Below are 142,391 nucleotides of genomic sequence, written 5' to 3'. Positions count from 1 at the left end.
ATATCATTTCTATGTATTTTCAAAAGTCTGCATCTAAACATACATTTTGTTTTTATTGAAATGAAATTAAAAACTTGAGCAGAAATTATATTTATCCATAATTTTCAGGGAGATTCAGGGGTTTTGGTATTTGTTTGGAAAAGAAGCAAACCTCAGAAGTGCTAAGTCGTTTGTATCTTGGAACAGCTCTGCTCTCCCAGCACTTGTGTGATCTTTGGCCTCTGGCAACTGGCAGGGCTCCTTAGGGTGCCCAGGGGAGGCACGGGAAACTGCACTGCTCAGGGCTTCCAGAGATTTGTGGGCTGGATGGGGCTTCCTGTGCGGCTGCCTTGGCCTCAGCATCGCCAGTGCCCACATCTCCAGGGGCTCTGCTGAAGACAGCCTGGGAACATCTCCCGCAGTTCCCGTTTCCTCTTCCCTGGTTTGACAAAGGCTTTAATCTTCCCTGTAGGTTTTGCGAGACTCTTTATTTCTTTTAGAGAGGATGAAAGAAAGGGATGAGAATCTCAGAGGATTTGTGACTGAATTATGGCTGAAGTTCCAGCAAACTCCTTAGTGCAGTGGAGCGGCCAGGCAGCTTCAGGGACTGCAGCTGCACTCCTGCAAGTCTTGCAGCACAAGACCTTGGCGGGCAAACTGCCACGATGTGTTCCTGAGCCGACTGACACGATGGTGGTTTAAGCAGATTCCTCCAGAGCAAGCCCAGACTGGAGAGCTTTGTTTAAGACATCATCAGCCATCTCCTCATGAAGTAATGGGCTAAAGAAATAAGACTGGGCAGATGAAAACTTAGGAAGGTAATAGAAGCTGGGGGAATGGAAGTTGGTGCCTGAAACAATTAAGAGTTCAGAGGTGACTCAGAGGAAAAACAACTGCTTTTTATTAAAAATTCATTTCAATTTCATGGGCTGGCTGGAGAAGTAATTCCAGCACAGACTGACTTCAGAGAAATGCCTCCCAGACAGCACAATACAGACTAACTGAATAGGACAGAGAAGACACAAGAGAGAAGTATTATCATCAGAGCAAACTTCTACCAGCTAAACATGTCCCAGCTGAAAAACACTAGGGAATTGAAGTGAAATGTCCTTGGTGCAGTGAAATTTACAGGCTCTTCTGCAAAACTCCTCTCACCAAACTCCCCAAAATCGTATCAAGTCTAATATTTCCGGAACCAATGATGCTCCAGGTCTGAAGCATTACATCACCAGCACCCAGCTCCATTGGCTGGTCCTACCCTGCAGACAAGACATTCCTTCTTGCACCTTTTCAAAGCTGCTGCTTCTTAGGAATTAACTCTTTGAAGGGCATCACCTCGGGACAAGTCTAAAATTTTGACTGATACATATATACACATATTTAATACAAGAGGTTTTGTTAGCCACAGCTTGAAACTCCAAAGGAACAGCCATGTCTCTTCAGATTATTTCTCAACCTTCACTGCAGAAAAATGAACTATATAAATTGTATCCTTCAGGAAAAAAAAAAATCAAGTTGTCAGTGATATTATAAAAAGCAGAATGAGCTGAATCAAGAATGCAATACAACCTTGGTAAATGAGGAATTTATAAGGGAGAGAGAAGGGCTGCTGCAGTGTAACCAAATATTCCTCTAACTGGTTAATTGGATTAATTGGCAGCACTGCAAAAAAGATGCTGCAGATGCAGGTTAGCTCTGCCTTGCTTGAATTTGTATTGCTCTATTTCAGCTTGCATCCAAAAATAGCTGATAGATTTAGACAGTGTTGCAGGAAAAAGAGTGGGGTACATCTATGCGTGTGTGTATTTTGTGCGTGTGTGTTCCTTCCCCTTTCCAAATTTCCAGTTTTCCTAGTAAGTGTGAGAAATCAGTTTCATAAGATCACTGCCCAAAATCAGCTGATGAAACCCATTGCATTCTAAGTAATTTGGTTATATAACTTTTTTTTTTTTCTTAAAAAAAAAAAAGATCCCCATAGGAAAAAAAACCCCAAACAAAAAAACAAAACAAAACAAAACAAAACACAACCCACACACAGAAAGATGCAAGGAAGTTTCTGGAAGATCATTTCTTGCCTAACTTCTTTTTTTTTCTTTTTTTTTTTTTTTTCCAGAAGAAATGTTGTTCCAGGGAGTGTCTGACTAGTTCTGCAGCTTGGCAAAAAAGCCAGACGTTACCTCATAGCTGCGGCCAGACAGCCCATTTCTATGCCAGGCAACCACTGCAGAAGCACACAGCACAGGGCCCTGCTTGATTAGTACTTCTGCTGTTTCAAGAGTCCTGGAGTGTTTTGTTCAAGGTGGGCTGCTGAGTGGGGACTCGGTGTGCTTTTGTGCAAATGAGCTTGCAGGCAGGGAGAGGCATGTGGGGTGCTGGGGGAATCGGGGGCAGGGGGAAGGGAGGCAAAGGAACACAATAGGGGAAGTCTGCATTAATATTCTGCATTCATGCTATCTTCGGGAAACAGGATCTGTTGGATCTGACCTAGTTAAAAAAATAATAAAAAAATAAAAACAACCCCCGAAGTACTGCATCCTAAAGGTCAGAGTAAAAGAAAGAGATGGAGAAACAAAGAGTAGTGACCGAGCAGGTCGAACTGAATTAAATGTTTAATTGTCTCTCTTGTGCCTCATCAAATAGCTTTCTTTAAAGCAAGAGGGATCTTTTCTTCCAGCAAAAAAATTACCAATTCATCAGTGAGTTGGAAGGTGAAAAGTGTTTGTAAACATTGCAGTCAATATAATCTTCTCTTTCTCTCCCTTATTATTCCTTACCTTAGCTAACAGTGTCATTTACCTAGCAGAGCTGTGCCTATATGCTGTATACCATAAATGCTGGGGTCCCTGCACAGCCTTGCAGCTGCCCAGCATTATGTGCTTTTTAGCAAGCTGTACTGTTAGCACAGAAGGGCAAATAGCAGGGCACAGAGTGGGCAGAGCTGCTCAGCCCTGCACCACCACACCGCCTCCTGGCAGTGTCCTGGGGTGGCTTCTTCCAGCAGCTGAGATGTGGTTCAGCACTCTGGGATGGAGACAGTCTGTGCCAGGAGCTGGGAAAGTGGATGGTACAATAGCCCAAGTTCACATCCTAGTGTCGCGCGTGGCCGTGGGGATGCTATGGGGCACTGGAGCTTCAGGACCTGTCCTGCTGTATTGCCTCAGTTCTCATAACGGATGGTAGAAATTTCTGTTTGGAAGAGAAAAAACACATTTTAATAATTTTATTGCATGACAAGGTAACTACTAATAAACTCATGTTACATTAATGGACTTAGGGTAAAAGAGGGATCCATCTGACTCAGTTAAGACCTAGTCCAACTGCTATATTATAAGGCCCAAGAAAATGTGTCAACACCAGGGATGGGGAAACCACAATGTGAGCTTTTCCAAGATTTATCAGTAGAGATGTGCTCTAGATCTTCCCAGCTTCACAGAAGGGGGCTAGAAGGCTGGTAGTTCCAGCCCTCTATCCAATTAGGGCACTGGAGTACAGTTGCTCCAGGCAAGTCCTTCTGCTCAGGATGTCACAGAGATCTCCTGGAGGGCTGCCATCTGGAGGTATCATTTAGGTTGTGTGCCTGCTATAAACATCACAAGCTCATTGGGGCTGGAAGGGAAGGAGATGGAGATTCCACCACTACCAGCAGTTCTGTCACCAGGCAGCCAGCCGTGCAGCTGCTGGGCTCTGGGTCTGCGGTGTGTTGGTCGGCAGTCTGACAAGTTCAGGTGTGGCACAGTTTGCAAAGCCAGCACTGATAACAGCTGGGAAACTGGAACATTAATGAGATAGAGGAGAACCACGGCCACTTGCTACATTTGTTCTTCTCAGGGATTTCCCAGAGCTGAATGTTACTAGCTCAGCCTGGCTCAAAACCATCTGGCTGCTTGGCTGGATGTATGTACATGAGAGGGGGTTTGTGGGTGTCTGTAACAGCAGTAACCCTATTATTAACAGAGCTTTCCTATGGTGCAGAATACAGCTGATTCCCTGGATGCCAGAGAGCCCTATGAGGCTACGTGGAGCCTCCACACACGGGGCTGCACAGGAGGAAAAGAAGGAAATTGCTTTTCTCTTCCTTTTTGGCAAGTAAGTTGGAGCAGTGAGCGGGGTGGATTGCTGGGTGCTGTGAACTGTGCTGGCTGTTTCCCTCAGCATTCCTCCCAAGCTCTTCTCCAGTTCACTAATACAAATACGTTCAAATCCCATTTTATAGTCACCATAGGACCAAATAATTTTGGAGACAAATTTCCTTTTTAGCATAGTTAAGTTTAGTGTAAGTTTCCTCAAACTTTGGCCTCATGCTTAAAAACACACCAGTAACCCTTGACACATGGGAGCAAATCCTAAGCTGCTCCCATCTCTTCTGACTTTTTCCCCAGTGTAGGGGGATTTGCTGTTTCTTACAGTTTTTCATGTCAAGGATGACAAAAGAATGTGGGCATCCCAGCTTCCAGGGGTGTTCTAAGTGTCATTTGGGAAGCTCTGGACTTCGAGTTGTTCATTAAATTCTCACTTAGCTACTTCAGAAAATCTTGCTCAGGACCCTCTCTGTGGAGCTCCTAGCAGGCTAAACACAGGCAGCTCGTGCTGAGTCTGTGCTGAGCATCCTCACACAGGTTCAGTACAGGAGATGAGAAAGTATTTGGCCACACCTCCTCACAGGGCACACGTCAGTGACCTGCCAAGTGGCTGGGGCATAGTGAGGGAGAGCCCAGGGCTTTGCTCAGACCTGTGTCTGCCCCTGTAGGACTACAAGTACCTGAAACTGCTTCAGAGACCCGGCTGAACAGAAGAACCTCATGAGGTGTTCTCCCACTGCAGTGGAAACATATGCTAAGATAATGCAGTTAGAGGGATTTAAGGTGTGGGAGGTCAAGGAACACAGTGAAAACCTCACGGACAGTTTCAACCCCAAACACTAGATTAATCTTACCAGCCTACACCACAATGCATATGGGATGATTCTCACAATGGGCGTGGGAAAGGGCAGCTGGATATCTTTGTGGGGTACAGTAGAAGAAACACATTAAAAACTCCAACCAGATCCTCCCTTCCAGACAAATTGAAAGCAGTTGGCAGAGACTTGAAGAGTGATGGACAGAAATAAGAACCAGCCCTGCTTACCCTGATCAGGAACCAAAGGCAGATCCAGATCCATCAGGAAGAGGTTGTATTGTACAGTGAATGGAAGGAGGACACTTATTGCTGTGTCTGGGTGTGGATGCTAGGAGTTTAGCTATATGTGTAGGAAATGTCCATTGGGAAATAGATATGGATGGAGCTGCAGCTTCCTTAGAAGATAACAGAGGTATTAACATTAAAGACTAGAGTTTGTTTAGATTGTGTGGGGAGGAAGAGAAGGGAATGAGAGAAGAGAGAGCTATTTGAGGAGGAAAAGGATTTATTAGCTTTAGAAAGTGGGGATCTGAGAGAGGCTGAAATGAGGCTGCTATGTCATTATGGGCTGCAGTTGGAGATGTTTCAGAGAGTAAACTAGTAATAGAAATATTTTATAGGCCACCTGACCAGAAAGAACAACTGGACTGCGAAATGACTGTGCAAATAAAACAGGCATGTAAAAAGGAGAGAGTGGTAGGAATTGAAGGTTTTAACTACCCAGGCATAGACTGGAATACATTAAGGGAAGGAAAATAAGGCTGGAGGTATGTTTGCAGATCAGACACAGACCTGCTTTCTAATTCAGTCTGAGCATCAACTGCACAGTTTGGGTATTACAAAGGGACTGCATGAGGACATGCACAATAGGGGAGAGCCCAAGGGAGAGAGCTTTGACAGGCTCCAAGGGAAAAATATTTTAAAGGTGGATTGTGAAGTAAAGGATAAAATATATATATATATATATTTAAAAAAATATTTTAGTTTTGGCCTGAGTGGCCTTGGAGCTTGAATTTCAAATATTTGGGTTTCATTGGGCTCACAGTTTCACAGAAGAAATCAGTAGTATGCCTGTGTCAAATCATGATCCACTAATGACTTAAATCCTGCAATAACCCAGCTTTATCCCAGGTGAAGCTCTTTCTGCCATTAGTTAGGCCTGGGGAAACAGGGCCTGTAATGAAATCCTGGCCCCACTGACACCAGTGTTAGAAATCAGACTTGATTTAACAAGGCCAAGGTTTCATGCCTGATACTCATAATCTCATGGGGCAGTGGGAGTACAAAGCTGGTGTGAGGAGTTGAGGACACTCCCTAGGGGGAAGAAGGTCTGAGGCTTCATTACCTGCCATACACACCTCTAGAAGAGTCATCAAAGAGTGAGACCCACCATTAAAGGTAATTATTTCAGACCACTAACAGCAAAGCTTCAGACTATTAGTGTCTGTATCTCTGAGAGCACAACCAAGTGGAATTGGGAAGGGTTCTTTCACCAAAAATGGCTTGGGTGGCCCTGTTCTAGGTCCTGGGCCATGTGTTCCTGGAGTTGCAACCAGCACTTGGTGCAAAAATGAACAGTGTCTGGAGCCAGCTGGTGCCTACAGACTGCACTGCTGAAGGGCCTTGCTCCTTGCTAGGAAGCTCTGGAGTAACTGTAGGGATGGGGGGCCTCCAAAGCATCAGCATTGCAGCCCATGAGACCTGCTTGTGTTTGCAAATGAACTGCTCTGAAAGTCTATTGGGGGGGTTTGTTTGTTTTATAACTTTCTGGAGACTCCTACCTTACTAATTCTATTCACTGGCTTATTCAAAGAACTATTGCCAGCTACATATGAACATGGCTATTTTATTTTTTTTTTCCAATTGTGAAAAAGTTGATCTCTTCTAGGCAGGGTGCTGTGTATGTACAATAAGGACAAGGAATTTTTCAGTGTTGTAGTTGTCATGAAACAAACACTGTTTTCTCTAGCCCATATGTTTAACTTCATATTTCCTAACTAATTAAAAAAAAATATATATATATAGGTAAATTTGTGAGGTTATAGAAGTTTGGAGATAGCTCTAAAATAGCTGCAGTTATGACACATAGTAAGATATGACTTTCACTACAATTGTAGAACTACTGCCAAAAAATAGCCTTCTCATTTTATTTCTTTGTATTAAAGAAAAAAAAGCCACATATATGTGCATGTTTAGGGGAAGCAGAAGGAAGAGACTGTAAAGAGTGAAAAGAAACTCCAAGTCCCAGATACTGAGAGGTGCCAGTGAACTGCAGGTTGCTCAGTCCCCAGTAGTGGCTGCATGAATCAAGAGAAGATTCTGACTATAAAGTAGAGATTCAGCCTTTGTATAAAATATTACCTGATAACCAGCCAGTTTGTGTTCAGTGAGTGCTTCATGGAAGATGCAGACTGAGATGTCCAATGAGAGACAGCTCTGAACAAAATAATTTAGCAGGAAAAGCAAAAAGCTTTTAAGAGTCTTTATGAAAAATAAAAATTGCTCTTATCATAAACACAATTTAAATTTTTAATTGATGAGAATGAGCACTCCAGTAAAATTATTTGGAGTGCAGAGGCTACTGGAGAGAAAGGTAATTATATTTGTGTTGCAACTGTTTGCTTAGAAAAATGAAGCTTTCTGTATCAGGGCCCCAAACTTTCAGGGAGGCTGATGATGATGAGTGACCCAGGTTGTAGCAGAGAGGGTGAGGCAGAAGCTGTGCTGGGCAGCTTGATGCAGGGGTGCAGCCAGACCCCTCATCCTGTGCAGGAGGTGCTGAGCCCCCAGGCCTTAAACTTCCAAGGACACATCCATTGCAACTACTACTTGCAAAAATGTTTAATCAAATACAAACACCCCTTTCCTCCTTTCCTTTCTCTTCCAAACTTTTCAATTTGGCAGACAAAAGCCCCTCTAGAATGCCCCTGAAAACAGACTATTCGAACAGATTTTCTTTCAGCTGATAATGTATTTTGGAGGTGAGGAGATGTGCATTTGTTCATTAAGATGCTGATTTTTTCAAGAACAAGCACAATCTGTGACAATTGTCTCCAAGTTGCTTATCCTTTTTTCTACCTCCGTCTCCGCTAACATTTGGTGAAGAGTTTTTATCCATTCTCAATAAAGACTGGTCATTAAATGCCTCTTTTAGCAGAACTGGCAGGGTGCAACTTAAAGATCTTAAATCCCTTTTTACTCCAAACAATGTAGGAGCAACAGATATTTTCAGTTTGATTCACCTGGTGTTGCTGTGGGGCTCTTAGCAATCTGGTTGCATTTCTCAAATCTGCTCAGCGGATTTTAAGCAGCAGCTGATGTCCCAGTTTCTAAAATGTAATTTGTGATGATGCTTAAACTTCCTAAAAGGCTCCTGACTGCCAACTTGTTGTTGGAGAGAAAGGCAGCCCTGATCTGGCTGGCACAGGAGGAGGAAGATGGTGCCGCTGAGTGTGGGGTGACGTGGGGCCAGTGCTGTGCCAGCTGGTGCTGCTGAGACCTAAATCCTCTTTGGCCTCTGCTGTCTGCAAAGCTGTGCCTGCTTCTCCTGCAGCAGGAGCTGCTGGGATGCTGCAGGCTGGGAGAGGGCTGGGGTTTGTTCTGTGAGAGCCAAGTGTTGATCTGTGCTGCTGATGCTTAGAATAATTAAACAATGGAAGCAAAATTATTAATAAGGTTCTTTTCTAAGGCATGGAGAAGGCTGAAGGCCTGGAGAGGGGCCATTGAATTTGACTAAATAAACTTAGCAGCATAGGAAGATTTTCAGCAATTATTGGCTCATGTTTTTTTTTTTCAGGCTTTCTAACCCATCGCTTTAACTTATTGGCTTAAAATACTCCTTACACCCACATCCCATTTTGCCTTGAGCCATTCTTCTGCTCTTGACAGCTGTCTAGGGCAAAAGGAAATCACCCGACCACAAATGTTTTCTCATAACTTTATAACAGGGGGATCTGAAGAAGTCAAAACCTTGGAGGTTCAGCCCCTGTTTCAAAAGCAAGCTACAATTAGAACCTGAAAACCAGGCATTGCCCTCTGCCACCCAGCTGTACGTCCAGTTGGGCTGCTGTGTACACAAACCGATGGCAATTAGAGCAATTTGAAAATGGTTACCTGAATTGCTGGAGTCATGGTGATAATTAGAAGTCAGATGGCAGCCACTTGGTGCTGCTGTTTTGTACCTGCTTGGCAATGCAGCGCCTTGGGCAGCCCTGGGATGTGGTGGGACCTCAGCAGGGGCTGAGTCCTGGCTACTGCTGATGGCAGTGTCTGGAGACAGGTCAAGACTGGCAGTGGTTTTCCCTCTGACAGTACCAGGTGGGCAGGACAAGGCTTAGCAGAATTAGTGTCCTTACACCACACTTATGGACATTACAGTTTGGTGATGTTCAACCTGTGCTCCATTCAACCTGCTGACGGTCCCTACAAGAGGGGATCAAGGAACGACTAGAAAAGAATAAAAACCTGCTCTTTCTTCCCCCGCAGACAAGTTAGCAAACAAACTGCAGGAGAAGAAAAGCAAATTAATGAGCAGTCAGTGTTTAGGGTCTTTTGTTTTCTCTGCAAATGGGTACAAGGCGTCTTGGGGCTGCTTCAGGAAGGTCAGGGGTCCTCTAAATGTCAAAAGCTTGAGAGATCCAGCTGGATCTCATTCTGATGTCCCTGTCTGCAAACAATGAGCTGCCTTTTAATTTCTTTATGTTTTGTTCAGACTTCTTCCTTTGAATTTGTTTAGAAAAATGTACACACAGTCATTCTTCCACATTCTTCCCCTGTCCCCTTCTGCAGAGAGGAAGAACGGGGAGGTTGTGGTTTTAGTGTGAGTGTGACTCTGCTTGTCTGAACTAGTAACAGATTAAGCAACTTGCCGAAGGTCACAAATAATTCACTGACTTTCCCTGATGATTTTCAATACAACATGTGCTCCAGCACAAGTCCTCTTTGGAGGGTCTGTATTTCAGTTTTACTGTGGCTGTATGTGATGACTTTCCCTTTTCTGTACAATTACCAGTGCTCAGCCTGAAAGTCTGATTTGAATGCAAGTTGGTATATTGATCCTTGTCTGCGAATTTGATAGTGGTTGAGAATCTGGGCCTTTTAGTCTTTGCTGTTCTTTCTCCAAACTTGTGTTGGAAAGTCTTGAAGGGGTGTTCTTTTGGCTCTGAAATGTACTGCCCACTTCTAATTTTGGTCTGCAACTATGACATGTAGCTGAAAGCTCAGCTGCACACATCCTGACCCCCTTGGTAGCTGTGTGGTCAAACTCTCAGATCTTGCTGGAAGAACAGTTGGAAGTTCATGGTGCTGCTCCATGGTGCATCCAACAACAGGAACCAGAAACAAAACTGCAAAGCAGAAGCTACCAGCTATTAAAAAGCATCATTAAAAGTTTAATTCCTTCTGAAAATAGTGTCACTGGCTAGACATGCAAATCCCACTGCAAGCCAAGTGAGAAATTCAGGTTTCCAGGAGGACCCTTGTTGGGTGCACTTATGAGAGTGGAGTGAGGGGATGGGATCCTGGTAAAATATGCAACAGATGCCATACCTGTCCCAGCTAAACCACCCTTCCCAAGCTGTCTTCCTTCCCTAGCAGTCTGTCAGTCTGTCTGCCTCCCATTGGTGTACTTATCTGATGGTCCAAGTCACTCCTATTTACATTGCCCACAGGGCATGTTGGATTGGAGCACATTCTCTCTTGTTACAGTTGATGAATGCAACCCTATTAAAATATCATCTCATCCTCACACTAGATTGCAGTCTAAGATAATGTGTTTTTTCTATACCGTTTATACAAGAAAGATTATGTTAAATGCCAGACCCAGTAAATATTTCAAGATCCACTGCATTGCTGAGAACAGTTTCTCCCCAGGCATATGTTTTAGAGCCAAAGAAAACACTTAAAAAATTTCTTTCCTGTTTAATTTTTTTAAAGGGCATTTTCCCTATATCTCTTCCTGAAATGACAAGTTGTCATGTTCTATGATCTTATTAAAGTTGCAGATGTAACTCAGCAGGGAAACTGCCCAAGTTTACATTTAAAATCATAAGACCCTGATTCTGATTTTTTTTTTTATCAGTTGAAATCTTTCAGTGGTGTAGGACTTCCAGCTTATCTATTGTAATCTAGATCAGGATTGCTCCTAATTATAACACTTAACTCCTGTGTAGTGCTTTACGCTTTCCAGGCTCTATATATTCATCAATTACTTAATCCCCAAAGTAGTGTTATGTTCCCACTAGAAAAATGGGAAACCAAAGCATGAGGTTCAGAAGAACTTGCTAAAAGGCAGAAGTGATGGAGCTGGTGCTGACACCATCACTACAGCAGCCTGGGTCCCTCCCTGCCTCTCCCCAGCTGCTCTCTCATGACTGTGCTGTGATCACACAAAGCATCACCCAGAGCATCCTGGAAAGATCCTATAGTGGGATCTGGGTTACTCTGGATTTTCCAGACTTGGTGATGGTTTAGGAAAACAAAAGAGCTTGGAAAATCACCTGTCTCTAGAAGAGCTTGTGTGATGTCTTGCTGAGGCCTGCCAGTCCATTGCATTGCTGTGATTTTGTCAGGAAGGGGCCAAGGAGGTGGCCAGGCACTAGAAATACAACCTCTGACCACTAAAACCTTCCCTTAGATTATATAGAGAAAGAGAGATATATGGAAAAGCACATTTAGGAGTAGCTATATATCTAAAAAGCCTGCAGATCTGTACACCTGAGGCAAGCAAAGGTGATGGTCTGTAACCTCAGCGGAACCAGATTTGTTCTGTATTTCATGCATTTGCTTCATGCTCCAAAGACCTCACTGACCTGGGATGATGTTAAGCAAGGTTAGTGACAGAGATGGGCAAAACAGCTCAGAGAGGAAGATAACAGCCCCCCAGTATCTGACAGTAGTTCATTCTCTCTCAGGTCCTTGCTGGGGGCATTGTCCTTCCTTGTGTGCCTGTGCAGGGAAATGTCCTTGCATAGCTCTGTTGCAGTAACTGTCCAAGATGCACTAGGATAAATCCCTGCTGGGGTTCTGGAATAAAAGCTGTGCCTGCAGAGTGATGTGTTTCCAGAATAAGATAAATTTTATTCCAGAATAATATTGAGGCATGGTATTTTACTGGCCCATCTATGGTGGGTTAATTATTCTAGTACAGCTGTTCTGGGAAGATACTTCCCTGTAGACAAGCCTATGGAGGGTAAAGGGGAAGTGTGAGCTTATTGAGGGATTAGGCTGGAGGGTGGGACATTTAAAGGTTCAGCTAAGCTTCAAATACATGAATTGAAACCTTTGGAGGTTTCTCCATTGCTTCTCCTGGAGATCAGATTGCTTGTCAAAGAACAAAAAGGACTGAGATGCAAATTTTCCTTACTATGTTGGTTAGTTGGAAAGGGAAAAAGAGAAAAGTGACTTCAAGAGGAAAAGCAGGTTGCATGGACTTTAGATTATATGATTTTTGGAAGGTGTGAGTCATTTAGGAAAGAAGAGGGGGGGGAAATAATTTTCTCTGGTCTCTATGCAGTAATGCAGAACAGTTGTTCCTGTGTTTATTTCTGTGTTTTCCAGCATGGAAATTGTTGGCATGCACCATTGTGAGATAGGGATTGTGCAAACTCAAATAGAAAAGCAAAAATTCACCAATACAATAGCAGCTGATGCCAACTGTAATACCTGACCCAAGTATGTTAAATGTATCAGAGAAGGAGGGATCATTTGATGAAACAAGTATTCTTTTGACTTTCACTTTCTGAAGGGTTGTTGATTTGTTTGGGTTTTTTTAATAATAACTGGAACAACTGCACTGGACTGGAAGTGCATGTCAAGTAAGGGCAGAGAGAAGAAATCTTTTATTTCTCCTTTCATATTACAGAGTCTGAAAACAGACAAAAGTACTCTTATTAAAAATAGGGGCAGCAGGAGATTGGTTTATTCTTTTAACAGAGTTAATATTTTGATTCAATATTTCATTAATATAATTCACTCTCACATGCCTTTCTCCTTAAGAAAAAATTAAAATCAAATATAAGCAAAACCATCTGTTATTTTTGTTCCTCCTGAAGGTCCTCTCCCCTGTGTATGTGGGTGTTTGTCCCTTTTCCCCATTCTCTTTTGAAACCCTGAGGTTGATAAAAGTCAAATTATCAAATTGTTTATATTGTTGCCTACATGAAAATTGGCCTTTTTCAAGGAAATTAACTTAAAAGCAGCTAAGTCTGACAACATAGTATTGTCTGTGGAAAACGCTTCTGGTCATGGCTGCTTTTCCTAGATTGGTTACAGGTATGTGAATCATTGCAGCACTTTTTTCTTGCTTTCTCTGACCTTGCTTTGTTTTTTGTGGGTTTTGGGTTTTTTGAGCAGATTTGTAGAGCAGAGTCAGGCAGGAGATGTTACAGCATTAACCTGGGCTGCCAAGCAGCTCTTTGTGACACCCTTGCACAGAGGGTGCTGGGCTGCTTCAGGCCCCACTGGGATTCATCTTCTGTGATGGCTGTGGAGCAGTTCTGTGGCCCCTGGCCCATGTGCCATGGGATCTGCAAGCTCTCCAGAGCTGGAGCAGCCTCAGCACCAGTCTTTGCTATATTGTACCTAATGGTTTAGCCTGAGCATCCTCACAGTGCCAGGGCAAATCCCTGCTCAGGTTATTGCATCCTTGGTATTTCTCTGCTCAGTCGTATGAGGGCTCTCTGTGCAGAGGCAGCCTAAAGTTGGTTTGCTCAAGGACCCAAATGCAGCAGTCCTCCTCCCCACCTCTGTCCTGTGCCTTGTTTTCCTGTGGTTCTCTCCCTGGGGAAAGCAGCTGCAGACTCAGGGCTTGTCCTGACCATGGGGAGGGTGAAAGAGTGAAAGCTCAACTGAGAGCTCTCAAATGCTTCTGTGTTCACCAGTGCAAACACAAAGTACACAGCAGGAGAACATCTGCCTACAGGGAGTACTGTGGAGGACTTGTAATGCTTGAATCACTTTTGTTTGCTCCCCTGGTGCAAAATGGACACATCCCAGGGTCAGATGTTGGATTCTCTTCTGGCTGAATAAATTCCCCCTGACTACAGCTCCTTCCCATGCTGGAGGAAGCCTTTGCTGTGGGGACAGTTAGGCAGTAGCAAGGAGCTCTGGTGAGCTGTGCAGGAGCTCAGTGTGGAAGTGTGTGCTTTGGCAGTGCCCCACACTTGGAGAATTTTGGCCCAGTGTGTTTATCCCTGGTCTTATGAGAGGGGCAGGGCTAGAGCTCGGATCCAAATGCAGATGCTAGTCTTCTGTATAAAGAAGAAATTGGTGTTTGGGGAAAATTTTCTTCTTGCATATTTAGTTCTAGCATCAAACTGTCCCTCTCCATCTCACACAGTTACCCTCTCCGCTAGCATGGATGTTTGTTTTTCTCTGGTCCTTTGATACTTGCATTTCTTCTCTTCCAAAGTTTAACTCCTCTGCAAAAGAGGCTCAAATGTGTTTTGTGTATGTTCACGGTTAGGGTAGAAGAGCCATTCAGACAGGCTAAGAAAAGCCAGCCAAGCAGGTCAGAGAAACGAAAGCCTTCGTAGGCTTCGTGGATTGCTCTCATGGTTGGTGAAACTGGCAGGACAGGAAAAAACTCTGTGTGTGTGTGTTTGTATGTGGAAATCTTTGTTGCTCTAGTCTAGACCTTCCCTGCTGTTCTGGGAATGAGGGAAACTGCAGCCGGAGCAGCAAGGCTGGGTGAAATCATAATAGACCCATTGACATCAGCCTGTGCTTGGTGGACGTGCAGACCTAACACCCTGTCAGGGAGAATGTCTCTGTCACTCTCGCTCTGTTGTGACTGGGGGACCCTGTCTAGCACCACATGTGCTGCTTTCTCATGCAATAGCCAAAGTACCAGTTGGGACACTTCCTCTAAGCTCTAAGTGGATCCAGGAGAGCTATAGGTCAGATGTTGCATAAGTAAACAGCACTTCAGCACCCCATTTATACAGGAACATGTATGAGGTATGATGAGAGTAGCTTTTCCTTCCATAAAGCCATCAGTGCTCTCCACTCCTGATGTGAGAAAATCACATATACTACCCTCGAGGCTGAAGCACTTTGAGGTTGGCCAAAGATGATGTCTTGAGCCATATGTTGACCCAAATCATCAGGAGATTCTGTGGGTTTTGTGTCCCAGCTTTGTTGCATTCAGGCCCTCCCTTGTGTTTGTCAGGCTTCCAGGGACTGATGTCTGGTGTTTCCACCCTGTCTGCCACCCAGTCCCAGTGAGCTTTTTGCTGGAACGGGAGCCTTTCATTTTTCATTTTGAAATAGCTTTGGAGGTTGAAATTTCTTTCCTGGGTGTTCTTAACATTTCAGATGAAAAGACTAAAAAAGGCTGTATCCAAAACAAAACCTTTTATGTTGGGAGCAAATGAAATGTTTCCCCTTCCCCCTCTTGCCTCCCCTTCCTTTTTCCTAATTTGCTAATGGTTTAAAACAAACTGGGGTCAATTGAAATAACGTAACAGTGCTGTTATCCTCTTTTTCGTTCCCTTCCTTGGCACTGACACATTGCACTGCCTGCATCCTGACTTCCCCAGAAGACACTTCCCAGGGGCCTCTTTTTCCTTAGACCTCCATCCCTGGCTCCCCAGGTTGTTCCGGTACGTACCGGATTAATGACATCAACTCCACCAGGCTGTGTTTGTGGCTGCAAAAATAGCAAGGTGGTGACTCAAAAAGAGAAGTGCTTTCCAAGCAGTTATGTTGTATTTAGTGTATTAACCACCACCCCTCAGAGGAGGCGGATGAATGTGGAGGAGGAAGAGGTTGTTTGGGAGATTTGGTGTGAAACTTCTTTTGACTGACAGCATTCTGTGACGGCTCCCGAAAGCAGTGCTTTCCACTGGCTCCTGAATTTGCTTGTCTTTTGGCAAATGTCCTCCCCAGCCTGCTGCCTCTCCTCCTTGGGATACTGAGGCATTGTCAAGGAACAACAAAAGAAGCAGCTGGCACGATACCCTCATGGCACAGGGACATGGGATGAATGCAGCTCAAAGTCAGTTCTCAGCAGATGAGCTTGTAGCAGAGTGACAACTCCTGCAGCCTTAAGACTCATTTTGGCCCCAGTGACCAAAATCTTGATAATGTGTCCTTGATTATTTTCTGAGCTGCTGCTGACTTTTAAGACCTACTGCATGGCTAACTGATGGAAAATAAAACCTTTATAAGCACTACTGGCAGCAAGGGTGGGGGAGAATCTTATTAGGAAAGCCATATATGGCACACTGGCCTGTGCTGTAACTGTGTATTTCAATTGTGCTCTGCAAACTTTGCCCCTGCAGACTGATGGAAAATGGCTAGCTGGAGCATGGATTCATTTTCTAAAGGAAATGAGGATATAAATTCATTTAAGAAATGACATGCCAATTTTTCTTGCTCCGTTTTCCTCTCATAATAAACGGTGTGGCTGCCAGGAATTTTTGTGAAAATAACACTTGCTTTAGTCTTTTTTTTTTTTTTCTAAATCCTGCTAAAATGTTCTAAAAGACCCAGAGCTAGATATATCTTATTTAAGATCTTAGCAGAGGTAAACCTCACTAAACAAATGAAGATCTGTCCCCATTGACTGCTGCTGCTGCTGATAGTGCCATAGGCTGAGACATCACTTCCTCAAAACTTGGAGAAAATATATAACCCATTTACTTAATGGACTGAGCTATAATGTCATCAGTTAAGTGAATCTGTGAATAAAGAACAAGATGAAGTAATTGCTTCCAAAACATTTCTGGAATGAAGTAAAGCTTCACAGTGACTGGTCTCCTGGGGTCCCATTGATAACCTCTTTTGAAATAAGTTTGTTCTCCTGTGATGCAGAGATCCTTTTCTGGGTGTTATTAAGGACCTAATTCACCAGGCAGAGTCAAAGAGGGCTGCTTGATCTAACCGCACTGTGGCTGGGTTTGTGGATTGTCATCTTGGTTTGGTTTAAAACAGAGCAGCTGGAGTAAGAGCCCCCTCTAACCACATTGATTAAAATTGTTTCAGAGGCAGAATGCCAAGTGCTGTTAAGCCTCTAAGGGGGTATTGTAAAGTCTTAATGCCTCCAAAATACACTGGTCTAATGATCTGAGCACAACCCCAGAAGTCAGGCTACTGGGTCTGTGTCCCATGAGCACTGTGCAGAGCTGGGAGGTGGTTACCAGTATGTGTACCCCATGCTGGGTGGTGTGGGCTGAGGCGTGTACCTGCTTGGGGTGGGCACTTGCAGCAGTGTAGACCAGCACTGGGAGAGCCAGGGATCACCACCACAGAAAAGTGGCTGTTTTACCACAAAGATTCAAGGCCATCTATGAACATGGACCTGCTGGCTTCAGCCTGTAACCCAGAGCTGTGCTGTGCACTGTGGTCATATCCTTGAACACCAGCCCTGTTCCTCCTGCTCTTTGCTTTGCCTCAGACACCCTGTGACCAAATTCTGGGGGAAGATGATATGAAGTGCACAAACTGTCATGCATGTACTGTAGTTCAACTCTATTTCTGGAGGTGCTGAGCACCTGTAGATCCTATGTACAGCACTTACACTATGCTATATACAGCCAAGAAATGACACAAAGTTGGATGTGGGTGTCCCTGCTCACACAGTTTCAAAATGAAGAAACTCCAGTGGTCCAGTGTTGCAATCATTGCTTCTTGACTGCTGCAGGAGAGCAGCAGAAGCAAGGTCTTCAGCATTTGAAGCTTATCTTTCACTTGTCTTCGATTTGTTGTTTTGTTTTTTTTTTTTCTTAAGAGGCAAATCAGCTGGAGAGAAAGGCTTACCTGACAGTAAGGAGCTTGGTGATCTGTCTATAGGAACCCTCAGTTTGTTCCAGGATTTCAGGGGTGTTAAGCCCTTGAGATGTAGCTGTAGGTGTTTTTCTGATAACTCAAGTAACTGTTGGAAATGCCATTTTTGTAGTCCACAGGATAGAAGAGTTGTTATCCTGAATATTTGCAGCTTTTATTACTAATTTATGACAAAATCAGAGGACTAGGTTGGAAGGGACATCTGGGGGTCATCTAGTCCAACTGTCTATTCAGGGCAGGGCTATTTTCAAAATCAGATCAGGTCATATCAAATAATCAGTTTAGCCCTTGTTCATAATTTTTAGAGGTTTCTGCCTCTGTAGCCACACAAAGAGCTAATCTGGCATTTGGCACAGTGAATCAAGCAGAAATTTCCAGCTCCAGAACAAAAGCAAGACAAAGAGGAAAGAAACTCTTGAGGTAGGTCAGGCCTGGGCAGGATACCTCCTTTCTTTGCCTGTGGCAGATACACTTGGCAAGGTTCCCACCCCTGACTCCTGTCTTCCCTCCTCTCCCCACTGCCAGGCTGTCCAAGGTCGTGGGACCCTCATGATTGTATGAAACAAAGTGTTTGTGTGGCTGTGCTCCAGGGGTCAAAAACCTTGGGGAGCAGAGGCAGGAATGATAATTGTTCACCAACTGTGCTTACAAAGCAAAATTAGCAGGCCCTCCCTTCTTCCCAACTCTCCTTCCTTATCCTTTGCACAGTGCCCCTATCTGCCCTTCTCATGTAATTTTTGCATTTCCCTTTGCAATATTATTTGCACAACATTGGGTTTTTTTCCCACATGCTTATTTTTCTGGCTGTTTCACATTGGATTAAATGTTTAGTTCTTTCCATCTGACTTAGAGATTTCTGGTCTTACAGTTGCTCTGGAAAAATTTAAGTGCTTAATTAACATGCAACTACTGGAAGGGAAGAGAAAAAGGAAATATGCAATCACATTCTTATTGTTTGTCAGAGAGGAGACCCCTGTGGTAGAAAATACACAAAAATGGGCTTCATCAAGAGATCTGGATTCCTTTCCCATCCCAGTGACTTGTCTGATTTCCAGCCAGTGCCTGATGTCTCTGAGCCTCCTTGCCCACCTCCTGCTATTGTGTCTTGCCTTTCTGTCCTGTTCACGTGTTTTCTCATCCATTGAGGTGATGAGAAGCTTAGGGCAGGCACTGTCCAATCTAAAAAGTACCTGTGTCAGCAAAGCAACTGCCCTGGGCTCCCTTTGCACTCAGGGGGGAAGAGACACCTCAGAATGATTCAGATCTAAAGTGGGATAAATCACAGCTCTTTTTCTCTCCATTAGTTGCAGTGGGAACCTAAACCTACTATGCTGCTAACCTGGACAAAGAAAAGCTTGTGGGAACCTATGCAGGCTGAAGCATATGCAGGGTTTATCACAAACAGCTCAGCTGAAAACATTAGCACCTAACTATAATGAATTATAATGCTAGAAAAAGCTACTTTTCCTGGATTTCTTTCACACAAAGACTCTTGTTGCTGAATATCACTATCAAAGCAAGCAGAGCAGAAATGACTTGAGCTCTTTTTTGTAACAGCAGCGAAGGGCTGTAAGCAAAATCAAGCATTGTTCTTCTGGGAATAAATTAAAGAGCAGGGATCTGTGTTAGAGCAGCCCTTATGGAAACGTAAGGCCTGATAATTTGTTTGCAAGGTGAATAAGAATAATGAAGATGCAGATATTGGAGTGGGGAATCTGCCCTGTCAGGTTGTTCTTTAGTGGAAGCAAATATTCTGCCTGATGAGCAGACTGCCTCATTAGAGCTGATCTAGGTGGAAGAGCTACTTTGAAGGGAAAAAGAACTGCATGGTGTTTAGCTGCCTGGCTGCTAAATGGAAAAACTTGTGGGATTAAGATAGCAAAATGTTGATCACCAACAAGAAGTCTCCAATTAAAAAACAAAACAAAAACCAAAAGCAAAACAAAGAACCCTCGCCCCTAAACTTTTCAATAGGCCAAATGGTCGTTTGAAATGTGCTTTTTTAAAAAAAAAAAAATCTGAGAACTGTAGTAACAATGGAGTATGGAAATTGGGGGTTTCTGAAGGCAGTTGCTGCTGCTGGGTGTGAGGACAGAAGAACAGGCTTCTGTTAGCTGGTGTGCTGGAGTCACCTCTCTTTGTCCACCCTCATCATTTTCCACACATCCCTGCTGCCCTCCCTGCCCTATCCCCCACTTATCTTTGCTCTCATTACATCTCTTTGCAGTTGGATTATTTTCTATAGATTCACTTTTTCCTCAGAAGCACATTTATGAAGATAATCTGGCACCGCTGTCACTTTGTGCGTTTTGTTGCCTTTCCTGCTGTGTGTTGGGGTCATCTTTAGCTTTAGCTCTGGAAGATGGGAGGTGTTTATTCTTGCTACCCTGTGCTTGTGCAGTGCCCAGCACCACAGAGCTCTATTCTACTGCCATAAACTCTACAATGAACCAGCATGTGCTCAGCTGTAGGACTCAGCAGCCAGCAAGTGGGTGACAGTCTCTTCAGTAGCTAACAGAGCCACTGGTTAGGTAAAATAGCAATAAAATTCTAGTAATTAATTTGCTAAAGCCTTTTCTCATGGGCAGATTTCCTGCTACACGACTCAGGCACCACCATTTTCAGTGGTCCACTCTTCAAAGGATAAACATTTTTCACCCAACAGGGTATTGAATCCACTCCCTGGGATGTATTAGGTGTTTGTGCAAGCACCACGTCGAGGTGTTGTTGTTATGGTAACTCTTGTGTTACTCTTGGTTCCACATATAGTGCGATTATAATGCTGTTGTTTTTAAATAATCTGAGCTGTCTCCAGTCCAGCATTGCTTAGTAAGACCTGCACATCACACAGGCAGAGCTGCTTTACCATATGTTGTTAAAATAAAAAGTTGATGAGGGAAAATAACGCATCAGAAATATTTCTGTGGAAAATCAATAAAGTCGTCCATGTTTCCCCTGAACTTTTCTCCACGGCTGTAAGACAGACACCTACTTTTTTTCCTTTTAAATTAATTCATCCTTGGTTCTCAGGTAATCACATGAGTCCAAATAACCAAGACTGCACTGTACTAATTGAAATGTTTGTATAAGCTGTGATACTTACACAGAGGTGCTTTAGAAAAGCCCACTTGTGCCCAAGTCTGTCAAGGTCCAGAAACTGTACACCCATGCTAGATCTTCCTCAGGATCTCCCAGAAAACCTAGGAAAGGGAGCTGGAAAGTGGAGGGGCACATGCAAAGAGGTGGTGTCCCTGTGCAGTTACTCCCAGGGTCCTTGGGTGAGGAGGCCCAGGGCACTCTCTGACTCTGGCCATTATTCAGGGAGGGGAGAGGAGATGAACTTCTTGCCTTCTCTAGCAGTAAATGACCACCCTGAGATGTGTGAAGATCTCAGCAAGCTCACCTTGGGAACAACTCCCTCAAACCTGTCAGAAAGTTGTTAACCTTTACCTCTGTAGTAGAGGTGGTCCAAGCCAGCACCCTAACCTGCAGAGCCCAGTGCCTCAAGCTGTGAGTGGTTTCTGCAGATTAAAGTCTGAATTTCACAGCACTGAACTTCCTCTTAACTTGCAGCCTCCAGTTCAAAGCCTCTTTGTCCTGGCCAGTGGCTACCTCTGCCATGCTGGCCACTTGCAGATCCTCATGTGAGGTTCATGCTGATAGTGTTGCAGTGGCTCATGGCGTGAAGACCTTCTCTTGCCCCCTCCATTTCCAGGTTTAATTGATTTTTCTGGATGAGAAGCCACTCAGATCTTGGTGCAATATTAAGAGCACACAAAACCACTAAGGACTGTGGCTCCAGTGTTCACAATTTGTCTCAAGGCTCCAAAACATTCCCTGGATGTTGCCCAGGGGACTATAAATCCACTTCTATCTCTCCAGACTTTGAAGGACAGACATTTTCTCTTAAATAGGCCTTCTCTGTTTTCATTCCCCTATTTATCTGGAGCTGACACTTTAACACAGTAGAAGTAGCCAGGCACTAAAAACAAAGAGAATCTCAAGTCCTTGACTTCTTCTAAGACTCACAGCCTGTATTTAAGAATAAGAAAAAGGAAAAGAGAAAGTGCTTTTATAGATTTGTTTCTTTGGCATTTCTAAAACATCAAATAAGCAGAGCAAAGATTAGTGGTTTCTTCTACTTCATGAGATACTGAAAAAAAAAATATTCACAGAATTTAAAAAAAAGAAAAAGAAACAAAAAATTCAGTACACAAGTTGTTTCTTCAGTTTCTTGGGAAAATGTGCAGTGAGGGTCAAGGTTGTTTGTCTGCATTGCAAACCTTCACACACAGCTTTTGAAAAATTTCATTTAACTAGATACTTGACCTTCTGTGTGGATAATGTGTCTCCAAAATGAAGGGAGGAAAGGAGGAGGCAAGGAAGAAGAAAGGAACTGTCTTTACTCCCATTATCTTCAAAGACTGTAGCATTTCTTTAGGGCTGCTAGATAAACTGTGAAGGAGAGCTCTCCTTCCCCTGTGCTGGGAGACAGCATCTTCCACCCCAGCTGGTGGAGGGCTGATTGCACTTTCTCACCATTTACTGCAGCATTTTACCAGGCCTCAGCTGCAAATGAACCAGATCACCCAGCTGGGCTGGCCTCAGCAGAGGGTATTACTACTTCCAAAGACTGAAAGCAAGGTTTTTCACTTCATGTTCAAGTACTGAATAAGGCTGAAACCAGTAATAGGGGAGAATGGTAGGTTGGTCAGACATCCAAAAGCACTCCAAGCTCCATGGGACAAATGGTAATTCTTACTGTGGCAATTTCCCCCTCCTGGGCAGCTTTGGGTGGAAGTGCTGTTTGCTTTTGCTGCTAACCCAGCACTGGCTGCTGCAAGAATGTGCATTATGTGGCCTGAGGTGCTGCAAGAGCAATTGTGCTGCTCAAAGGCTGGGCAGTGGGATCAAATGAGGAAAGTGGTGACCAGAGAGGGAGGTAGCTGCAAGGATGTAATTCAGCCCAAAAGCAGTTTGAAAAACCCTGGAAAGCTGTTTGGGTGTTGGGTTAGCAAAGAGTGCACTAATCATCCTAGCAGGCCTTGCCATTCCCTTCCTACATTAGTGAGAGCCTCACTGTAAAACCCAGCCATTTATTGAATCACTCAGATGAGGACTTGAGGGAATTTATATTTCAGGCAGCCAGGTTTGAAGTTCTTGGCCCTGGCCTTGAAGAGGAAAATGAAGCTGCTCCTAGACAAGGAGTGTGGTTCTCACGTGGGTTTTTCTGTCGCCACTATGGGAGTCCAGTGCATGTGTGCAACAGGCACTGAGCCACAGCCACCAAACACATCCAGACTGCCAGCTGGACTTCAACCAGACATCCAAAGGTGAAATCTTATCTCCATGCCTGAGAGAAAACAGGAGGAGATGCAGATGGTCCCAATAAACCATTGCAGGAAACAAAGTACACGTGATAAGGAGCAAGGGAAAAGGAGGACAAGAATTCCTAATGTCAGTGATTCTGTTAAAGACTTTGACCATGCCTTATGGGAAACTGCAAAGTTAAAATATAAATAAACTGACTTTAAAACCTCAATATTGCAACAGTAGTGGCTGAGTTGAATTTAAATTACCTTCTGTAATTCTTGGAATGTCTAATGCTCTAAGAAAGTGTGATGTTTTTCTTACCTCTTACATAACTTTTTTTTGGTTAAATTTCTGAAGCAGTGTATTGATTTTATTTTTTTAAGGCAGAGATTATCAAACCTGTTATCAGCTGCTTACAAATAAAATGCAAGGCCTGGGCATCAAGAAGGGAACTAACAATTCAAAAAAATAGAGGTCTCAAAGTTTTGTCCGAGGTTCCCAATCCTTTCCTCAAAAGTCCCTGAGTATGGAAGAAAGATATGAATGGAAGCATTACATCAGTGACTGTCATTTTTATTTTGCTTATTTGCTGAGTGCAGTGCAGAGTGGGAATCATTTCGTAGATCTAAATGACTGGAGATAGGACCTAAGTACTGCAGACTACGTTGTGAATTTTGTTTTTTGCATTCTGGAGGACCTGTTGCCTTCAGAAAAAAGCAGTTGTGTGTCTACTTATAAACAGTAAAAACCAGACAGCTGCACACATAAGATATAATTTGAAGCTTTAGTTTTGTCTTCACCAACCACCATCTGAATAAGACTGAGTATTACATCAGCAAGAGCACAATCTAGCCTCCCAATGGCTCAGCATTTTGGGATAAGTCCATGCAGACCTGGAATATTATGTCTTATTGATCAGAATTAATTTAATAATACTATTATGCCTCTACCGAGCACAGAATGATTCTATAAACCCTGCTGGTTTGGGTTTGGTTTTTTCCCCTTCTAAGATGTTATATGAGACAAGTAGATCTATGGGACACTCTTGGATGACTGCTGATTCATTTTTGATTCATAAAAATAAACAGATAGCAAGACATATGTCTGAGCCAAACAGCATTTACTCTGTGGGAACATGTAAATGTAATAACACTCTTTAACAGGGTTAAACAATATTAGCCCTCTGATTTGTCATTATTAGTGTCACTAATTCTAGTTTCATGAACATCACTGAAAATATATAGCACACAAAAAACAACTACCATAATGTGAGCACATCCATCTGTCTTTCCAGAAGAAAAACAGGCTTGGCAGGGACTGCAGTTCTGCAAGGATTTGAAACAACAACTTTTTATTCATTAAAATGTGGTTATGGTCTGAAAATGGACTTGAGGAGAGGAGGAGGGAGGGAGAAAATGATCTCTCATTACAGACAGCATTTAGCCATTCCAGTTTGTTTTCCACTGGCAATCTGCACTGACAGATACAAGGGCTTGTTACTGCCCCTGTTGAAGCCAATGGAAAAATTCCCTGTTGAATTCAGTGGGAGCAAGACCAGACCCCAAAGCTGGACTGCTGTCAACAATGGGGAGCCAATGTCAGTATAAACAGAGCAAATTTGGTTACTTTTCTGCCCCGTGTGTTTTCAGCAAATTGCCAGCTAAGTGTTGAGTCCAGATTCTTTACAGATCTTGAGGAGAGCGACTGGTCAGACTTTGCCAAGCTTGTGGAGTTTGAGGCTTTGCAAACCTCTTGAAGTATTTACTAGCTCTGCAGAACATGACTGACTTTTGCAAGCCAGTTCTCCTCTGACTTCAGGTCAGGGCTCACCCTTTTACCAGGACACTCCTGTTTTGTCTGGATGTCCCTATGGTAGAAATGTGGCACCCTGGGGGGGGGGACCTGCACAGGGGTGTGCTACCCTGAAGCCACAACCTGGAGAAGTTGGTGTGTCCCTGCCTTGCTCTCCCTCCCCTGCCCACCTGCTGTGCAGATTGTTTGTGCTGTGCCCACCAGTCTCACTTTGTACAAAGCCTGACACAGTGGGGCTCCTCTTGGAGCTGTGAGGGGCTAATACCAATAAATAACAGTACCCCAGGCGGAAGAAACACCTCTGCTGCAAATGAAGGGCCAAGCTGTGATGGAGCACTGAGCTGGAAAGACCAACTGAGCCGTCTTCTGCCCCTGCACGTGCCAAATAGGCCAGTGGTAACTGCAGCCTGCGTGGGAGTTTGGGGGTACATGGGTTCCTTCTGAGGGTGGAGTTACCTCCACATGCTACCTGCACCCCAATGATCAGCATTTCCCAGCAGGGAGCTCCAGCTCTTCACTCACCCTCTCAGCAAGGAGACAGGGGCTGCTTGGGGCCAGGGGGCATGATGGACACACACACAATGATGTCACCAGCAGCATCTGCAGGAGCTGAGCACAACGCAGGAGGAGATGGGGCCAGAAGAGGGTTTCAGAAGTACGTGGCCTCTGCCTCATTAACCTGTTCTGAAAGCCACCAGCACAGAGGAGGCACCAGAACCACCTTATGGAGTCTGGTTCAGGATTTCTGTATGTAGTTGGAAAGATGTTGTCCCAGTGCTTAACCTCAGTCATCTTTGCTGTAAATAATATGATTTCTTAATGAACAAGAAGAGTAGTTGATCATTATCCTCTTTATAACAAAATTCTGCATTTTGGAAGACTTTTATCACATCTTTCTTCAGTCTTGTCTTGTCTAGACTAAACAAGCCCAATTCCTACAACTTTTCCTTACAGGTCTTGTTTTCCAAATCTCTTATCATTCCCATTTGCTCTTCTCTGGCTTCTCACCAATCCATCTATGTCTTTCTCAAATTATGTTGCCCAAAGCTGGATATCCTGCTCGTATTTTGCTGCTTTGGATATAGGAGGACAGTGAGGCAAACAGAATAAGCATGAGATGAGAAGCTGATCCTTAATCCCCTCCATTATGCCTGAGCTGGATAGCACTTGCTGCAGGGTTTTAGGAGAAAAAAGAGCCAGAGTGGGAGCTTGTTGAAGCACTGAACATCAAATTACAGCAATTCCTGGTTATGACCAGCTCTTAAGTTATGCCAAGTCCTAATTAACCCTGAAGTTATTACTTTGCTCAGGTAAATATTCACCTGTACATTCACCTTCAATGGGGTTTTGGACACAGCCTGAAACGTTTGCCTTGCTGCAGCTCGACTGCTGCCAGCACCTCTGCCCCTCTGCTGGATCCTGCAGTCCCACCGTGGGTGGGTCAGGACAGTGCTGTGCAGGGCACTGCTGTCATGTCCATGTTCTATCTGTCATCTACTGGTAGCTATTTATACTGCGCTTATCGCTGTGGTGGGATGAGCACGGGGTGATGGTGATGCGTTAGGGAGCCTTTGAAGCAGAGAGCTTCTAGTGGGGTTGGCTTTTTTTAATGTGCTAGACTGAGCCTGGGAGGGAAGAGCTACCTGTCACAGCACAGGGACTGCTCTGCAGACGCAGCATCTCTGCAGACCCACGGTCTTCCAGTGGCACTCAGAGTCCCTGAAAAATCACAGTCTGCACCAGAAAAACACAAATCCCTTCAGGACTGAGCTCCAGGGCTTTAATAGCAGCATGTTTTATTCAGCCTGTTTCCCCTGGGCTGGATGTTGACCTTTCTGTGTTTTCAATATTTAAAGCCTGTTTTTCATGACATTGTTTCTTCCGGCATTTCTACCCCAAATTTCTTTTTTTATGAGATTCTTCATTGCAAAAAAAGGTATGCTTTTGTACACTGACCTCCTGCAGTTGTGGAATCTCGGTGTGTCCATTAAGATGAAGAGAGTGACAGAAAATTAAATTAGTTTTATCATCTACTGTATCAGCGCCAGTGAAAGGGTGGGAGCTGCACCCTGTGTAGCACAGGTAGAGCCAGAGAGCAGGACATGACGGCACCTGGACTATTCCTTTTGATTTTTTTCTTAATTCTGTTTTCCCCATCAGCTGGTTTGTAAGGAACCACCATTGCCTTTTATTGTTATAAACTAAACTGTACAGGAGGTTTCAAATGAAACAATTTAATTTCTTAATCCTCCATTTCCTTCATGAAAAAATACTCCCCACCACTAGTGGGGGAAAAAAAATACTCCCAGCACCACTGGTGATGGGAAATCAAGGACCATTTTAAAATAGATTAATTTCTCCAGACAGTCCTGCTGTTGACAAATCCAGTTAATAATACTACACAATTTTAGAGAACACAGAGAAATGTTATATCTACTCATTCACCTGCAGAATAACTTAACACTGCATGTCAGCATTTAAAGTGGATTGGCTATAATTGGGTCACTATAAAACATAAATATCTGGTCACAGACAATAAAAGCCAAGGAATATTCTTTGCAGTATGTCTGAGCTCATGACTGTAAGAGGCTTTCACAGGAGATTCATACAGAAAAAGGATAACATGGATGTGTGTATATAAATGTGTATGCACACAAGCATACATATGCTACAGAGCATAAGTCTGTCAGTCGTATTAGTTATATAGCAGGGAAAATGGAATTTGGGTTTGGGGAAATTGAAAGGAATGTGTTTTTTTTAACTGAAGATGATTACATCTAGGTCTGTGATCCCACGGACACTCGGGTTTCTCTGTCTTCCTCTGTGTTTTCCCTGGAGACTATGTAGGAAAATGAACAAAGCAGAAATGCAGAGATCTGGTGGCTGCTCTGGAGATGGAGACAGCCTTTCGTATGGCAGGGGGAGGAGGGCCAACACTCTCCCTCAGCAGTCCAAAGTATCTTCATAAAGGCAGAGATGCTATTGTTCTGCCAACTCAGAGGACATCTTTTGGGGACTCTAGGGGCTTTGGAGTCACTTTAGACACTGTTGCTCACTGGTTGCAGCCCCAGAGAGTTGTTCTGCCACAAGAGCAGGGTTTCTTGTTGTCTCTGAAACAGGATAGTGAGGAGTGGGGAGTCCCAAATGACCAGGGTGTCAGGACTCTCCAGTTATATGGCCAAGTGCTCAGCCCCACCTAAGAGACTGCTCCAGTCTCTTAGTCCCCTCCTTTCCACACAGGGATGGGTTCCTGGGCAGTCTGGGGGCTGCAGAAGCCAAGTTCCATATGGGTTGGTTTGGAATTGTGAGGGGCAGCTGGTGCAGCAGGGCTGGTGGCTCTGCCTGGGGGCACATGGGACCAAAGTGCTCACCCTTGCTTCAGACAAGTATTGCTGCAGCTTATCTACAGCTCTCGCCTCTGTCAGCTGCATGTTTAATGGCACTGCTCTCTGGAAAGATGAAGTATGTGGTTGGGCAATAAAAGAAAAGCTGGAAAGAAAGATTTATAATTTTCCCCTTAAGCCTGTCATTCATGTCATTAATATAGATGTGATTTAGGAGGGCAACAACTTTTTCTTCTTTTTTCTTCTTTTTTTTTTTTTTTGCTAAAAGCTTTGTGTATGTACCCACAGTCTGACAACCAAATGGGTTTGCCTTTCTTTTTTCCCCTCCAATATGTGGATTGCTTCTAATTCTGTCAGTCAAATGGAGCAGCAGTTTCGGGAGGGGAGTGATTAAGGCTCCCTCAGAATAAAGGACTCCATGCTGTGTCCCTGCTATTCATCAGAGCTGGAGATGGAAGAGCAGTTCCAGGCTCCTGAATAACGGGATTTTTTCAAACATAGAAAACACACCTTAGAAATTCTGTACAAACAAAGCTCAAAATCTCCAAGAGCTGTGCTTATTTTCTGTTTATTTCTTTGTGCTTTATTTTCACTTTTAATCATGTGCTCCAGGACCCCACTCAGCCCAGGAGCTTGCTGGGTGCTTGACTGCAGCAGACTCACTCAGCAAAGCACTTGGCAGTTCCTTAATTTAAGTCTGTGCTTAACTCACTAAAGCCAAAAGGATTTAAGCTTGTGCTTAAAGCTTTTTATTACAGAATTTGTTAAAAGAAACTTTCCGATTAGAGCTGGGTTTGGTCATTAGGGGCAGGGGGGCAAAAAGCACAGAGGAGGTGATACTGCAGTGTTTCCCAAACCAGTGTCAGTTTGCCAAACTATTTGTGTAGGGAAAAAAAAAAACAAAAATACAAGAACATTGAAATGTTTTTGAAGGTGTTTGTAAGCAAAACATTTACATTTTTGGCAAACTGGCATTTTGCAATTTCTTCCAGCATTATTTAGAAATGTTTAAAAACTACTTTAAAAAAAGGTAAAAGTAAAAAAAAAACAAAAAAACAACCAAAAACCCCATAACCTTTTATTTATAGTCAAGCAGTATCTTTTATTTGACTTTAGAAAATTTATCTTTCCTTTTAAACCCCTCAACAATTTTTTACATTCATTTCAAGTTCCTCTGAAACAGATACTAGACTTATATTTATCAGCATTTGTTCTTATTTATACTTGAGTACCAGACAAAACTTTGTTTCTTCAGTTGAGCTAGTCTCTTAAAAAACAATATAAAAGCACTGGTGGACACAGTGAAGCAGAACAGTGTCTGTGCATCTTCCCCACCCCCTTGGGGTGGCCAGCCCAGGTGAGCTCCTGTCCAGCTGCTGGTGACTGTTGGAGGAGCTACCACAGGCAGTGTGTGAACCCAGAGCTGCTTCTCTCCCCAAAGCCAAGGAGTCGTTTCAGTTTTCATTTCAGGCTGGGACCCCGGCAGGTTCCCAGCTCCAGCAGCATTTTCCAAATAAGATGGAGAAGAGGGAAACTAGTTCTGGAAGATACAAAACCAGCCAAACAAAAACCAGAGTGGTCTCTATACATTAGAATTAAGGTGTGAACAGAGACGGCTTTTTTTGCTTTATTTTGTGATTAATTTAAAAGATAAGCCCCACATGCATGTCATCAGATATGCCATTGTCATTCAGGAAACAAGGAGGTGTCTGTCCTGGCAGCAGGGCTGGATGGGCTCCGGGCAGAGGAGCAGAGGCGTTAGTGGCTGTTCCGCACTGCGGAGGCTGTGACTTCCCAGAAGAGTCAGGGCTGGTATCTGACCACAATCCCCCAAATATCAATCCAGCACCACTGTCGTAATACTACCTTCTCCATGCAGTTAAGATAAAAAATACAGATGACTGGAAATTGTACTCCTACATACCAAGTGTATCAAATGGTTGGTGGAGGTCCTGGGAGATTGAGCATTTGTTGAAATGAAAGATATTACATCCTGATTCCCCACCATGTTTTATGGTGTGGCAAATTTATTATGGAGATAATATTCAATGCCCACACTAAACTGAATTTAAATCCAGGAGAATGTGTCCAGGTCAGGTTTGTTTCTTATCAGTTTTAATAGCTGAAAACATCCAGCACATGTGAGTGACTGAAACAGCATGTCCACTGTGTTTGCTAAGGCACAATGGGGTGAACACTCTGGTACAACATGGTAAATGTTTCATGAAAAGAGTATCAAATGGACTGTCTAAAACCCTCAGAGACTGTCTGCTCTGCACTCAAACGCAGGACATTATTTCATGATTCCCTGTGATCCCTTTGGCATTGTAATTCTAAACTGTGCAAAGAGAAGTGGATGAAGGCGGATTACAAATTCTAGTCCGTATAAAGAACCTGTAATTATTTGTTAAACTGTTGTGTTTAGTCTCGTGTTCCGCTCTCTCCAGACTGGACTATGCAGTATTTTCCAGTTTAACTCCCTGACTGTATTACTAGTTTGTAAGAACTATGTGTACCTCCTCCTATTTTCTCACAGGCTGGCAGATAAGATTTCTCATGCAGATCCCAGGCGATAGCCCAAGCGTGTCTGCAGGCGGAGGAAAACTGTCTGCAGGATACAAGCTCCAGTCCCACGCTGTGCTGGTGGGACACTTTCTGACCTGACAGCAGACAATTCTGTGTGAGCATTTTGCATGTCTCCAGACATCACCTCACACTTTTTTATTTTACTCGTTTCCCCTCAGACGTGATAGGATGTTTTGTTTTGGGATAGAACTTCCCCTAAATTGCAAGATAATATCTGCTTCTTTGTCCATCCTTCCTTTCTCAGAAAGTGTCCTCTGCATCATCTGAAGACGTGTGTGTGTGTGTGTGTGTGTGAGAGAGAGAGAGAGAGAGAGAGAAAGGGAGAGGGAGAGAGAGAGAGTTTATACCTCTCTATATGTAGCTATATATATGTGTATTCTTTCTTACCCTGTTCCACTGCAATTTAAAATAGCAACTCTTTGCCAGTCTCCTCTCTCCCACCAGAGACAGGTAGGGATATTTTGGAAGGTGTGAGGGTTGTTTGTTTTAATTTTTCTTTAAGTCACCAAAATGGTGTTAAATATAATTCTCATGAAATGCTCCAAACCCACTGGATTTGCCTGGGTGTATTGTTTTTCAGGCTCTCTCCCACCTCTAATCAGCTCTGATTCGGCACAGTTGGCAGTCTCTGCTCAGCGAGCAGACTGTCTGAATCACAACTCAGCCCTAGAAAGGATGGTCTTTCTAGGTCAGGGCTAAATATACTGAGTATGGGGGTGAGGATGGAAAAGTTCCCATTCCAGCTGCTATCCTGCACTGAGTCTGAGGGGATAAAACTCCCTACCTTGCTGGCACATTGGGAAGCTTCATTTACTGGGATCTGCAAGGGGAAGAAAGTCCTACCAGCCTGTGGGATGCTGCTTATTCCCCAGTAGCTGCCCAGCCTCAGGCAGTGAGGGATAGCTACCAGATTTTTCCTGATCTTAGGGATACTTCCAGGCTGGCTGGCTGGCAGGGAAGGCAAGCTCAGGAAACCTTGTTGAGATATGGCTGTGCTGCCAGGAGCAGAGGACAGATGACATGCAGCTGTGTTTGGATGATGATGCCCTGGCTACTTCATGAAGCACCAGGGCTGGCAGTCCAGGGAGAGCCAAGTGATTCCTCCAGAGCTGACGCTTGCGTGATGCCTTCTGGAGCACGTCAGCTATGGAAAGAGAGCACTCACAGGATCTCCCTCCAGCCTGGTCCAGCTATTCCTCCAGTCCATGGCTGAGACTTGGCAACCTGGCTGGAAAAATCAGAGCAAAAATCCATGTGCTGTTTGAAGTCAGTAATGAGACAAACTCCCTTTTCCAGGAGTGGGACTACATTTCCATCGGCCCCTTCCTATTAATTCTGTAATACCATCTTTCATTTTTATATAACACACTAGCCTCCTGCAAGAATTTTCTTTCCTTTTAGAAGATGAAGCTTCAAGATTGTTACAGTTGCTAGAGGCAACTATTCTGCAAAATCTTTTTATAAAATATATTTATCTAATTAAAAATCTTTTAACGGCACCATGCCTGTAGGATCAAATATCTCATTTATACTGTGCAGGGCTGGGGCAAGTATTTGCTGCTTCTGTAGAACCACAGATAAACAGGGGCTGGAGGGGCATAAAATGTTTTCTCCAACTCAGCTAATCCTAATGCACCTTTTCCAATAAACAAGTAGGATATAAGATCTCTCTGGTTTATTACTGGAAGAAAAGTAATGGAGAGGGGGGGAGGAATAAGCTTAGAAGGGAGTCAATTCGATGTAGTTGGCAACAAGAGTAGAACAGCCTTACATCAGTGACATTTTCCAGTGAAACAAACCTGTTGTACAGAGAACAATTTTTAATTAACTCTGTATCTCATGTGTCAAGGAACGTGAGCAAACTTCTTTATGACTTTACTTTTGGCTGCAAAGTATACCCGAGTTTTTATTCTCTAAGAATAGATTCATGAGGTGAGTGGTAGGGAAGAGAGGGTTTCTAAATATGTATGTGAAACTCCATACAAAGCAACTTTGCTAGCACTTTATTGACTTTTTTCCTTTTTTTTATCTGCTTCTTTTGCACGATGTAGAGCCTGGCTCAAACATTAAATGATACTCAAAGAGTCTTTAAGAAGAAAAGGCTTGGTTGAAGTTAGTCTGGAGTTTGGAGAAACCAAATACTTGATTCCTGACCAGTGTGGCCCTGACAGCGTGGCAGTGCCACTGACGTGCCTTGGCTTGAGGGAGGAGACCAGGAGCTGCTGGTGGCCCAAGGCGGACCTCCCTCTGCTCTCACTGTCCCTACTGTGGGCAGCAGGCAGGGAGCAGGCAGGGAGCAGGCAGGGAGCAGGCAACCTCCTGCAGAGTCGACTCCTAGTGCTGACCTAGTAAAGGGTGAGAAGCATTTGTGTTTGCCTCTTCTCCAACGGGGCAAGAATGCTGCCAGGCAAAATGTGGGGACAAAGCTGAGACATCATACCAGAGGAGGTACTTGGTTTTAGGTATTGGGTTGTTGTGAGCAAATTCAAGTTTAAAAGTTCAGGGGCAAAATCAGGAACAAACTGGCAGTGTTTGTGCCCTGTGAGGTTCCTGCTGCACTACAGGAGCCACAATGAAGCATGGTAAAAATTGTGGAGATGTTTCTCCAGAAACCGAAGCTACCAAATCACAAAACTGAACAGTTTCTCTGTGGGTTTTTTTTAACAGATCCTAGCAAAATAACTTTTGCTCTTAATTAACTTATTCAATCAACACCAGAAACTGATAATTGCTAGCTATTGGCATGCCTGGTTTGGCTGCATTTCTCCATCTTGCTGAAGATATGCACAGAGCTTTGTGAGCAAGAAGAAGGCAAAAGCTTGCACTGGCTACAGTGTGAACCAGTGTGCAGAAAAAAAACAAAACCATATAGAATTAACTTTAAAAAGTACATGAGTGTCTCTGGCTTTGCACAAATTTTGACATTCCAGAAACATTGTTCAAAATACAAATCCCACTTATGGCCACCAAAGGAGGTTGATGATTCCCAGTCAAGCTGAAAAAATGAGTATTTCATGGGCAGTTGAAAAGGAATTTAAAAGAACTATCTATAAACCAATTGGTTTCCCTTATGGTCCCAAAGTTCACCAGAGCTCAGGTATTTGTCTCAGTGGGGTTCCCTGCTTGGCCTGTACCCCCTCACTGCTACTCCCACTAATGTGTATAGTTTAAAGCCGTGTTGCAGACACAGTAATGGCATGTTGAACAGCATAGATCATAGGGGAGATGAATTTGTGTGCTTTAGCACAAATTAGATTGCATTTCTAAAATCCTAATAAGCATAAAGATGGATCCAGAGGGATTGTTCTAAAGCAAACCAGAATAATAAGCTCATCCAGAATTTACCTAATGGACAAAAGGAGAGATTGTTCTCAAATAGTGGGCACATCAAAGGAACCAAAGAGCATCTCAGTAAAAAGAAATATGATTGTGTTCTGGGATGCTGAGGCCTGCAGTGGGACATGGAGGAACTTTGAAAATTGTAGCTGTGTTGGAGAGAGATGCTGATGAGTGGGTGGCAGACTCCCTTAAATACAAGAGTCAAGGAAGGACTCTATGTATGGCTGAATAATTGCTTTTATGAGGCCAAGTCCTTCAGTGAAGCTAATGGAAAATTTGTCATTGGCTTCAATGGGATCAGCACTAGACCTGTAACAAGGAAATTATAATAATGGTTTTGTCTGTGAAATAAAGCCAAAAAGCCCCAACCAAACCAAACAAAAAACCCCAACAACAAAAAAAAATGAAAAAGAAGCCAGTATTCATAGGAGCCAAGAGCCTCCTGCATGGATCTAGGAACACTGTACTTGGTGAATCATTTCTCTGTTAGATAGAGCATTTGTTCTATTCCTGATTTATCTCCAAGCAAACTTAGACTACTCAAAATTGATTTGCTCATTATAATTTTTTCAATGCCTTTGGGCAAACTCTTGTCTTCTGCTGTTTCCTATTGTTATTCCTGCTGAGCAGTTGGTTGCCTCTCTCACATGGGGCTGCTCCTGCTCCCTGCCTGTGCGATGTGACGTTAGAAACAGAGGGCTGGTAAAAATCCCAGCCACCCCTATTTCACAGAGGTGGGCTGGCAGGGCTCCGAGGTGCTCTGTTACACTACCTGTTATGTGGTTAGCCCCAAAATTCAGAGATCCTTTTTTAGACTCATTTCAAAACACCTGTTCTTAAAATGAACTGGGGGCACATGTTAATAGGTGATAAAGAAAAGCACATAAGGCTTAACCAAAGTGCTTAACCCCTTAAAAGGGTTCCCCTGGCAGAGCTATTGAATCAGGAACCTGCACATTTCCATTAATGAAAATTATTTTGCTTATACAGGTTTTTCACAATAATTTGATTTGGTTGGGTTGGTATTTAGGAAGAAAAGACCTCAAGAACATTACTGGAAATTATGCTGGAGAGCCTGACGAGTCTTAAGGCAGCATCAGCCTGATGTCAGAACATTTTACGGGCACCACTACAGCTCCTCTAGATATTTTCTGGGTGGGATTCAAGCAGTAGCCTGGATGGGTATTTTACAGACCTCTGGTCTTTACTGTTGAAGCTGCTGCTTACCCGGGATCCTGTCCAAATTTTATTTAGATATTCCTATTTGGCCTCCATTTTAATTACATTTGGCTGGGCTGTGCCATGTCCAGCCCAGTTGTGTGCTTCCCTCTGTGCTTTTTAACACTCAGAATTCATTACCTACAGGGGCACTGAATGATCCCTTAGCTTTTATCACCTTCAGTTCCTCTGAAATTCTGGGAGTTTACAGCCCTGCCTATCCCAGCAGAACTTTCCCAGGACACATCCCATCCCAGGAGCAGATCCACTGTTACTAACCAGGGTAAGACGCTCTGCTCAGCTGCACATTCTGCAGGAGCAGCCTGGGCTCAGCTTTGCTGTTATGCACAGCTGAGATTCTGTTTCTCCCTCACACACCTAACTCACAGGTTTGTCTTACGTCAGAGCAAGCAGCCCATCTGAGGCTGGGTTTCACAGTGAGCCCTCAAGCCTTTATTGGGATCCTTTGTTCTTGCAGTACCTTATTCCAAAGACCATTTTTGGAAATGCTAAGAATTTGCATGGTATTAAAATGCAGGTTCCATTGGGCTTTCCAGTTATTTTTTTTTTTTTTTGTAACAAATAGAGCTCAGTTTTACCATTGTTCAATTTTTTCTTTTATTTAAGCAAAATTTTCAGCCGCTCAGTGCCTCTGTTGAGATTTTTTCTTTCATTACTTTATGGCAGATGAAAGTTAAGGGGTCCAATTACGAACATTTTATGATAGCACAGAATATTATTAAAGCACTTAAGAGGTTATTAACACCTTTTATGTACCTCATTATTTAAAAGCCTGCCATATTTAATCATTTTAGCACCATTAAATTGGCATTAACAACAACCCTATGACTTATACTCAGAAATGTCACCATTTGACAACACTAATGCAATAAAACATCTCACAGGAACCCAATGGTACAAGGTGAACTACAACACTTCACAAAAAACTTGGGGGTTTTGTGGTTTTCAACCACAGAGAGCTGCAAAGAGTGCCCCAGAGGTCCCCACCTCTCCCTGCAGGCAGTGCCTGCTGCCAGAGAACTGGGATGGAGGCAGTGCAATGTCTTTGGCAGGAAGGCTGGGTTTGGTATAGGGCCCCTGCAGTGGTGAGGAACACAAGGCACTGACTGGCATCTCCATGTGCACTGGAGCCAGAGCTGATCCTGATTCAGACCCCTCTGGTGTTCGAGCACAGCTGAAGGTGACAGGTCTTGCTGGTGCAGTGGGAGTCCTGGGAAGCCTTTGTCTCCCGGTGGGTGCTGTGGCACCTTTCCTGTCTCCCAGTGTCCATGCCAAGTCTTGGGCTCAGGTTTTGAGGGTTCTCATTCAATTATTGTCACACTCCGACCTGTGCCTGCTGATGAATGAGTAGCTTTGACAAATAAGCAAAGAAATAGTAGAAAAGCCTTTCATTCCCTGTCCTGCCAGGTCCCCTCGTTTATAGGAGCACTTACAATCCCTTGATCCTCCTCTTGGGTGTCTTTCTTTTTTTCTTGCTCCCTTTGCTGAGGAGGGCTGAGGCTGACACACAGTCTGGTGGCTAGCAATTACACACTCAATATCAGCCTCTGCCCGTTGATTATCAAGGACAAAAAGCAACAGCCATGGAGTGGCTAAGTGGAACATGATGTTAAGTCAGAAATATTATTTTTACAGCCTCCTGATTATTTCTAATAACCTGCTAAAAGCCAGCGGGACTGGGTGGGTCAGAAAAGCTCTGGTGACTTTGGGAGAGTTCCAGCCTTGCTTTTCAGCTTGCACACTGTAGTTCCAGGAGCAAGATTCAATTCCTTTGGGACGTTTTCCCAGCAAAATCCGGATGAGTTGTGTTTTCTCTTTAAGGCTTACAAACAAATCCCTTTCTCCTAATAATTATTTTCATAGATGAGTGTTACTAATATATTTTGGCATTTGAAAGCACATCCTTGAATTTACTCTGGCAACTGCTATACAGCTGAACACAGAATCAGGCAAATCTATTCCATGACTTATCTGCCCAAACTTCGGTAGCCTTCCCTGTCTTTGTGATTGTCTAATAGAATAAATGTAAAAGGTCCTAAATGCCTCAAGTTTGGCCATAAAAAGCCTCCTGAGTTGTTTTTCAGATGCTGGCACTCAGACAAGTGGCTGTGTCAAAAACCCCAACAGGTCCATGTACAAAACATATCAGTCCCATTTGCTGGCAGGATGCCACCACCCCTATCAGTATATTAGTGCAGCCATTTGGGAAGTGTAAATGTCAGTATTTGTAACTCAGAAGGGTCAGGGCATTCTGCTGTTAATGAGGCTGCCTGTCCACAACCAAACCCTCTAGGTCTGGGGTCAGTACGTGACCTGTGGGTGCTTCCCTATTTCCATGACCCTTGGAGGGTCGGATTAATATTCCAGCCCAGCCACACTTAGGTTTGTTTTGCTGTTTGCATTACATCCATGTCTGCAACACCCAAATGCTGGTAAGTCTTCAGGTCTGTCAAACACATTCTGGGAGCCTTTAAACATTGTGTGCTGGGCTTTATCCCCCACAGCCAGCACACAAACCACTCAGGTGCTAGCAGAGAGAAGTGGAAAAAAAACCTCCTACCAATCCCCCTCTCCAGCAGGGCCAACTCCCTCCTTATCTGGAAAGGCAGGGGGTTAATTAGCATGTAGTGGGGTTTAACAGCAGTGCCTGGGCCCTGAGGATAGAGCTGTGTCTTGTTTTCTCCTATAGGTCTTGTTCCTGTCTTCCCTGGTGCCTCCAGTCTCTCTGGAGTTCCCTGCCCTTCCTTCCTGCAGCTCCTCACCTCTATAAGGCTTTTAATTTTTTTCCTTTGGATTTGTAGCACCCTTCACTAGAAGACTCCTGGACTGAAGCATGAGAGAGGTGCAAAGCCCTTTACTTTTCCAAACAGCTTAGAAGTGAGTGCAAATGTTACTGGGATTAATTAATTTTTCTGTAAAATCCAGTGGAGATGAGACTAAAGACCTAAATGTGGTGTTGCTGGGTGAGACCAGCCATGGCCCACCTAATATTGCACAAGAGAAATCGTTTAGTCCCTGCAGATATTTCAGACTTGCTATTGTACTTTATGTGATGAGTTAACTTAAAAACCTGTCTCAGCACTTGTTCTGCTTGTGTGAGTGCACTTCACTGGAACATTCCTCCCAGCCCATGTAGCCAAGCCAGCAGAAGTTTCTTGTTTAGCCTGTCCTTCATCGGTCGAGGGGACCGTCTCCTCAGCAAGGGGAGCTAGGCAATTTGGCTGTGTTTTGCAGAGTATCAGCCCAGGCTGGTGCAAACCCAGGGTCATTTATCATCTGGGTGTATGATGGATGAGGTGACGTGAATTGGTGGCTTTGCTCCATTAGTGTTGGAACCAACTGATCTCCTTATTGGCAGCCTCAGCAGAAAGTCTGGGAAAGATTCTTTATGCCCTGTGGCACCTTTCCCTCCTTGGAGGAAGCCTCTATCCTTCAGCAGGGACTGTAAGTAATCAGTACAGTGACCCCTGACTTTGCTGCCTCCACTTTCTGGAGCTCTACCCTGCTCTGCCAGGGCTCAGTGGGTGCTCCAGGTCACCTGCTGCAAGGCCCAGAAGCTGACTCCCTGGTGACTTATTGCCCAGGACCCCCAGGCAGGTGATGTAGATCCCACAGCTGCTTTCCATCCTGAGATTTGCATGTCTGCTTACTGGCTGCTTTGCAGCACCGAGGTATTTGCACTTGTGAGTATGTCTGTTTTTTGCCCCAGATCCCACAGGGAGCTCTGCTCCCAGCTGCTGTGTCCCACACAGGGCACAGGCGAGGCTGGCTTGCTCATGCAGCTCATCTGCTGCTTGCCACAGGTTTGGCACATCCAGGTAAAGTTATCCCTGGCTTTTAAGGTCTGTTCCAACCCATTTAGCTCCTGAGCTTTTTGTGAAAAACAAGATGGGAAATACAAAAGCTTACATCAGCTCCTCTAACTCACAAAGTAAATGGGAAAGCTACAATAAATTTACAGTCAGAAAAAGAAGAGCTGTTCTTTATATAAAACTCTCACTTTGTTCAAAGACAGTTTATTATCAAAGGATAATTTTAGGTGACAGTTGTTGCTGGGTTATTTTGTGCTGTTTTTTTTAAATTTCTACTGCTTTTTTGTTATATGGAATGATTCTTGAGCAGATACTTAAACAAGCAAGACTGGCTCATCATTCCTCTTTAATTCCACATCATGTCACTTTGGAAGGGAAATGGCTTGGTAAAAGCCAGAGAGTTCAGATATGATGCTGGCAGATCGTTATGAAATATTCACAAGACATTTAGTTTAACTTGGTGCTAATTGAACACTGACAGCACAAGTTACTCCTGCCTGCAGCAACAGTCTATCACGTTTAGGGAAGTGGCATTCCTTCCCCTTTGATGCTCTCCTGGAGAGGAGGCTGCAGGGAAGCAGGGCTAACAGCCAGGAAGCACAGGGTGAGCAGCATTAGAGACAGATCCTGCATTTGTGGGACAGGGAGAATCCTCCAAAGCTGGTGACAGTTTATTTGCACAGGGGCTGTAATGAGACTCCAGCTCTCTATGCAAAAAACTCAGTATTACGTGAGGAATGAATTGAAATTGACAAAGATATTTTGGGGATATCTTCCTTAGCGGAAACATACGAAAGCAAGATGTGGGAAACAAGACTATTTGCAGATTAGCTGATGTCACTTTTCTGAAGCCATGGCCCAAAAGGCCTCCTTGCCCTGAGACCAGAGGGTTTCCAGGGCAGCTACAGCTACACTGGTGTAACTGGGAGTTTCTTTATGGAGACATGGACTGACTTCTTTTTCATGTATATTTCTATAGTTTAACATACTGTTTGATTATATTTGTGAAATTGTTTCTTATTTTTCTGTTCAGCTTCCCCGTGGACTTTTAGAAACAGGAATTTTCCTACCGTTTTATTTGTCTCTTATGTCAGAGCCAAGCAGAGTTTGAAATTGAGTAGTAATGCCATCATTTTAGTCATCAGACATGATGTGTGGTCTAATTAGCTTGGATCAAAATTCAGTATCCAGCTCTGCCTGAAGCCCTTTGCCCATCTGTGGCTTAGATCCAGTCATCTGCCTTGGGTGCCTCAGTTTCCCAGCTATGGAGGAAGGCCAGGGTCCTAATTAAGGACGTTCCAGTCTTCCCATTTGGTGGCATTTACTCCAGGCTTGTCCTGTGCTGTTGGTAGAGGGGGTGGGAAGAGGGAGCAGGAAGGGATGGCTGCCTTGGTGGGGACTTAGCTTCTCCCTTTGCACCACAGTCCATGGTCATGCTGGGGTGACAGTGACTTAGATTAAATGAGTTCATATAGTAAATGGGCTGGTGACTGGGACATGAGCCCTCACTGGCTGTAGAAAGGCAGACAGTAGTGCAACAACCAAGTTGCAGTAATACAGCTAGTAGTAACCACCTAAGAGCTCTAGAAACTCAAAGGAGTGAGACTCATTGTTCAGTCTTTGCAGGGAAAATGGACGTTTGTCTTCCTCACAGTCCTTATGGGAAGCTACAGACAGTTATGGAGAGCTGTGGAAGATAAGTTAATGTGAGAATTATTGCACAGACAGTAGTCACACCACACATTGCTGCTGAGGCTTTGTCTTTTCTCTTTTATCCAGAAATATTTGAAAAAAGAGAGGCTTACGAAGGGGTTTAAAGGAGGCAGTTGTGACTTCTCTGAAGTTTGGGTAAGGTGGAGGGTGAAGGAAGGTTGCTGAGCTGGGCAGATTGGAAGCAGCAGCAGCTGATGACTTATCTTTGGAGTGATCCCCATTTCACTTGCCTCCAGTACAATTCTGGAGCTGAGTGAAATGGAGATCACTCCAAAGGAGCACCCATCTGGGACTCCAGAGAAGGGTGAGCAGCTCCATCAAAGTGACCAAGAAAAAAACTTTTCAGTAGTGATCTGCTCGGTCATGAAAGGGCAAGGGGACAGTTCTCAAAGTAAGGGATAAAGATGTCTCAGTACTTAAAAGAATGAGAATTTCTACTACATTAACATCTTGGAAGCTATAGAGAATGAATCTGAGATCTTCAAGCAGAATCTGGATGAAAAGGTTGAGCTGAAAGCCTTAGAAACCAAGTATTTCTACCCTAGAATTTTATACAAGGTGGCTAACCACTGTAGATAGCAATCTGCTCTACAAACACTCCTTGCTTTCAACAAAGACATAGTTTTAGGCATATTTTCAAATTTCAAGGATACAGTATCAGACTAAAAGAGCTCCCAGACTTTCTTTTGGTGACCTTCCCACTCTTAGATTGCTAAATATCACTCTCCTGGTAATACTGTCCTTGGGAGAGCTGAGTAAACTTACAGTTCCCCTGTGTCTGCATAAAACATCCTCAACAGGAGAAGTGAGGGAGGGACACGAATGTTCTATCTTCCACAGAACCCTGCTCCAACTGGCTTCCATAAACATCGCTCTTCAGGAGGGAAAATAAATGAGGCTTTCAAAATTGTTTTACTTGATTCATTTCATCCTGGGCTAGAACAAGGCAAATAGACAGTGGGAGGACTTCACTGATAATAAAGTTTTTTGGTTTTTTTCTAAAGCAGAGAATACCAGAAGATAACACGACAGCAAATTACTGCATATTTTAAACCCGTGTAGCTAAACATTCCCTTTTGGGGCTACGCCAGGTATCTCACAGTGCCAGTGAAAATGGGATACAGATGTTCACTTGTTCGGATGGAGACGTTGCAATAATTCATGTCTGCTACAAATGATAGGATGCCTCATGCTCACAAAATAATACCCTGATCTTTTTGTCAGTAATAGGAAAATATGTTCTTTGTACCTGTATTAAGGAAACTAAGGTCTGTTCCTAAAATGTAACTGCTGGAAGTGCCACCACGACACCAACCCGGGCGTGTTGTTGCTCACAGGGGAGTAAATCAGTGTCTGGGACAGGTATATGGAGTGTTAAATACCTGCTGCTAAATGTGTCTGAACAGAGGGTCTGAGCTTGCAGAACAGCAGAGGGCTGGGATGTTGTGTCTGAGACAGTTTTGGGTTTTTCTTTGTTGTTTTTGTTTGGTTGGTTGTTGGGGTTTTTTTACAATTTTAGCTTTGAATACTTTCTTATTTCTCTAAGACAAATTTGGGTTTGAACTCACTTGAGGTGAAAATAGCCTCATTAAAGTCCATGGTAACAGTGTTCAGGAATGTGCTCTGTTTTAATGGACATCATGGGAGTGGGAGCTGATACCCCAAAATACTTGGGGATGGGACAGGGAGACAGAAGAGCTGAGCCCATCACACAGCACCATCACAGCAGGGCTGATGCTCACCTTCTGCTTCTTTGTGTGTAGCAGATAACTGCAAAACTGGCATCTGCCAAAAGAATTTGTTAGCATACCTGAATATCTGCACCGCTGGTTTCCCCCTGTTGTGCTCCTGTCAGGAGAGGTACAAACAGGTTCACACCTGCTGTATAGCTTCAGGTTGAAGGAATGCATGTGCAAATTTGGCAGGTAGAAATTGCACTCATTAAATTAGACTCCGCTTCTTGAAATTGGAGCTCCCTGCTTTCCCTGCCTGCTGTTCTATTTTTCACTTTCTTTGCAATGCCCATACTAAAATGAAGATTTTTTTAAAAAAATTTCTTTTTTTTTTTTTTAATTGTTATTTTTATCTTCTTAGTTCATTTTCATGGTGGAGCTGTAACCGAATCCAAAATCACACTTCTGGGAATCCAGCACCAATGTTGTACGAAGGCTTTAAAGGTGTACACAGTTTTTTCTCTCACTCTCCTGAATTTTACTTTCTTAGTAAGTTTTATGAAGTGGGCTTGGGCTTGACACAACTGGCACAATTTGGGATGGGATGACTTATTCTTCTGGTTTACTTGGGAGGTGTTTAACCATTTGCTCACCTTTTTGAAGTTGTAGTTGACTTTTTAACTGAAAAATCTCATTTTGAAACAGAAAGCCCTGGAAATCTTTCCATTCAGTAGCACATAAATGCAGTGCTTTATTTCCCTAATTATTTTTTTCAACTGTTTTTCTTGGCTTAAACCACTCACCAGATTATTTTTTTTTTCCAATTTAATGAAAAGTTTTGGCATTCTGAAATGGCATCTTTTGCAGGGCTAACTGTTAAGTGATTGTTTTTTCTGTGATACCGTTTACAACATTGAATTCTTCACAGCAGTGCAGACCATGGGCAACCATAGCCAGCCCTTTATACTAGGGCAGGGATTTTTCAGTCCTCATCAATATGCAGACCCTTCAAAAATTCCCAGGGGAAATGTGGATCCCTGGATAGCAAATTGCAGGCTTCTAACTGCTGAATAGCTTTTCTCATATCTCTGCAGACTCCTTGAAGTCTCCAAGCCCCCAGAAGTTCATGAAGCCCAGCTAAAAACTGCTTCAGGTTTGCTCCTACTTGCTCACATAATGTAGTAGTTTAGCAAATACATGCTGCCCCACTGGTATTTCTTCCATGGAGCTGGTCTCACCCAGAAATAAAAGCAGGGACTATTTTTTTCTTCTGTAAGTATGTTCAAAACATGAATTTCCATGAGTTTCCAACATAAGACCTATATCTGCATGGTAAGTGGAGTCACTTTCACTTGCAAATGAGGTTGGATCTGCTAAAAAATCTGCTAATTTGCAATAAAAATAGCACCCATCTTTGCTCTGCAAATATAGACTATTTGAAAACTGTCCCATTTTCAGAGCTGTAGCAGCTTGTAGGATGGGAGAAAGGGGAAGGAGGAAATACCTTGCATTTGAAGTCACTTTGTATTTCTCCAGGACTATTTCACACACCTTTAGTCATTATGTGGCGTTTTGTGTTGTCACATTAATTTTCACAGCAACAGACTGATATAAACAGTGTGACCGCACTGCAGGAGCAAGGGAAGCTGGATGGATCAGGAGGGAGAAGGATTTGTTCAGACATAAATATCTCCTGCCATATTGAGGGGAGTTTTAAAAAAAAAATAAAAAAAAAATGGCCAGCCAAGAAATTGCTGTTTTGTAGGAACGTTCCGTTTCTCTCTTTATTTTTTATTTATTTATTTTTTTCTCTTTTAAATGCATGCTTCAGTGTGAGAGACCAAGGAGAAGGGGAACCAAGGGGCTATTTTATAAGTCTGTGATGCTGAATGTAGCTGCTGTTTCAGGTGGGTGAAACTGCGAGGAATGGAAGACAAGGAAGGTGAACGTGTGTGCAGAAGAGGGCATTAAATAAGGAGGCCCGGTCAAGTAAGGTCTTGTTGGGGAAACTGCTGACTTTCTGGCAGGTGAAATGCTTGAAGGAATTGCAGAGTCAGGCTCCAGGGAAATGAGGGCATGCAGCAAAAAAATCAGCACCTCAGCACACAAACAGGTGAAAACCCCAGGTGCAGAGAGGAGAGCCAGTGTAGTGCCTCCAGTCCCAGTCTGCCTGCACCCTATGAAGGACATGGAGACTGTGTAGAGAAGAACAGGTATTGTTGTAGCTGTAGAGCCTACCTTGTATATCCCCTATGTATTGGGTTGCTGTATGCTTGTCTCTAGGGCTCCAGACTGTCAGAAACCTCCTGGAAGGGCAGGAGGAGATGGATTTCTTGCTATATAGTTTCCCATCTTGCCTGTTGGTGATGTTTCCTACAGGGAACTGGGTGCTCTGGGCACTAGGAAAGGTGTGGCACCAATCTAGGATTTCAGAGTAGGGTAGAAAGCATCTGTAGTATCTTCTAAGGTTACATATGTAGGACTAAGACCTTCCTGGTTCTACTACCCATATCTGTCTGGCTTGGCAAGGCTGCTCTTGGCCTGCTATGGCCAGTGTGATGGTATTCAATGCACGCTGGAAATGTTCCCTATGCTCCCATGGCTTTTCCTCTAAGGCAGGAGCTGAGAGATGCCTCAGCTTTGGAGCTGGTGATTGGTTTTCTCTGTTGGCTCTGTTCCTTGTGTGTTTGAGGCTAGAGCTTGTGTACTGGTGTAAGAAAATAAATCCACCTGTAAAGAGGTATGAGGAAAGTCCCAGTGTCTGACCAAAGGTTTTGCCAGTAAGGATGGGATGAGTTGGAGCTCTGTGAATGTTTAATTCCTCACACTTCTCCTGTGCTAAGGCCAGCTGTGATGGGTCACACGGTGCTTCGCACAGCGTCTGGGCCTTTAACTGAGGTTTCCACTTGGTATGTCCAAGTTTCTGACATCAAAAGCTTTGGGTGGAAACTTGCTTATGTCTGGATAGTTTGCAGCAGGCAAAACTCTTAAAAGAATGGCTAACTGGATAGTCATAAGGGCACCTACAGGACTTGAGAGAAGCCCTTAATTTCTACTATGGTGGATCTGGAAATTCACCTCTGGCCATGCTCGTCAACATCTATCCCAAGTCTCTGAAGAGAATGGATCAAGAGGAGCTTTTTGGCCCTTTTTCTCTGAGAACAAACCACTAATTTCTTTAGTTTGAGCACATTATTATTTTTTAACAAAAGAGCATGATACAGCTCAATACACCAGTTGGAAGCAACGTGATTTGTGTCATGAATACTAATATGCATTTGACAGTGTCCTATAAATTCAACATGTTTTGAAGAGCATTAACAAGAGTTGTGGGAGCCATACGTAAGCTCTTCCCCTACATTTTTTTTTCTTTCTTTTTTTTTTCCAATTAGAAGAAAAGGAAGCTAGGAAGAGTCTGTATTTGTATCCAAAACAAATATGGCTTGGGTCACGGCAAGACTTCTTCACACCGTGCTAGACCTGGGTCTACAGCACATTCATTGATTTTTGTCTCCATGAATCACCCTAAAGCTATAGGCAACAAAAGCTGAAGCTATGTAGATGTGATTTCTAGTTCATTTGTTGTTCATTAGAAAGATTCTCTCTCTCTTATTTGCAGCACCCCTGCTGCTTCGTGTTCATTAGGAGAATGGAATGTATTCCAAATATTTCCTAACTCTGGCAGGGCAGATGGTGGAAAGTAATTTTCCAAACTCTTCTGGAAAAGGGGGGAAAAAAACACACCCAAATAACTCAGTCACCCCCTGCACGCCAGAAGTATTTGGTATTTCTGAGTGCTGACGTGCCATACACTTTGTGTCTCTCTGGTTGCACAGTGCTGTGTTGGAGTGGTGGGAAGTGTGTATGAATGGGAATGTATCACATTACATGTGGGATGTTAGCAAGGCTGGGATTTTTTTATTTTTTTTTTCCACAGGAAACTGCATTTGCAAAGAGCACACAGCAACATGCAGTTCCCTGAAAGATGTGTGTGAAAGAGTGAACAAGATTCACTTCCCTAAATCTTCTGGGCAACCCAATGCCTAAGGGAATCCCAGGGAGGGAGGACAGAGTCTGGGCCACACTATGGTTTCTCCTTCCAGTCCTGTGCAGAGGCATGAGGCAAACTAGAAACTCCTCAGACACCCCGTCCCCATCCCCTGCCCTTCACCAATGTAGGCAGAAGGATGTCCAAGTCTCAGACAATGGTGGAGGAAGCAGCTCTGGCTGCATTTCCCTTCTGCTCCCTGGGGAGTTGGGGCAGCACACAAGCCAGGGCCAGATTTAGCTCTTGGATCCACATGAAACATCTCTATGCCGACTGCTCCTTCCTTCATGCTCAGCTTCTTGTCACGGGGGTGGAAGTTGCTCACACACACACACACACACACAAGGGGAACAGAAATGCCGAGTCAATAGGCAGCAGACAGAGCTGGGAACACAATGCAGGAGAGACAAAGAGCGGGGCTGCATTCACTGCCTGCCTGGTGGCATTCACTGCTCGTGCTTGGAGCTGCTTTTCTCTTTTCATGAGCCTCTTGACCTGCAGATCCCTCTCCTCGGCAGACAGACTCCAAAGCCCCCTGGCTGGATCCTTATGCCTCTTCAGATCAAACCAGCAAACCACTTTGAACACAGAGCCTGATCTGTGTGTTTGCATCGAGGATTTAAGCTCCTTGGCACTGGTTCCCCGGGTTCCTATTTGTTTTCCAGTTCCTGAGGACAGCAGTGGTACTCGGAGTCAGTACAAACAAACCGAGAGAGGCTTGAGGCAGCATGGCAGAGCTTACCCAAGTGCTGCCGTCCCCGGGACAGACTGTGCTGTGCTCTGGCCTGAGGAAGGTGCCTCTGGCACTGTCTGGGCTGTCAGCTCAGGCCAGCACTCCCAAAATCTCACACGCAAACCTGGCAGAACAAGGAAGGGCATCAATAGCCCAGTCTGTGCCACTGAGACACCCAGATTTGGAGGGAGGTGCTTTGACAGCTACTTTAAAACCCCACCAGGTTGTCAAAGCCCACAGTTAGTGATGGGTTCTCAAACCCCCTCTTTCTCCAGGCACTGCAGAGAGTGTGGGTGCAGGTGGAGGTGCTGGGGCTTCTCACTCGGTTCATTTCCACAGCTGGACCTTCAGGTGTGAGTGGTTCACAAGGAGACGTTTGCAAAGGCACTGAGGAGGGTGCACCCTCCAGGCACAAGGCAGGAGCCGCCTCAGAGCCTGTGTTCAGCTTCCAGGCAACTCTATCCCGTGGCATCCGACCTTCCTGCAGGCTGGGTTAAGCATTAGTACAGCAGTGCCCTGTCCTCTGTGCAGGGGCTTTGCAGAAGCGGGGCTGGGGAACAGAACCTTCTGCAGTCACCGTGACCTTAAACCCATTGCTCGGTCACCAGCAGAAAAATCCAGGAGAATTCCTTCTGAGCAGCCGAGTGCTGGTGCCTTTTGGGAGCTGGCTTTTCCTAATGGCTAGCCAGAGCTTCTGCCAGCCAGGACTGTCTCACTGCACCCCGTCAGCTGACACTAAGGAATTTATCTCATACCTAAACCTATATTTTTCACAGCCTGACAAGAGCTTTAAACTCCTCTCCATTAGCTATGGCCAGTAGCCTTCAGAGATGAGCAGTGGCTATAATTGATTCCTCAAGACTTCTGCTAATTTGGTTTTGCTCAATTGTTGCAGTACATTTGATTCCCAATTATTATGCTCTGGAGTCAAGCTTCCTTTAGGTAATTTACAGTGTAGCCAACGTATGTGTAAAAATTTTATTGCAATCGTGGTTTTAATTAAAATGCATACAATAATACCAAAAGGTGGGAGGGGGAGGAAGGGAGGGAACTCAGATTAAGTTTTTAATTGTTTTAATAGTGAGATTGGTTCAGTGAGAACAGGGCATATTGGTTTCCTTGGAAACACTGGCAATGTATTAGCTGTATAAAATCTAGCATAAAAGATTTGCAGAAGTGAAGCCTTTAGGTTTCAACTGATACTGTAACTCTTTTCATTTGGAAAATCAACTTCACATGTGGGCCCTGGAGTCCCAGAGTGTCTCTTCTGTGTTTTCTCTTAAGCCTTAGAATTAATAATTTCACAGATTACCAGACTCATTAGAAATCTAAAACTGCAATAACAACAACAAAACCTCTTCAACAATTCAATTTCCCTGATTCATATGATTTAATTAGATGTGCCTCTAAGTTCTCTCTATGCCAAGCAATACCAGCCTCAGGCCAGACCCCATGTGATTTGAGAAAGAAGCACTAAATTTGGCTTTTTAAATATTGCAGCATAACTAGAGATTATTGGTAATGGAGCAGTAGGTTGTGTTTTATATACATCCCATGTTCACTTATCGTACACAACACTGATACCTGGATATACAATATGCAGTGCACTCCAGCCAGCTTCAAGTTCAGGGAATGGCTGTAGCTGCTGCTAACAGTTTGGCCTCACACGAAGTCTTGGATGTCTCTGCTTCTTCTGGCATATGTTTCCTAACAGAGTATCCCTGGAGAGCCTCATCCCCAGAGGCAGCCTGTTGGGTTTGGGGTTACAACACCCAAAGGCACCACAGGGGGCCGACTGTACAAGTTAAAGTTGTTCTCCTTTGAAGTTAAAACATTTTCTTCTAATTCTCTTTGAAAATCAGGCTCCCAAATTATAAATTTTGGCTCTTTTGTGTTAGAAAATAAAGCTTTGTGAAGGAGGATTCAGCTCCCTGCAGTCAAGCAGGATCGAAACAACCAATTTTAATATCTGTGATTCACCTCTGAGCTCCAACTGTGATGATACAGGGCATCTGGGGATCAAATACTGCAGAAACTTTCCTTTTCAGACAAAAGGGGGGAAAAAAGACTGCAGATAAAGTACCAGATGTAGGATTTTGGACTATGAGATAAGAGAATGGATGGCTTCGTTTTAGCATGTAAGACTAATCACTCAGTTGAAATCATGTCAGCAGCTGAGTAAATAGACTGACGGAAAAGGCATTTATGGGAGCATTTGTGTTCCAGGATCCTCCCTCTTTCCTAGTCATCCTGTTTGTTTTTCTGTCTCTTTGGTGTTGAAGCTTCCCATTTAACAGGTTTATTAGGTAGTGATGACGATGTCAAATGTGCAGCTAGGCAATCCACGCGGCCCCTGGGCCGCCCGGCAGCCGCAGGGGCTGAGCAAATGGAGTGCAAGTTCAACAGCCCGGCCGCGAACAATGGGCCTCTCTGCAGCCGCGGGGCCCTTCAGCTGCGCGCTTGGCTCCGAGCCACCCGAGCCGCGGCCGCAGCCGCGCAGCTCGGCCCTGCCCCGCGCGCAGCCGTGCGGCTTGCTGGCTCTTCCTTCTGCTCGGGTGACATTCTCAGCAGCAGCGCCCTGCCCGCACGTCTCCCTGCAAACAGCTCGGGCCTGTCCCAGGCGACGTCCCCGGTCGCTGTTTCCCAAGGTGTCACGGAGGAGCATTTGAAGGGTGTAACTACAGCCCGAAGGAACAGCCCAAGGGCGCGGTGCTGGCAGCGCACGGACCGGCCCGTGCGGAGGGAAGGGGCGAGTTGAAGGCCGAGCCCTGCCGGTGCCTTCTGCGGCGGGGCACGGCGGCTCTGCCCGCTCACGGCAGGGCTGCGGGGTTCCCGAGAGGCGCTGCCCACGGCCGGGCCAGCGGCCCGGGGACCTTGCGCAGGCTGGAAGCGCCGCGGGTGCAGGGACGCGCACACACAGGGTGGAACCCGCTCTGCCCTCGGGGCGCTGGCAGCCCCGCACCCCCCGCTGCCCCCCGGCCCCGCACCCACCCGGGCCCCTTTAAGGCGGCGGCGCGGGAAGGCGCGCGCTGCGCCTTTGTCACGGCCCCGGGTCACCGCGCGGTCACGGCCCCGCCCCACGTGGAGTTAGAGCCCACATGGCCGCGCGCGCCCCGCCTCCCTCCGCTGATTGGCTGCTCGGCCCCCGGCGGCCGGGATCGCCACTTCTGATTGGCTGATGATGCACGTCATTTACATGCGGGGGCGGGGCGACGCTCGGCCGTGACACCGGGCGCCGTCTGGGGCCGCCCCCCGGCGTCTGGCGGGATTTAAAGGGCCAGCGGCCCGGGGGAGCGGCCCGGGGGGCTCGGGCTCGGCGGGGTCCAGCTGGTGGGCTCGGTTCGGGCTGCCTGGTTCCGTTCGGTTTTCAGTGCGAGCCTCGAGGGGGCATCACCGGGTAGAGCCAGAGCAGCCGCCCCCGCAGTCCCCGGGGTGAGTGGTGCGGGCCAGGAGGGCGCCACGGGTGCTGCCCCGCGGGGTTTACCCCATGGGGGCTCTGGCTCCAGCGGTGCCCTCCGTACAGCGCCGTGCGTGGCCTTGGAAGACAGGGACATCCTGCAGAGCCTCCATGTCGAGCTCCCTCTGTGGCAGGCACGTGGGGTGATCCTGGAGCTGGTGGCGATGTTAAGGCAGTTGTGTCTGTTGGGAAAATGTGGAACAGCCTGGGAATCTCTGATCGCACCTTTCATGCTAGAACTGAAAGAAACTAAACACAGACCAAGCGTCTTTTAGCAAATACGCGTCGGTTCGTGTGTATTAACCAGGTATGGGGTTGCATGTGGGTGTCATGTAGGACAAGTCAGCCCATCATCTGCAGCTGCTCCACTTCTGAACCACCACCCTACAGAGGAGCCCGGCAGCAGAGTTGCTGCGAGTGGTTCAGAGCTGGCTTTCAAAATCACTCAAGTGCTTCCTCAGATGAGCTCGAAGTCTTCAGTATGTCAGCTCTCAGTTGGGATCTGCAGGCTCACCTTTGTTTGCTTTCCAAAGTGCCATTCCTCTCAAATGCCTGTTGTTCCATGAAGGAAAGTCAGGGATTTTATGTTTGTACATTTAAAACTCCTTTCTCAGTGCTATTTTGTTTTACATGTGCCATCCTGGTTTTCCTAGCACGAGAAAATGAAATGTTTTCAGCTGGGGTGCTGTGAATTCAGAAGGTGGCTTATTTTTTTTTAATGAAGTGACAGCTTTCCTACCAGTGCCTCTAATAAAATGTAAAGGTAGGATGGAGTCTTTCCAGCGGCATCAGCCAGAGTCCTATCAGGTCCCAAGTGAGACAGAATGTGTTGGAATAACTTTCTGGTGGCTTCAGTAAAAAAAAAAAAATATATATATATATACACACTAATTGACTTTTTAGTTCTTCTGGTTGAGAACAAAAGCTCCTAAATGGGGCCCAACCCAGTGCTGTGCAGAAGTGGAAAAAAGCACTTGGGTGGCAGCTGTGAACTGCCTGGGCTGGTGACAGCAGCTCCTGTCATCATCCTGTGTCAGCCTGATGGCAGAGTGAGAAGGAAGAAGGTTCCCGGCCTCACTAGGAAAGAAGGATGGAAACGATGGGATGAGGGAGAGGGAGGGCAGGGGAGAGTGTTTCAAAGCCTTTTAGGTGGAACATTGTTTAGGGTAGGCTATTGACACTTAGCAGATGGGATGGAGTCTCACAAGGAAAATGCTCCTGCCATTCCAAACAAGGATGAGGGCTTGCCTACCAAAGCCTTAATTCTCAATCTCTCATATACTTTAAATAATACCTGAGATGTAGCTCTTATGACTTTCAAAGGCAAACAAGCCCCCAGCTAAAACAGATGAGCATTTGTGCCCCTGCCTGGCATTGTTCTCCTTTGTTGCAACAAAGATCTTGTTCTAATTGTTGGGGAGAAAAGTCGAGTTTCTGGTCACAAACAGTTAAAAAATTAAACTTAAATTGAGAGGTTAGTCACCAGAAAGTGGAAACCATGTCTGGAATTGTTAGAAATAAGGCTTGCTTGAAAATAAATATAGAATTATTCACCATGGTAACTATTGCCCTATTGCGTTAGTGCATATCGATTTAACATTAATCCAAAGACTAATGCTGTGAAATATTTGGTCTCTTTAATGGACAACTGTTTAGTTAACAAAGCTTTGGGGAGTTGTAGAGTTTTTTGTTTTGTTTTTCCTTTGGTCACCTGAACCACTTCTGGAAGAAAATTATTTTCCTCTTAGGGTTAGTTATTTCTCCCGTGGATCTCTCTTTCCAATTACATTTTATGAATTTGCTCTTAGTGCTGCCCTGTAATGATTATGCAGGGTCACTCAAACCTTTAATGCTGAAGTGTTGGAGTGAGGAATAAAAGGAAATATTTAGATGTGACTGCACAGGCAAATGCCTGACTTATGGCCTGGCAATGAGGGAGATTATATTACAGTCCAAAACTAGCCAGAGCAGACTGATGTGCCCATGTCAGTCAGTTTGTCCAAGGACCTTGGATATTATTGTAGCTCCTGTGCGTCCCTTTCCATGGCTGAAGAGCCTGAGGCCCAGCGAGCAGCCCTGGCCCACCCTGAAATTTTGTGGCTAAACCAGGAAGCAAAGGGAGAGCTCGCAGTGCCAGACTCCTCCTGGAGGCATCAGAGGTGTCTCTAGGGAGAACATAAAAAGAAACTGAAAAAAGCTCATCAGTGACAGAATACAGGAGCCAAAATCAACAAAAGTGTATTCTGGAAGTATCCCTATCCCACCAGCTGAGGTGCTGGTACAGAAGAGGCTCTGACAACAGGCAATGGGCTGGAGGGTGGATAAGTGTTATTACAGGGAACATGGTGAAGCATTTCAGTTAGGTGATGTACTTTTAATTTTTACAAGCCCATCTGGATGACTTTAATTATTTGTTCTTAAATCATGGTGGAAAAATGCTGATTGTTCTTAAAGCCACATGAGTCGTTAGGATGAAATCGGGCTGGTGGCAAACAGTGCATTTTTAAACCAGCATCAACTTGCAAACAGTTATTTTTCTTTTTTTTTTTTACAGGAAGGTCAGGAAGATGTGTGAACTTGCAGCAACCTGCATTGGAAACTGGAGCCTTTATCCACCAAAGCTCTGCAAACTTGTAAAAACTCCCCCTGGAACAAGAGCACTGATTAACAGGGTGAGGGCAGATGCCTTTTCCCCTCTCCAGAGCCAGCTCTTCCACAGCTCAGCCTGGGCACTGATTTGTCCCAGCCTGGGCTTGCTCAGCCGTCAGGGCTGGTTGGGTCTCTGAGATGCCTCCACCAAAGCTCCTGCTGCACGTCCCACCTGCCAACAGGCCTCCAGCCATGCCCTTCCATGTGCCACCCCAGCTTCCATTCCCTGGGCCTGGGGGTGATGCTGTGCCCAGTGCCCAGCTGTGAAAAGCAAGAGACCATGGAGCAGGACTCTGTAACCCACCACTCAAGGAACTGACCTGCTGCAGAAGAACACTCTGTTACTTAAAGCTGCATTTACTTGCTTAAGACCATTTAAGGATGTGCCATGACTGTGTCTTAACATATAAGAATTCTGACTCAAACACAAACTATGGCCTCATCCCTGCAGCTGATGGCCTTGGAGGGCTTGGCAGGGGTGGCAGGGCTGGTGCTGGCAGGCTGCTGCCTGCTGGTATCTCACCAAACACCAGGAAGTCTGTAGTGTTCACCTTATTTATGGGGTGCTATGTTTTTTAAGTGTGAAGGACTTTTAGTTGCAAGCTGGTAGGGTCAGCTTAGCTTACAGTCACCTTTACTGGCCAGTCAAGCAAGGTCCATTGGAAAAGTGTATCTAATACTCAGCTGTTAAGTGTTTTATATATATATTTCCAGCTCAATAACAATAAAAGCGGGTTGATTGATAAAGCTACCTGAACTGGCATTTATCTTCAGAGTTTTGACTGTGCATGTGCGTTGCTCTAACTTTTGAGCTGGCCTCTCTGGGGCTTGCAGGCTGCCACCTGCCTGAGGCCCATGTCCCTGTCACAGGGGTAGCACTGCTTCCCATTTCCATGAAGCATTTCTAGACATTTGCCTGTCACAAAAGGAACTGAGACTCCAGGATCAACCCAAGGAACTGGCCAAGAGGCAGGTAAGAACTACCCCTCCTGCATTACCAAGGAGGAGACTGAGTCTCGAAACAAAATATTAGGGGAAAAAAAAAAAAAGAAGGTTTGGAAATGCTTTATTTCCAGTTCTAGCATAAATTTATTTTTCAGGTGATTGTCCCTCCTCTCCCAGGCCTGCACACTAACCCCCACCTCTGGTGCCACCCCTGGTGCCTGGGGAGCAGCACTTGTACCATAATTCACGTCTGCTCAGCACTGGGAAGCAAAAACATCTCAAAGCTTGTTTCTATCTGAGCCACAAGATCCTCTTCCGTGTTTCCTTTGGATTAGTAATTGTTGGGAGTTACCATCTGTCAAGTGGCAAAGAGTAAAAGATTAAACAACCTGGCAATTCCTTGTTCCTTCTCTTCAGGCGTTTTCACAGGACTGGATGGGGCTGCAGGAGTAAAGCACAGGCGTGTATTTAACATTAGTTTGTAAGTAGTCATGTAGAAATAAATTCCTAGTTTTTTTGGGGGGGAGGGAATAAAGGTTAAACCTGAGCACCACTGTGCCTGACCTGAGTTTTGACACTGTCTGTCTGGTGTGATTTCTAGAGCTTTGCACAAGATCTGGGTTCTGGTGTGGTGCTGGTAGCCTGTCCCCCTGGGTGCCATCTTCCTGGCAGCATCTCTCGGGAGCGTGGGCCCAGCCGCGGCCTCCTCAGATACTTCCACATCCTAACCTGGGGCCATCAAGAGAGATGGGAAAAGATGCTTTCTTAGGAGGTAACTGGAGCTACCTTTATCTCCCAGTAACCGAATCCACCACAGTATAGTTTACCTTGTTTCAGCTTTTTCATTATAAATCTGTTTTCACAGGTTTATTTCCCAGAAAGCAAGAAAAAAAAAAAAATCAAACAAAAAAAACCTTAAAATCTGGCTTGACTAAAATTTGCCACACCAAGAACTCAGGGAAGAGATGACATTTTATTTTCTTTTTTCCTTTTAGCTGACTAAAAAAGTTTATGGGGTCACTCCATTTTAAAGCAGGTGGTTTGAAACAAAAACGGGAATTTCTCTGTCTGACACAGTTTCTGAGCTTTGTAGAAGAAAGCAGCACTGAGTTTGCATCGAGGTCAGCCATAGCCAGGGTGGTACTTAGAGGTTTCGCCCCCCCAAGTTTCTTTTCTAATCGTCCTCATTTTTTGCTTGGAAACGGTGCGTTGGGAACTGTTTGGGGAGGCCCCAAGCACCGCAGCACAAGGGCTTGGGGCCGAAGGGGGTCTCAGCAGCCGGGCTTGGGTGGGCCTCGTGGGGCCGAGCCTGCCTTGATGTGACTTTCCCGCAGGACGGCCCAACCCGGAGGCTTTTGGGGCCGATTGGAACACAATTCCCGCCAGGTCCCACCGCGGCGGGGGCGGTGGGTGCAGCGAAGCCCAGGGACGCGGCAGCACCGGCCGGGCCGAGCAAGGAAACATCGCGTCTGAGCGCGGTGCTCGAGCCCCCGCCCGGCCCCGGCCGCTCGCGGCCCCGCGGGGAGCGCCGGCCCCGCGCGCTCCGCAGGGACCCCCGGTGCTGCGGGGCCGGGACACCCGCCGGCGCGGGGGGGGGTGCGGGGGGGGGGGGCAGTCCCCGTCTGGCGCTGACGTCACGGCGCCCGCCTGCGGCTCGCGGCGGCGCGCGACCGCGTCCCCGTGGCCGTGAATGAGCGCGGGGGGCGGGAGCGGCGCGGAGCGGGGAGCGGGCGGGCCGCGCTCCACCGCGCTCCTGCCGCGCCGCGTCCCACAAAAGTGCGGCGCTGCCGCGGCCGGGCCCAGCCCAGCCGCTTCCCCGGGCCGGAGGGGGCGCGGAGCAGCCGCCTGGTCGAGCCGTGCCGAGCCCAGCCGAGCAGAACCGAGCCGAGCCGAGCCGGGCCGGGCCGAGCCGCTGCGGGGGGCGCTGCGCCGCGCCGGGCTGGGTTTTTTATTTCCAATTTTTGATCGCAGCTGCATTTCCCTCCCCCCGCCCCCCCCCCCCTCCCCCCGCGCCGAGGAGGAGCCCCGGCTTTATGTGGTGCTGCCCGGAGAGCGCTCGGCGGCCGTGAAGTTCTTTGTGTCGCCGTCGCCTTCTTTTTTTTTTTTTTTTTTTTTCTTTTTTTTTTTTTTTTTTTTTAATGTATAACTTCATGGGTCTGAACAGCACGGCCGTAGCTATTCAGCCCAATGTGTCCTGCACATGCAACTGCAAAAGGTCTTTGTTCCAGAGCATGGAGATCAGTAAGTACTTGTCCTGCTGCTGCCGCGGGGCCGGCCCCGACTTCCCCGGGTGCGGGTGGGTGCCAGGGTGCGGGTGAGCAGGCGGCTCCGCGACCCGCGCCCCCGCCGCGGGCAGGGAAGTTTCCTCGGGGGTTCCCGGCAGCGCCGGGACCCTTCGCTGCGATGCGCTTTCCCCGAATGTTTGGTTCTCCTCCCCCCCTGACCCCCCCACCTCTGTGCGAGCTCTTATCTCTCATCTGTTGCTGTTGGGGTGTCTGGGCGGGTGTGACACGGCGTGACACTGCGCGGCAGCGGGCGGCGGGTCGGGCGGGTCCCGGCGCAGCGGCCCCGGGCACAGCCTCCTCCCGGGCACCGGTGCCCGCGGAGCGCGGGCGCTCCCGGGCTCTCCTCTCCCCGCTCTCCCTCCCAGCATCGGTGTGTGAAATCCCCGCTCTTCCCCGTGCCGGCTCCATCCCTTCCCGCACCTCGCCCCTTCCCTCTCGCGCAGCCCCCGCGATGCTCCGGCTGGTGCAGCCGCTCCTGCCCCGCGCCTTTCCCTCCTCCGGGGAGTGATGCTGGGGGGCCCCGGCCGCTGAGCCTCCTCCCGGGGGTCTTCCCTAGCTCTGGTGTAAATCAAATTCCTCTCGTTACTGGAGGTTGGGGGGAACGCTGCGGTCCCGAGATCCGAGTAGGGCTTATATTTGGGAACGTGTTCCCCCTCCTCCGGCCCCTGGGGGCTTTTTGTTACGAAGGGCTATTTGCCTTATTAATATTTTTTCAGCCCTCGCAGAGTAGCAGTGAGTTCAGTGCCTGACCTAAATACCCACTACTTCTCTGTTTGCTCTGGCCCTCTTGGAAGTGAAGTGCATGGAGGTGAGGGAGAAGGAACATTGCTGAGGAAAGAGAAATGAGTTGGTTTCTCTGGCAATTTAAGGCAAATGGTATCTTCTGCAAAGGGAAGGTTTTCAAGGTATCCCAGGCAGGGTGGGTTGTCAGGATTGTACCCTGCTTAACACTGTTTCTGTGCTGTGAAATCTGCGCCCTACACAGACTAATGTAAAATGGCCCAAAATGAAAACTTGGGAAAGAGTCTTGATTTTGTATATATTCCTGGTACTGCAGTGGGGCAGGCTCCCGCTCGGTGTGTGTAGGGGAAAGTCAGCTGAGCTGTGCCTGTTTCTGCTAGCACAGGATTTGCCCCGTTACCTCCAGCAGGGTTGCAGAGCAGTATTTTAGAGGCAGCATCTGTCCCTTGGTATTTTGGATGGCTTTTGTCCAGTGTCATCTGCCTTCGCCTTCTCCAGTTTCATCGTTGTTTAATTCAGGTGTCTGAGTCCTGGAGAAGGTCTGTAGGCATTTGTATACTGGGTACTAAAATGTGTTCATTCTGAATTTTAGCATAAACCATACCCTTTGTACTGTATGCACATTTAATCTTGATTTAATCTCATTCGTGTTCAGACAAAACTAAGCTGGATTTGCCTGATTTTATTAACACTACTGGTACTGAATAGACCATTATTCTTTCCTGACTATAACAGGCCGGGCTAGATGTGCATACCAATAGCACTGTATAAATAATGAAGATACAATTCTTTTTTGTGTCAGCCAGTTGGTGAACATAAACTGTGTCCCACAGAATTGCAAGGATGAGAGACTTTACTTTGTGTCTGATCAAGGCTCATGGTTATGATAAAAGTTCTGAATTAAAATGTCTAATGTCTTTTGAAGAAAAGCTTCTCTTCCAGTCTAACTCCTGGCATGAGCTTTAGTTGGAACAACTCAGGCTTTTAATTTAATTCCTTGATTTTTTAGAAACAGCATGTTTTATAATTTTCTTAATTTTTTCAGCATATGAAAGGATTGATAGCAGGCAGGCATCAATGATGGCGGGGGGTGTGTGAGAGGCTGGGGACAGCGGAGTACACTGCCTTGGAATCGGACGGGTGTTGCAGGATTCTCATGCCTGACACCATATGGTTCCCAAGCTCCTTCCCCAGCTTCTCCTCTTCCAGCACTGTGCCTGTCCCCTTGTGTCAGCTACTGGACTCTGTGGTCCTGATGCTCAGGTGCTGAGCTCCCATTAGCTCCCAGGAGCCTTGGATTGAGCTCCCTTACTGCCGCTCTTCCTTATTTCGCTTTTGGATAGGTTTCTGTGTTGCCAGTGTTATTGATGTGTTTCCTGGTGGTGGTGAGCAGCGTTAGCTCACCCTGTGCTACAGGAGGGCTTTGGTTGCACTGCAGGGGCTGTTACCTGATCGCTTCCTCCTCCTGGACTCAGTGGAAAGGACAGAGTTGAGCCTCCCCGAGGTAAATTTATGATATGCCTCTTTCCCCCACTCCGATTTCTTGATTTCATTTATCTTTTTAATACGACTTTGAGGGAACCTCAGAGCAGCTACCACAGGCTGGTATTTTGTTTTCTAGCCAGAAGTTACCATGCAGGAATGCTTCGGGAAAGTGGCATAACTGTGAACTCTTTTAACTGAACCCTCTAATTAGGTTAACTGTACAACTGATCCCCAAAAATATTTCTTTGCAGGCTTTATTCCGCATGGCAGGCTGCAGTGCTGCGGTGGAGGAAGCAGCTGGTTTCTGTGTGTGGCGCTCCCAGATTAGGATTATAAAAGGGCTTTTTGGGAGCGGGGGTGCGGAGTCTCACCCGCCGCCGCGGCTGTAGTGCCAACATGCTGGGTGGTGTTAAGCAGCCAGACGTCTGCAGCAGTGGTCTCTAATCGCCTCGGCTGGGTGAAAGAGGTCAGGGGTGATTGTCGTGGCGGAAGAGTCTGTAAATAACTAATTATTTGGCGCAGGGAGCGGAGCGGGGTGGCGTGTCTCCCCTGCCTCCCCTGCGTGCTCGCCCAGGGCAGCTCAGCTCCTGCTGCCGGTGGGGTCGGTGTGACCTGCCAGCTCCTGCCCTCTCCCACAGTGAGGGGGCCTCATGCCTGCACCAGGGCTGCTTCACACCCCCAGGGACTTCTCCAGAGGGTCCAGGTGCCAAGGATGGGGATCCTGCCTCTGCAGGCACCCGGGTGTCCCTGTGAGAGGATGACTTCAGCCGTGGGGCATGAGGGCAGGTCTCTCTCTCTGGGCTGGGTGGCTCTTGGCAGAGGCTTTGCTCGTGAAGTAACGTTAGCCGAAGCATTTGGGAGTTTAAGAGATGTCGTTAGGTCTCCCTGGGGAGATGAGGCCGTTCCCCTTGGCTGGCAGCAGTGCTCGGGTGCCGGTGTCCGAGCGACGTGCCCGGCGCTGGCTGGGCAAGCGAACCGTGAGAGAGCGTTTCTCTCCAAGCAGGACTTCTAGGTTTTCACATTCTTTGGTTTAATAACAAACCAAACACAGATGGCTCAAACAGGGATCATGTCTCTCTTGCACTTCAGACTGCTTTTTTGGCAAATAAGTTTCTTTCCTGACACTGTGTCAATGGCAGCTAAGGCATCTTCCAGGGCAGGGTGGATAATAACCATGTATTTCTTTATTCCCCCCTGCAGGATTTTCTTCAGGAGGTAGGAACACAGAGAGAAGCTAGAGCTGCAACCAGTGTTGTAGCAAGCTAGAGGGTGTTTGCACAGTGTGTTCAGTTTGTGGTACCTCAGTTTGACTCCAAGTCGAGCCAAGGGAGGTCCCCATGTCTGGCTTCTGCTGCCTCTCCGTGACCAGCTCTGATTTTTGCTGAGATCAGCATCCCAGGGTACGACCCAGGAAAATGGAGCACGGGTGGGTTTTGCTTATGGTGGTCTAAGGACTGTCCATGTGTGCCTTTGGCCGTCCTTGGAGGTCCTGCCAGTCTGTGGTCGCAGCTCTGAGTCCCACCTCTCATGCATAGGGCAGCAGGGAACTGAGCCTGGAGAGCACAAGGGTCTTAAAATTACAGTTTATTTTGTGCCTTCAGGCAGTGATTTTAATCTTAGTGTTTTATAATCGGTATTGAATGAGAGAATGAAAAGACGCAGAGGAGAAAATGGGGGGAAGATAGTCAAACTTTGTTTTTTTTCCTCTGGGTGAACACCTGGATTGCATTGTGCTGCACAGCAGGGCCAGCACACACAGCACCAGAGGTGATCCTGTATAATCAGAGGTGATCATGTATAATGCAGAGTGCAGACATTGCATGGCTAATCCTTTTCAGTCAGTATGAGGGTATATTTGGAAGAGGATGTTTGGACAGTATGTCAGGTTACCTTCTGCCATGAAGGTATCCCTACCCCCTGAATAAGCCTTTGGATGCCTTAATTTTATTTGGTTAGTATACTTTCAGATCCTGGTTGTGAGAGAACAGCACTGAAGAGTGTGTGGGAAGCAGCAACTATATTCTTTTCCTTGAAGCAGGAATTCCCAAGGTCAGGTCTGGGGTCACCTCTAAATTTTCAGGATATTGAGTTATCCTAAACTACTGCTGTCTGCTTTGCAGATGGAGAGAAGACTACCTAAAAATGTATGTTCTTACTTATTTTTCTTTGCCGTTGCTCACCAAATATACTAATATTTTTAGATTTCCTGGCTGATGGTGGCTAGATAAATCCAGATTTAGAATTAATTTGTAAACCTAAATTATAAACGGATGCACATGAGACCTTTCCAAGGGAAGTACCAAAATACATGGTGTCACTAATAGACAGCAATTACAATCCAGCTTCTTTCCTGAGTAACTCATTGTACAGTCTTGTCTGTTGGTCTAGTTTCAGGTAACAGCAACCATCAGAATTTGGTAACCCTCATTAGGTAAAAAAGTTCACTTACTTACAATAGAGTTTCTTGTAAAAAATGACTACCAGTTTGCTTCCTGGAAGGAGATCCTTGTGTGTGGTTTGTCTTATCAGATCCCTCAAGTTCTCCCATACATGGTGCATCTGTTGTTGGTGTGTTTCATCAAAGTAATGGAGCCTGGCTGGAAAGCCTGCAAGGAGAGGTACAAGGGCCACTTTGCTGCAATTAAGTGGAAGCTCGGTTCACACCATGAGCACACTCCCAGACGTCCATAAAGCAAAAGAATCATTAACGTTGATGGGGATGTTTATACGGTGTTCTTCCTGTCTGTGTGACTAAATTGCTGGGTGATTATTTTATAATTATTTTGGGTGGCAGGAAGGTAGGTCACTTGGGCAGATCCCAGGTGAGGAAATACATCAGAGACCTGCTCCAGCTGCGAGCAGTGTGGCCGAGTCTGGCCCCAGAGAGGAACAGGGAGGATTTCAAGAAAAGGCTGCCCCTGTGAGAGCAGGATTTGACCCCTCGTCTCCATCCTTCAGAGCTGATTATGTGGGATGGTGCATTGCTGCTTCCTTGCTGAACTAAATGTGATAGTGGTCTCCTTGAGGAGTGATGGGCGAGTGCAGGCACAACAGAGCGGTGTAACAGCAGTGCTGGTGCTGAGGACAGAGCTATTGTGGCAGGAATAAGCTCCCTGGGCTGTTGGCACTTCAGCTCTTTCAGGATGAGGTCATATACGTGTACACCTCTGAGAGCTGACAGTTCTCAATACTTGGAAGAGCATCAGGGTAGTGTCTGTGTGTGTGTACGGGCATAAACGCATTAGTGAAAGTTAATTGATTTAGGAATACAAAAACGCAGTTCAAAATGAACTGGTTAATTAAATAGTTGGTAACCAGAGAAAGGAGTTGTGGGGTTTGGGGTTTATGTCTGTTTTTTTTTTAAAGCAGATACATTTCAGCTGTAGAAGTTTATCATCCAAATCAGAGGATTTGGGGAGCTATTGAGAGTAAAGAGACCTTTGATGATTTGGCAAAGAATACAGCTTCTAAGGCAGCACTTTGATCTGCATTTTAAATGCTTCTTTGTAATGACAGTTTCACAATTTCTTTTCTCGTATTAAGTCAGTTTTGCAGAGGTATGTTTTGAGAGAAAATAGTAACTGCACACATTCTTGTTGGCTTCAGAGCCAGCTAGAACTTGTAGTTCATCCCAGATCTTTTGGCTACTGTGGTAAATTTATGATTACACCAAAAAGGAAATTAGTAGACATGTTAAATATTATCAAAGCTTTGCAAATCTTTTGAAATATCTCCAGTGTGAAACCTAAGCTTGCATTAGCATTTTTTCTGCAGTATGTTGTACAGTACTTACCTACAAGCATCCACCCAATATTGCAGGTTCCTGATTTAGCTTTTTTTTTTCTTTCTAAAAGACATGTCACTGTTCAGCACATGCATTCGTTTGTTTAGTCTTGCATTGCACCTCAAGACCTTGGTTCTAGTGACTCAAGCTTTCTGCAGATGACACGGTGCTGATGAAGTGGTGCTGCTGGGAACCTTTTTATTCCCCTTCTATCTGCAGAACATACTCAGATTATCTCTTGTTTGAGGGAGAAGGTTGTTGTTGCCTGTGTATTCTTGTACAGGAGACCTTGTTGCATTAATTTACATAGCATGGATAGAATAGGATGGAACTGTGAATGTGTCTTAAGATTTTCATTTAAATATTGCATAGCATCTTTCCTTCTTGTAGCCAGCATGAGGTAGAGTTTATTGCTGTCAGGAAATAGCAGCCTTAAGGGTGAGGACAAATAAGCAAGTTTTCCCAAATTGATTTAGAGCTGTGGTAGCTCTTCTGATGCTGTTTTTGGCCTTTCCTGAGTTGTGACTCTAAGCTGTACCAGGCTGACAGCTTGCTTCTTGTGGACCGAGTTCAGCTGGTGTGTAGAAGAGGGCACACATTTCATTTGCAAGCTAAATTAGCCTGTGAAGTTGGATCTTTAGTTACATATAAAGGGTGGCATCACTGGAAGGCCTTAGACAAGCAGCATCGTGTGTACATTTAACTTGCATCTCTTTCCAAGCTGTCAGTGACTTTGTTCAGTTGGACACTATCTTTGTTATTCTGCATATCCCTCTGGTACGGAGTGCTGGTTTGGCGGATGTGTGGCCCTGAGACTGGTAGATCCAGCTGACACGTTGAGAGATGCTACAGCCAGAGTGCATTGGTGCATATTGCAGGCTCAGGCTGGCACCAAGTCCACCATCACCTTTAGATTTTTCTAACTTCACTCTACTTTTTCACTGCATACAGCAAGGTGGCATTGCTAAGGTCGTAATCTATAAAGTATTCCCTTTTTTCTCCAAGTAGTCAGACTTCCAGTTTCTCATTGGTACAAGACTAGGCTTATGTTCCCTCTAAGAGGGTGTCCTTTTCTCTGTGTGCTGTTAGTGTTGTCACAGGCTGTGGCATTTCGTAAAGATACCTTGCACATCTTTTGAAGCTTGCCTTACAAGTTGTCAGTGTTGGTAGATGTCCCCAGTGCTTTCAGATGGTTCACACATTTGTGTCTAGTGGATTCAGTCTCACACATACCTTTAATAAAATGTCTCAGACTGGCTATTTTTTCACTTGCAGTACACATTCAGAAATGTGCATTTAGAAAGGCAGGTGCTTTTGCTGTCCTCCCGTCCATTCATGAGAGCCTGCTGGTGCCCGCAGTGCACAGGCGTTGTGCCTGTGCTGGTTTGCTGGCCTGAGGTCTGTGCACTTCAGCAGGTGCAACAGGATTTCCCACATTTGCAAACTTGGCCCAAGCAACCCAGCAAAGCAAAATTTAGCCTTGGAGAATGAAAGCAGATTAACCCTCAGGCTTGGAGTATACCAAGAATAAAAAGAGGTACTTGCACAAAAATCAATATTACTTTTCTAGAATATATGCAGGACGTGGATCGGGGATTTTTTTTTTTTATCTCTTCATTCTGTTCAGTATGTTAAGTAGCTGGTTTGTTACTCTAACCCCCTACAAATGATTGTCTCTAATAATTCTGTAAAACTATGAATCAACTCTGCATGACTTTGTGCAAATAGACTGAGTAATTTCTTTGTTCTTTTCTTCTTACTTTGTAATTGGAGTCTGTAAAAGCCCAAAGGTTTGGTCTTGTGGAAAGCATGATTCATTTATTGGTGTCTGTGCCGACTAGTTATCTTTCAGTAATTCCAGAGTGCTGCTACAAGCCAAGAGTGATTCATACATGGCTAAGTGCACAAACAAATGGGGTCATGGCCATCTGCAGAAACTTTTCTAATCTATTTATGGTATCGGAGAAAGAAGTGGGTGTATGAAGGATGATGGAATAGGTGTCAATTGCATTAGTGAATATAACCAGTTAAGTAACACTAACCATTACTCAAACCCACATCTGCTCATTGGTAAAGATCACAACAGTAGGTCCTATTTAAATGTTAACATCAGGCTGATATGAGAGATGGATTGGGTGTCTAGCTTGCCTTCTAAGGAGCTCACCAACATGACTGCTACGGTAGTCTCTTCTACCTTCCTTGAGATTTAGACATTAACTTGCACTATGGATATTTGTAGGAGCAAAGTCCATCTCTTTGCTGTTGCAGACCTTGGTCATTATATGCTTTACATGCAGAATTTGGTCTAATACTTAATGAAATTGCCGTTGATGATCAGCAGTAGGGTTTCTCATTTGCATACCATGCGGAATGAATGCAACATCTTAGTAGAGACAGTGGTGGTCAGATGGGTTGGTTTTCCTTCCAAATGCATTTTTCAGTGCTTTAATCTCAGGGAAGACAACCTGCATCTTACGAGGTTGCCTTCCTCTAATTCCATCCAATTTCACTCATTGTGAGAATTAATTTTCCCCTTTGTAGCTCTGATAACAAAAGAGCTTTGGCTGCAGCTGCCTCAGAGTTGCCGTAGCCTTTTCCTTTGAGGGAGGCAGTTTTCTCCTGCTGTGCTCGCAAGTGGAGGAGCTGAGCCCAGGAGCTGGCACTTGGGTTTGGTTGTGAGAAAGGGGAGTTTGAGACTGGTGATGGAAAATATCAGGGGCAAGAAGCGCTCCTAGGGTGTGCAGCTGAGGGCAGCTGGCAGGCTTGCTCCGGATTGCTTTCTGCCTCTGCCTGCCTGCTCTTCAGTCTTGCACATTGCAGCTGGTTTTGCACCTGAGATACTTGTATCCGACAAGAAGATGTTGCTACTTGCAGAGCGCATGGTGGCATCACAGTGTTGTAGAAACATCCCATGTCTGTAGGATGCGTAAGCGTTGCCTCAGAGGCAAGCTGGAGGCACAGGTGGACCCACACCTTGAGGTTTGGGAGCAGCTGTAGCCCTGTCCCCCAGAGCCCTGGGAGACTCATGCAGTCACTGCTTGGTTGTGTTTGATTTCAAAGGACTTGACTGGAGCACAGAGCTCATGGACTCAAATTTCTGTAAATTGAATTTAAGCATCTGTGCTGGCCAAAAACATGGAAGAATTTGGCAACACGTCGTTGTCCTTTTACTGACATTTTGAACACTGTGCCCATTTCTGCTGCACCCTCACTGCATGCGCTCTCTCGGAGGGAGACGGGGCCCTGGCTGACGCACCGAGTGTGCTGTGGAGGAGGAAGTGACCCAGACTTTTGCCCACAGGACTGATGAGCCTCTCCTGATGTCTGAACAGCTTTCTTCTTCTGCCCTTGCTTTATTTAAGTCAACAGATTGTGTAACCCACATGCTCGATTTACCTGCAGGGCAAGTGGGAAGGAAGCAGTGCCATTTGGATGAATTCCCAAAATACGTCTAACTGCTGAGCGTTAAGACTAACATTTCCAAGCCTGAGTCCCTACAACCATCCTCCTGAATTTGCTCATTGCTTCTTCCATCCATGTGCAAAGCACCCATGGCTTTGGCTGCTGAGGACGAGTCCCTTGGGAAGCTGCTGCCGCTGCTTGCCAGCGGGTCTGCTGCTGGGCGCTGTGCTGAGCAAACTTGGAAATTCTCCCCCTTCGTGGTTGGTGTTTAATGTTGTGATTAACAGTGTTATTTCTTATTTAAGAAAACAATCCCCCCCCAAGGGAATCTGTTCCCTGAGCTTCCCACACCCTCCCATGCTGTGTGTCCCTTGGTGCTGTTAGAGCCATGGGGACAAAACCCACAGCTCAGCAGTGGAAATTACATAGGGCTGAGCTTGTTCTTGTTACACGTTCTGAACCTGAAACCAGGCTGGGTTTCCTTGTTTGCTCTTCATAAATGTCAGTGCAAGGAGTCAGGAAACATCAGTGTTCCTTGCACTGGCCTGGCCTGCAAGGGCTTGGCTTTGTTGAAGGCAGATGTCTCAGTTACTTTCATGGAGGAGTAGGTCCTGCTTTTTTGTTTTTTTTCCATTCTTTCCACCACCATTATTCCACCTTACTAAGGGTGGCCTCTTGGCTTCAATAACTGACAGCAGCATATACAGATTAGGCTCTTCTGCACTGAGCTCTGAAAGCACCTTGGCCTGTTAGGTGGTGCCTTTGATACAGTTAAGGAACAGCATGATTTATGGACACTTGCTTCACACAAATGAATCAAGTAAAATTATCTTAAATTGCAATAATTTCCTGTATAATAAACAGGAATCTCACTTTTATTGTTACATTACTGTAATGGGACTTAGCTTGAATTGGAAGATGCATTTTTGAGTTCAGTGTCTCCCTCTCCAGCATGCTCAGACACACATGAGGTGTGTAGCACTTAATGATACTGATCACTGGTGTGTAATGCAATTAATGTTTTATATTTCTCTAGTGTGACTTATTCATAGCAGTATATGCAAACAGCACCTTTTCCAGCTTTTGCTGTGAGTGCAGGTGCTGGCTGTCCTGTAGACTGATGTGCCAGAGATGGGCTCAGAATAAGGAAGGGGAGCAGAAGTCTCTGGCGGGGGTGTTGCCTGCTCCGAGCGAGGCACAGAGCAAACTATGGAGTTACAAACATATTCTGTCTCGCTGATAGCTTTTAATCCTCATCATTCTCCTGGGTTTTCTTGATAAATACTTCTTAACATCCATTGACTTGCCATCCAGGCCTATATTGTAAGGAACAATAAATGTAATGGACAGCCTTGATTGAATAGATTCACTATGAGCTTTCTATTAGTGCAGCTTTTTCCTTTTTTCTTTAAAAAAAAAAAAAAAAGGCAAAGATGTCTGAACTTAATTTAATCGAAGTTCAGAAAGTAGCTCTTTCAAATCTGAGGGACGCATGGCTGAGTGGGCTCAGTTCAGCTAATTTGGTTATGCATCGAGGGAAGGATCTGTCCTGCCGTGCAGCCTGCACAGCACTGGCTGGTTTTGAGCTGGTTAACAGCCATGTGCAGATGTTCAGGAATTTCTCTTTTGACTTGACTGTGGGGTTTTGCTGCTCTTCAGATGACAAGTGCACTCCAGTCGCAGCAGGTTCATGGGTCTGGAGATGCTTTTCATCCCCTCCCGTTCTGTTTGCTCTGGAAGGGATCACGCTGTATCTTGCAGCCATGTGTCTTCCATGGTTACGCTTCTAGAGATTTGCAGACCCACGTTAAGCATCTATTAAATTAAGCAAAATGGCCTTTAGAAAGCTACACTTCAAGTGGAAGAAATGTTTTATGTAACAGGGGTATGTGAGGGGACCTAAATACAAGCTTAAATTGGCTGTTACGAAAATAGGCATAATTGTTTTTTTGCACAGTGATTTTTATGGCTTCCGAGTTTAATGTCCTGATGAAATCCTGCATCCAGTCCTCACGCAGCTGAGGAGATGGAGGTTGAGGAGCCCGAATAATGGGACCAGTTCTAGGAACAGCCTTGCCCTCATTTGCAAAGTCAGACCCACCTGTTGTTTGCTGAGGCTCTGCTCGGTTTGAAAGGTGTCTGGAGCAGCCGTTTGTCCTGTGCTTGCCCTTCAGTTTCTCCCCGCAGCCCTTGGCCATCCAGTGCTGGGCCCGGGCAGGGGAAGGGGTGACTCTTACAAAGGTTATAACTACTCACAGGTGAAAAATACAAAACTCCTGCAGCTGTAACCCTGTAACTGCGCACGTGCCAAGAACTGCAGCTTTGTTTTGTAGCGTCATCAATGCAGTTCGTTTAAGTTGGGTGATTTAGTAGCTGGAAGCAATTCTGTTGGCTGGGAGTGAGAGCAACTGCTTTGCTTCCCCCCTCAGGGAAGGCTGAGGAATGTTTTCCCCTGAAATGAGGCTTCCCTGGCCATGTCTGGGGCCAGGGAATGCTGTGGGGCTGTCACCCAGCCATTCTGGGATCGGGAGCCTGAGGAAGTGGAGGATATTGTGTTTTGACCTTGCATCCTCATATTAATCCAGATAGTCTTTCCTGTTTCTATATTTAAAGCCTTTCCGTTCTTCTGTCTGGAGAGACAGAGCGTTGGCTCTCTTGGGTAAAATTGACCCGTTCTCATTTGGAAAGCTGGTCCCCAAGTAGCTTTTCTCCACAGAAAATTAGGCTCCTCTGAATCTTGCTAGCAGGAACTGGGAGAAAAAAAATTAATTTGGCGTGTCTTCACCCAATTAGGGCTTAGAGTAGGTTTTTTCCTAGCTTCCTAAAGGTCTTCCAAGGATGAAAACTCTGTTGCTTTCCTATGAGTGTCTTAACCAACACATTGGAGTAAAGACTGGCACTGTGAGACGGGGTGGAAAAAAATGAGAGAGGATTTGCTGCTTCTTTGACACTATCCCTTTTAATTTTCCAAACAGTGTTTCAAAGAAAATCTCTGCTCTTCTCTATCTTCTTCCAGCATTATAATTCTATATAATTGCTTTTCTTTCTCAAAAGGACTGGGGCATTATATTTTTTTGCAGAAGGAGGGGATAAATTCCAGATGTTGCTGGGATACACCTTTTGCCTCTATTCAGTGTTTACTGGCTTTCAGTAAATAGGCTGTGAGAGGTGGGGCTGATGTTTTTATGGGCGAGCGTGTTTTGGGTGTGAAGTGGTGCAGCTAGGAGCTGATTCTGGCTTTGCTGTCTTGCAGAAAGGCAGCGAAGATGGAGGCTGGCCTGAGTGCTTCTTTGGGGTCTTTGCCCGTGGTCTCTGGGGTATTCACCCTCCCTGTCCCACCTGCCATCCTGCAGTTGCCTGGTTCAGCAGGACTCAGCTGGCCCTGCTGCTGGTAAGCAGGGCTTTTTTTGGTGCTGGTGTTGCAGCCCAGCAAAGAGCATCCATATGCCCTGCACCACAGCATGAGGTTGGATCCAGGAGCTGAGCTCCAGAGGTGGACAGTCCTCTTCCTTCCCCCTCATCTTTCAGTACATGCAATGCTTTTACCTGCTTTTGGAGCCTTTTTGCAAACTAAACCAAATATTTTCCAGCACATGTTGCACACAAGCATCGTGGAACAAACGCGGCAGCTCCATCCCTTGTTTCACGTTTTCACCTGTTCAGACTAAGTACATCCTTGTTTTCTTGGCAGCCTATTTGGTTGCACAGTGTAAGACAAAACCACTAGCAGGTGTTGGTCCAGCCAGTATAATTACTGCTTCCTTGCTGCTGGTAGGCAGACAGCATGAGCCACCCTTCACATGGAGTCGTCTGGCAGGACTGTGGCTGCAGAAGGGCTCCGGGCACTGATCCACAGGGAATATGCACCGACTGCTCAGCCAGTCCTGCTTAAAAAAAAAAAAGTTATGAAGATATGCAAGAAGGGAGGAGAGCTGAGGGTGGCTCTGGTCAAGTCAAGCACTGACTTTTAAGTGCAAATTCTCATTTGCATTTAGAAAGTGGGCAGAATGGAAGACAAAATCAAGAGGCCAAATGTGAGCACTTGGGAGCCAGGTGAGAGGAAAGAAGCAGCATCCTAAAATCCAACCTGACTTCAGAGGGTTCAGACTCACTTCTCCCACACATCCCAGGCCATTGCCAAAAAATGTCTTGGGCGAGACATCACGTGGTGGGGCAATGTGCTGTGTCTGCCCAGAGTGTCACGCCTGGGGTGTGTACAGCACAGGGCACTGGTGGGGCCATCACCAGTGTGGTGGAGCAGGGTGTGGGGAGAGCTATTTCTTTCCACCCTTTTGGAAATCTAATCAGAGACCAACTGATCCTGAGTAGGCCACTTGCAGGCACTGAGGCTCTCTTTCTCATCTTCTAACTTTCCTTTTGACTTCTACACTTTTTGGGCCTCCTAAGACTTTGTGGCCTTTGATTTTGTGAACCTCTGCTGTTCCCTAGGCCTTCCACCGCATTTCAGCTTCCCACCTCTCTTTTGGCTTCCCACCTCTCTTTTGGCCTCCACTTTTTCAATGCCTCTAGTTACCCATTGGCTTCCCGCTGCTTTTTGGCCTCCACTTTTTTTTAAGCTTCCCACCCTTTTTTTGTCTTCCTACCCCTTTTTTGTCTTTGTGCAGTGAGCTGGCTGTGGAGGAGTGAGGACGTAAGGTGGTCACAGCTTGTTGCCACATGCTGGTGTTTTGCTCAGCAGAATTCCTTCCCCTGCTGTCACCATCCATGTGGGTGCCATCATCTCCATCGCGGCACGGTGCCCGAGCATGGAGGCTCTCGGCTGCCTTTGTGGGTCCAGGCGACACTTCACGTTTGTGCAGTTGCTGTTTCATGCCTCCTGTGTGCAGAACATTGATTTGCAGTACATCTGAACTCTGTCCTCTAAATCAGCGTGACTCAAAATCACCAAGCTGACTCCCAGCCTGCAGGTCCCCTGTTATTTAGCTGCTGCAGTAATTTACAGTGACTCTTTCACCCTTAATCTTTTCCTGGGGTTAAAAAGTTGCTTATCTCTGTCCTCTCAGGTGGATGGAAAGTAACTTTTTAAAGCTTTATTTGGGAGGAATGATGAGTTAATCTTACCTCTGGAACCTCTCAGCCTGCTCTCGCGCACTGATACCTGCAGCATCACAGCATCTGGAGCAGTGGGAGGAGTGATGTGTGAGCACCTGAGGTGCTCAGGGTGTCTGGTGCTGGGAGCCTCCCTGCCTCTTGGGTTAAAGGCCACTTTTTATAGGGCAGTAGGATTCCTTTGGCATCAAACTGTGACAGGTACTAATTAGTACCAATTAACCATTATCAGTGACGGTTCTTATGGGCTTCATTAAAAAGTCCCATCCACAGGTTTGCTCTGGGGAAATCCCCTGAGGTAGCTTGCAGCTTGTTGGGTACTGGTTGTGCTGGTGGGGGATCCGTGTCCCGTCAGCTCATCACTTCTGCAGGTAGTAAAGCACTGCTCACTGATGTGCGAGAGAGAAGTCATGAGTTGTCATTTATTCCAAACTTTTTGCTGCTTTGTTCCTCACTTGAAAATACATCTCCTGGGCCTTGCATCTGGGGGGCTATGCAAGATGTTGCTGTAGTTATTTTTCTTTAGAACCCCACAGCCTTGGCCACCAACTGGGGACGGGGTGTTGGGAAACCCTGAGCCTTCACCAAGGCTCAGCAGCACGTGGGGCTCAGCGACGTGTGTTTGCAGAGGAAATGGCACATGACAAATAGCCCACCAGCTCCTTGAAGCACACAGTGCTACCCAGGGCCAGGACAGGCAGTCTGGCACTGCTGGACATGGGGTGGAGGTCTCTGGGGTGGGCTGAGTGATCCCAAAAACTTCACAACCCTTTGTAAGGCTTCAGCATGTCATCAGGCAAATTGGCTGCAAGCACGGGAGGCGAGCAGTCCAGGGGCAGTAGCATGTCTGGAGAGGATCGGGACCTCGTGCTGCAGCTTCTGGTGGGGGCAAAGCATGTCAGGTCCTTACCAGGAGTGGTGAGACCACTTGTATTGCTTTTGGTACTCCTGGCTGCTGCAGAGGTGGTAGGCTTGGGTGAAGATGTCAACCACGGTTGGCTGTGGGGGAGCTCATGTGCAGTGTGTCCCCAAGAGGGGCGCTGGGGTGTGTGTTGCAGCCGGTTGGAGGTGGCTCCCATCACTGACAGATGCTTTCTGTTTTTCTTTCAAATGTCTCCAGGCACTGAATGTTTAGGTCGCACCTTTCCAGGTAAACTGGGTAAGTGAAGTATTTCAAGAGTTGCCAAGATCTAATTATGAAGGCTGATTGCATGATTGCAGCTGCTGTACTATAAACACTCTGGTTACTTGCTTGACGAAACGGGTGGTACGTTGCCTTGCCCTGAGAGCACCAGGTACCTGCTCCGCAGGGTGGGTGCAGCCATGATTGTGCAAACCTGGTATTTTTTGTCTGTCAATAGCTGGCTGCACTTTGGTAAATCTGGCTGGGATTTTTTTTTCTGCTGTTCCATGTAGAATCATCTTCAAAAGCTGAATGTCTTTTTAAGCGCAGGTACTCTTCCCTTTGCTGCTACTCTGGCAAACTAATGAGGAAAGAGACTTTTGCTCTGTCTTAGAAAAGTAGTTTGACGACCTGAATCTTTTTAAGTCATGGCATGACTTTTTAAGTCATGGTCAGACTTCTGCTGAGTGTGGCAGGAGCTGCCCGTGTTCAAGACAGACGAAACGAGGTGTCAGGAGCCCTGTTAACCCAGGCTGCTGGGTTTGAGCTGAATCAGTTTGCAAAAGAGCCTTTGCTGGTTTAAAAAGACATTGTTGTAACATTTATGAGTCTCTCTCTCTCTGTTCAGAACTGAGTTTGTGAGACTACCTCAAAAGTAAGGCATCTTTGCTCAAATGTGGTGTCCCAAGCCTGCTGGGGAAGAACTGACTAAATAAAAACAAGTGGTGAATAAATTATTTTAATACATGGTTAATCAATTGTTATAGAGCCTGGGAAATCAACAGAGCTTATGACCTTGGCTTATAACCATGTTCAGATCTTTAACGTGCTTATAATGCTTACAAATAATTAATTAGGCTTTCACCAAACATCTATCAGCAGAAGTCATGATCTAAAATAACACCAAAAAAATTTACTTCAGTTGCTTTATTTTGCACCTGATGGCATGATTTGGTTGCACAGCAAAGTAGCCCTTGCTTATGCAAAAAAATCCTTATGACAGCACCTGTCCCACCCGCAGCGTTGTCGTTATCATGGTGCAAATATCAGGCAAGAGAGCAGCAGGAGCCCGAGGTGGGGAACAGCCAGTGTGTGCAGGGCAGACACAACCCCCGAGCCTCATGCCAGCTCGCAGGGAAAGCATCCTGCAACAGTCAGTGATTCATTTATATTAATTTTATATTAATACCTTTAATGACAGATTTCAGCTGACAAGCTGAGCGGGCAGAGGGAGTCCCAGTGTCATGCTTCTCTGAGCAGTGTAGCTCCGGGCATTTTCACTCTAGCAAAAGGTGTTGGCTGTTGCTCGACTGTTGTAAAACTTGCACCCATTTTCTTGTCCTGTGATTTAGGAAAGCTTGTGAGCAGGGATGTGTTCTATCTGTGCTGCTTTTCCTGCTTTCCCTGTTTTTCCCTGTCCCGTTTTGTGTGTGTGTTTGTGCCTCAGGGAGCAAGGAAAAGATGCAAGTGAAAATGAAAACACGTGCTTTTCTTAGAACATAAATAACAGAAAATTAAATATCTGTTGTTGTTGTTGTAGAGTTGTTCCCTGCAGTCTCCAGTTGCTTGCTCCTTTGCCACACTCTTGTATTCTTTGGCGGTTTTTAATCTTAAGAGATGGATACTATTTGCAGTATGGTATAGGACATTTTAGGACACTTCAGCCATCTTTCTGCTGGCTTAATTGTGCACCCAGTGAGAAGCTGTGTCTGCAGACACCAGTGAATGCCCAGAAAATCTCCCTGGGCATCTGAAAGCCGCTGTCTGCCTGTATCAGGTGGCTTTTTGCCTTGCCTTTGTTGTCTGGGTCCTTGTCTGCAGCTAAAGCCTGGGCTGGTATTGCCAGACATTGCCACCTCCAACACCCACTTCCTCCCCGAGCGCCCTGGTGCTGCCTGTGGAGCCAGGACCCTCATGGAGAGATTGCTGCGCCCATCCCTGGGCTAAAGCCCTGAACATGGGGGACGGGGAGGGGGGGTTGTCAAAACAAAAACCATGGGCTGGGAGCACCACCCCAGACCGGCTCAAGGGAGGCTTAGCTTTCATTGCATTGTTTTCTTGGGCTTTTAAACTCTTCCGTCATCTGCCTGGTGACTCCTGGGTGTGTCCAGTGTGTATGCCAGACTCTTGAATTCCTGTAAATGACTCGTGGATCTCTCTCCTGCCCAGGGGGGGTGTGTTCATCTGACCCAGAGCCTCTGCCCACACCTGTGCACTGGGGCAGGGTCGGGTGCTGCTGTTCTCCCCATGGGGAGCAAAATGGGGTGCTGCAATTTCCGATGGGTTTTGTGTCAGCTCTTTTGACTCTCACAGAAAGTGGCTTGGAAAAGGTACAGAAGGTGAAGAGGAGATGCCCTCACTGAGGAGCCACTCATCTGATTTAGGAGGAGATGCAGTCTTTTTAAAAACAAATGGCAGGGTGGAGGGTTTGCACAAAACAAAATTCACAAGGCAAAATACATAATGAGATGAAAATGCATTGTGTACTGATTTCTTAGAGGTTTGAGTGAATCCTGTCCAAGTGGACACACAAACCTTCCCTGTTTCCCAGAGGCTGGGTCACACTCTGTATTTGCTGCAATATTCCCCTGTGAAAATGCCATATGCATAATTCTTTATTTTATTGTTGTGGGTTTGGGCATTTTGTTATATTAGTCTAAATGGGTTTGTTTCCATAGCTGCATACTGCTGATAAAATTCCAGTGCAGGATCTTTCAGTCTCCCTGTGCATTTGTACCAAAAATAAATCACAGGCAGTTGTCAGAAGATGAGCTGCTGCCATGGCAGGTGCTGAGCTGTGAGGAAGTTTGGGCTGGACCTTGCTGTGACTGCAGGTGTGTGGCATCTTGCCCTGGTGCCATCATACCATGTCCTGCTGCAGTTCCTGGCTCTGTGGGCAGCATTGGTGCCTCAGTGGCCTTGGGGACCTGGAGGACCTGGGGAGGGATTTGTTACAGGAGGGCTGGTGTTTTGAAAATGGGGTAGGAAGTGATGGAGAAGAGATGGAGTGAAGACACTCCCGTCCCTCACCATTTTTTCAGGTGCGGATATGGTGTGGATATTTCTTTCAGGAAAGATATGGATGTGATAGGGTGTGTTTGTGAGGACTGGCATCAGGTGGCTACCAGGATAATAAAACTCTTCTGTTGCTCTGAATTCAGTGTGTTCACTATCAGCTGTTAGTATTTCACCTCTCATCAGAAGAGGGTGGGCCTTTAATGGCTCTACAAAGTATCTCAGCTGCTGGGGCTGTTTTTGCTTGGCTTCAGGCTGCAACTCCAAAACTCCAGCCTAGGAGTAGCAGAAGGATGGAGGTTTCCCTGCAGGTGGCTGCTGGTTGTGCTGGGGTTGCAGGTCCCAGGTGGAGGGGTGCTCCTGGCCTGGTGAGTGCTGCTTATGGCAGGGGTGATACTGTACCTGTGCCCATGTCTCTGTGCATGAGGGTCCCTCTGGTTTCACTGTCTGTACAGCTGGGTTGGAGTCATCTTCTGGCAGAAAACCCTGTTCTTAAGAGGTGGAAGAGTGAGACTAATGATTTTTGTTTTGCCAGAAGTTCTGATCTGGATGTTAGCATGTGTTGGAGTGGACCGGCCCTGCTGTCTGCCGGCAGCGCTTGGGGCAGCTGCTCCTTCCACTGCCTGTGGCAGAACGGTCAGGGCATGGTCAGGACGTGGCCAGGGTGTGGGAGCACCCCAGGGAGAACCTTGTCCTGAGGGGTCACCAGGGTGGTTGGCAGCACTTCCCCTTGTGGCTCTGCCAGGGGTGTCCTTAAACCCTGGCTGCTCTCTGTCCTTTAATGCATCTTTTAAGGTACTGGGTAATAGTGTTTCTTTCTGGCAGAGGTGAAGGAGGGCTTTTAATAGGTCTTTTTTCTCTTCATGCAGTTCCCATTACCTCCAGCTCTAATCTAGGGTATTTGTATTTTTGTATGTGGGGACCTACAATGCTGAGAAGCCAAGGGGCATGTCCAGAGTTGCACAAGAAATACATGGTAGAGCTGGGTCTTGACTTCAGCTTTTCTGAATGTTGAGCTGATCTCTACACTTGGCAGAGAGGGAGCATCTTGGTTCGTCCCCTTTTAACTGAGACAGGCAGGGAAAGCAAAAAATAAAGGCTCTGTGGAAAGAAGCTTTTTTTTTTTTTTCTCTTCCCTCCTGTTGATGATCTGCATGCAGCTGGAATTGCAGGGTGGTTGCATTTGGGAATGTGAGCATGGTGTGAGTGAGGTTCATGGAGGCAAAGGGAAACCCTGGCTGGTCAGGCTGGAAGACCTGCATCCATGTCATGAAGCATTTGTGCAATTTTTTACCTCTTCTTTAAATCAAAGACAAGTTTTGATGGAGACATTTTTAATGACTTTTAGACATATTCAGAGATGGGACTTGAACCTTGGATGTGCATCTGCTTGTTCCCCCTGCCCCAGCCCACCCTCAACCTTTACCTGCATGGAAATCCATCTCCCCTGTGTCCAGCTGTGCAGGGAGCTGAGCTGCTCCAAAAGCTGCTGGTAAACCCCGTGCCTGCGAGGAAGGGGGGGGCTGTGCGTGGCCTCCCTGCCTAACCCGGTGTGTTTGGGGTGCTGCCTGCCTGGCTGCAGCTGCGCTTTGCAGCACGGCTCCCGCAGCCCTGTGTGCCTGCCTTGTCTGAGCCAGCCCTGTGAGCCCGAGCACAATACCCGCCTTCACTCCCTGTCAGACTGGAGGTCTAGACGCTCTCCCTGCCTTTTGTTACCAGGGTCACAGGTTAGGGAACATTCCCAGATCCTTTTCCCTCTGCTGGTCAGGAAGCCTTCCTGGAATTGGGCACTCCACTTGGGACTGCAGTGAAGGGACTCACCCCACTACCCAAACACCTTTAGATTTTAAATCATGGTGGCAGCTCCCAAAAATAAATGTGTTTTTGAAATGCAGCCGGGATCACCCCCCTCCAGTTCTTGCAGGCACAGATGCTCAGCTGACACCAGCTAAATAGAAACCTTTTAGCCCTTGCCAGTAAGTCTAGAGCAAACTGCCAAAAAGCATCGAGGACCAAGATACAAAACGAAGTGAGCCCTGAGCAAATGGAGGATGGAACTGATGTGCTCTCTCTTGATTTTTAGCACATGAGATGCTTCAGTCTTGGGGTTTTGTTAAAATGCAATGGTGGTATTTTAAAGGTTTTCAGTAGATACAAAGCAAGTAAGTCCCCTAGCAACAAAGGAGAGGTTTTTTCCCTTAATGCAGACTTTTTGCCATGAAGCATTTGTGATTTTTTTTTTTTCCTCTTCTTTAAATCAAAGACAAGTTTTGATGGAGACATTTTTAATGGCTTTAATGAACCCTGAAAGTGCATCTGCTTGTTCCCCCTGCCCCAGCCCACCCTCAGCCTTTACCTGGTGTGGAAGGTCCCTTTGTACTGCTGCAGCCCCTTACCTGGGTGGGTGGGAGCTAAGGGGGAGGGAATGGTAAGATAAGTAAGTTGATAGCAAGTTTCTTTTTTTTTTTCTTTTTTTTTTCTTTTTTCCCTGGCAAGAAGACATTAAAAAAGATTGGCAGGTTCATACTTTTTATTATTGAATTAAAATCTATTAAATGATAGCAGTGAGCCAAAACCTGAAATTACTATCAGGCAGTGCTCCTGGTGAAGTGAAATGCTTCTGGATCTGGCTCACTTCTGCATTTTGTGTGTATGTGCATGATGTGTGAAGAATGAGTGTATGAAGCTCAAAAAGAGGTTTTAAATAGCAATAACACTGGCAGCTCTTTCTCCATGAATCCAAGGCTATTATGTGTCTGGCTCTCGCCAACATGAATTGCAGAGGAAGTTCATGTAAACTTCATGGCTGATTTGACAGCTGCACAACTGTGGCGGGTTTGAAGTCTGGGTGCTGTTGAGCAGATGCGATGACATATTTCTGTGTCTGGTGATTCACCTTTTTGCTGAGGGTGAGAGGTGACCAAGGGAGTCTGTTTTCCACTCCAGTCTTGGCACCTGTGGTGCTGGTGTGGAAATGGGGACAAGCCATTGGGCAGTGGTGGCATTGCTTCCTGCCCCACTAGGGGTTGTGATTCTGGAGTGGCTCAAAAAGATGATCAGAGGGCCAGGGCACCACTCCTGTGAAGACAGGCTGTCACAGTTGGGGTTGTTCAGTCTGGAGAAGCAAAGGCTTCAGGGACACCTTAGAGCACCTTCCAGTACCTGAAGGGGCTACAGGAAAGCTGGTGAGGGACTTTTTACAGGGGCATGTAGTGATAGGACAAGGGGGAATGGTTTCAAGCTGAAGGAGGGGAGATTCAGATTAGGTATTAGGAAGAAATTAATTCCTGTGAGCGTGGTGAGACACTGGCACAAGTTGCCCGGGGAAGTTGTGGATGCCCCATCCATGAAATCAGGGAATCATGGAATTGTCAAGAGTTGGAAGGGACCAAAGTACACCTGTGTGCACCATGGCAGTGGGAAAAGTTTGGGGTTAATTCTTCTGTGAACCCATGATGCACCAAATGATGCTGCTTGTGTGGAGTGCGGGGGGAAAATAATGTTAAGTTAAACTCTCCATAAGGGAAGAAAAGCATCCAGCCCCATTCTTTACTGCTCATTTTAGTAATTTCTTCCAGATAACCTACACATCTGTGTCACTGCAATTAAAGCAGAAATTCTGTCTAATGAACAGTTGTAGCCCTGAGGCTACTGCAGAATGAGCAGTGAAGTTGGAAACAGTCTTATTAAAATAATAATTAAGAAACAAGGGTGGGGAGACAGAAGGAGGTGCATGTGAGATGGTGGTGGGATGCTATAGGGTGAGGAGCAGAGAGGAACTGCAGTCAACCTGGTTTTGAACTTCCAGGGGTGACTCCCCATCATGCCCTCCCCCCAAGAAGCAGCCGTATGGTGCAGTTGGACCAGGGCTGGGCCCTCCCCAGGGGCATCTGGTCATGTCGGGTCACAACAAAATCAAGTCTTTAAATGCCAGTCTTGCATTTTGTTAAAAGTGGCTGCCCTTAGGGTAGCTGTAGGCCTGCGGGGTGCTTGCTCCATCATGAGCAGCATTAGCTGTCCTGTTAAGCCTCATCAGCTATTTTGCCCTTTTTTCTTTTTTTTTTTTTTATATTTTTGTTCTCCAACAGCTGATAAAACTCTGGAAGGGAGGAGAATATTTCTTATGTTAGACAGAATTATATCTTAGATCTGCTTTTGCCTTTTCCAGGAAACTGTCCTTTCTCAGTAAAAAAAACATGTGCACACCGTCGTAGTTTGCTTTAGTTTTTCTTTCTCGCTTGCTCTCCTGGGGACAGTGACTGCCCAGGCTGAACTGTATCAGTGATAGAGACTGGCCAGTTTCACTCACATGAGAGTCTTTTCTTTTGCTTTTCAGTAAATAATCATTTTTTAAAAAAAATACCTTTTCAGTGTTAACCCTTGGAGTTAGAATAGTGTCTCTCCACAAGTTATCGTTCTATATCAGTCAAATCAATTAATACTTGGAGATGGCTTTTTCAAGCCCCATACACTCCTATTTAGAAATACATGTGCAGCAGAAATCTAGTGATGCCTCAGATTAACAAAATATAAACAAGCAAATGCCATTAAAAAAAAAAAGGCTAAACATGTCCCACTGGAATGATGCATTGGAATTATTTTAGTGGGATTTATATCTATGAGCTGTGGGGTTTTTGTGGTTTTTTCCTTCTGAAATGCTTGTGAACCAGACTGATTACTTACCATTTTCATTTTAACTCCATCTGACAAATCGTTTTAGATGGAGAAAGCAATACTGCATCTTTAAATGGCTACTCTGTCAGCGCATCTTGCAGGGCTTTAAATGCCCTTTGTTATCGCAGTCTAGACAGGACGCAGGCGGAATATTTGATATGTTATAAGGCAAAGATTTGAGAAGGTTGAATTTATTTACTGGCTGATTTAAAACTGAATTTCAAAATATTTTTCATTACAAACTTGTCTTTCTCTTTCTATCCTCTATTTATATATATATAATTTTTTTTCAAAGTTTGTACAGTATGTTTCAACTGTTTAGGCTGGGAGAGGAGACATTAGCTTACTGCAGCCTGGAGTACTTTAATTGCCCTTTTTATGACTGTCTAGACATCATGCAGATGCATGTTTGTGGTGGGAAGACATTTCCCCCTCTGGTTATACGATAGTCTGAAACCTTTACATTGCTTATCTGCTTACCCCCTCTGTCTTGGAATGTGCTTTTTTCCCCTCCATCTCGGAAAATCACTTTTCCCTCTCAATTTATTTTTTGAAGGATACTTCACTCCCCATTTTTCTGTTCTTTTCCACATGCATATTTGCAAATGGCAATATTTTCTGGGGGAATAAAGGTGTGTGGAGCAAATAGCCCTTGGAGCCTCACAGGCAGGTCACGCTGCAGAAGCTGCAGCGGAGGGGTGGCTTGGAGTGTGGGTTGTTTCTGTGCGATGTCCTGGGTGAACCTGTCCGTCTGCAAGGGTAGCAACACATGTGTGTGGCTGTGTTTGTTTGGGGTCCCCTCGCCATACGAGCACAGCCTTGCAAGCCAGGTTTAAGAATGAAAATATCAGCAAGGTTTGAATGGGTTCAGAGTTTTAGTTATGCAAATCAGATGCATTAATTAACCCTGTTGCTATAGCTACTGCTTTATTGTTAAATGCGGTGAAAAGGGGACAAGCTGTGTCCGTGGATAATCCTCCCCTCTGTGCTCTTACCCATTCCCCGTCCTCCCGAAGTTGCTCACCCCGGTGGGAGGGCAGCTGCTGCTCCGCGCCCGGCTCCGCGTGCCACCCGCCATCGAGCATCTCATCCCTGCAGGCAGGTGGCCTGTGGAGGTGGCTTCAAAAGCTGGGCTAGAAATCACCTCTGTGGAGGGGATGGGTGAGCTGAGGGGCTCCTTGCCCCTGTGGCCTCTTCCCTCCAGCCTCCCCCAAAGCCTTTTGTTGGGGCTGACCTTGCAGGTCGGCTCTCCGCCGCCGTCCCGTGTCATCAATCTGCTTGTCTGGGGGCTGCATCGGGTTGGGATGGGGGTGCTGGGGACAATGGGGCAGGCAGGAGGGACGCAGATGTTACAGGGGATTGGGATGGAGGGGCTTGGCTTGTCCTGCTACAGTTGAGCGAGAGGAGGGCATGGGAACCCAGCCCCATTCTCGGCTCTGAAAACCATCTCTGCTGAGCAGGCGCTGCTGGGTTTTACATGGAAGAGCAGCTTCTCTTCCTGTGTGTGCTGAACAACTCAAAGCATGCAAATCACTGCCATGAAACTTAGGCCTTCCACTGTTACCTGCCGTAGGAGTTAAAACCTTTCTCAGGCTGTTGCTACAGCTGAGGTGGAAGTAAATTTATTATCTTGAATTTTGTCAGATTCGGGGCGTTTTTACTCACCTCCCCCATTCACTCTGGTGTGTGTATATAAAAATATAAAAAAATTAAAATTAAAATTCACAACTCTGTGTGAGAGTGTGCACATGCGTTCGCTTCCATCTGGTGGTGTTCAGACCAGTTCAAGAACTGAACTTTAATATTGCAGTGACCAAATGCAATGTGTGTGTCTGGGCATTTGCATGCATTTTGCATAATATTTTTTTTCCCGCGGTGCATAATTATGTCTAATTTAAGATTGTCCTTGTTCCGTGGGAGTGATTTACCTTGTGAAAGGTCACTCCTTTTGTAAGCAGAAGTTGCAAAACGATAGGGACGCTAACGGCGCCGAGGGAGAGGTGTCGTGCTGAAAAGCCCTGGATGGGGCTGAGGAAATCCGGTGGCAGTCACAGCCCTGTCATGACCTGTGTGGCTTTGGCCAGCTTGCTCAATCTGTGTTTCAACACCCGTCTGCGAGCTGCCTGTCGGCGCAGCCCCTGCAGCTCTGCTGCCTGGGGGCATGTGTCCCAGAGCCCCCCAGAGAGCTGAAGCGATGTGACCTCGGGATGGAGACATGGTGGAGTCCCCAGCACTGCTCCCGAATGCTGATGTGTTCCTCAGGGCTGCTCTGGGTTGGTGAGTGAGGCAGCGTGGGGGAGCCGTGCTGATTCATGCAGGAAAAATGCTGGAGGAGCTGAAGTTCCCTGGCCACAGTGTGGCCAGCTTCCCTGGCTTTTCCATGCTTCTGCCACATCCCTGAGCCGGGTGCTGGTGGCAGTTGATGGGGGTCTTACTGGTGGCAGGGAGACATGGGTGCTGCTGTTGAGTGTCCCCGTGCCCCTCTCAGCATGCCTGTGCTCCAGTGCCAGTCCCACACCACCAGAGCCTGTTGGGAATTGGCTGATGAATTATTTTCCTGGGAATGAGTGGAAATGGAAACTTTCTAGAGGACAGCCAGGGTGGAGGGAAGTGGGAAGGGAGGACGCTGGGGAGGGAAACCTGGTAAAGCCCAGTATATACAGTGTTCAGGTGGCAGAGGCTGTGGTTTGTGCTGAAAACAGCCTAAACCTCCATCTCTTTACCTGTGCTGTGTTGCAGTGGGGTGTCCCACATGGAGCAGGACATGGAGCAGAGGGCCTGTGCCATCTCCCAGCTTTGCAGGTGAGGAGAGTGCTTTGCTGCTGCCTTCCTTTCTGCACATACAACAAGTGCAGCGTGCTGGATCCTAACCACCTGCAGAATTAAAGTTGCCTTTTTTTAATGGGCCTGGTGACTAAGGAAACGCATACAGTGTCTCCACAGCAGTGGGAGGAGGGAGCAGGCTACAGCCCTGCTGGTGGTATGCACTGTGTGAGGTTGTGCAGGCAGCTGCCACTGACAGTGAAGCTGCAGATGCCCTGTTGGTGCAAGGCAGCTCCTGTACAGCAGGAGACAGGGCTCAAACAAAGTTGGAATTAGAAACCCAATCCCTGTAATTGCTGTCAGCTTTCCAGAGAGGTGGCAAAGCCGTCCCTGGATGGAGCACTCGCTCTCCTCAGAGCGTCCACGACTGGCAATTTGTCTGTTGAAACAGATGTGGGCAGCAACAAACATCTATTTCTATAACTAGAAACAAATTTGGTAATTGCCTCTTTCAACAGGACTTGCTCAAGCAGGAAATGAAATTCCTAAATGGCAGTTAGCAAAAGTATTTATAGCTAAGTTCATAAATGAGATGTGCTTTTCTTTGTCATGAGTTTCTGGTGGGTGGAAGGAAAGAAAACCTCTATGGTAGCAAGCCACATATTGATCGGGAGCCTTTCCAGGGTATGTGAAAATACTTATTTATTAATGTGTTTATTTTTACTGGCTGTAGAGATAACCCTGGCAAACAAAACCTCTTCAGTCTTTCAGGGTCAGCTGGCAGGGTTTGATGCAGATATGGTGTACTGTGCTTTTTCACTCGTTCTTTGGTAGGTTTTTTTCTGGTTCATGCTATTCATGATTGCAAACTGTAAACTTTTCCCTGTGTCCCCCTTTGGATGCTGGTGTTCGGGGGGGTTGGTGAAATGCTGCCCTCGCCCCTGCCCCAGAAATAGACCAGGTCTGATGCTGTCGTGCCACCTCTTGGGAGCAGGAGATGCTCTTGCTGTTCTCAGCTTGGTGGGGGCTGTGAGCCTTGCTTAGTGTTTTCTAATGAGCAAGCAAATTTACCTATCTTTTAAGTGCAAAATCAAAATGACTTTATTCTTCTAATCTAGTTTAGCTGTCTTAACCCTTGGGTTTAACTTCAAAAGCAATATACTCCTTGCAGTCATCTCAGTAGACTGGAATCAGGCTTACTGTGCATAAAACACGTTGAAAAGCAGAGAAGGTGAGAGAAATAGGCAGAAAAAGGAAGGGATGGGGCTGGTGTATGCAAGCTTTCATAGAGTCTGAGTGTCCCAAAGAGCCTTGTTAGTTCTCATTGCTCTGAGGGAGCTGGTTACCATCTTCAGGAATATCTCTAAACAAGTCTCCAGTTGACAGGCCCTTGCTCAGAGCCAGGTGGTGTCCCAGCTGTAAGAGCTGCTGACCCCAGCTCTCATGTTTGCAATATCCATGTGAAAGCTGAGTGCTGCTGTGCTCATCCTGCCTTTCTGGCCCTTGCTCCCAGCTCCTGCTCCCTGCAGCTGCCACCATGGCCATGCTAGCTTGGGGAGGTCACCTTTAAAAACAGGCGCAGTGGCATCATTGGGACAGTTACTGTGTTTTAAGGCCTAAAAAAATGTTCTGAGGCCCAACCAGTCAGATACTTTGGTTGACTATAAGCATGAAATAGGTACATTTGCTTTAAAAGAAATTTAAAAAGGAGGTCAGGATGCAGGTTGGAGCCGTTGTTTGCCAGTGACTCAGAGGATGTGATGCTTGATTACCTGGCATGAGAAGTGAAGAAAACTAACTATATTAAACACACAGTTATGGCCCAGACACTGACACTATGAACATGACTTCCTGGGGCCTCAGCATCAGCTCTTCAGCAATGTTTTTTCTCAAACTGGTGTCTTTTCTGAGTCCCGTTTCCTCTCTGCCCTCCTACTCCTGCCATTGCTAGCTCACATGGTGTTGTTTCTGCTTTCTACATGGGAACCAGCCATGGTGAATCTGGAAATACAGTTTAGCTGTTAACTGTACTGATGATGCATGAAGCAGGACCAGATCCAGCAGGCTCTTCCCAGCTGTCCTGCCTGTTGTCACGGGCCTGATCCTGTTCTCTTTCTGCCTTGGTGTTGCTGTTGCAACTCTGGCTTCAAGGTGCTGCTGATTTGTGCCAGCCAGCTCTTGCAATATCGGTATCTATATAATACTCCATATCTGTCTCCAGTACTTCACTTGCTGCCTTGTAAACAAATACAATTGTTGACAATCTGATGGGCCCTTCATATGTGGTTTTATGGAGGTATTATTTAGAAGATAAATGTAGCAGATAAATGCTAATATACAAATATTGCAGTAGTAACTTTGCTCTGATTGTTTCTAAGATGACCTAACAGATGAGTGGTGGACAGTGAATAATCTGCCATCTGAAGTTCTTTGTTCTTTCATCTTCTCTTCCTCATCCACAGTCTGAGAGGGAGAACACTGCTCTCTTTCATGACTGGAGCTTGTGGTGGGTGAAATGTCCTCTGTAAACCAGGGGCAATGTTCGGTGCTGCACCCTCTCCGGCAGCCTTTGGATTCCAGCTTCTGCCTGGAGCTGTTTTGGTTCTTGCTTAAATTAGAGCAATTCAAATGTAATGCTTAGCATAATGGGTATGTCCCCTTTCCAGGCGGGGCTGGGAGGGATGCGCCAGGGCAGAGCTGCTTGCATGGGCTGTGTTGCTGCTGTGGCAAGGTATTTTCTTCCATGCCATCAGGATGAACAGGGAGTGGGAGGGGTAGTGGTCAGACATGGTCCCAATGTTGGTCTTGTTGCCTCTCCTGTGGGATACTTTGGAGTCCAAGCCCTCGCAGCTGCTCGCTGAGGAGTTGTGAGTTTATTCCCTACTAAAATTATAATTCAGAAGGGTGACTAGATTCAGATGGCTCTTTTCAATTTCACGTTCTTTAGCCTTGACTAGAAAAAAAATGAGGTCCGCTCGTTTGGCTGCATTGCTTAACCCACATCCTTTTACAGAGGCTTTGATGAGCATTTGGCACAACCACTACACTTCAGCTGGACTCGTTTCTGCGGACTTGAATCCTCAGGTCCTTCCAGGGAGCGACATGCTGCTCCAAAGTGTGTCCAAATTGTGGTGTAACATCTACCCCCTGCTCTCTGAAAGTGTGCTTGCAGTTGGCAGGCACAAATGCAAGCTCTTGGGGTATGGATGGCTTTAAACCCAGCCCAGGTAGCTGTGCATGGGGATGAGGTGGACTTCAGACCAGCTCTGTGGGCCCCTCCTTGGTCCAGGCCAGCTGCAGACCAGTTCAGTAATGTCAGCTCACAGCCTTGCTGGTTCTCTGCTTGCGAAAGGCAGTGTGTCAGGATGTGAGGCGGTACAGGGTGTTCTCAGCTTTCATTTTCCAAAAGTGATTAGGACTTGTTTTGTGCCCTAATTATTGGCATGCAAGGTAGCAGCAGCAGGCTCTCAGCTGTTCATGGCAAGGGCTGTCCTTGTGTGTCTCCTTGCTCTCCATGGTGCCTCTGGGCACAGCTGAAGCTGTGGTGCTCTGAAATGTCAGTGAAGACTGGGGAGGGGAGCGGGTTGGGCTGTCATGTAGCTGACAGAATGGATAAGGGTGTCACTCCTCCTCCTCCACAGCCTGCTGGTGCCCAAGCCCTTGCCTTTGGCTGGCAATATGGGTGCTGAGAATGGCTGGAAGTCAGACCCATCACTTCTACTTTAGGACAGTGACTCTGCCCGTTGGCAAGACGTTTTGTGTGAAAATGGCAGTCCAGGTCTGTTGGAGAAAATGCTGGGTTGTATTCTCCTTCTGCTTGTCAAAGCCCCTGGGTGGGCAGGGGAGCAGACAGGCAGCTCTGGACCAGCAGCCAAGAATGATGCTTGCTATAGGATGCTAATGAAGCCGCCCAGATTTTGAGTGCTGACAGACACTGATGCTGGAAAAGAGGGACTGTGGTCCATCCTTATTCCAAAGCTTGTTTTCTGTTTGCTCTTAGAGGAGCTGCACAAGTTTGTTGAGAAGCCTTTAAGGTTACTGGCCTGAAACTGTTTTTGTCTGAAATCCTTAAGCATTCCTGCTTGGCATCCCGTAAAGGTTGTAAGTGCAGATTTTGGGGAACCACGGACAGAAAGGAAGGATGCATGGAAGCTCTGCAGCTCCAAGCTTTAAATTATTGTCTGTACCAGTCTGATTTAGACTTCATTTCTCCCCACCACCTTCGTGATTACTCTTGAATAGCCTTGTCTGCACATGCTCAGTCAAAAATTTGCTGTACCTTATTTGTGTCTTTTACATGCTTTTTTTAATGTAACTAGAACATTGCCATCAAGGGCTACAAAGAACCTGTTCAAACACAAGATGCCCAAGGGTGGGGGTGGATGAAAAGATGAGAAAATTGGAAGGAGAGGGAACTGCAGTCAGGGCTGTGCACATCTCTGCTGTGTCTTGTTCTGAGTCATGCGGCCAGGGCAGCTCTGTCGGTATCAAAGGTGTTAATGGAAAATCAGGGATGAAAGTGCTCACTGAAGATTTGTGAACACTTTTCATTAATTCATCTCGTTAATTTTGCCAAGTCTGGAAACACTTCTTGTGTAGAGACCTTTCTTTCTGGGGTACAGGGGGGAGGCGCATGGAAGACAGAGCATTGCAGTCAGTTGAGCTGAGCCTAAATCTCCAAGGATTATGAAAGAAGCTGGGACATGTGGTGTGACATTACAGTGCCACCATCTTTAGCCAGTGGTAGACAGGAATTCATTTATGGATTTCATATGTGTCAGGACTGGACATGGCCCAGCTGTCCCCAGGGACTGTACTGGGGGTTGGTGCCCCTCATGGGCCACTGCTGCAGGATGGTCCCCACTGATGTGCCCCTTTCCGCGTCACTGTGGGCTCTCAGCTGGAATCTGTTGAGTCACGGTGCTGTCACCCACGTGCTCCAGGCTCCATAAATAACCACAGGAGCTCCATGGAGTGGCCGTGTGCAGTGAGGAGCAAGGGCTTTGGGGGCAGAAAGCAAGATGGGTTTCTCAGCTCTGCTTTCTCTAAGCATCACTTAGATCTTTGCACAGCATTGGTGGGTATCCTGCTGCCACCCCACAGGAGGCACGTTTACCCAAGGGCAGGTTGCTGGTAGAAGGCTTGTGTGCCCTGTGTTTTGGGTTCCCTGTTCATGTCAGTAGGTTTGTGTCCAGTAACTACTTCCTGTTGCTGGTGAACTCTCTGGCTACATGCCAGCTCCCAGGGCCATGCTTCTCCTGCAGTCCTAGGAGGGAATAGGGTTGGTTCCTCAGCAGGGATGAATCAGAGCTGAGTCTTGTTCCTGTGCTGGGTGATCTGGGGAAAGACTTTGTCCCTCTGCTGTGGATGGGTGTGCTGGGAGCTTGGGCTCACCACTTGGCCACTGATCTAGGTGCCTAGGGTCAGGGTGAGCATTCCTCTGCCTTGCAATGGTGCACCTCCCATGCCAAGCCTTGCTACAATTTCTTGCCCTCTTTGGCTTCCCAGGGACCTTAGTTACATCATTCCCCACTGCCAGCCCCTCTTTCAGTGCATTGCCTTTATCCATAGCCTGTGGCTCTGCTGCCTGAGCAGAAAAGGGAGGCTGCAGTGTGCCCACATTGTGGGCAAAGTCTTGCTCTAAAACCCTGTGTGAGCATCCGTGAACCCTGCTGGGGTGGTCAGGGGTGCTGCAGGGAGAGGACAGAGACAGGGAGCTCAAGCTACCTGCTATTAGAAGTTACCTTAAATATTCTTGAGGCTAGAGAGAGATGCTGCCTGGGTTTGTACAAGACCTGATGACACATCTCTTTGTACTTCAACAGGATAGTTAGAAAAGTCTCCATTGGTTTCTGCCTGCTTTATTGAGGCTGGGTATGCAGCAGGAGGTATCTCTGTACAAACCTATCCCGTTCTGTCTTGGTGTGAAAGTTGTTGTGTGTTGGAGAAAGTGAAGACCAGAGGTGAACGCACAGTATGCGTCAGTTCCTTGCCTCTTGCATTAGGCACTTAAAGGATGTTTCTCTGGAAACATAAGTGACATTTAATTTGACAGAGTACTAGAACAGGCTGCCCAAAGAGGTTGTGGAGTCTCCTTCGCTGGAGACATTCAAAACCCGCCTGGATGTGTTCCTGTGTGATGTGCTCTGGGTGATCCTGCTCTGGCAGGAGGGTTGGACTAGATGATCTTTCCAGGTCCCTTCCAACCCCTAAGATTCTGTGATTCTGTAATCAAAAATAATCCCTAGGTACAGTGGAAAATGGCCAGTCTGGAAATTTTCATACAGCTGGGTTGTAGAGTAACGCCCCAGTCTAGACAACGACTCTGTTGTCTCATATTGTGGGTGTTTGGGAGGGTCTTCAGCAGGATGGTCCTTGTAGGGTGGTGGACTAAAATGTGAGGCCAACACTCCTGAAGGAGCTGCTGCTGGGAGCAGGAACCCATGTGGGCAGGGATGGCACAGTTGTGATTCAGGAGGAAATGTTGTTTCCACAGTTCTCTGAAACTTCTGAAATAGCAAAACTTGCGTTGATCTCAGCCCCTTTTTAGCCTCTCTGACTCTTACTCACTTCCTTTTAGATTTTTCTGCTACTCAAATTCACATCAGTTTCTTGATTTGGGGGAGCCACTAGCATTAAGCTTTCATTTTTAACTTTTTTTTGCCTTTTCTGTGGCCTGTGCTATTGCAATGGTGGAATTTTCCCCATGGCAGTGGGGCTGCGCCCAGCACTCCCAAAGGCTGGTGGAGGCTTTGCCTGCTGCTGCTACCAGTGCTCCTCTCTGGCAGACACATGGAGCAACCTCAACACACAGTTTTAGATGTATTTTCCCAAGTAATGCCAGTAAAATGAATGATAATGGGGCTCTGATGCTGAGGGACCATCACAGGAGCATCGAGCAGCTGAGGTGCATGTCCCATGCATCCTAAAAAATTAACTGATGGCTCATTAACTTTCAACAGTGAGGCTTGCTGGGGAGGTATCTCATCCTGTCTGGTGTGAAGCAGGGTGCTGGGTTGCCTCACACTGGGCTGATGTCCACCAGAAAATTAAATCAGCAGCAGAGTTTTCTTCTCCACGCCCTTAAGAGCATATTTTTGATAGTCTGTGTGAGCTGGTGATTGGACTCATCATCCTTTAACTGTCCCAGCAATCTGTTTTGAGTCAGAACTAAGGAGGTCTTAATGATAAAAATACCCAGAGGAAGTGAAAGTGAGCATAGGAGAAGCAAAGTATTCCACAGGGGATCCTCTGCTTGCTTTAATTTTGTCTCTGCAAAACAGTCTTGGGCTTTAACACAGTGCACCATAGCATTTCTGATGACTGGCATTTTTTTTTTTAAATACTTTTTTCTTGGGAATTGTGGCTAGTGCAGCTGCATTTGTTCAGCTCAGCCACTATCTCCTGAGTAATTTCACTACTTCTTCTCATCACTTCTCACATAATACACAATTCCAGTATATATAGAAATTGTAATTGAAGCTTACAGATAACTGTCTTGACCTGCAAATATGTATTGTACCCAGCTGAAAGCAAAGGTCATCTTGGCTGAGACCCTGTCTGAAAGCTCTTCAGTCCAGTTGTAAATGATAGCTGGAGTATCTGTAATTATTGCAGCAAAATGCAGGTGTAACTTTTTTTTTCCCCTCTTTATACTTGCCAGTGCTTTGGAGCATTTGTCTTCAGCAGTGATACCCTTCGTGGAAGGAAGAGGTTTATAGTTGATGAAGTTTATAGTGAGCATTTTATGAACTGTAGTATAGCTGTAAAAGGTGAGGAAATGCATTTAAAGTGTATCATAGCCTCACCTCCCCTGCGGCTGTTGGAGCCGCCTGTGTGCTCAGAGGCTCAGCACTCCCTTGACTCAAACAGCTCTCCCTCCTTGCAGAAATACTTACAAATTTTAACCTATGGGTGCTGAGCATTTTGTCTATAGGCACTTGGAGAAGCTCTGAGGTGCACCTCTCTGCAGCAGCTTCTGCCAAGCCATGAGCCTGGTGGTTGAGAGGAGCGGGCCAGGCGCCCCAGCAGCCATGTGAGTGAGGTGCCTCTGCACTGGCACCGGCTGCTGGTTTCACCCACTTCAGATACTTGCCTTACCATTCAGACAAATGCCTTAACATTTTAGTGCCAGGCAGCAGCCCCGTGTGGGCAGCAAGGGCATGTGCTGCCTTCCTCCAGAAAAAGCCCCCTGAGCAGGAAAGCAGCCGCAGCCTGTGCGTCGTGGAGCCTGAAGGCTCTGGGAAGTGGCGGAGTCTCCTATCATTTATTAATGTAACACTGTAATCTACTGTGAAACCCTTATTCAAGGCCACGTGTGGTTTAAAGGGGCAAGTGAATAATGAACTTGAAGAATGAGATGTGACAAGTGATTTTACTTGATCACAAATATCCAGCTTCAGGATTGTGAGAACCTGGGGGGGGAAATGCTTAGTTGCAAAACAGTTGCATGCGTGCTGACTGACCAAAGCTGCAGTGTCTAGACAGAAAATACAGAAAAGCAGGTTGTGTCACTTAAATGTGATGTCTGAACCTGTTAGTTTGAAATGCATTCTGGAGTAAAAAATTATGCAAAATTAAATTAGTCTGACCTTACTTTACATTTGGAGGCTGAATATGCCCATCTTTTAAAGCCTAGTGCATTTATAACACTTCCCTTGGGGAAAATTACAGAGAGAAATGGAATGAGTTCTCTTCTAATTGAAAAGTGACAATGATTAGGAAGCCAAATACAAAATGTGTTGAGTAGGTTTTTTTTCTTGGTTTTGTTGTGTGTGTTTTTAAGAATGCCAGTAGAATTAGAAATGATGTGCTTTGCCGTTTGGCTTGTTTTTCATTCCCCAAAGGCTTTTTATTAGCATAGCAGCTGAATTGCAACTGGAATAATAATGTATTAACTCAAAGTTTGGGTTTTTAATGATCTTTCTTCATTAGTTTGACTGAGCTGTTTGGATAAAATCTTACTAAGTATATGCAGCTTTCCAGTCTGTTGGGATTTTTTCCCCCTTCTGCAAATGAAGCCCATGAAGACAAGTTAAAACAGAGGGAGAGTTGGTAGAAACTTTGGCTCCTTGAGTGGGTATGAGTCTCTTGAAACTTGAAAAGCACAAATTGAGTATGTAGGGCTTTTTGTGGTTCAAGTTGCTTTTTGCTTTCTTTTTTCCAAAGGCCACAATGGGCAACACAAACATTCTTGGGGTTAAAGCTCATCTCATGTACCTGTGTTGCAGGAGAAGGGCAGAGGTAGAGGTCCTCTGCTGCAGTGATGGAGCTGTTTACTTCCTCATGGTATCGAAGATTGGAGAAGAGCAAGGCTGTTGGCAGGAAAAGGCCAAAAACCAAATGAGGGGAGCTGATCATTCAGACACGTTTCACCAAACCTGTTTACAGAGTGTTAATTTGCAGCTTAATTGTTCTCCCTCCTCCCACAAAGTGAGATATTAAAATAGCTCTTCTGTTGATAACGCCAGTGTGATTGCCTAATATTAGACTAGATTCCACATTGAAATAACCCACTTTAGAGTTTGAAGAGCAAGGTGTGATGCATGGCTGAACCCTCCCTGCACCTCCTGGCCTCATGATCTGGTCCCTGAGGCGGTCAAGTCTGACTAGATGACAGTCTCCAGGAGAACACGGGAGGGAGAGATGGAGCAGGAGGAGCATCTCTGCTGGAAAAAAGCATCCCCTTTGTTCTGGTGATCATACTGTGCCTTACTGCTGCAGCTCTTGGTAACTGTTTTGTGTCCCAGAACCAGAATAAACAGCATTCAGGACTGGATGGGAATGGATGAGATGCTGGTGTGTTGTCCCAGATCCTGATGGAATTCCTACCCTTTCTTCTGCTTCAGAATATGTCTGCTCATTACATGTCTGTACATGTGTGAAGGAAGCTTGGCCTAGGTCACTTGTAAATGACACATGTCTGGTGTGTGTTCCTTCCCAGGGAGGGATGAGGGCAGCTCTTCCTGATGGCCAGAACTTCACCTGTGTCACCAAAGTACCATGACCTTTAGCAAGATTTGGTTTATTTAAGGGCCCTCTCATCCTAGGAAAGGAACTTTCCTTTACAGCTACCTTGGTCTTGGTTTGTATGGTTTTTTTAGAATTATAATCTCTTTAAAAGGAATTTTTCCATTGCTGGCCTCATTTATATTTTTTCTTGTGTTTTCTTAGCATGGCCAAAGCACATGCTGTGTTTTGAGGCTAAATTGACTCATCTTCCTAAAAACCTTGGTTGTTTTGGGGGGGGGGTTTTGGCTTCTTTTTTCTTTTCTGTAATGAATTCTGCAAAAAGTGGGCTCTGCACCCAAGCTGGGCAGCTGCTCTCCAGCCTGTGGGCTTTGCTGCCTGTGTGTAAGCGAGGCAGAGGGGTTCTGGGTCAGTGCTTTGTGGGTGACCTGGAGACCACCCCTAGGAATGTGTGGGGCATCCCATGCTGGGGTTTCACCCTGCCAGTTGGGTGCTGGAGGTGAGCTGGGATGGTCTCAGTGCCTCTGGGTGCAGCTGACTCCAGGACCTGCCTCTGAGCTATGTAGCGACCCTCCCCTGCATGGGGGGGAAGACATGGGAAGAGGCACAGTACCTTCTTTTTTTAATGGTTTTGCATCATCCTCTTTTCCCAGGCCTTCAAGTTTTGGTCTGGTTTGTGCGTCTGGCTAATCTGATTTGCATTTAGAAGAAATGAGCTCCTGTTTTGGCCCATTCCTTACAGGGCACCTGTGACAGCTCTAGGGTCTGGTCGTAAATATATGGACTCTAAGTCACTTGCATCTGATTTTAAGTAACGGATGAGGCTTCTGCTTTCAAGGTGTAATTCTGCTTTGGAAGGTGGTGGGCAGAGCTGGTGAAGTGTTTTGGGCGATGGCAGAAATAGCTGCTGTTTAGCAGAATGAGCTCTGAGGTAACTGGCAGTGCTCACCACCTGGACTGTTTTCTTGACATTTATTTGCTTTTACTGGCACTTAAATGCCACCTGTCAGGAGAAAACTTTCCATTAAAAAAAAAAAAATTAGATTTTCCTGACTCAGCAGAAGCCACCCCAGCTGGTACGAGTGGTGTGATGCTGCCCTTTGAGGCGTGATGGGTCTTTCTGTGTATGCATGGATATATATGTGTGTGTGTGTCTGTATAGATAAAAAACATTCATGATTGCTTAGGGCACAGCTTTCCTAAACTGGATTTTATAGCTGTCCCTTCTGAGAAGGGACATTTGAACTATTGAATTTTGCTGGTCTGGCCCCTCCTTTACAACAAGAGCCGGAGTTGCTGCTGGACGACCCCCCAGCACTGCAGGCATCAGGGGCTCAGGGAGAGCAACTGAGTGGTTCGGGGGTGGCATCTGCTCTCTGGGTGCCAAATGCATGGAAATAATGACCCCAGGGCTACGTTTGCCTCTGGTACTCAATTTTTCTTAGCCTCAGAGAGGTGTGAGGAATTATTTCCTTAGGAAATTTTAGGAGTGGCTTCTTACTGCCTTCTGCCAAGTGTCTCTGGAGTTAACCAGATAGTCTGTTTGCTTGCTCTTGTTTGTTTGGAGGATTTTTGGCAGTTTTCCTTTATGCCAGTTCAAGCCTCTCAAGCTGCCACTGTCAGCTGGCTGAGCCCCGAGCCGAAGGATGTCTGGAGCTCTGGGATGCAGACCCTGTGGGCAGCCACATCGTGCCCATCTGGCGTCTCACCAAAAAGCAGGAGGTCTCCCTGACCTCCTGTGGTGGAGAGGATGGCAAGAGGGACCTGCCAGCACTGGAGTGTGCTCTGCCATGTCAGAGGCTTTTTGTGCCATGTCTGACCCTGTGACAGAGGGGATGTGTGCCTGGTGCACGGGTGTGCTGAGGAGGGCTTCAGTCTGGTCCTCTCTGGAGGAAGGAGTGGTGGCGATGGGAAGGGAATTGCAGAAATCTAGCTAGCTTGCATTGAGCTAAAGTGCTTTCTTAGGAGCAGCTACACTGGTTTGTGGCTCCACAGCTCGACCAAGGTGCCTTTAGCACTGAGGTGCCCTCGGTTTTGTACCTAGCAGTGGGGGCATCTGGCACAGTGTACCTGGGAGGGCTTTGTGCAGTTCTGTCTACATTGTAGCTTGGAAACAGTTTGCTTTGTAGATCGTCTTTTAAGATCCCTCTTAGAGACTCTTCTGTGACACTGAGAAATGAGTTTTTTATTGAGTAAGTAGCTGGGCTCAAAGCATGCAGAGCCCTCATATGCATGTGTGAGGGCTTCATGGGGGAAGGACACGGGTGTCGTTGGCATCTTGGCCACTTTAGTTCTTTTGCGCTCAACTTTTGCTTTTTCTGGTGGCTTAAAGTCAGTCTCTCTCTTGCAGCGGAGTTGGAGTTTGTACAGATAATCATAATCGTGGTGGTGATGATGGTGATGGTGGTGGTGATCACGTGTCTGCTGAACCACTACAAACTCTCTGCACGATCCTTCATCAGCCGGCACAGCCAGGGGAGGCGGAGAGATGAGAACCTCTCATCGGTAAGTCACACCTTGCTCTTCCAACCCACGTCGTCCTGTGCCATTTGCCAAATTATGGGATAGTTGGGAAATGTTAGAGCCAAAGGCATTCATTTGCGTCATGTTGGCCCATGTACCATTCAGCACTGCATCAGGTGACGCCATCCAGATTGGGTCTTGGCATCATTTTTTGTCGGTCAGTTATGGGGACATCTTTTAGGGATGTTTCTGGCTCTTCAGGGTGCTCTAAGCTGTGATATACAGCCAGCCATGGCCTCCATCTTGCCCTGAGCTTTGCAATTTCAACTTTACATCAGTAAAGTAACTGCACCAGGCTGTTCTAGGTGTGTCCTGTTCCTGAAACCACTGGGTACCCTCCACTGATTGAGGTGTCTATGCCTTACTTTTAACAGCACCAAACTGCTGAGTCCTTTGATGGCTCCAGTTGGAGCCAGCTTTTAGTTTTACCTCTGGTGGGGACTTGGTGAGGAGCCTCTCCAGCCTCAAGGCAGAGCTGGAGGGTTTCCTCAAATGCAGCAGCTCGCAGAGACTTACAAGAACATATAAAAACATATTTTCTCAGAGGGTGAGCATGTACTATTTACTGCTGCCTACATCTCTGTCTTCAGTGTGGGGATATCTTGTACTGATACACTTTACTATTTTTTTTTTAATGTTCACCCTGAAAGTTCTTAAAGCTCCCTAAACGACAGGGCTTCCTCAAGGTCACTGCTTCACACCCTCTCCTTTGCAGGCTTCCAGGGCAGGCTGAGCACACCGGTGCTGCCTTGTGGTCTGTGTGGGGCTGCACGAAAAAGATCAAATACTGCAGTTGCTTTCTTTTTTCTTTTTTAAAAATTTTCAGGAGAGGGAAATATCTAACATCTTTTATTAAATAAGACTCCAGCACAGTGCTGCTGGAGGCTGTCCAGCCACCAGATGCCCAGGGCGTCCCTCTGCTCTGTAGCTGCTTGCATGTTGTCACACATTGCCCTTAGCAGACAAAGGTCCCTTGCCAGGCTCTGTGCCAAGATGAGGAGGGCAGCCCTTGGGAAGGAGAGCTGTGGAAGCCCCATGCTCAATTAAACCACTCTTCATTCTGTGAGCTGTGGAGAGCATCTCCAGGGGTGATGGCATGGAGCTCTGCTCGTGTGGGTTCATCGATGCCATGCAACACAATCAAAGCTGTGGAGGGCCTGATCCTGCACAGCCAGCTGGTGCTCCAGCACTGCTTGCTCCAGGGATCAGAGCCCAAATCCCCACGTGTCCCAGCTCCTCCCACAGTTACAGGAATCTGATGTCCCTGATGGCCCTGTGCACCCGCTTCCAACAGGAGCAAAATGTGAGCACCCGACTATGTGAGTTTTTAAAAATAGAAGAATGATAAGTTTGCCATTTTGAGATTTTTCACTGCTTTATCCTGTTCGGAATGCTGTACTTGAACAACACCAAAATGCTTCATTTTACATTTTTGAAGGAAATATCTGATCAGACCTTTTTTATTTTACTATACTAATTTATTTATTTGTTTTTAAGAAGCCTGATTTTTATTTTCTTTAAAAGGAGGAAAGAAGGTTAACATGGCATGAGAAAATCAGATGGAGATTGAACAAAAATTTCAGGTTAAATAAAAGATTGTTGACAGCTTAAAAAATAATGCTTTTTTCTTTTTTTAATTATTTTTCTTTATAGAATTTCACCAGGCCAAAATTTCCAGCTATTTTTTTGGCCCAGTCCCCACACCAAAACAGCTCTGTTATTCATTCAGCCTTCAGAGGCGCATCAGTGACAAAATGGCTTTTCATCAGAGCACATCTACTAGACCTCAGTGAGGATGCAGGGTCTTTAAAACCTTTCTCAGAGCAGAGGACAGAAATGCAAATCTGGGGGCTTGTCCCCTCTTTATAGCTCTTCTCCCAACGTCTTTCTCTGCTGAGGGCACAGCATGATGGAGCAGCAGCCAAGCTCCTCCCCTGTGGCTCCAGTGTCCTCCTGACAGGACAGAGAAGCCTCTCGTGTGCTAAGCAGGAAGCTCCTTATGGTGGGACCAATTGTAATAAAGATCTCAAAGGTGGCTCCTTCTGGATTCAGCACAGCATGTCTTTTGTAGGAAACAGCTCCAGTCTGAACAAGCATTCAAGGATGGCAGACAGGCCATGCTGAACTGGGTACCAGTTTATGTAATCCATTAAACTTGCGCTGAACTGTTGTTGGGCTTTTTAAACCGCAAGCTTCATTCTGCTGTTGTGATCACAGACAGGCAGTGTTGCTTCTGAAATATTAAAGCAGTTTATCCCATGACAGGATGCTGCTAGATCTGCCAGAGCTGTCCTTTTTTGTTGTTGTAGCTCAAAAATTACAACTGAAGGAGAAATTAATTTCCCTAAAGGTTTATTGTTTCTTTTTTGGGTTTTTTTTTTATGCAGTCCTTGCTAGTAAGGATTTCTTGTATTACATTGTGTATTTCTCCATCATTGTTCTTGCTGTACTTAGGTATAAGTTCATATATATATATATATATAAAAATTTCATATATATATATACACATATACAGTTCATACCATCCACAGTACTTAAGAACTGTGTTTTCTCAGAGTATCACCAAGTACTTTGTTTCCTTATAACAAGTACCTTTATTTTTCCAGAACTAAGAATATTTTAGAAATGCTACTAAAAACTCTTCTGTATGGCACTGACCCTGCACCTTTGGAACGATTATGTCCCACTCCACCAAGAAAAAGTGGTTTAAATGCAATTTCCAAGCATACCTTTGTCCCCCAAAATGGAAAATGGCTCCTTATGGCTCAGTCTTAATCTGCACCACGCAGCTCTGCAGAGAAAATTCTTTGACATTACTAAAACAAGCAGTTCTATAACAGTCAATGATTGAGCTCTAAAAAGAAATTAAAAAGTAATTTTAGGTTCTGCTGTGAGTCCTGGAATACTTGCACAGGCTTTTAAAGCTGCATTGCTCATCAGCTTTTGTTTCGGAAAACCAGAGCTTTTTAGACTCAGCCATTGTTGAGATAAAGTCCTGAATATTCTGAAAATCAGAAGTAAGCCAGGAGATCCTGAGGACAAGGATTTGCAGCAGTGATGGCCCCTCACAGGGCAGCACAGTTTTGCTTGGCTTGGTGGGGTTGTGTAGCTGTCCTGTGGCCAAAACATGGAGGCTAAAAATATGTGTGTTCTCTGTCTCTGAGGCTTTGCCCTCCTCTGACTGCTGCTTTCTGGCAATTTTAATCCCACTGTTGAGTTTTTAGGAGAGAGGAGCCGTTACCCAGGTGGACTCTGCAGTGGTGATGATGGAGGGTCGGTGTCAGCAAGTGGTGGGCGTGCTCCTTGTCTGTCAGCCACGGGCTGAGCCCTGGAGTCCCAGGAGAAGTGGTTAATAACAGCTGCAGAGATCCTGCTCCTACAGAAAATGGGTCTTCTCTCTAAGGATCCCATTTTAATGGTGTTTCTACTGGTTTGGTGCTCGTGCATCCATGTGTCGCCTGGAGCACCTGTACAAACAGATGAGTTAATCTGTGAGCCAGAGCTTTGCTTCTGGATGCCTGGCTGGGATATTGGGTGCAGGCCTTGGGTGAGTGGGTATGTAATGGGGATTTTGCGGTGCAGCAGCTCACACAGGGGTGCATTTGTGCTCTCCCCATCACCCGCCACAGCGGGAAGCCCCAGCCAAACACCCTGATGCTCCACATGCCGGGAGGCCTCGGACTGCGGCTGCCCTCGTGGGAGCCAGCTGACATCACTCCTGGGAAAGGGGGAAGCAGATGGGACATTGCCATGGCACTGCCCACTGCCAAGTTAAATATAAAACATCTAGCAGAAGGCAGTGGGGTACTCACTGCTCAGGAAGTCTGCCACGGGGACATGGCAAAGTAAACACAATTTTTCAGAGTGCTTCCCGCTCCCGCCTGCTGCTTTGGCATCCTTCGGAGTGAAGGGCTGGCAGCATGTGCAGCAGCACTGGAAGCCCTCCCCCTGCCCTTTGGTGCCAGTGCTGTGGCTGAACAGGGGGCTAGAGGCAAGGATTTGATCTGTGGCAGATGCAGTTCCTCTTGGGTCTTTTGGCTGCTAGGGGAATTTGACTGGAGACTATTTCTGCAGGCAAGAAATGGATGTAAAATGGACCAGACTAAACAGTTGATGCCTCTGTAAACAGTTGTATGGAAATCTCGAGGTCTGTATAAAACAGGGCGTTGCATTTGTCAGGAAGGGCTGTGTGGCACACAGCTCAGCCAGCACATTCCTTAACTGTAGCTAAGGCACTTCACCTCTGCTCCAAGGAGGTGCTCCCTAAAAACTACTGCTAAGTGGTAAGAATCTGGGCAGTCTCATTTCCATATAAATCGCTGTTTTCCCTGTGCTGGCAATAGGACTGCCTCGAGGTTTATGTGCAGAGCTTCAAAAACAGGAACCTGATGGAATTCTCTCCATATCTGGTACCCTGTGTGGTGCCACAAGAGAAAATATATTCCAAAGTTGGGGAAAATAAACAAGAAAAAGGCAGGAGGGTTGGGGGTATGGTTGGTGTCATCTTTGGAGATTTTTCACACGGTGCTGGGGCTCCATTTCAGGCAATTGGGTGTTGTGGGGTGCCTGGGTGCTGAGGCTCCTGCTGTGGGGCGTGGGGCTTGGGGCTGGCTCTGCCCACAGGGGCACCCCTGGTCTCTCTGCAGTCCTGGCTGCTTCTGGGGGGAGCAGAGATGCTGCTCAGCTGCCTGCTGGGTACACAGCAACCTTTTGCCTTGCATTCTGCAGCTTGGCATTGGGCCAGATGTGCTTCACAGCTGAGTGAGGTCCAGGAAGCATCAGACAGGTGTCATTCCTTCCGACTGCATCAGTGATGGTGTCTGCAGTGCTGTGGGACCAGTACAGCTCTGCACAGGCTGGCACTGGGCTGCCCAGGCTGCCACCACAGTTATGGAAGAAATAAGGATTTTCATAGTAGGAAAGCTTGTGGTTTGCTCACCCAGAGAGCCCTGCAGCGTAGACCTCTGGATGGGACACCTTCACGGGGAAATAGAAACAGCCTTGACATTTTCTTTCCACTGGTGGATAAATACTTTTTCCTGTGCCTGACATTCTAGTGCTGGAACTGGAGATTCACCTGCAAGGAACGGAGAAGTGCCAGCTCTTGCAGGTTATACTTATAAGCCCTCTGGCTTATGTTCCTCCAGCCCTACCTGCCTAAGGGGTGTTGACATATTAGCAATTTTAAAATATTTTAGTTCTTAAGGCAAAGGTGTCTAAGGTGAACTGTGTATGCTCCGTGTATCACCAGCAAATGGGAAGAGCTTTTGTTTGTTTGTTTTGATCATAAATTGTAAACTAATCTCATGGTTTGGGAGAAATTGACTTGTGGCTTTATCATGCCTGGGGTTGTTGGCACCTGGGTTTGGATTGCAGATTCAGGATGATGCTTGCAGGGTGAGGAAGCCTCCCTCAGTCTGTTTAAGCCAAGGACCACTTATCTTTTTGGGGAAATAATACTCCATCCTGCTGCTACAGATTTCTTTTTATTTCTTCTTGCCAAATCAAAATTAGACTTAACATTTCGTTATTCATTTATTATCTTTATTTTCCCATTATTTCTTTGTGTGCATCAGAATGTGGGTGTGAGGTTTTTCTTTTTTTTTAATCTTGTCATTATTTCATGGAGCATTTTCTGATGTCTTGTGAATCACCCACTGCTCATGGACCACAAATTAAAAAATACTCCTCTGGCATGTTTTTTAGCCAGGGAGAGAAACATGCTGGGTGGGTGTGGGTGCCAGGGGGTGCAAGTCTGCAAGTGGGAGCGTGTTGTTTGCTGGTGCCCTTCTCATCATTCATCCTGCAAGTGATATATTAAATATAAATGGAGGTGAAAACGGAGGGAAATCTTGATCAGAAGTGGTGTTTTCACCACTGGTGGTAATATGCTACTACCCTTAGCATATAACCGTACCATTGCATCATTTGGGTTGGAAAAGACTTTTAAGATCATCAAGTCCAACTGTTAACCCAGCACTGCCAAGTCCAGCACTGAACCACATTCCTAAGATGCAGGATGTATCATCATATCCCAAATGATACCCAGCACCTCTGGTAATAGCCAGCACCCTTCCTGGAGCAGGCTGTGCATGTACCAGGGCAGGGTGCTGTGCCTCGCTGCAGCTGGGGCGGGAGCCCTCTCTGTGCTGCAGGAGGAAACCAGGCACGGGCCGATTGCTCAACCACTGCGGGCACTTGGACTCACCCTGCCCTCTCTTCTCTTTCCCAATGCAGGAGGGAAGCCTGTGGCCTTCGGAAAGCACCGTCTCGGGGAATGGGATCACAGAGGTGAGGGCGATGCGGGCGTGGATGCCCCTGCCCGTCCCACTGTCCCAGGCTGCCGCCTCTCACCCTTCTCTCCCCTTTTCTTCTTCTCTCCCCTTCAGCAGCAAATCTACACCCCAAGACCCAGCGACCGCCTGGCAGTGCCCTCCTTCCTGCAGAGGGACCGCTTTAACAGATTCCAGCCCACCTACCCCTACATGCAGCACGAGATCGACCTGCCCCCCACCATCTCGCTGTCGGACGGCGAGGAGCCGCCCCCGTACCAGGGACCCTGCACGCTGCAGCTGCGCGACCCCGAGCAGCAAATGGAGCTCAACAGAGAGTCAGTCCGGGCTCCCCCCAACAGAACCATCTTTGACAGTGACTTGATAGATAACTCCGTGTACGGGGGGCCGTGCCCCCCCAGCAGTAACTCTGGCATCAGTGCGACCTGCTATGGGAGCAATGGTAGGATGGAGGGACCCCCCCCCACCTACAGCGAGGTGATCGGGCACTACCCCGGGTCGACGTTTTACCAGCACCAGCAGAACAACAACGGGATGCCTTCCATCTTGGAGGGCAGCAGACTCCATCATTCACAAATCAATGGCCTTGAGAGCACAACTGCATGGAACAAAGAGAAAGAGAAACAAAAAGGGCACCCCTTTTAAAAAAATTGGAGGAAAAAAAAAAAAGGAAAAAAAGAAAAAAGGAAAAAAAGAAAGAAAAAAGCAAGAAAGTAAATGAAACACTCTGCACTTCTCATTAAAAGAAAAAGGAGAGAGAGAGTTGAGGAAGACGAGCAAAGAAAAAGAAAAGCCCTTCCCCATCTCTCGTTGTATAAATATTTACTTGTTATGTCTGGTCTGAATGCACAAGCCTACCAAGCTTGCAAAAACATTTCTTTATTGAGCTGTGTCTAGACGTTTAAAAAGGAAAAAAAAAAAAATCAACTGTAGTCCATTTTTTTTGTTTGTTCCTAATTGAGCTGTGTGTGAATGCTTTTTTTTTGTTTGATTATTTCACTTATCTTTAAAGACAAAATATTTGCACAAAAAACATTTTGTTTAAAGATCTGCAATATAAATATATAAATATATATTAAAAATAAGAGAAAGTGTATGTGTAAGGAGCAGGAGTATTTTTGTATTAGAAGAGGCCTATTAAAAAAAAAATTGTTTTCTGAACTAGAAGAAAAATGGCAATTTTTTTGAGTGCCAACTCAAAAAACGTGTATTACATTGTAAAAAAAACAAAAAAAAACAAAAACAAAAAAATCAAAAGCAGGGGTTTAGAGTTATTTATATAAATGTTGAAATTTTGCACTATTTTTTAATATAAATATGTCAGTGCTTGTGTTGGTCAAAGCCTCTATCATGTCTACCATGAACCTGTTAAGGGATATATGTCGAAGTGAAGAACAAAGTAGCTGGAAGGGGGTGGACAAACGCGAAAGTGGAGATGCCAGCCCTGGGAGGAGCGGTGAGCGAGACTGCATCTTATGCAAATCCTTAATTTCCAGAGTCCCTGCACGTGGCCACCGACTGTCACGGCTTTAAACATTCCCTACAAAGCAGGAGGAGTTGGTGTGTGTCTGTGTGTCAGCCCGTAGGATTATTGGAGTAAAAAGGTAACATAAAAACTCCCTGCTTCTGAGTGTGAGTAAAGACAGAAGCAGACAAAAATTACTTGATTTTTCTTTTCTTTTAATTTTTTTTTTTTTTTTGACAACCTCTAACTTTTTGGAGGGGGGTGGTGGGGATGAGAATAAACTTCTGTGTCTGAAGGAACAAAGTGTTTTTTGGTTTATTTCTTTCAATGTTTGACTGAAGGGCCTATTTGGAGCTAGAGTGATGTTTGTGGAAGTTCATGTGAGTCAACCAGGAGCACACCCCTCAGCTACCTTTCAGCTGGGGTTTAAGTATTGCCTTGAAAGTATGAGCTGAAAAGTGTGGTGGTGGTGAAAGCCATTTTCATTTTGTGTTAACCTCCCAAACCTCTATTTGGGATACAGGGGAGCCGTGTGTCTCGCAGCTCCACTGTCCCCTAGGCTGCCTCTGACCATCATGGTTATTTACTTTATTATCCTAGCTGAAGAGGCGTTGGATGCAGTCAGTGGAAATGAATCTGCTCCTGTGATGTATTAATGATTAAAGGCTAAAGAAATATGCTTAATGCTTTAGAAGCAAAGCCCCTTTACCTCTTTTGAAGATGTCCTCATCCACAGCAGCACAGTCCCACCTGCCCTCCTGCCCGCTGGGCGTTGTGCGTCTTTAATTTTGTCTTACTATGCTATTGTTTACATTTTTATATTGTGTAGGTGTTTTACCCTCACGGTGAATTTGTATGTGGTGGGTTGAGCGAGAGAGAAACCCGAGAGCGTGCGCCAGAGAAAGCAAAAGGGAACAAACCTGTTCCTGGCCCCATCTCCCCGGCTGGGAGAGCATCTCTGAGCGTAAGGAAGGGTCGTTTGGGGAACCACAGAGAGTGAAGATTTTACAAGGAGGTGTGATTTCATTTTCTGCAGGATGCTATCTAGTAGAGTGACATAAATGAAAGATATAACGGCAATAATTATTGTTTTTAAGCAACTTTTCTATTACTTGAAAAAAAAACAAACCAACAAACAACCATGAGAACGGTTTTGAAGTTCTGACCATTTGAACAATATTTATATATATTTTAAAGAAGGTGATGAGTAGCTGAACTTGAAGTTTGATCATTATTTTCTGCTTTTTTAATTATTATTTTTTTGCCTAAAAATAGTCCTGTACCTTCTCAATATCCAAACTGCTTTTCCACAGCTCTTGAAATCTTCATAGCTTTACAGTTGTGTAACCTAAATTTTGATGACCTAAAAAAAAAAAGCTACAAAAAAAAAAAAGTCACACAAAGGAATAAATCTAGTTTGTCATGAAAGGTACAAAAGTGATTAATTTCTACGAGTTTTTAAAATGTATCTTTCCTTTATGTAACATGTCTATTTAGTGCCTTATTAAAGAAACAGTAACCCTCACTTTTTAAAGAGGAGGGGAAACAAAATCATCGTTAGCATTACAAAGTTACCAGCATCTGGTCTCTTGCTCCTTTGGACCTTGCATTGTTTTCCAATCCCTCCTGTCCCTGCAGCACTTCCCGGAGCAGCTCCCTGTGCCTGGTCACTCCAGCTACTCCCTGGGCCACTGTCCTGCTCTGACTGTTCGTAGGGCAACTTGAACACGTTTATGCACATTACCCTACCCAGGGAGGTAGGAAACTGTGGTGGACATTGTAGACGAGATACCAACCAAAAAGAGAAACAGAAATATACTATCTACTGCCCTCTTGAGCCAAAATGTGTGCATAGTGTTGGGGTTGTTTTGTGGTTGGTTTGTTGTTGTTTTTTTGGGGTTGTTTGTGCTTGTTTGTTCTTTAAAAAAAAAATAAAAATTGGGGGGGGGATTGAGTGTTCTGTGATCTGAACTAGTTTGTTTGCTACAAAAAAAAAAACAAACAACAACAACAAAACTGGTTACCTCAGCAGGTTTTGGGTGGAATATGCATGATACGTCTAAAGCTGAGCAGGGTGTAAGGAGGTGTTGTGGAGACTGGAGGTTGTTAAGTAATGGGATTGTCTTGTTGTGTGGTGTCACCTGGCCACCAAAGCCCGTGGAGAGGTCAGGAAGGTGGATAGGGTCTGGAAAGATGCAGAGAGGGTCTAAAAATGCAGTGCAATTAAACCAAACTTTCATGCTTTGAAGTCCTCAAAATTTCAAGTGTTTCTCTAGGTTTCTTCCCCCTGTTTTGTTTCTCTCTCCCCAGCCCACTCCCACGGTGAGCTTTTATTTCTCAAGCATCACCCCGAGCATCTGCAGTTGAGAGATCAGTTTGCTGAGTTTCCTGAGCCCAGTTTCACTTACCTCTTTTCTCTAGTTTGAGGAATTTAATGAGTGTGAAACAGTGTGGCTCATCAACACCTCTGTTGTAAACATGTCTTTCAGTCCATGCCATGCACAGGCAAAATCCAAGCTCCAGTCTCTCCCACTGCTGGTGTTGGGTCCCTGGGGAGCAGCTGCAGTCCCAGTGGGGAGGAGCCCTGGGTCCCAGGCAGCAGGTGCAACTTGAGTCCACCTTGATGGAGCCAAGTTGTCACTTTTTGTCTTTCTTCTGTCCGTTCCTCTGTTTTGGGGTCCTGAGAACTGTGTATTTCAAGTGCAGATGCCAGATCTGGGGCCCAGATCAACTCCAAGTTCTGAATGGGTGTTTAGAAATAATGGTCTGTTCTTTTTTATTATTGTTGTTGTTGTTATTGTTATTATTATTATTATTACTATTTAATGTTACTTTTTGCCTCGGGGTCCATTTCTTCCCAATTCCCATGTCCCATATTGCCACCAAGGAGAGAGGTTGCTTTGCACACCCTTGCAGATGTCTCTCCTGGTTTCCTTTGTGCAGCTCAGAAGAGAACTGTACTAGAAGCTGGGCTGTGGTCCTGCTCTGTAGGAGCCTCTAGTGTCTTGCAGCTGCCAGCAGAGAGATTCAGGCCCCGTAAGAATGATTGATTTGTAAAAAAATACAGAAAAAACAAGGCATTTCTAATGCTCAGCAACCTCTTGTCCTAGCCTGCCTTTTTGCTCAAAGTTTTAAGAGTCACGTTAGCTTTAAAAGGGGTTGTAAATCTTACAGAGTTTCTTAGCTTACAGCACAGCAAACAGCATCCTTGAAGTGCCCCCAAGTCTTAATGGCCTTGGCATGGGAACGTGGCTTTGTCAGGGTGGTGAGGAAGGAGGGGTTTCATTTGAGGCTGACACTGGTAAAACTTGTGTTCCCTTCACAACCCTCGATTTCACCCATTTGAAGCTTCAGCTTTACTAATCTAGTGCGTTGTTTCCATAAGTGTTACAGAATTCATTCTATCTTAAGTGGGGGTATAAGGAAATCCAGTTGCTTTCTGGAGAATCACCCTTTTGTTGAACTATAAAATTGCACTAACTGCTATATTAAAAAATAAAGAAATAAAAGCCCAACAGTTTTTCTGAGGATGGGGGGAAAAAAAAGTCTGAATCCAGATGTGTAGCATTAACAGTGCTAGACAAGAACAGAATGAATTTTTAATCTCCTCTGTCTCTGTATTGCTCAGAGATTTTTTATGTACAACACAAAGCTACAAAATCAAAAAAGTTTTCCAGAAACTGCGCTTCAAATTTTTGCTGTACTATAGAAGCTCCTGAAGGACAACATTAAAGTCCTAATTTGCCTGCCTTATAGACACGTTTCATTGTATGAATATTTTCTTAAACTTCCAGTTGCATTGCTTTGGCTTTGGAGTTTGTTATAGGCAGTCCTGTATCCTGAGTTCTGTTCAAGTTAAAACTTATGTAAACTATTGACAGCACATGCAATGCAGTACTTATCTATATTTTGCTGTTTTAGTATGAATATGTACTCTGATGCCAAGTTACAGAAATCTGTTGTAAACGCTTCTTGTGTAACAGTAACCGATAGTGGCAATTATATGTCATTCTAAAAGCTGCAATACTTATACAATAAATTTTACAATACTTTGGAAAATTTGCCTTCACTTTTTTGCTTTGTTACCCAAAAAGCAGAGCTTGCCAAGACGCTGTGATTTCAAAAGCTGTTCCTGTTCTCTTTTTGAGTATTGGAAAAGTGGATACTCCCCAGTTTTGGTATTTGTGTGGGTTTCCCCGTGCAGTGGCCTCCTGAAGAACAGCCCAACCTCTGTCATGCCACGACGTGTTTTTTCCCATGAAGCTGTAGCTGGTTCCTGGTGTATTTGCATGCTCAGTCCGTGTGTGCGTGTACAATTCTGTTTCCTTTTGAGCAGAGCAGGTGTTGCAGCTTTAATCCCAGAAGGAACATTCCTGCTTTGCACCAGTGTGCCCGACACTTGCGATCCCACCTTCCAGCCAAGGACATCACTGATGGTCAGAAGGTCTTAACTTGAATAACCGTCAATCAACAAGAACTGTGTAGATTGACTTCAATCCTAAGCACAGATAATTTGTGTGACTTTTTCCTTTCTGAGACTGTGGTCAAATTGCAGTGATCACATTAAAATGATTGAAAATTTAACTCTTTGCAGGGGGTTTTCTTTTTATGTTTCTGAACGACATCCTGTAGATTGACCCAGACCTTGGGTTCCCTCTTGGGACTAAGAAGTGTGTAGTTAACCCCTGGTCTTTGCCTGAAGGCCATCAGCTCAGCTGAAACTCTCAGCCTCCCCAGCCCATCTCTCTGGCTGATTGCAAACATCTGTTTAAGGTGGCAGCATTTTTGGAAGTCACCCCTGGCTTTTACAGGTGGCTCCTCAGGTGACTTGGATGGGCAAGCGGTGAACACTTGGCTTTAATTTGTGGGACCTATGAGCACAAGGAGCTCCTGAGGACTTCAGCAGGACACCTGGATGCTCTACATGACTGGTTACTTGCAACAGGGCCCCAGGCCAATGGCCAGTTGGAAAATGTCACTAGTAAAGGCTGAAAGCAGTTTAATTGCAGGGGTGCCAGGAAGTGGTGGAGCTTCAAGCCTGGCACTGTCCATGTGCCCCAAAGGAGCCAGAGGTTCCCAGAGAGCTGGGGGCAGGCAAGGGTCATGAGCTGCACTGTGGAATAAAGTGCTCTCCTTGCTGTTCCAGACCATAGGACATTGGCCTCAGCAGTCTGGGCTCTGGGATGAGTTGGTGAGTGATGATTTGGAGGTACAAGTGGGCTTCTGGAGGCATCACTGAGTGCTTGAGATGATGTGTGGGAGGTACTGGGGAGTGCACTATGGGCAGTGCTGCTCTGTGCTGCCAGCGTTCAGTGCCTTCCAGTCCAGTTACAAACCACCTCCTGTTAGCCTGGCAGCTGCTTTTCCTTGACATCACATTTTAAATGAGCAGAACTCTGCTCACTCCATTTTTAGTGACTGACCAACTTTCACACCAGTGTTAGAAGCTAAGACTTTACCAGCCTGAGTGCATGGACCAGAACAAGTGACCACCCCTGATACATGTGTGCAGGCAGGTAACAAAGATGTGTATTACCTGGAGTGGCTGCAAACCCACTTTCCCATCCCACGTGCAAAGAATCACCAAAACCCTACATTTCTGAAGGGGGGGGCAATGCCCTGCCCTGACCTCAGGAGCACACGTACCCAAGTGGGAAGGAAACAGCCACCTTGCTCCAGGTGCAGCAAGGTGGGGGAGAGGGCAGAGTTGGTTTAAATCACTGTTTCAAAAGGACATTTTTAATTTTCAGAGTCCTGGCTGAAACCAACACATTCCCACAGAAAATGGAAACTCAGCTGAAACCACATTTTCCAAAGGGGAATTTTTTTAGATGAAAAAAAAAGCCAAGTTCAAGCAGTGCAGTGCGTGGGAATGGGCAGAGAAAAACTGTTACTAAGTTACCTTTCCACAGCTAATGAGGTGATCTGGGGACACTGCAGAACAGCTGATTGGCAAAAGATTATTTTTAACTCTTTTTTTGTTGTTTTTTTTTCATCTGTGGAATAAAAAAAATTGTGACTTTTGGAAACCACAAGTAGCAAAGACTGATTTTTGAACTGATTTCTGTGCTGCAAACGGAATAGGACTTAGAGCAATGAGGTTCAGCACTCCCGGCCCTGCCTGGCTGTGCTCCCTGGAAGGTGTAAATTCCACCTTCAAAGGATCTTAACTTCACAGCTGCTTTTTGCTGGGTTTTTTTTGGTTTTTTTGTTTGGTTTTTTTTTTCCCTTCCTGTTTGTCTCCCTATTTTACCTACTTGTCCTAACTTTTCCCTCGGGTTAGTTTATTGGAGGTTTGGTTTTTTTTTCCATGCTGCTGGCCCTGAAGCCCCTGTGCAGGCTGAGACTTGCCTTACCATTGAGGGAGGGAAAACCTTGACCAGGGACAGAAACAAATTCTCCCGCATGGTGAGTGTTGCAGTGATGAGTTGCACTGAGATTTATTAAGAAAGCAACGTGTTCTCACAGGAATCCTTGCTGTTGATTATCCTGACTGTAATGGGAATTTGCTCCAAACACTTGCTAACCTTTTTTTTCCTCTTAAAAGAACAGAGTCTAGAAATTCCCACTGCTTTGACATAAAACAGAACCATGTAACAGTGTTAAAAGCAAAAAACTGGTCAGGAGAACAGATTAAATAATTCCTGCCTTGCACTCCTAGACCTCAAGTTCACTTCATTTAAGGTCTGATGGGGTCAGCACTTCTCCCTCCCTCTTTCCTCTCCTTGGGAGCCCTGCAGACAGCTCGCCCCTCTCCTTTGAACCCAGTGCAGGAAGACTCATGGATTTTGCTTGGTGGGCAGGCAGGGGCAGGCAGGGGCAGCTGGGGGCTCTGGCCCAGGTGTGCATAATCCTGCTATGGAGCAGGAGGCAAATTTAAGCAGCCCCAGGGAGGATGGTGGCTGGCTCCAGGGATTTCTCTGTTCTGCTGAGTAGAAGCTAAAGGAGGTTTTGAAGAGGGTGTTTCCTGACTGCCCTTTGCACCTGTATGAGGTGGGGCAATGTTTTAGTTGTGTGATGCCCCAGGTTTCTGAAGCTGCCTGGGGGGTGTGAAGGAAAGACAAATCCTGTGAGTCAGCAGCCACTTCAGTGCTTACTCTTTTTGAGGTAACTGAGATTTATGGTATTGTTTCAGGGTACCCTGGGTGTCCTGGAGCCGGATGCTGCAGGAGCTGTTGATCTTTTTCTTCCTTTGTGGCTGGAAATGCACTGATCACTGCAGCTCTAGGGCCTCCTCCATGGCTGCCTCCCCCTCAGGGGACCAGGAGCTGCTGCTCTCAGGGCTCCCTGCCTGCTGGGAACATTCCTGAGCTGCCCAGCAGGTCGGGCTGGTGGCTGGGCTGCTCCCCAGCTTCCTCCCTGGCTCCACATAAGGAAAGCCGGCTGTCAGGTAGGATTCAAAGGTGCATAAATGACATTTAGAGCTCTGGCTGCCCAGACTGATGGCTCTGGTCTAGGCAGAGGAGAGGTGACATGAAGCACTCTAAGCGGTGTACTTGGAGTAGGTTTTGCAATGCAGAAATGTGGGAGAGCATTGAGTGCTGGTCAGGATTCATTAGTTGTCAGCTCGTGGTGGGTGTTCGTTCCCTCCCCTGGTGCAGTCCTGACTCTCAGTTCAAATGCACACAGTTGCCTTGAGATTGATCGTTAGCAGCAGCAATAAATCACAATCACAGCAGCCAGTGGCGAGTTTTGGATGCCAGTCAAAATGCAGCTACTTGGAGGATTTATCTCTTGCAAAGGCAGGGAACCCGGACATTGAACAATTAGATCAGCGTGGCTCTGTGAAGTTGCATTTGATTAAGAGAGCAACTCTGAAGTACAAAGCTATCGCTTTGGTGTTGCTGTGCATTGCTAATAAGCAGCCTGCCTTTGAAAAAAGAGACTGGAGTCTTAAGTATCAGCCCCTCCACTGCATTGCTCACCAGCCTCCTGCTTCTCTCTGCTGTGGCCTTGCTAATGTTAAGGCATAAATTGAGAGAAAAAGGTGGATTTGCCGCATTGGAATGTGGGCACAGATGTCATCTCTTGTTTCCCGGTGCTGCACAAGTTACTGGGCTACTTCAAAATATGTTTAAGATGGATATACCTGAGGCAGGGAGGGGAATGGCTGAGCTGGTCTTGGTGCTCTGCCTCTCTGCTGCCAGGGCAGCTTTCCTGTGGGTACGGAGGAGTTGTAGCTAAATATAAGCTGGGGGGGGGGAGGAGGGGGGTGGGGTGGGGGTGGAAAAGAGGACTGGAGGAGCGTGAGTGAGAGGATCTGTTTATTTTCCCTCTGATCTCTGAGCCCTGTTAGGTTTTATTGCTTTGCAAACAGGAGGTCTGGAAAGCTTCCTTTCCTCCTGCACCAGTGCAAGGTTAGCTGGGTGCATAATTCCTGCACTTGAAGGAAAAAAATACTAAATATGACTAGATTTACAGTAATCTTGTAAGAGAAACATGAAACTGGAACTCTATTTACATTCTCCAGGCCAGATTTTACTGTAAATGCCTGAATAAACTGTTTATATAAACAATTTCTGCAAATCTGCACAGCGCCTGGATGCACTTGCTGCTGCTGAGAATTTGGAGCCAATGAGTAACCTGTGACAGAAGAGCAGCTTTTATTGTTGAAAACACCTGTGAAGGTGATGTAGGCAGGTGCTTTAAGCGCAACAGGTCTGGAGGCAGGTGAGGTCCCCTCAGCCCACTTGATCTTCCTGTGCACATGAGGATGTGGTTGCTGTTGCCTATAGCCTGGCGATGCTTCAAAGGAAACTCTCCTGTGTCGGGGTGTGGGGTGTTTGAGTAACTATGTCAGAGAACAAAGGGACAGTATTAAAGAGTGTAACTGAGGCTCCTTGTGGTGTAGAAAAGTGCAGAATGAAGCAAAGCCTTAAGGAAGCTGACTAAAAAAATTGTTCAAGTTTACTCAGCTCTTCCAACTCGTCAGAAGATGCCCGACTCCTCGGTGAGGTTTTTGCCCTGAATCAAGATCTTCTCAGACTGAGTCACCAGCAAATGTAACTAGTTGTGAGTAATTGCTGGAACCAACTGTGAATTTGGAGAATGAGCTTTGTCTTTTCTCTTAAAGTTTTGGTTTATGGGAAAAGGCATTGGTTTTGCTTCCCTGCTCTGGCATTCAGCACCATGTGTGGGTGGTGGTTTCTGCATGTGCTGCCTGGGGAGGGGGTGGTTTCTGACACTGCCAGACCATGCCCATTGCTCACTTTCTGTCTTGTTCTTCGGCTTCTGGACTGACTTCAGGCACCATCCAGCTCATATTGCTTTTAAAGAAGCTCTGCCTCATCAGTCTTATACAAATAAAATCCCCAAACCCTCAGGGACTGCATCACATTGTCTTCCATCCCCATGTGTTACCTGTGTGTGCTGTCCTCCTCTCTACTTCTGAGTTCTCATTAACTCAGGACTTCTTCATGGCTTTAGGAATAAGGTTCAGCTGCAGAAACAGCCCAGACCCCCAGCCTGGTCTTTTTATGCATCTCAACATCCTCACAGCAAACTAACAGGTGGCAATTTCAACCACTGCGACCCCTGATCTGCCTTTCCTGGAGACTCCTGTTTCTTCTCCATATCTGGGATGAGATACAGGGTGGCAGCACAGGACTTGAGTGGAATCAAAATTGCATTTTAATTGTAAACATTTGTCCAGAAATTAATGTTTCTGAACTAATGTTTCTCTCCAACCAATGTGTTCAGAAATAAATTACTCTTGCTAATTGATTTTTTTTCCCCTGTATAATGGTAGATGTACATGTAGAAAATCAACACACACAACTGAAAATCCCCCTTTCAGCAGGTATCCATGTAATCACTCAACTGACGTGTTTGCTTGTCCTCTGGCAGTTATCACCTCTGAGTCACATGACTGTCTGGAGGCAGTTAATTTTTCTAATTTTTGCTCCTTGAGCTGAATTAAATGTTGAAAAATCACTAGAAACAGATTTCCATGGCTAATAAGTTTGCTTATGCTCCCAACTTAGTGTACTCAGAGTGGAATGTTATTGATGGCTTCCTCCCTTGGAGGAAAGGTATATTTGATGTCGTCACACCTCTGAGTTTGGCAATTCCACCATGTGTCCCGCTGTGTAAAACAGCTTTGAGCAACATCCAAGGGCCTTTTAGCAGCTGATTACAGTGTAGGTGCTTGGCTCCAAAGCCCTGGTCTCCCCTGTGCAAAACCAGCTGCCTGAAAACCCCAGAAACCTGACATAGAGAACTGACAGCCTGAGTGAGTGGGAGCAGAGTAAAAAAATAAGTGTAAAATAAGTTGTAAAACTGAAAAGCTGTGATTCATTGCCTCTCATATAAGACAGGTGAGATCCTGCCCTGTTGCAAACCAGGTCTCAAAGGTGACAATGGATTTCAGTTGCTTTAGGAGGGTGAAAGCAAGTCCTGCATGTAGCTGGTGTGTAAAGCAGTGTTGAAGGGGAGCTGAAGGGTCAGTGTCCTGCACAGGAGCATTCCCCACCTCCCTTAGCTGTTTTGGGTGCCCTACCTAGCTCTGCATGAAGCTCTCATGCCGGTGCAGAAGAGTTTTCTGTAGGAAATGGTCAAAATGCAACACCTATGCCCCATTTTGCAGTTTGCAGATGCTGAAGGTAAGGCAGGGAAGTCCGACTGGAGAGGGAGCAGAGTCAAAAGGAGCAAACTGGCTTGGAAAAGGAGGAATAGCAGCTCCTGGGGAGCTGAGCAGATGGCTTGGACCTTCCAAAGGGGCTTGTGGAAAAAAAGACCCCACCAGAATGGCATCTGACCAGTGCAATTTGGAAAGCAGTGCTTGCATGTGAGGAAGTCAGTGGTTTAGGTGAGCTGGGTTTAACTGCTTGTGTGATGGAGAAGGTTACAAGATGTTTGGGGCTCTTTGTGAAAGGTGCTGTGAAGCCCAGCAGTTAAGAGGTTGCTGAAGGCATGCTTAGGTGGAATGGAGCATTGGATGACATGGTTATTTTTAGTGGCTGCCTCAGGGTCAAATTCTACCCATATGAGATTTGTAAGTGACCATGAGCTTACAGGACTCTGCTTTCACCAGGAGTGGCTACAGAAGCACAGCTTCTGGCTCCTTTGAAAGCTGGGGATTGCATGAAGCACACTCCTAGTTATTGATCTGAGTTCTGAGCATGTGAAATGTTGAAATCCAGGACTGTGGAGGAAGCTGAGACCACAACCCAGTGCAGCTCAGGGTGAGTGTTCCAGCTTTCTGGTGGCCAAAGGCTGGGAGGGTTTGCAAACTGGGCTGCCCATGGTTCTGACAGTGGTCCAGTATCCCGGGCTGTCTGTGGGAAGGATCAACCTCTTCCAAGTGCATGGCAACACCTCACACTGTCCATGATGCTCCAAGACAGCTTTGTTTCATACAGCTTTGTCTCTCCACACCTGCAGTAACAGCCCGTGACAAGCCCTAACAGCCATTTAGTGCTGTACAGTGGTTTCCTCATCTTGTTTTGACCTCTCTTACTATCAGCCTGAACAGACAAAAATAATCAAGGTTGGCTCAAAAGTAATTTTGCCTTAGAGCTTCTCTTGAGGAGCAGATAATTTGGGGGTTTTGGTGGTTTGTTGTTGAGTTTAGGTGGTTTCTGTGAGTTTTTTGTTTGTTTTGTTTGTTTGTTTTTTGTTTGTTTGGTTTTTTGTTTGGTTTGGTTTTTCTGTTGTTGTTGTTTTTCTTTTTTTGGGGGGGGTTGCTGGTTTGTTGTTGTTTTTAATAAAGTTGTATAACAAAGGATTTCATTGTTCCAGTAGTAACAAATGCAATCTGCTTGCAATAACTAATGCCACTACTAATGGAGGATTGGAATTTTGCCTTAATTATATCATTGAGACACTTTTCATGCATTTAATTTTTTTTTGTAAAATGACAGCTAAGCTCTCCTGCCTCACATTTCCCATTTCCTTATTCAATTACTTCACATGCAGGAGCAACCTGCTAATAATGGCCTTTCACAGCTCTTGCTTTCCAGGGGAAATCAAGTGGGTTTTGGTTAGATATGTTGATGCATTTCAGGTTAGCAAAGTTTTTCTGTGCTGTTTATCAATGTTAGTGGTGAGCAGATGCACTGAACTCTCTCCTCTTCCTTGCTGGCCTGGATTTCATGAAAAACAGGAGGGGGGTAAGTGTCAAGACAGGTCTGGGAAGAAGAAGGTTGGAAATCAATCTGCAGGGCTTATTGTGTGCCCTGCTGCACCAGTGGGAGGTTAAGTTTGGGTAAAATATGCCATGTCAGGCCTGAAGGTAGGAGTCTTGTGGTCAGGGACTTCAGCCTCAGAAGGGATGTTGTATTGATCCAGGGATTCACTAGCAGAAGCACCTGATTGTTGATCACATGAAATCCAGCTGCTGGAGAAGAGCTGGCAGCTCCAAACACATCCATCCCTTGCCACAGGGAACAGACAGAGCTAAGCTATGAGAAACAGGATAGCACCTTCTTCCGTGTATCCCCCAGGTCCTGATAGTGTGTCCATACAGGATATCATGTTCAGAGTGAGATGCTTTTACAGGAAGGCCTGGGAGATCTGCCTCTTTCCTGGTTCATTTTAGTGTGGTAGTGCCAGTTCGTTACCTGTGATGGTGCTGACCTATGGGAGCAAGTCACTGGTGAGAGATGGAGCTGCAACTCTGGACCTTTTCATGGAGCAGCACCAGCCAGGAGGTTCAGGGTTTCCCTCCTGCACACGATTAAAGTTCCCTGCTTGCTCTTTGAAATTAAGTCAGCTTGTGTCTTTGTAAGGCCAGAGCCAGTCACCCACAGTGAGATGAGCCTTCTGGCAAGGCATCTAGGAGGCCTGTGAATCAGTGTGGTCCAAAATAGGACCTAGGGCCGTTGGCAATGGTGACGTATGTGAATTTGTTTTGGATGAGTAAATGCAGTTTTCACTGGACAGGAATCTGTAGTTATGTCTGCAATTCCCAGCTGCTCACAGGGATGGGAGTGGTGTGTACTCTCCACTTTGCGCCTCAGGGTGAGGGTGGTTAGGAAATGGGGCACTCTCTGGCTGCAGTAATCACTACAGAAATATTGTTAAGTTGCCTTGAGGGGCAGGTGGATATTTGCTTGTCTTTAGTATCGCTGCTGGATTTTAGATTATCAAACTTCCCCAAAGGCCTCTCAAGTTGTTACTGCAGTTTGTGTTGCAAAGGCAGGAGCCCACATTGTTATACATGGTATGTAACAAGAAGCAGGTAAAACAAGTGGAGAAATGCAAGTGGATCTGAGGGACAGACAGGGAACTTCCATGCCAGGCGACAGACACAGCAGACAGCAACTGGTAAATACTTCAAAAACCTTTCCAAGTTGTTACTGCAACACTGACCATGGGAAGCATTTGGGAGAGGCTTTTGTTCTCAAGACTACAACCATGCTGCTGAATAGACAAGTCCCTCACCTCAATTGGTTGTGCTCATTATTTGGAATCTGGTGGGGATGAAGTCAGTTGCCTCTTTCTTTCTCTTCTTTCCTCCCATCTTTTCTTGGTAGAGTGGAAGCTTGGCTAAGGCACCAATCTTACGGGTTTTGCCCCAACAGTGTCCTGGGGGATCTGCAGAAGAGGCACAGGAACCTTTTGGGCTCTGCAGATCCACAGTCACCAGAAATGAGTCCTGCATTAGAAGTGTCCTGCTGAATAGGCTGCACATCTGCTTCCCTACTGGGCTGCTAGAAGCCTTGAGCAAGGAGCTTCATGGGTATCTTTCTCACATAATTTGAAAGTGATGGAAGATATTCACCTGCTATGTCCTAGTCACTCAAAGCTCATGGGGGATCATAATTATGCCTATAGCTACTCCTCTATAGGTACAGTTACCATCTATTAAAAATGGTTTCAAGCCTCTAGAACACTAGTGCACCATGACCTGCATCTGCTGGAACAGGGTCTACACTGTATTGTCAAGCTCTGGAAGTCACTAACCTTTGTGTTGTTCCTTGTATAAAATAATTGCCTGTGTTTCTACATAAAAACAGACTGCAGAGGGCTTTAGGGGCTGCTTGTTGGAAGGAAAATGAGAAGGTTGTCAATCCGTGTTACACAAACTGCAGAGAAAAAGTCTTGAATTCTGATCAAGCTCCAAGCAGTCAGTTAATGACCCTGCAGCAGGTATTGTTCTGAGATTTATTTTTTGTTACACCAGGCTTTGGGTAACACTCAAAAGAAATTTGTCTTTTTGATTATTGATACTTTCTATTAGGCAAAAAACAGTTCCCTCCTGGCTCTCCTTGGGTTAGAGACCACTGACTACTCTGCAATTTTTTTATGCTTTCCTTGAGTTTCTGATGCTGGATTTATCTTTAATGTTTCTGGTCAGGAGGGGGGAGGCTGGGTCTGCCCTGTGACAGGGTGAAAGGAGATGGAAAAACCTCTGACATCCTATTCCTTCCCACCCTTCAGGGTGAAGTCTGAGACACCAAGCAATGTTGGCTCTGTATAGGGATGAGACATTATGAAAATACAGATCTGTGTCAGAAAAAAAGAAGCCAAAATTAACCAGAACTTCCTTCTGTCATCAGATAAGTTGCACTTGCTTTCAGCTCCTTCCTACTGACACATGGGCAAATGGCAGCCTGAGACATGAGAGAAACACTAGATACGAAAAAGATCTAAATAAGAGGTGTGAGGAGCAGTCACTTCCACCATTTAAAGTAGTGCAATATCATCTCGTGTCTTTCTACCAGGCAGCTGAATTTCCAGTTCAATTTTGTTTACAGATTCTGTTCCTAAAATGTTTTTGTCGATAAATGCTTTTTCCCCTGCCCCACCCTCCCCTTGCTGTGATTTTTTTAGTAACAAATTTATGTTATCTTTTCTTTCAGGTTGTCTAACAAATATTGAAACAAAACTGAGCACTATTAATTGTTCTCACAATAAGCCCACAACAAAATTTATCAATGTGGCAATAACAGTGATGTTTGTATTCCCATGTCTTGAAATACTTTGATCGGAAACGACAACATTGTAACTGAAAATGATGGTAATTGCCTCACTGCAAAGGTGTTTTGTTGCTACACTCAATCTCTTCTTTGAAACCAGCCATGAACAGAAGTCACCACAAGCAACAATAAACTAAAAATTCATTTTCCTAGAGATGGTTGCACTGCATCTGTTGTGTGGGAAATAACTCAGATTTTTGTTTGGTTTGGGATTTCAAAATGACTTATGGATGGGAAATTTCAAAGCAATACCATCAGGAAAAATCAACTGCTTCTATTTAGCTGAATTTTAAATCTTATATGATAATATGAGTCTTTTGAATGCAGGGTGAGTATGTATATTTATGTATGTGCACCTTGAGATCAATATTAATGTGGAAACAAGACACTTACTGTATCAAAATGAGAAGGAAACATCAACATACTTCTTCACACTTTCCTACTGAAAATTGCCAAATCTTATATGTTGGTAAACTGTGGGAAACATATTCAGTTGGGTTTGATCAAGTTGATCACTGCCTGAGCCTGAGAGAACGGGGTTCCCTCCTGCAGCCAGGACCCTCAGCATCCCTCACACCTCCCCTGTGCTCGAGGTCCATGGCAGGGGTTTCGTGAGGTCTCTTGCTCAGCCCCAGCAAATTTTTGGTTGCTTGGTCCAGCGTAGGTTTAAATTTAAGTTCTTAAACTGCATTCACAGATCTGCCCTGGAAAATAATACAGGACAGGGAAAGGATGTTTTGGATTGTACATTCTATTATTTTTATTTTGTTTTTCTTTCCTCATTTCAAGTAACACCGCCCTCTCGTCTTACTGCAGCACCAGTGGGTGGGATACCTGCCCCAGCTCCTCCTTTCCAGTAGGGACAGGGACCTCCTGGGGAGGACACATCAAGCTGCAGCTCTGGAGAGCATGTCCAGTGAGAGCAAAAACCAAATGAGTATTTTGGACAACTCCAACCCAGATTTGGGCACTAGGGAGGCAGGCAAGAGCTTTGAGGGCAAGGTGGCTCCTCACAGCTGGACTTGAGGAGGGACACCTGGTTTCAGGGTGGGGTCCAGCACCAGCTCCATGCAGACTTTTAACACCTTTTCCTTAGATCATTATTTCACCTTAATCTATTAAAATGAGTCCCTTATGAACTACTTTCTGATGTCCTTATTAACCAAGGATTAAATAATTGTTAATTAAGCAGCCCAGGCTACTTATTAATTCAACTTGTTAATTAAATATAGGAAGCTAATGAGGCAGCTTGTTGATTGAGTTGTTGGAGGGAGGTGAGGGTATGGAGGAGGATCTCTGCCCAGTTCCTGTGGCAAAGGCAGGAATGTGCCCCCTTATGAAGCCAGGGTCATGGGAGCTTCCTGAGCTGGGTTGTGCAGTCACACCTTGGGAGAAGCTTTATTTGTGTTTATTGTTGTTGTCAGCTCCAAGCAACCCATCAAGAAGAGACTCCAGGACTTGCAGGCCAATATTTCAGTGTTTCATACAGGGCTAAGCTGTGTAAACACTGGGGCAGGACAATGGGATGAAGGTAAGGAGGGTGACTTGGTGGTGTGGGAGGTGGGAGGCAGTGATGGCCTCTTGCTTTTGGCAGCTTTAATGAGAATCACAAATGGGTGCTCCTCCAAATGACTTTTGCCCAAGACAAGAATGATCTGCATTTTATAGACAATAACTAGAGCAAGAGATAAACAGGAGTCTTCTGTTTTGCAGGAACCTTTGCAGCAAGCAAAAGCCACAGTGTCAGTTTCTGGTAAGTCAGAGCTACCTGTGGTCTGCCCCAGCTTTGCTCCTTCTGTTTGCAGGATCAGGCCAGGACCCATTAGAAGATGGAGCTGAGCTGTGCTCCTGGGTCTTCCTGGAGCTGTGAACACAAGATCCTTCAGTGCTAAAGCTCACTGAGAGAGCCTCATGCAAGCATCTCACTGCACAAGAGCATCAGGCAGTCGGAACTGATACGGCATTTTCAGGATGTTTTCTCTGAGAAGTTTGCTGATGGGCCATTTCTTGTTGCCAACAAGTCTCCAACATCACTGGTTTGTTCCACTGCTAATGCCATTCCCCAGGCAAGCTGAATAAAACCACTTCTAATCACTTCTGAAAGTTTCTGAAACGAACTGGAGCTAATGAGGAAAACACACAGCTTTAGAAACAGAAGTGCATTCCCTGAAGTCAACAGCCTAGAAAAAATTTTTTTGAATATTCATTTCTACTGAGATTTTCTATCGCTATAATTAATTTGTCACAAATACACTGACAAAGCATTTCTGGTGGAATGATGAAGGCTACAGGCAGAGGTTTACTTAACTAGCTATCAAATAACTTAAAACTCTTAAAGCGTTACTGGCATGATCCTGCTTTCGTCAGAGATTGCTACTTGGCTTTGAAGACAGCTAAAGTTATTGAAAAATTGTTATATGGATTTATTTTTAGTTAATTCAGTCCTCTTCTGGTGTATGGGTGTATTATCCATGGACATTTTGACAAGCACTGGGCTTTTTTTTTTTCTCTTAATGGAAAAACAAGAACAAAACCTTTAAAGCACCCACAGAGTTCTTCAGGGTTCAGTTCTGCTGGTTTTCCCCTTCCTTTTTGCAGTAATGTCTGAGTCTTTGGGATGCTTACCCAACAGGAAAGATGTCCGACAGCAGCCGAAGAGCAAATTGATGCTGAGTGTCTCAAATGACTGACACATAATGACACCTGCCTTGTTAGATCAGCTCACTGCTCCCAGCCAGGCAGTGGTCAGCTAGGGAAAAGAAGGTCTTCAAGGATTCTTTGTAGTCTTTCTACCTTCAGAGTAATTGCTGCATGACTCATGGACAAGACATCCTTGCAGGACCCAGTGACTGACTCAAATCAGTGGAATAAATTTTTTTTTTTTTTGATGGGAAAAGGATTAGATCTGATTCTGTGACCATTACTCACCCCAAGTTGCACTAGTTCAATAAGTCTCTTCATGTAAGTAAGGCTCCGGTGACGTGAGTAATGGTGGCAGGTTCTGGCCCTGAGTTATTACATGAAACCATCTCAAGTGCAGGAGAAAGCTGCATGACTCAGATCTAGCTTTAAAAAGAAAAGTTTTAAATCCCAAGTTATGATGTGCCATTTGGCTCCTGCTGAAGTTGGTCTAAAAAGGCTGTGCTGAATAATAAAAAAGATCAAGCTTTTGATGTTAAGTTGCATGTTCAAGCATAAAATCCAGTCTTGATGATGCAGCTTAGCCTGGCTTATTTCACTCAGGCGAAGACACTAAACAAGAACCTTACACTATTTTTCACTTAGAGGAAATGTCTGTGCATTTAAAAAAAATAAAAATTGACAGATAAGTAATTAGGAAACATCTGGCCAAACTGAAAGCAACAGAAGTGATTCCAATCAAAGGTGGTTCATTGAGAGCTTTTCATCTTGACTCCAAGAGAAATGGCAAACTTAGCACTTAAAAAAATTTCCAGCTTTCTGATGAAGTGTTAAAAAGTCAGGGAAAAATGAATATACATCCACCCAGCACAAGGGGCTAAGTGGAGGAGGAGAGAAAATCCTGGGCTGTGGATATGCAGAGGTGTGTGCCAAGGGGCCAGAGCCAGGGCCAGTGTTTCAACTCTGTCATGGTGTTTTCATCCAATTCCAGCAGCCCTGTGGCTGCAAGGGTGACATGTTGCAGAGGGCAATCACCAAATGGTGCTGTGGCTGCCTTGGGTGTCCTTGTACATTCTAACAGTATCTTCTGCACCAGGTGCTCCACCTGCGTCTACCTACATGGGCACCACAGGACAGGCTGAGCTACACAGGAGGTTTGTGGCTGTTCTGCATGAGCTGGCTGGGAGGTCAGTGCAGTCCTCACAGCCCTTGTCTCCTTCCTCCTTTTCAAAAGCTTCATTGGAGCCATGCACAGAGTAATGGAATATTCTTATCTGGGATTTTGGGTGAGCGATGCTGCTTTTCAGTAGGCTCTGTTTCACTTGGCATGATGTTTTGAAAATCTTTCCCCACATTTAGTGAATGCTGGTGGCTTGGAGTATCCATTAGAGAAATACCAGAATTGTGTGGACACTTCCCTCAGCTCGTTGCTTTGGAAGGACTTCGATGTGCTCCTTAAGAGGGGATGTTTTCTCATGATGTTCTGGCAGTTGAAGTGCCTCACAGAAATGGTCCTGCAGGCTTTTTACAATTTCAAACAAGTTTCATTTGACTTTTTTGGGCAAAGTTTGAGAGATATATTTTTCTCCAAACTGGCATGTTTGCACATGTTCATCCTCTTCAGCTGCCATGGCCCTTCCTCCACGGCATTTGCATGTGGTATCTCAGCAGGGTGAACTGTACAGCCATGTCTCAGCTTTGCAGGCACTTAGAATCAAAGCCTGGTGTTGGTGGGGGCTGTTGCATCTTTAAACTGCCCATTTTAATATTTTTAACACACCAGACTAAAAGCCCAGAGCAGAACTCACTGCATCTCGATGCATCCAGCTGCAGACGTGAGCTGTGCCAAGGAGGGGCTGGAGAAGGGATGGGAGTGGTGAGTGCTGGCTGTGTGTCTTCACCTCCCTGCCCAGGAAAGGAGCAGGGGGAAGGAGAGGATCAGTGCTCCAGCACAGCAGCCATTTTAAGCTGCCTCTTGCACAGCTGGAAATCATTGCGATAGCATCAGCTGCCAAGGAGAGTTATGAGATTTGGCAGGATTGGGAGGGAAAGAGGTAGCAGCTACATCATTTGTGAATTGTAAGTGCTTCAAAGACACAGTGAGGGGCCCTGACTCACCAGCGAGTGCCAGCATGGGTCCTGCTGCCCTGTGCCTGGCACAGCCAGGGCTGCCCAGCCCCATGGTGGGACGGAGCAGGACCTGCACCCACCTCGTGGTGGCACCCGGAGGAGCAGGAGGCTCCCTGCAGGGTGAAGGGCACCTGCACATCTTCAACTGCTCCTGCAGCTTGTTGGCCCACCAGTGTGTCCGCAGGCAGGTTCAGCTGGAACACCTTTCAACTGGGAGGGATTTATTATTGAGTAAGGAAATAAGTGCTCTGCAGCCTCACCTCAAAAAACCTCCTTAAAGCAAGAATAGAAAGCGTACGATATATTCCTCTCCAAATTAGTTGCTATTATTTTGATTAAAACACATTATCATATAAATATTTGATTAAGAATGCAATTAAATCTTTCTTGCTCATGAACTGTGACAACTTTAAAGTCTAACCTTTTATAGCTTGGCACCACATCATTATTTTGCTCATTAGCGACGTTTAATAATTCGATCTCATAATACGCTTTGCCATTTGAAACCTGCCTCTGTGTGCCAAGTTAAAATCGATGCTGTTAGTTATTTGTGCCACTGCAGATAATTAAACAAAAATTAAAAGCAATTTAACCTTGCAGTCTGGCTTTGGATAGACAAATTTTTGAGAGAGGGAGCACATCATGGAACACAAGTGAATGGGGGCTCTTCTGCCATTGGCTGTGCTGGTGCAAAGCCAGCCAGGAGCAGAGTGGGAAAGTGCAGGTGTCTCCTGGGGTGCCACAGAGGCTCCTGTAATTCAGAAAGTCCCTTTCCCCCATGTAAAGCTGCTGGGCATGGCAAATGGAGCAAGCAGACTTTCTGTGGACTCTGATACAACATGGTGAAATGGTGAGTAGTTGAGTCTTTGGTGTGTGGGAAGGGGAAGCAGAGCAGCTCGAGCTGAGGCTTCCGAGGGGTCACATCTGAGGGGAGCAATCTCCCACTCCCTTGGGACACATCTCCCTGGGGTCTGGGTGCTGCCCTCCTGCCCTGGCCCCTTCTGTGTGCTCCAGGCTGTTACTATTGGATGGCAAGGTGTATTGCCAGCTCCTCCTGTCCCTCAGCAGGATTAGGCCCTTGCAGGCTGTCTAGAGGCAGAAGGTTGCCACTGTTTCTCCCAGCTCACTCCAAACAGCCAGAGCCCACTTTCCTAATTTAAACCCCACACAAAAGCTTGCCTTACATGGTCACGGATGCTATTTTTAGGTTTGCCAATTAATCCAGCTCCGTTTGAGCTGGATTAGAAATCACATACCCTCTTAATTATAGGTGTATACACTCCAGACTGGCAGCTGTTTTGACATTCTCAGCTGGGAAATTTGCCCTCAGCAGCCGCCCCCTCCCTGAGCTGCAGCAGGCTCTGGGCACGGGGCTGCTGCCTTCGTGCCGGCTGCTGCCTGGCAGGGTGCCTGCTGCTGGACGCCTGCCCCGGGACACAGGTGCCAGTGATGAGCTGAGATGGCCAGCTTCCCTCTTTTTCCTTCCTTCCTTCCTTCCTTCCTTCCTTCCTTCCTTCCTTCCTTCCTTCCTTCCTTCCTTCCTTCCTTCCTTCCTTCCTTCCTTCCTTCCTTCCTTCCTTCCTTCCTTCCTGCCTGGATCCCCTTTAATTTCCTGCTCCCTGAATCAGCTCCTCAGACTATACCTGATTGAAACCCCTCCCTGCTGAAAACTGCACCCCAGGACCATCTCCACCAGGAGCTCAGCATCCTGCCCTGGCAGAGGTGATGATTCCTGTGCCACAGGCAGTGGCTGTGCAGGGCAGGGGCTGATACCACCCCCTGACTCACCCCCCTGCCACCCCCCTCTGCCCATGCCCCCCCAGTCATGCACTCTGGCTGGCAGGCAGCTAAAACATCCCCTTACAGGGGAAAAATCCCTCCTTTTTACAACCCACTCGAATCACTCCATGCCCTCCTTCCCTCCTTGTTTATGTTGAGGTCTGGCATGCTCCATCTCCTGGGACAGCTCATCAAGCAGGCACAGGCACCCAGAGTAATTTTCCATTGAAGCTGCAGCCATATACGTTTACTCATCATATTTTCCACTGCCCATCAGGGAAAAAAGAGGTTAGTGCTGGGAGTGCCAGCATCACTCTCAGAGAGGGAGAGGTTTACTGCTACATTGGTGCATCCAGCTGATGCCTTTAAGCAAAGACTTTCCCAGGTGCAGGAGAGGTGGTGGGTGCTGCAAGAAGATCCTCCTTCCCCAGAGCTGCCCCAGGAGATGCTTTATGAAGCCATGGGCCACAATGAGTGATGAGGAAAGGAATGAGCTAATTTCTCATCAGCTCATCAACTTCACAGGGCAAAGGGGCCAGCTCTCCCAGTTGACAGTGACATTCTGGGGGTGCCAGAGGAGGTCTGGACCACCACTCCTGATGGTAGGCACAGAGCCAGGCACATACTGCTTCTCAACTGAGAGCTGGAAGGAAAACATGTGAGGATTTCCCAGGCTTTGCTGCTGGTGGTCAGAGCAGCAATGCCCTGGCAGAGCATCAATCCCACCTCTGACTTTACAGAGCTCCTTGGAGGAAACACATGTCTGGCAAGGGTCAAGAAGGGGAAAGTGAAGGTACCTGATTTTATGGGCCTTGGAAACTTGTAAAAGCTTTGTTGGAGTTCTGGGGGAAAGCTTTGAGTCCATCTTGGCCCAAACCACTGGCTCCAGGATGTGGGGGTGCCTCCTCTCCCTGACTTGCTGCAAATGTTTTTGGTGAGTCCAATGTTTTCTTGCCCTGAATGTCCACCAGAGCAAATGGGAGGTGGTTACCAGAGCCTGGGTGCAATAAGCCCTGAGACCCTGCTCCCTGTTATGGGTCATCCTGCCCTCACAAGCCCCTGTTCTGCTGGGTGGTGGAGCCAGCAAGAGCAGCAGCTTTTGGTGTCTGCCAGAGTGACTCACAGGACAGCAATCCTGCCCATCCCCACCTGGCTGCTGCTGAGTGAGGACAGATCTGTGCTGGGTTCCTGAGGTTGGTGTGCCACCCTCCCTAAACCTCCCTGCAGCATGACACCGAAAGCACCACCCGGAGACTGCTGTCAGGTATCTGTGAATCAGCCCAGGGTGTGAGGGGTTGTCACAGTGCCCTGTGTCCCCATGCCCAGGGTTGCCCCACCTGCAGAGACATGAATGATAGGGTGGCAAACCAGAGGCTCAAACCTTCCTGCCCCCTATTGTCCCTGGGTCCCTGGTGGCTGCCTTCCAAGGTGCCACTGCTGTCAGTTGCAGTGTGGTTATGGCACTGAGATCTCACCTTGGTTTGAGCAGTGGTGTCTGAATGACACAGCCCAAGACTAGGCAGACCTCCTGTCCCTTGGTGAGATTAGAAGTTGAGACTGGTCCTGCAAAGGGATTTACCTGGGTACAAAGGCAATTGCTCATCAAAGTAGCAAATGCTCTGGGTCCCTGTTGAAGACCCTGTAATGTCATGAGCATCTTTGGACGTGTTGCTTCCACACATCCTATAACCATGTATTTCCCTTCAGGCTCTGAATTGATTAGCTGCTGCAGGGCTGTACACAGCCATGACCTGTGGGCCTCAGCCCCACTCCTCCACAGTGCCCCCCTGCTGTGTGCTGCCTGGGAAGGGGACACGGAGGAGGGAACATGGGGACCTCCTTCCTGCACATAGTCCATGGCCACTCTCTGCTAAGACTAATGATAAAATCAAGAAAGGGAAGAAAATTTACAAATCTCAGCAGTGGGAACTGAACAGAGACCTGCTGACTTCATCTCACCATGCTGACCAGCAATGGCCAGTTCCAATCGGGGCCGTCACCAGGAGAGCAGAGCTTGGGTGCTGCTCATGGCACCCAGAGCCATCCAGACCCCTCTCATCTCCTGCCAACACAGTGAAGAAACCCCCCGTGAGGTGAGAGAGGCCCTGCCAGCTCTCCCCAATGCCTTCAAGTTCTCGCAATAGCCAGCAGGAACTGCAATTAACGTCTGCTGCAATTTCTTCATTATCATAATGACAGTGCTCAGCAAAATATACGGGAGACGTTGATGGTGACACCCAGATGCTGGAACCATATGATGCCACATGGAAAATCATGGTGTGGTATAAAAACTAGGCTTTTATATGGTACAGCTGCCTCTGCATAATGCCCTTGTAATTTATCAGTGTACAGCATCTGGTTCTTTGCTGTCATTCTTCGACTTTCAGACAACCATAATCTCAAGTGTCTTAATAATAACACAGACCTGCCAGACAGGGGAGGAGGGAGGATGGGAAGGGGGTGGTGAACAAAATTACTCCTTTTGTGCTGTTCATCCCAAATTAGAGGGGAAAAGCAGAAAAAGGATAAGTCCAGTGGGGACTGGGAATGCTGGAGAAACAGGAAGGGTGAGGGATGCTGGAGGAGGGGCCGGGCCTGTACAGCAGGTCCTGGAGGACCCTGCCAGGGGGTTACATTGTAGAGGCCATGGTTTTGGTATCCAGGCTTGGAGGAGGTTCTAGGCATTGGCTTACTGGGGTGAATTTCCCTTTGCAGGTTTAATGAAAACCATTTGGCCAGGCCTGCAACCTGAGTGCAAGCGCAGCGGTGCAGCCTCGGCTCAGCACAGGGTGGCACGATGGCAGAGCTCGCTGGGGCTCAGCCCAGGGTCCTGCACCGGCTGCCCAGGAAAATAATGCTACAAGAGTTTGAGGCAGGAGCTTTTGTCTTTCGAGCTCTCAGCCACACTGCTGGGTGGTTACAAAGCTGCACTGGTGCAAAGCTGCCCACCCGCTGCCCCCGTGGTCTCCCCATCACGGAGCAGCTCTCATGGCATGTTCTCTCCCATTGTGAGCACTTGTGAAGGTGCCTGACCTGTGACACTGACCTGGGGGAGTTGTTTTAGGGTCCCCGAGGGTGGGCACCCCGGTGATGACGTGCCGGAGGCGTGAAGAGCCAAACTTTTAAAATCTGTTCCAAGACTGAGAGCATGAAATCTCTGCATGTCTGACACGTCATCACTCCTGCTGTGTCCATCTCCTGGTGCATGGCCTGTCCAAGTCATGTGAGATCTCTGGGGTGTCACTGAGCCCTGACCGTGGGTGACGCTGCAGCCAGGACCTGCAAGGATGGGGCCAAATGGTGCCCTGGTTACACAAGTGTAAACCCACTGGGGCTGGGTCACACTTGCTTCAGGATTAGTAGAGGGAGACCTGACGGTGTGTGACAGAGAGGTGCGGCGGGTCCCCTGCACCCCGGGGCACAGCGGTGGCACAGCCCTGCCCTGTCCCTGCCAGCTTGGACCCCGGGCCAGGGGACCAGGGGAGCTGGCAGATGACAGGCTGCCTGCTGCCACCACGAGATGGCGACCGAAGGAGCCTCTGCGAAGGCTGTCCAGGGAAAGGTGCTCAGCCGGCGGCTGCAGGGGGTATCTCTGAGGGATTTTCTGTAGTAAGGGATGAGGAGGGTGGGGAACAAAGTATGGGGACACCCATGGCCAGGCTGAGTAAGAATAAGGATGTGTGAAGTTGACCCATCAGGCTTTGGGAGTACATGGCAGCGTGTCCCATGGATATTTGTACCCTCTGACTACCCTGCTTTTCTGCAACAGCATCTCCAAAGGCAGTGCTGCCTCCCCACCTTCCCTCTCTATCCCCATTACTCCTGGGACAACCCATTTCTTCCCCCCCACTGAGGAAGAAAAGAACAGTTTCCCACACCCACCTCCCCAGCACCTGGAAGCAGATCCTGGGCAGGAAGGGGTTAACAGCAGGCCCATCAGTGCCAATGAGGGGCACCTGGATGTGGGCAGGCCCTACAAGAAGGAGTGGAGGAACAGGAGCTTTCTTTGGAGGTGTTGCCTGGAGAGCAGGAGAAAGGTCTTTTCCTGGGTGCTGTGGAAAACAGGATCATGTGGCTACATGAAGGCAAGTGTTGGGGACTGGCTCTGCCTGGCTGGGGCCTCTGGGTAAACCCTGTGGTAGGGTGATGGTGATAATGAGCTGTGGAGCTGAAGCCTTGCTCAGCTGATGCTTTTTCCCCTGAAGCTACCAGATCTTTTTGGCTGTCTGCTCCAGTGCATGCTCATGAGTCCCATCCTCTGCTGGGCTGTGCATCTTTTCCTGGTGCTTGCCTGAAGGCTTTGCCCTGGCAGGAGGCTTTGGGCCATGCCTGAGCCAGCCTGTCCCCTGTGATGCAGGGTGGCAGTGGTCCCTCTCTGCCTTGGTTTGCAAAAGGGGCAGCCAAGCTTCTTCCCTGCTGGAAAAGCTTCCTGTGGAAAAGAGCTCACACCTCTCCTGGAAAAATGTGTTTGCAAGGACAGGAAGGGCTTTTTGTTAAACTTGTGCACGCATGAAACTTGTACGTGAGCTGCCTAAACACTGCCCCAGTGCTGCTGCTCTGGGTGGGCACTTACACAAGTGCCTTGTAGAAGGAAGACTTGGTCTGGCTGCTGTGAAAGGAGCAGGGCTGTGTTCATCAGCACCAGAACCAAGTCCTGGCAGTGCAGCACTGAACAGGCACTGGAATCCCTTTACCTTTCAGTATGACAGCAATTGCTTTACTACCCTATTAATGGTTCAAAGCTGTGCCAGGGAAGGCTTAGACTGGGTATTAGGAAGCATCTCTTTACTGGGATTGTGGTCAAACACTGAAACAAGCTTCCTAGAGAGGTGATTGATGCCTCAACCCTGTCTGTGTATAAGAGGCATTTGAACAGTGTCCTTAATAACATGCTTTAGGTTGGTCAGGCAGTTGGACTAGATGATTGTTGTAGGTCCTTTCCAAGTGGAAGAGTCAAGTCTACTGAGACAAATGAGGGTGGTTAAAAGAGCTGTTTGTAATGGGAATTAGCACTCGGCTCCACACACAGCTGGCACTGCTCTCACAGGGCTTTGACCTATGGTCCTGTTTGAGTGGGTAAAATTTGTGGCAGTCCAGAGTATCCTATTTTGCATTTTTTTAACTCTTTTTAGTGCACAGAAACTGCATTGTCCTTTTAAGACAGGAGATGAGTAGAGGGACAGGGTCGTTTTACCCTGTTCTCTCTCTTTGAATTTTGAGATAAGCACTACATCATGTTAACAATCAGACAATATGTGATAAACTGGAGCAATTTGTCCTAGTTGGGACAGAAGCTTTATCTTGGGAGGGTGCCTGGGTGGGGGGAATATCTCTGGCTGGAATGTTTGCAGGTGCTGCCAATTTCATCTTGCCATCAGAGGTGAAGTTTGCTCAGGCTTGCTCTAAACTCTTTGGCAGGTATCCAGGTGTGAGGCACCACTCTGCTGGGTCATTTTAGGTTACTGGGGTTAAACATTCGTTGTAATGAAGGGCTTCAACACATGGACAAGGTAATGTAGCTTAGTGGTGATGTGAGCTGAGCCATAGAAATTGGCCTATTGGTCCTCAGGATGTGTGATGGGAATGTTTAGCTTCCTGTGAAAGAAGGTTAGGCTAATGCAGTCTGTGCTGAAAGTATGCCTGTGGCCTAAGACTGCAGTTCAGCTTAATGGGGGAAACCTAAGTCCTGGCAGCCTGCTCTCTCCTAGACCAGTGCACACTTGTGTATTCACTGGGGAGCTTTTTGTGCCATTGACGTTGAGACACGCATCTTTCGACCTTCCTCAACTCCTGCATGTCCTTGTGCAGCACTAAACACACCTGTGGCGATGGTGTGCAGGTATTGGGGCCAGGTCTTCTCTGGGACTGCCCTCTTCAAGGTCTGTACTACCCCTGTGCCCATAGGCAACAACTCTGGGAAGGCTGTGGTGGGGTAGGAAGTATTTCCCAGTATGTTTTAAGTCTATAGTCCAATGCACACTTGCAGGCTCTGGTTAGATTTCTTTTCCCTTAAGAACCAACCTGGCAGCCCAGGCTGCCTGCTCCTCCAAACCACAGCCTGAGCCCCTGCAGCCCTGCATATTCCCTTCTCCCTTGACCCTCCAAACCCAGACCACCACAACATTCCACTGCTTTTGCTCCTGTTGGAGTGGGAACTTAGGAGTCTGGTGGCCTGGACTGCTGTGATGCTTTGGGGCTCCCACCTGCCCCAAAACTGCTCCACCAGTCCCCTCCTTGGAAAGTAAAGCCCCCCCAGGCCAGCAGGATCCTTGTGATTTCTGCAGAACCGGCACAGCCTGCCCTGGTATCTTGCCAAGAAGGCCAAATATAAATAAAGTGGCTACATCCATCGGTTTACTTAACAAAGTGGTGTGTGCGTTGCCTTCTGGAAGTACAATGTTTACCCTGCTGGCTGCAGTGCTGGTTTCATATGTTCAAGTGAAATGTTCCTGGGCCAAAGTACAGCCAGGCCAGCTGCTGCCAGCAGGAATCCAGCACCACAGAGAACAAACACGTTACGCCAGCAGGTGAGCTGGAGCTGCATTCCTGAGTGTTTTTGCCCAGCATGGGTCTCCCTTGGAGAGAGGAGCTGATGGGTGAGCAGCCAAGTGGCCCCTTCTCTTAAAACAAATGTGTAGTTAGGCTTTATCAGGTTCAGTGTTAATTAACACACAGGGATAAATCCACTTATTCTAGGGCTGCCTCTTTCCTGTACCCGCTGGCTGTATTTTTGTGATCAGTCTTGTATTCATCTCCTTTCCCACCAATGTCAGGGCCTAGGTTTGGTCCCTGAGATGTTGCCAGGGCTGGTTTTGATCAGCTGTGTCTTGGCTTGGAAACCTCCATGGACAGAGACTCCTCTGTCTCTTGGGCAGCCTCAATGTGTTGTATCAACTACCCAGGAAAAACTTGATTGTGAACCTCCCCAGGTGCATCCCATGGCCCCTCAGCATGTCCCCAGCATCACAGGAGCTGAAGCTCAGCTCTTGCAGCCTTGCCAGCCCCTTCTGCCTGGTTTTCACCTCTGGAGGAGCAGGGGTGAGGCAGCCTGGTAGGTCCGAGAGTGGCCATCCAAAGAAATACATATTTTTCAGTAAGAACAAACACTGTGTGCTCCTTTTCTTACTGCTGGCCTGGTTCAGTCCTGAGGTCTGCCCAGTCCTTTCCTCATGGGTAGGAGACTGCAGATGTACTACAGCTAGGAAATGAAACCCACTCTGAGAGGAAATGCCTTCCTGGTGCCCAGCTGGGCAGCCTGAATTTTTCTGTCCCTTTTTAAAATGTTTCTTTTTTTAAATGCAAGTTATCCACTATTTTGGCTGGGGCTGGAGTGGTGAATGTTGCTGGGAAATGGGGTTTGGAACTGAACGCTTTCTTTGTGAGGTTTGGAAGGGTAGTGGAGTCTTATCTCTCCTTCAGTCTCCCTTGGCAACATCTGTTTACATGGCTGCACAAACTGCTGAGATAGTTACTTCATGCTAGCCTTTTGTTTTGTTTCACTGGAAACCAATATTTTGGCCATGTCAAGGCTTAAATTCTTTTGTGACATGTTTAATCCATGTTCGATGGCTTGCTTTTGTCCCAGAGGTGGAAAACCAAGTAGAAATAAATACAGGGAAAGGATTGCTGGGATGTAAAAAACTGGAGGGTGGGGGGAGGGGGGAAATTAAACAAAACCCTGAAGACTTGACAATTTGGCAGAAAGCATCTATTTATTTTTTTTATTTTTTTAATATAGCTCATAAGACTTTATGAATCTGTTTTAAAAGGAGGGAGCTGATGTCAAAGCTTGTGGTGGCATAGCCAGGTTGTTAAGAAAGTTCTCACTCACTGAAGGATTTTGGGGTTCTGAAGCACAGCTGATGGGGGTTAGCCCATCCTGTGGGTTGGGGATGCTCCTGTCTTCTGTACTTTTCTTCCTGGCTGGTGGCAACTGCATGGGACAATTCTGATGCAGCGTTGTCTTTCCAGCCGGTGGTGGTGGGGACCTCACCCCCAGGTGCTGGTGTGTGAGTTGGCTTCTGGTGCTCCCATATCTCTTGCCTCTGTATTTTGTAAACTAACCCTCACCCTTAGACCTTTCCTGGGCTACTTCTGCAGGGGTGGTGGCCTTGGATTGTCTAAAGATCCACCTTCTGCTGGGTCTCCCACCTGTTCTTGTGTCTCCAAGAGGACTCTAGGTGCCTCTTTTTCCTCCCAGCTGCTCTGTCTTGCCTGTTTTGAGCATAAGTTCTCTGGATAAGGACCTTTTGATGGAGACAGGAGATTATTGTCCTGTTTGTGCCTAGGACTGCTGTTATTTTAAACAGCAGCAGTATTTATGCAGCAGCTGAGCAGCCTTTGCCCGACTATGTATTTGCATGGGAGCCTGGAGCAGAATTTCACTTACTGCCTTATCAGTCTTATCTGCCTCTTCCCTGAAGCCAAAACAGTGACGAGTTCTCATTTATCTGTGTACCTGCCTTGGTGATTGGCCAGAGATGGGAAATACTGTAGATATCTAAACAAGCCACTTTCTTCTGATGTGCATAAGTTACTCCAGGAATCTATTTCCCCACATGGCTTATCAGTCCAGACAGGGCACCACTGCTGCCTCTCCAAAGCTCAGACCCAAATCTAAGCAGGATCTCTTGGAAAGCCTTTATCTAGGTTTTATTTCTAGAAAAGATAGGCATTATCTGCACAAAATAAACTTTTTTTGCCCTGTAACCCCTGGTGATGTTACAGGTGGGAGACTGACGGGACTGCCAAAGCAGAGTCAAAGGGCCAGTTTGCATTTGCTTCTCAGGGTTGGGCTGTGCTGGCAGCAGTGTCCAGCTCTGCAAGCCAGACTGCAGCCTGGTCTTGCTGGGCTGCTCAAACCTGCCTCTGAAGGTGCTTTGTCCCTCGTCACTGCTCTGCTGTCTCCCTTCAGCTCTGCACATGCTCCCATCCCTCTCCACAAGTGATTATCTTCTTCCCTCAAGCCCATATGGTCCCAGGAGGTACCAGGTGCCATCATAGCACAGGACAGTTTCTCCTCCTTTTTCTCCTCCCTTCCCACTGGTGCTAAGGGGCTGGAGGAATCTAACTCTCACCCCAAGGGGACCCTCATCACACCTTCATGATCACTGTCTCATGTTTGGCAGCACAACACTGGGAGAGACACAGGATAACTTGGCCTAAATAATACATTAGAAGAGCTAGTCTCACTGTGCAGATCATTTTGCTGGCTTTGTAAAGTTAATCAGTTTACATGTTGCCATTAGGTCAGGAAAGCTCCATTTACCTTAAATAATTAATGAAGATCAATTAAACACAAGGTAATTGTGAAGAACAGCAGAAGGCAGAATGACCCTTATTTCTTCCAGTTCTTTACCCTGCTTAGATAGCCCAGTGCAACAGCACATCTTACAGAGCTTGGGCAGTGGGAAAGTAACTTACATCTGTGTTTAGTGATGACAGCTCTATCCTGAAGGCTTGACCTAATTGCTATGTCTTGTCTCAACTTCCCTCTGGGAGTTACTGTTGCTATCATAGTAGCAAATGCAGCTAATGAAAACATCCAGTGGTTCCATTAAAGTATTAGTGTGGTGAATTGACTCTGTTGTGCAAGTGCAAATGAATGTTTCTGTATTTCTGAATTTTTTTGGTGACTGGCTTATCAAATGTACCATCAAAACCAATACTTGTTAGAGCTCCTGGAGGATATTTTCCAAAGAATAAGCTTCTTGAAAATAATTCTATAACGTATTTGATAATCATTAAAATGCTGAAAGAAGCCACAGAAACTAAGTTTCTGGCTAAGTGAGATGAGGGAGCAATGTGGCAGACCAGAAACCACCATAAAGCATCTCCCATAATGGGGAACTGACCTTAAGAGAGGCTGAGAGCTTTGTCCTTTTTAGCTGACCTTGGAGCTGTGTGATGGTAACTTGCAGTGGTTAAACCAAACTATTTCTTGGCCTCTTTACTGCATAAATAAGTTGGTTCAACATAGTAGCAGCCAATACAGAAATGAGCAGAAAGCAGCATGGTGTCTCCCAGTGACACAGCTCTAGATGAGCCCTTTGGAGATGGGGGCTGGAGGGATGATGCAGGATGTTCCTGGAAGGAGCCTGTTTCCTCCACTCCCACCAAGTTACAAAACTTGTTTTGCCATTCTGAGAATCATCAGCACGAAAGGACCATAAAGGGTTTTAAGATGACTTTCTTTGGCTTGCTTGTTAGGAAGCTCTTTGCAGTGAGCTGGCAAGTGCCTGCTGCTGGCTGGCCTCCTCCCAGAGCCCGGGAAGGAGGTGGTGGGGTGGCTCTGTTTTCAGTCCTCTTAACTCCTCTAAGAATTATTTTAGTATGATGATCTCTGGCCTGAACTTCCAGAAAGAACAGCAAGTCCCTGAGCCATGGCAGAACCGAGTGTACCACAGACTTGCAAGACACTGCAGCATGGGCTCATTTTTCAAAATGGGAGACATCCCAGATAAGTGAAGGTGAATAGTTTGCTCAAACAGGTGTGCTCAGAGAGCTGAACAGCCTAGCCACGAACTCCTGCTCTGAAATTCTCTTCTGTTATCCTTCCCTCCCATGGAGTCTGTATATAGCTTTGCTTATTCTTTGTCCTCAGACATATTTTTATACGGATATATCTATAGATAACACATTATTACTGTGCAGAATATTTTCTATAATGCACTGATCTTTTTGCTCCTGATAGGGAGCAAATTGATGAGGTTTTGTTTGCCTGTATTTCCTAGAGATCAGTGTGTTAATGAAGGAGTTGATGAACTTTGTGCTGAATGTTGCAATGTCCTGCAAGCTGTAGTGCTTATCTGGATTAACTTCTCTGAAGATCCGTGTCCTGTCTGCTTCACAGAGAGGTTCATAGAGCAGACAATAAATCCTCAGTAATGAACACTAACGGCTTTTCTTTTAATTTATAATCTACCTCAAGTCACAGTACACTTCTAACCACTTGTTGATGTGGCTGAGATGCCTGCTGTGCTGACATAACCTGTGTGCAAGGCACATGGAATATCTCTGCTGGCAAGGGTGGTTCCTCTTCAGTCTGATTCTCCTTGCCTGGCAGCAAAGCACAATGGTCTAATATGCCCAAGGCCTTGAAGTATTTATGCTGCAAGCACTTCTGGGCTAAAGTGTGGCTGATATTGTGGGTTCCTGTGCTCTGTGCACAGTGCAACAGCAACTGTCAAGCACCTAATTTCAGTAGTGTTCATATTGTGAGGTACCCAGTTCTGCTCACAGGCTGCAAAACTTCTCCGAACAACATAACCTCCAGGCATCAAAATCACTGACCTAGTTTGGTCAGAGGGCTTGCATTTCTTCTCTTAGATGCTTTTGAGGTTTAGTGATAAGGAAGCATATGGCCATATAACCAGAAATTGGGGGACTGAAAAACTGGCAGCTGCAGGAGCCTTGGGTGCCTGCAAAGAGTTAACAGGCACCACTGGTTGCATGACAGCCCCCAGCTGTCTGTGCTGTCCCCTCCAGCATTTCTCTCCACTATTTCATCAAAGTAACAGGCATGGTTTTAATTTTCCATGACTTGCTTATGAAATATGATCCTTGCTGTAATAAAGAAATGATTTGGTTTGTAATGGATACATAAGAAATCAATTTCCTATTTTTAAATAGGTGGGATTAACAATGAGGCAAACAATAAGCAGAGGACAGAGAGAAAGATGGGATAAGGACCCAGCAGCTCCCAGACAGGGCTGACTGTACTGGGATGTGTTACACTGCATTTGTTCATGGCTTCACCAAGGCACAGCTGTAGTGTTTTCTCCAATGTATATTCATCTTCTGCTTGCAAATCATGATGTTGGGAAGAATGCTGAAGATTCATGACTTCTGCCTAGCAGTAACATTTAAGGTATATGGTGGTCTCTGTTCAAATTCATGGTTGAAATAAACTAGCATAATCATAAATGACTTGGGAATAGATGCCCTCCCTGGTCTTCCTGCTGTGTCTGCAGCTGGGACAGCATCCAGCAAACCTTCACCTGGACTGGGAGGTTGGGAGCTGCCCTCCAGCAATTGGAACAGGAGAAACTTCCAGTTTCTACTTTCTAATGGCGTAACTATATGGGAGAGAGTTGCTTGTTTGGAGATAGTGCAGCAGTGCCACAGCCTGTGGGGAGTTTTCTAGCTGTCATTGCTGGAAACCATCTGGTCCCCAGGTATCTGGTCCTCCTCCTTTACCTTTCTCCTGCAGCATTGAACTCTGCTGCTTGGGGAGTCTCAGGTCAGACAGCTGTCGGCAATCCCATAGTCTTGCACAGGCCTAGTCAGTATAGTCACTTCCTGGCAGCTCCATGTGCTATGTCCCTGCAAAAACATAACATTTTCCAGTCCCTGCTGTAGTAGATATTCCCAGCAGAGGGAATTCTGTGCTGGTGTTCCCTGTACTTGGCCTGTGCTGGCAGTGCAGTCCCTCTGGTGAGGTCTGTTGGAGGGGTCAGAGAGGCACAGGGATTAGCCTTAAGCCTCTTCAGATGCTCTGTGTGCTTTTCTTTCCCTAGTTATCCTGGGAAATTCACCTCCTGTGTGGCACAAAGTGGGTGTGATGCTCACTTGGCATGTTCTGGGGGCCTGGTGCAGGCTGTGTGCAGGACACAGTTCCTTGATGTTGCAGGTGTCTCTGAAGGCAGATTGCCCTTTAGACCTCGGCCTGCAGATGGGAGATGCAGATTCTCCTGCCAAGCCACCCCGAGCCCTGCCAGCATGTTTGTGATGGTAACAGATGTGCTGCTGCTCCCTTTGCTGCCGCAGGCACACGGCGCACGCTCTGCTGCGCCTGCAGCTCGGGGGTCACGCTGTCCCTGAGCTGAGGGCTTCAGAGGTGGGGAGCTGTGTGCTCATGTTACTGGGGATAACCACCCTGTCTGAGTCCATCGCCCTCAGCAAATCACCAAACTGCAGTCTGGACTTGCTAAAGCTGCTCTTCTAGTGCCAGCACCTCCTCCTGGCCCAGCTCCACGCCTGTGTTAAGTGGCTTTGGAGCTGCCCCAGGGGTCTGTCACGGGTTGGAATTAGAGTTGCATTTGGCTGGCTGGCCCGTCTTTCCTTCCTGGATGCTATTGCTTTTTTTTAGCTTATCTCAGTTCTGCATGGGTTTGTGAGTTTCTGCTGAAGTCTCTAACAAGATTTGTATGGTGGCTTCTTTTTCCTCCAAGCAATCATCATTTGGCCAGAAATAAATGTTTGCAAAAATCTTTTTAAAGTCTCTCCTTCATGTAGGTTTCAACAGCCTTCTTGAGAGACAAGCCATAAAAACTGATGGGACTTCTGGAAATGGTTGGTGGGACTTCTAGGACTCGGCAGACATCCATACAATTTCTTGTAATCATCTCCACATAGATCTGTTATTGCTGGGGCAGGTACCAGATGCATTATCACTACTAATCTTCTTCAGGGGTGGAGGGGTGTCTAAGTGTAGATAACGATGATGAAATTGAGCCAGATTTCTGTCTGTATAGAACAAAGACCAAGAAAACTCCACAGAATCCAAGGCCTGCTTCTACTTACTCGTGTCAGAAGGATGTTGTTTTTATCCTGAAGGACCACCAGTCTCCAACAGCCTCCCTCTCCCTTTCCCAATTGCTGTCCAAGTTTAAATTTATAGCTTTTTTTTTTCTACCAGTTACCTCTGGGGTTTCAAATAACTGTTGGTAGTATCCCAAACTGAAAGGCAAAACCAGACCAAATGTACAAAAACAAACCTCAGCAAAGAACCCGCAGATTCTTTTTGTCACTGTCCAAGCCAGCAGGAGCTCTGCTGTCCAGCTCCACTGTCACTGCCATGAGGCTCTTCATGAACTTGCTATTTAATATTGAGGCAATGCAATGACTGAGGAGAAACAAAAGTTCAGGCACCCTTACCTTCACCTGATGATACTTGAATGAGCTATAGGAACAAAGGAGTCAAATTGGTCAATAAGAGTCAATGCATTGTCATCTCCAGAAGGCTCCCTAAGCCTCACCACCCTTCTGGATTCTGCCAGCAGGAATAAATTCTGGGAAAGTTGTACTGCTCTAGGCTTAGCAGTGCCTTAATTGTGCAAAGTCATACCACTTTTGCAGTGTTACTGGATACTGATGGTGATGATGTTCACCCTGTGGGCTGGAATTTAGCTCCATGCCACTAACAAGAAGGCTCTGGTGGCTTCTGAGCCAGCAGAACTGGCATCATCTTGTAGCATTAAAGTTTTGATCTCTTTCCAGCTTTGGTTAAATTTAAAGCTGCTATTCATAGCCTCTGTCAAGATCTGGAGCTCCAGAACACTATGGGAAGTTTCTCATCTGTTCAGGAAGATAAATATAGTGGTGTTTTCTGGTGGGCAAAAGGACGTTTTGTTATGCGACTCACATTCATATCTGTGATGGCATTTGTAGGCAAATGTTGTTGCTGTACCAGCCTCCCCCATGGTGACAGGACCTTCCTTGGGTTTCACTGTTGAGATAAGGAGGGGGAAGAGTTCAGACTATTAGTTTAGTTAAAAGCCTCCAGAACTATACAAAGCAGGGGTAAGATCTATTAACTGTGAGCCTAGAGGCTATGTTCTGTGGAGGATGAGCTTAGTTTGTTCTGGAGAACAGCTATTTATCAGAAAGAAATTTCTGGGAAGGACCTTTCCCTGGTCATCCTGGGAAATGGCATTGTGATGCTTTCCAAAGAAAAAAAGAACAAGAACTAGTAGCTGAGTTTAAAAAAAGAACAACAAACAGAAAAAAATGCAGCAGCTCTACAAAGGAATTTTTTTTTAGCTGAATAAAGGGCCTTGAGGCTGCATAAAACCAGTACAAAAACCTTGTGTTCCTTTGGGAGGATTAAAACAGATGTTTTCTTTTTCCAATGGCCAGTATCTGACATTTCCAAAGAAGAAACAAAGAATGTTTCTGGGATGTGTGTTAGAAGTTCTGATAGCAGCTTATCAGCTGGAGTCAGACAATCTCAGAACCTACATCTGGTCACACTTATGCTGGAGAATAGCCAAGACAAGTCCAGTGGCACCGGTGCCAGGAGGAGCAAAATGAATTTGAAGGTGACCAGTGTCACTGATGGTAAGGAAGGCATCATAAAGCCCTTCACACTGGGTTGGAACAGCTCAGGTTTTCTGCATGGCTTCTTACAACAAAGGAGGCAAAACAATGTTTGTGTTTGCAAGGATCAGCCTGAATTCTGTATATTGATGTATGTGGATTTCTGCAATTTGCTCTCAAGATCCTTCTCTGATAAAGTTTTGCAGCCAAAAGTTGTGTCTGTGATGGCTGCAGAATGCAGTAAAGGCACACGAGCAATTTGGGCTTTGTTTTCTCTTTTTTATTATTTCTTTTTTTTTTTCCCCACCTAGCAGTTTTGCATACAGATTCACAGATCTGGCAGGGCATGTTTTGAAATCTCAGTAACTGGGGTTTGCCAGCACCCACTTGAAAATGTGCCCTTTTGTATTGCTGAGGTTCAACCACTGCCAGAAATGTCCTCCATGATCAGCAGTAATGATTACTGATCTGGAATTCAGAGCACTCTGCCATTCATAAGCAGCATTTCAGTGCTCTTCCAGCCAGGTACATCTCTAGTTACAATAATTGTCTTTCAATTAGGGAGCTAATCGACTATACTGCAGTAAGTATGGAAGAAATAATGTTACTATGGTAGCCAAGGTTTTTGGAAAGCAGTACAGATGTATAAATGTCATTTATAAGAATTTTACTTCTGTCCCTGAAAATAGCCCCATCATCACAGAATTGTGAGAGATTTGAAGTTGGCTTTCACCTTTTTCCAGTAAGAGTACTGCAGCAAGCTGGAAGTTGCTTTTCAGTTTTATTTGGTTTAACCTTCATCATGTTGACAGAATACAGGTGTGTGGATATCTTGTGTGCTCAAGCTAATTACTCCTGGGAGTGACATCTGAGAAAGGGATTTGAAGGAACAAGACAAAACACAGCCAAAATTTGACCTCAAAACATTAGAAGTGAATCCAGAAGATGGCATCATGCTGGGAGATTTCTCAACCTGCAAAGACTGGACCAAGGTCTGGAGCTGAGCTCTATGGATTTATCTGTGCTAACAGGAGTATCTGGCACCTAAGCCAGAATTTTTGCTGGAGTAGATAATGGTCGTATAGAAGGACACCATTACCTTAAGGGAGACAAGCACAGCCTCCCCTGGATGTGGTGCATCCATCACTGTGTTTGTTGTCTTGGTCAGTGAGTCATGGCATAAACAAGGCACCAGAGACCATATCCTTAATAGGACAGTTAAACAGTGATTTTGATTTTTGCCTCTCCTTTTCAGCCTCCAGTACATCCACAAGTGTTTTAAAGTATTTTGTTTCTTGCTTCCCAGAATACCAAGTGCATTTCATAACACAGCTGTTGCAAATGTTATGGCTCTGTACACTTCATGCGTTAGTCTTTCCTGCACTTCCCTTCTCTGAATCACATTTAATAGCCCAAGTTTTATATTTCTCTACTAATTTGTTGAAACTTATTGCATTTGTTGCCTTCCTCTCCTTCTTTTGAAAATTGGGGGAACTTCCAAATTTCAATTTAAAAGCATTTTGTTCTAATTCATTTTGTTTTTTATGGAGCATAGTATTTGTTGGAACGAAAGAAATTGAGATCATAATCTGGCATGGTTGACTAAGTTTCTAAATTTTAAACCACCGCCTTCTCTCTTTTTAAACATTTTCTCTGCCAATGCTAAACATTTTGATCATTCAAAATGTAAATTGTACTCCCCATAGATGTTGATGGGTTGTGGATATATTTACATACAAAGGAGCTGTTGAATGACTCACGCAAGAGAAGTTTTCTTTTTCTCAGCATTTTTCCCTCCCCATTTTCTGTACTTTCTGGAATGTTTTGCACACCCATCAGTCTCTGGTCAGTGTGTGAAAAGGTGCATGTGGTTAAAATGTGTGGGGTGGGAGAACCACAAATGGTTTAAATATTTTTGCCAGAAGTTGTCATGATGGCCACTTTCCATGAGTTGTGTTCTGTTACGCAAAAAGAACACCCAGAGGAGAACAGTGAGGCCGGTGGGGTTCCCTCAAGGGAGGGAAAGTCTGCCAGCCTCTTGAGGTGAGGAAGAGAGCGAGGGGTTAGTCAGAAAATGAAATCCACTGGTTTGGGCAGGGGTATGAAGATCTCAAGGTGGTTTGCACCTTGGAACACCAATCTTGCTAGCTGGATGTGTGCTACAAGGTCAAGGTTGTGTTGGTCCACAGCAATGGTGCCCACCTCTTCATGAAGCAGCGTTTTATGGGCTGGCTGTCACTCTGATCTCCCATGTCCATGTGCCTGCTAGGCTGGCGCTCTTGGCACAGATTGCTCTGGCATGAAGTATGAGTCGTTTCTTTTGCAGTGTTCAGAGCACTGAGCCTGGTTGTGTCGGAGTGGCAGATCAGCACACTGGAGCTGCTCAGAGCCCTCTGGAAGGGCCCAAGCTTCTGTACATTACTGGGTAGCATTTCAAAACATGATTGGAACCTGTTTGCACTACTCAGGACTGGGATCCCCTCAGGAGACTCATAAGAAATTTTGAGACTGTAATTGGCCATAACTCCCTGATATTAACATGACAGATTTTCTTAGATCTCCTCATTCTTCCTTAGGCTTGTCCAAATACTAGATCCAATGTTGTCATATCAGTTTGGGAATGGCCCAAGCCTTTCATTAACTACTTATAGGATTACTTTACAAACAACTTAATTTTATGCACATGGTAGTTGTCCTTGAATCTGAGTGCATAAAACAGTATTTCTTGGCTCATTTGCTCTGACTTATTTACTGCCTTCCACCTTGATTTTTCTTTTAATTTGGAGCCCACTCAAGAGTATACAGGCTAAAGATGACCTCACAGGAGAACTGCATCTGTGCAGATGTAGTTTTTGACCAGCAAGCAGGTCAACTGATGATCACCTCTACAGAGGCTGCACTGCTGTCCTCAGCTTTCAGCACAGCTTTCCATTGTCTGTTTTTTGTGTAATCTGTCCATTGACTTG

General features: G+C 46.1%; 1 protein-coding gene and 2 long non-coding RNA genes across 8 annotated transcripts; all 3 read left to right on the top strand.

The window, feature by feature from the left end:
* Positions 1-50,543: 50,543 nt before the first annotated feature.
* On the top strand, positions 50,544-54,130 carry LOC127390901 (uncharacterized). Its single transcript, XR_007890972.1, has 2 exons — positions 50,544-50,705; positions 53,285-54,130. It is a non-coding gene; the product is annotated as an uncharacterized LOC127390901 (long non-coding RNA).
* A 1,895-nt stretch (positions 54,131-56,025) lies between these two features.
* On the top strand, positions 56,026-106,369 carry PMEPA1 (prostate transmembrane protein, androgen induced 1). Of its 6 annotated transcripts, none has more exons than XM_051633231.1 (5): positions 56,026-56,565; positions 72,212-72,250; positions 94,986-95,140; positions 101,396-101,449; positions 101,548-106,369. In XM_051633231.1, exons 1-5 carry the CDS (start codon positions 56,463-56,465, stop codon positions 102,094-102,096), a joined length of 900 nt encoding a protein of 299 aa, XP_051489191.1. In that variant the 5' UTR covers positions 56,026-56,462; the 3' UTR covers positions 102,097-106,369. The 6 variants fall into 6 exon arrangements, with proteins under 6 accessions (XP_051489191.1, XP_051489192.1, XP_051489194.1 ...); XM_051633236.1 differs by lacking the exon at positions 56,026-56,565 and adding an exon at positions 58,837-58,854; XM_051633232.1 differs by lacking the exon at positions 72,212-72,250.
* Positions 106,370-113,923: 7,554 nt separating this feature from the next.
* LOC127391046 (uncharacterized) lies at positions 113,924-123,206 on the top strand. Its single transcript, XR_007890998.1, has 2 exons — positions 113,924-114,099; positions 117,299-123,206. It is a non-coding gene; the product is annotated as an uncharacterized LOC127391046 (long non-coding RNA).
* Positions 123,207-142,391: the final 19,185 nt, after the last annotated feature.

The sequence above is a fragment of the Apus apus genome, chromosome 15, assembly GCF_020740795.1.
Source record: "Apus apus isolate bApuApu2 chromosome 15, bApuApu2.pri.cur, whole genome shotgun sequence".
In the NCBI taxonomy this organism is placed as follows: domain Eukaryota; kingdom Metazoa; phylum Chordata; class Aves; order Apodiformes; family Apodidae; genus Apus; species Apus apus.
This window is presented reverse-complemented; position numbering and strand designations above follow the sequence as displayed.

What these genes read in the sequence shown, in the direction of transcription:
- PMEPA1 (XM_051633231.1), top strand. Translation starts at nt 56,463, where the DNA reads ATGTATAACTTCATGGGTCTGAACAGCACGGCCGTAGCTATTCAGCCC. An exon ending in CACCTTTCCAGGTAAACTGG is followed by an intron (nt 72,251 to 94,985) that starts GTAAGTGAAGTA and finishes TCTCTCTTGCAG; the next exon opens with CGGAGTTGGAGTTTGTACAG. An exon ending in GAGATGAGAACCTCTCATCG is followed by an intron (nt 95,141 to 101,395) that starts GTAAGTCACACC and finishes TTCCCAATGCAG; the next exon opens with GAGGGAAGCCTGTGGCCTTC.